Here is a 123,142-nt window from a genome sequence, read left to right on the forward strand (position 1 = left end):
CATGGCAGAGAACACGGAAGCACAAATACAGACATGGTGCTGTAGAAGTCGCTAAGAGTTCACAATTCTGATCTTCAGACTCATGAGGGTGGGGAGGAAGAGGAAGAGCAGAGGTGAGTTCAGGCAAAGGAGAAGGAGGTAGGAAGAGGAGGAGAAGAGGAGGAAGAGGAAAAAGAGGAAGAGGATAAAGAAGGAGCCTGGCAAGGGCTTTTGAAAGCACAAAGCCCAACCCTAACAGCGTACTTCCTTTCAAAGAGTTCCACTCCCTGGTAACTAAGCATCCAAATATCCGAGCTTATGGGGTGGGGCATTCTTTTTTTTAATTTTATTTTTATTTTTTATTTTTCGAAAAGGGGTTTTTCTGGACAGCTCTGGCTGTCCTTCAACTCACTCTGTAGACCAGGCTGGCCTCAAACTCAGAAATTCAACTGCCTCTGCCTCCCAAGTGCTGAGATTAAAGTGTGTGCCACCACTGCCTGGCTGGGGTGGGGCATTTTTATTCAAACCACCACACTGCCATCCCCCAATCTTATTTCTTCATGTAATATATGATTACTATTACATGCTTTGAGTGAGGAGAGAGACTGAATTTTAGGTACAAAAAACTAGGAGTGGATAAATGAGGCTGGACACATAATGGAAAGAAAGGTGGAGAAGGGAGGTTTGGAAGAAAAAAACACGGCAAAACAGAGGGGCCGGGTGTGAGCCCTGGCCAAGAGCATCTGAAGCCGACATGCTCAGAGCATCCTTGAGGCTCTCTCTGCCTATGACTTTTCTTAGTTCTCTTGGCTCTTTTAACAGCACTCTTGTTGCGTTTATCACGCCTATCTTTTTGGATTGGTTTTACACACTTCTAAATTATTAACTACTAGATGGGAGCTATTATATTGTGAATGGACTCAGAGTCACAATTGCTTTTTGTCTGAGTCTCAGCACTAAGGTGTTTGGGCTCTGGAATCCTTATGCAACAAGGACTTTTTTCCACCTCTCCTAGACAGGGTTTCTCTGTGTGTATTCCTAGCTTTCCTGAACTCACTGTGTAGACCAGGCTGGCTTGGGACAGAAAGACCTCTGCCTACCTCCCTGGAGCACTGGGATTAAAGGTGTGGATCACCACTGCAGGGCTATCCAGGACATCCTTTGCCTTGAGTGAGGTGTACTGTACTTGGAGCCATTGGCAGTATAAAGCAGTGCACACAACATGTTAAAAATCTTTCATTATGTGTATGGACAGCTGTGTGCCTGACACATCTTTTTGCTTGACATACAGTACTTAGACCCAGTGTATAACGAAATGCTGTAACTGGGTAAATAATTAAGGCCACTTGGTTAAGTAGCAGAATCAGGACCGAAATTCTACTTTGTCTGACTCTAGAACCAGCAGTGTCCATCACACGGACTTGAGGGGGAAAAAAAAAAATCAAAGTAGCAATTACAGGATGGTTGGTAGTGATGGGATGCAGCACTTTCAGTGGCTTAACTCACTATTAATTGACTGACACAGGGTCTTACTGTGTATTTCTAACTGGCCTGGAACTTTTAGATCAGGCTGGCCCACAACTTAAGATGTCTGTCTGCCTGTGTCTTCTGAGTGCTGGAACAAAGGTGTGCATCATTGACCAGCCTTGAACACTTTGTAGTTTATCTAGGTGAAAACTGGAGCTGATGGCCAACTAAAAATTATTCCTTATCTGTCTCATGGTGTACCCAGTAAATCTTGATATCTAGTTTTTCATGTATTCTCAAAAGAACTTCCTAAACTAAAGAAGAGAAGAAAACTGCAATCATTAATGTTGTATACCCGGTTTAACGAACGACTGTTACTGACTGGAGAAGAGGCTTCATGTTTTCGGCGGAATTCGGTATTTCGAAAGGATCACAGAAAACTTTAAGAGGGAAACTGTACCGGTTCGGGAGTGAGGGTACGCGGAGGAGGAAGAATTTCATAAGTTGTAGTTCTGATACCCCAGATCACAAGAATTCTTCCTACAATAGATGCATATCATCTTTCATTAAAGTATACACACACACACAACCACCCCCATATAAAAACCACACGAATAACTAAAGATAAGTGGAAATTTCCACGTTGCACGACGGTAGTGCTGATGAAAGCTGCTACACAGTCACTTCCAGGATCCTACTATCAGGTTTTGATAAGGCTCTTACGTAACTGCCTGCCGTAGGAAGCCGAGCATCTCTGGTTCCTCAGGGTACAGTTCTCTTAAGTATAAATGCGGCTGGAGGACGAAAAACAACAACAAGCCATTCGCATATGCACAACCACTAAGGATCCGGGAGGAAAAGAACCCCGGCGCGCGTGCCCTTTCGCCCGGCTTCCCGAGCACGTGCTCTCTGGAACACGCCGCCCCGCCCCGGGGGGCCGGGCTCGCGGCCCAGCGCGCCAATAGGCGAGCACCTTACAGCACCGTGGCCCGACAACGTTAAGCGGCCCAATCGCTGGGGCCCGGCCGCCCGTTTCCCGGAGCCCCGCCCCGCGCGCAGAGCCCCGCCCCTGCGGCCCCGCCCTCCGCCCCTCCCCCGCCGATCGGCGCCCAGGCTGCGAGACGGAGAAACTGGGGCAGAAGTGAAGATGGCGGCGGCGGCGCTGGCGGCGGCGGTTCGTCGCCAGTGACGCGCGCTGCGGGCTGCTGTCCCTCCCCGCTCCCCGTGTCCGCCGCGTCCGCCCCGGCACCCCTCCACCCGCAGCCCGCCGCTCGCCGCGCTCCGGGCCGCCCTCGTCCGTGCGCGCCGTGGCCGGCCGAGCGGGCGGCGCGTTGATCCGCCCTCCCGCCCGCCGCGCCGGGCCGCCGGGCCGCGGACACACGCTCGGCGGGGAGGCGGCGGTCCCTGCGCGCTCGCGGCCCTCCGTTTGGGGACCGGGAGGAGGAGGCGGTGGCGGCGGCCGTGGGATCCGGGGACGGGAAGGGGATCGGGGGGCCGGACGACAGCGGGAGCGGCTCGTTCCCGGGAGCGGGGCGCGCAGGCGGTACCATGACGTCCATCCATTTCGTGGTCCACCCGCTGCCGGGCACCGAGGACCAGCTCAATGACAGGTAATGGGGCGGGGGAGGGGCACCTCCCTCCTTTTTCCCCTCCCCCACGGCCGCGCCGGGGGCCCTACCGCCCCCTGTAGGCCCGGTGTGGGCCAAACTTGGGAGCCTCGGGCCGCGGGGCGGGGGCCGGCGCGGTGTGGACGCGGCTGCGGTGTAGACGGCCCGGCGCGCTGCCCCCTCCCCCTCCCGCGAGGAGCCTCGTTGAACTCGGCGGAGCCGGGGGCTCCCGGCCCAGGCCCGAGGAATCCATATTAGTCAAAGTTGAATTGAGACAGACAATGCGGATGGGGGATGGTGGAGGTGGAAAAGAGAGGGAAGAGGAGCGGCGGGTTCGGGGGCTCCCGCGAGTCGTGTCCCGGGGGCTGGGTTTCCCCGGGGAGGCGGGGGTGGGGGGGTGGTGGAGAGATTCCCGGCAGACCTCGGGTTGGGAGGGGGAGGAGGGAGGGAGCGCCATGATTATTGTTATTATTATTAGATTTGAGCCCCTGCAGTGAGGTTGACTGCCTCGGGAGGGGAATGAAGTCAGGCGGGGGTTGGGGAAGTGGATTGGATTCCCTTTGCTCTCCTTCCTTCGCAATGGTACTGCCAAACTGCTCCCGGGCCCCTGCGGTGAGAGCCTTTTTGTTTCCTTTTTTATTCTAATGATAGTGTTTTCTGGAGTTGTAATTTGACAGCTGAAAACCGTGAGTGGAGTGTCAAAGGAAAATTCTTCGGTTTGCAGTTCGCAGTGCTGCTTTTCTTAACGCGCTGTGAATTTCTGGGTTGGGTTTGTTACGGGCAGAGGAGGAATTTCGATTTAAAATATTTGAAAAATCTCATAAGGCTGTTTTGATTTGGATTTTCCCCCTTCGCTCTGCCACTGTGCCTTACCACTTTAGGATATTGAATTGAGTTGCAGGACCACATGCTCACTGGGATCTAAGATAAAGCAGGAAAAAAGTCCCTGTACTGTTGCAAAACAGACTCGGAGGTTGAGGGAGGCCTCCATTAAAGCGTGTCTTGAGATCTAGGACTCACATCTAATGATGGGCCAAATGTTTACAGGTCGGAAAGTGGATCGTTTTAAGCTTCCTTCTCCCCGCATACATCGCTGCTGGCCCATATTTCTTTTGCGTGTGGAAGGCCATCAAGTTTAGATTCAAGGTGTAATTTTTGCTAAGTGACCGGGTGACTTACGTTGCGTGACGCCCAGTTTGTCATGCTCTTCCCGGAGAGAGGAAGAGACCTAGCTTGGCCTCTAATGTGTCAGTGTTACCTCTACCTCGGTCTGGGCTGGCAGCTTTTAGATCCTGGGCTGGCAGTCTAGTTTCTGGCTTGGGGTGGGGATTTGTCTAATCTTTACTGTAGCCTATTGTTTAAATACATGTTTGTAAAACTCAAAATGCGTGTTGAAAAGATCAACTACTTGGAGTTGTCTTATAGTTAACAATCTTTTAATTTAAACATTTTGTTATAGGATCCTTACTCTGACTTACTTTCATTAGAGATGTTTACAACTTCAACAGAAGGCTTGGGGGGGGGCGGTGTAAATCTTAGAATCAGGTTAGTAGGGAGGAAAGCTCTACTGCCATTTAGAGAAGTGTGTTGGTCATGTTTGAATCATTTGCTTGTAACTTAGAAATTTGCACCAGAGAAGTAGGGCTTGCTTTTTGTGGTAGTCCTAACTTTATGTACCAAGAATTTTAGTGTATTCAATTGAGAGTGCATGCCATGATCTTAGTCTTTGTGCTACCAATCTTCTATTTATTATTTACTTATGTAGGCAGAATCCTGGCTGGCCTAGAATTCACTTTGTATCTGTCTGATGATGACCTTGCACTTCTTACCCTACTGCCTCTACCTCCCCAGTGCTGTGATTACAGGCCTGAGCCACCACACCCAGTTTACTTGGGGAATAGAATCCAGGGCTTCCTGCTTCTAGACAGATACTTTACTAACTGTCCTTTATCTCCTGTGTGTGTTGGACCTTTTGAATCACTTTTTAGTTTTGTTTTTTTTTTTTGTTTGTTTGTTTTTGTTTTTTGAGACAGGGTTTCTCTGTAATCCTGGCAGCCCTGGAACTCACTCTATAGACCAGGCTGGCCTCGAACACAGAAATCCACCAGCCTCTGCCTCCCAAGTGCTGGGATCAAAGGCGTGCGCCACCACTGCCCGGCTTAGTGTTTTTTTGTTTTTAAACTTCAGGTGTTTGAGAAATTTACACACAGGATCTTTCTAAAAATCTGTTATTTTCCGAGTCTCAGCTTTTCCTAAAGCCCATGTACTGTATTAAGAATATTTAGGTACTTGTTTGTGACTTTGTTGTCGGAGTGCACACTTTGTGTGTGTGTATCTGTGTATATCTATCTAGATATGTAGACAGACAGTCTGTTTCTGTTGCCCAGGCAGGTTTTGAATTCACAATCTTCTTGCCTTAGCCTCCTGGTTGCTGGGATTATGGATGTGTGCAACAACACTTGGGCTGAGTTCTTAATTTTGTTTTTATTTTATGTGTATACATGAGTGCCTGTATGTATCCATCAGTACCATGTGTACAGCTGGTGTAGGAGGAGGTCAGAATAGGGTGTCAGATCCCCGGATTGGAGATTAAATATTGTGAGCTGCTGGATACGGGTGATGAAATGGACCCACAACCTCAGCAAAAGCAGCAAGTGTTGTTAACTGCTGCACCATCTTTTTAGGCCCCTGGCACGAGTGTTTTATGAAGTAAGGGAAAAAACAAGTGACTTTCACTTAAAATATGATTGTTAAGGTGGTAGATAAACAAAACTAGGGAAGTGCCTTAGGTAAGGTGGGAGACCTGTTACGCGAAGCTTGGCTGTAGAGTGCATGGCCTGAGGTAGTTGGTTTGTGGCAGAAGAGTCCATTTTTATTTAAATGTTGCTTCTGGAAATGGAATTTGGACCCCCGTGGTGCACAGGTAGTACTTTACCTACAGGGCCATTCCCCAGCCCCCCAGTGAATTTGTGTTAGTTCCTGTTGAAGTTCTTGTTAAAGCCCAAGGGCTAAAGGGAAATTTGGAAGTGCCCTGCTACCACCTTGGAGACTGCCTGAGAAGTGAGAAGTTGGTAGGTCATTCTCACAATGAGGTGAAGGGATTTACAAAATGAAACCAGAGATGGACTGTGAGCTACACTTTAAACATGCTTGATGGGGAGGGGGGTACCGACGCCTGGACCTTTTCCCACTTGGTTTGGTTGGACTATAGGCACCTCAGCCTTAGCACACACCCCTGTCCCAGAAGTGCAATGTTTTTCATTGCTAGAAATTTATTTGCTAATTACAGATTTTGTGTAATATATACAAACCAGCTTTATTTAACATTTTAAAAGCCATTTAAAAATATGTGTGTATGTGAGTGTGCCACACAGCACAGTGGTGGTCAGAGGACAACCTGCTCTTACAGTTTGGGTTCTGGGAATCATACTTATCTTGTCAGGCAAGGATCTTTACCCAGTGAACCATCTTACCTGGTTCACCAAAAAATAATTTTAAATGATGATGATGTGTGTGTCTAGGAGTGAGTGCCACAGGATGTGTGTGGAGGTTCACAGGAGTCTGTTCTCCACTTCTGCTGTGGGCTCCAGGGGACAAACTGAGGTCATTAGGAGATCATATACTTGCTGAACCTGGGCACCAGGACCCCAAGCAAGATTTTATACAGTCCATATGTATATGTGGCATGTACTGTCTTTGTGGTGAGTTGATTTCACCTTTAAAGAACAAAATTATTGGAAGAATATTCAGTCAGCAGACTTTGGTATTCTGGAGTTTGACAACTTATGCCCAACACCTTTTTTTTTTTCTTAGTCTGAGAATTGACTTTTTTTTTTTTTTTTTTTTTTTGAGACAGGGTTTCTCTGTGTAGCCCTGGCTGTCCTGGAACTCACTTTGTAGACCAGGCTGGCCTTGAACTCAGAAATCCGCCTGCCTCTGCCTCCCGAGCACTGGGATTAAAGGTGTGTGCCACCACGCCCGGCAAGAATTGACTTTCTTAACCTCTCCCTAGTGCTAGGCCTTTTACAAAAAGGGATGTGGATATGAATTGACTTTCTTAACCTCTCCCTAGTGCTAGGCCTTTTACAAAAAGGGATGTGGATATGACATAACTTGTTCTCAAATTACTCCTTAGGGTATAATACTCCTTGGTTATAATGCAAAGCAGTTCTCGTCGTGCGCAGGATTCCTGAGAGTGTGGCTTTTGCAGTGTAATGTGTTGTGTAATCAGGTGTCATTAGGCTTGATGGTCATACCACCAGGGTTCTCTGATAGCTTCTCTCTCCGGGGCCTGAAAAGGTACAGGATAGAATAGGCAGGGATTTGAAACTGGTAGGCCGAGTGCTTGTCTCAAGGTCAGGGAAGAGCAGTTGAGATAGTGAATGAGAAAAACACAAATATTAGTCTGGAAAATATTACGAAGGAATGGCTACTTTTGATTGTTTTTATATGACTGTGTGGTATTCATGTAAAAAAATGCAAGAACCCAAGTTGTCCTAGAGTGCCCTCTCCCACTATCTCCCACCCCCCCTTCCCTTCTCCAGGGTGGGAGATTTGACCCTAGGCGCTTGGGAATGTGAGCGAGGTAAGTGCCAGACCCCTGAGCTCCATCTCCATCCAGCCCCTGAAAATATCTCTAGTATTTAACGGAAAACAGCATGGGCACCGAGGCTCCTGGCCAGCAGTCCTGGGAGTGAGGCCTGATCACAGCAGCTTTGAGGCCAGCCTACTCTAATTTTGGGTTCCAGGCTACTTGACTCAGTGAGACCCTGTCTTGAACAAACAAAACTCTAGACTCTTAGTCTTAAGCCTGCCATTTCAGCTGACAGCAGTTTTAGCTTTCCAGCCTGGCAGTATGTGCAAACATTTTCATTTCTACATGTTAGAGCTTAGCAATGAGCCCCCAGCCTGCAGGCAGCTGAGCACGGGCTCTACCTCTCTCTTGGACTCTCTGAGCTAGGACATTGCTCCTGTCCTCTAGTGGCTCTAGGCCAGAGACTCTTAGACTCTCCTGTAAAGAACAGGACTGTGCCCCACAGCCTGGAATCATAATTCAAAATGTCAACTATGTGAGGTGGAGACACCTGGGTTGGGGTTATCTTCAGTACAGATTAGACTAAAGAACAGAAGTGACTTTCATGAAAAACCAGATTAAGTTAGTCTCAAAACATGATCATTGAAAGCTAGTTAAAATTGAAGTTGGTGAGTAGACGAATTTCAAGTTATCTGAAGACCACAGGTAGCTATTGTCATTCCATTTAGGACAATGCAGTTAAAATGGTCCATTGGAGCACTTGTGCCAAGAATTAGGGATTGGATACATGTAACAAGCTAAGTGTAAACATTTTTAGGACTGTTGGTTTTATGTCTTTGTGCTCCTAGCAGGAGCCATGAGGGACGGACAAAGGTGGTGGTGGGTAGAGAATAAAACTGCCTGAAATGTCAGTAGTCTATGCCCCAAGTAATAACACCCAAGTTTTAGGCAGTGAGTTACATTAGAATGCTATAGAATCCCCAGGAAATCTCATTGGTGCCTGAGATTCTTATCTAGAAATACTAGAAACATTGTGAAGAAAAGGAGAAATCGCGTGTAATAAATGGATTAAAGGCAGTTGCTTAAAGGAGAGATTGAAAATTGTAGAATAGGAAAACAAGAAGTTGAAAAGACAAATGGATAGATTGGCTTACAGCTCAAGAAGTTTGTTACTGAATCATAGACGTGGGCAGGGCCTGCTGCAGTGCGTTGGGCGTGAACAGGTGGGATGGGAGGGGTTCCTTAACTGATATGGCTACTTACAGAATGGGCTCTAAAGGGAAAAGCTGTGGCTCCCCCCCCCCCTTTTTTTTTTCCCCTTTTTCTTTTTTCCTGAGACAAGGTCTCAAGCTTTGGCTGCCTTGAAACTCACAGAGATCCCCCTGACTCTGCCTTCTGAGTCCTTGGATTAATCGCTCGTGGGGCCTCTAAGTACCCTGTTTTGAGACAGAGTATCAGTATGTGTGACTTTCAGGCTGGCCTTTAACATTTTATACTTTTGCTTCTGTCTCTGGAGTATTCTGTCTCAAACTCACTTTGTAGCCAAGAATGACCTTGGTTTATTTCCTCTAGCCTCCTCCCAGGAGATTTATAGGCGTGAGTTACTACATCTAAGTTTTCCTTATGCAAACCCAGGATTTTCTTGTGTATCTAGGCAAGCACTCTTCCAGCTGAGCTATCTCCCTAGTCCTCTCTATCTATCAAGCATGTCCCAGCTTTTGGACATTTCAATATGACATATGTGACAGGTATCTCTGAAGCTCACTCTTGAAAACTGCAATCAAAAGCCGGGCGTGGTGGCGCATGCCTTTAATCCCAGCGCTCGATCGGGAGGCAGAGGCAGGCGGATTTCTGAGTTCGAGGCCAGCCTGGTCTACAAAGTGAGCTCCAGGACAGCCAGAGCTATACAGAGAAACCCTATCTCGATAAACCAAAAAAAAAAAAAAAAAAAAAAAGAAAACTGCAATCAAATTACCAAAACCAGGGGATAAAGAGCTGGTTCAGTGGCTAAGAAGAATGTGTCCTGCTCTTGCAGAGGACCTGAATTCTTAGCACTTATGCAGGGGGCTTATTCCAGCTTCAGAGGGATCCAGCTCCTCTGGCCTCTGAGGTCAACTGCACCCAAGAACACAGCACATCCCCACACAGACATAACATGCTTTTTAAAAATAATACATCTTTAAAAGGTTTAGTTTTGTGTTGGACCTCATTTTCAGCTATCTTTAGATGCACACACACACACACACACACACACACACACAGTTATGTTGCAGCAGGTTGTACTTTGTATTCTTTTCGGTTCATTGTATGTCTGAGGAAAAAAAATGGCAGTTACTGTGTGCGTGCTTGCTTGTCTTGCCATTTTGATCTTATGGAGATAAACTTTCCCTTGACTTGTTCTGATTTTACATTGTTGATTGTCTTTTGTTAGCAAGCTTTAAAACTTACCCTTGAATATTAGTATTTAAAAGCCTTTTGGAAAAGTTCAACATGTGCAGAAGTAGAGAAAAATAGTCAAATGAACTCCATGGGCTCATTACCAGTTTCAGTCCTGGTCCTGTTGGGTTCGGGTTCCCTTTGTCCTTTTTTAAAAAGTCTTCCCCCCCAACCCCCACAGACGGGGGGGGGTCAGTTTGCATTTTGCACTGTGAGTGTGCACAATTGCTTGTACATGTGCCACAGTGCACACTCAGGAGTGGGTTCTGTCCTTCCACCATGTGAGTCCCCTTCCCATAATTGACAGGTTGACAGGATCTCCTGCCCCATCTTCACTAGCTGAGACATAAGCAGCCTCTGTCAGCTAGTTTAATGGCAAGTTTTTGTTATATTTCACAATACTGAGCCCTTAAACACCTGTTCAGATCTTTTTTTTTATTGTCTTTTATGATTGATAACTTTCTCTTAATAAAGTTAGTTGGGTCTTTTTTTTTTTTTTTTTTTTTTTTTTTTTTTTTTTTTTTCGAGACAGGGTTTCTCTGTATAGTCCTGGCTGTCCTGGAACTCACTTTGTAGACCAGGCTGGCCTCGAACTCAGAAATCCGCCTGCCTCTGCCTCCCAAGTGCTGGGATTAAAGGCGTGCGCCACCACGCCCGGCTAGTTGGGTCTTAATATGTTAGAAATAAGGTGACATTTCTTGTTAAATTTAGTTTTTTTAAAAAGATGTATTTATTTGTTATATGTAAGTACACTGTAGCTGTCTCAGGCACTCCAAAGAGGGAGTCAGAGCTTGTTATGAATGGTTGTGAACCACCATGTGATTGCTGGGATTTGAACTTCAGGCCTTCCGAAGAGCAGTCAGTGCTCTTAACCACTGAGCCATCTCTTCAGCCCCTTTTTGTTAAATTTAACTTTCATTTTATTATTGCCAGCTTGTATGTGTGCGCAGCAGTACATGGATTCTCTGGCCCTTTGCTATGGACTGTGTGGGTGCTGGGGCATAAGAGCAACAAGAACCCACTCATTTCCCTCAGGAGATCTCTGTAGCTCTAGCTGTTCTAGAACACACTCTGTAGACCAGGCTGTCCTCATAGAGATCCACTTGCTTCTGCTGGGATTAAAGGTGTTCACCACCACTGACCAGTAGAAATTATTTCTTTTTTTTTTTTTTTGGTTTTTCGAGACAGGGTTTCTCTGTATAGCCCTGGCTGTCCTGGAACTCACTTTGTAGACCAGGCTGGCCTCGAACTCAGAAATCTGCCTGCCTCTGCCTCCCGAGTGCTGGGATTAAAGGCGTGCGCCACCACGCCCAGCTGAAATTATTTCTTTAATAAGGCATTTTTGTATTATACTCTTGTCAGTGTAGGACTAATAAAACTCCTTACAAGTATGGTAAGTCCTCAGACAGTTCTTTTAGCATTTACATTCTTGCTATGATAATAAAGCAGTAACATTTAATGCTATTTTACTTGTAAGTGTACTTTATCTTGTTTACATAGCAGAAATACCATTTTCAGTTTCAGATGGTATAGTTCCTGAAAAACATGAAGATTATATTATACTGGGCTGGAGAAGTGCTCAGTGTTAAGATACTGTCTCCTTTCCAGAAGACATGGATTCCTAGTACCGGGTGGCTCACAGGCATCTTCACCTCCAGGTCTAGAGGATCCAACGCCCTCCTCTCGGGCATTGGGCACGAACATGCCTTACAGACACATGGTGGCAAAACATATCTAAAGAATTAAATGATACATTTTTATAAAGAAAGTAGAAAACATTTCTATCAACTATAGTAATTGTATTCTAGATTGCTGCTTACAAAACTTAATGAATCAATAAATATTTTTTTCCCCATTAGTTCGGGCCATATTTTTGTTGTATAGGACCAAAAGTATTGAGAACCCACCCATTTTGATAGCTTGCCTCTGCTCCAGTATGAACTGAACTTTCAGAATTACATTTATGTGCAGTCTCACATCTTTGTCCAAGCTAACACACCAATTATGATAGGCTTGGTGGCTCATATGTGTAGTCACAGCATTTGGAGGCTGAGGCAGTAAGATTGCCATGATTTCTAGGCTAACCTGGGCTATAGATACTGTGGGCAAACCTTCCTATACACCCTCCAGAAAACCCTAACCAAGCAATACCAATATCCCAAACTCCAGCCTACTCACAGCCGCCGGGAACTCCCGAGACGGTTTGCATTAGCCTCTCCAGGACTCTTCTCTAAGAGGCATGGTGGTGGACACTGATCTGTGTGTGTGTGTGTGTGTTGGGGGTGGGGTGGGGAGAATGAGAGCTTGCTTGCTGGGATTTGAGAATTGAAATTAATGGGAAAAAAATTAAATGGATTCTGTAACTCTTAAGAAAAAAAGTTGAGACTATGAAGTTAATTTGATGGAGAAGTTAGCAAAGAAGAGACAATATGGTAGGGTTACTTTACTATCTAATGGATGAAGACAGGGTTGTATGAAAGGTTTTAGAGGAAGTGTTGGGTGTGGTAGACCTACTGGAGAGTTTGGGGCTAGAGAGGCCATCCGTCTGTCCAGTGAGATCCTGTTCTGTCTGTCTGTCTCTAGCAGGAGCCACTTAATTTGTCCAGTTACTCTCTGTGGCATCATCTGCATCTACAAGTCTTTTAAAGAAACAGCAAGTGAGGTCTTCACTGGGAATCAGTCTGGTTTAAGCATCCCTCCTTTGGAATCTAGGGTTTGTGTACAAGCAAGGCATACATTCTACTGTATACTATACTTTCTCTTAATATGCTTATGTTTTTACTGTTGTTTAAAGTTAATTTTTATCTTTTAAAACACATTGATTTGTTTTTTTTTTTCTCCCTATAAAACGATTTTATTCTTTTGACAGGTGTTCTGAAGAGTGCTTGGAGTTAGGGAGGGAGGGAGAGAGGGAGGGAGGGAGGGAGAGAGGGAGGGAGGGAGGGAGAGAGGGAGGGAGGGAGGGAAGGAATACTTGAGTGCTGTGGACAGGATGACTCTTTTGAGAGAATTATAGGAACTACTTTGTCTTCTGTATTCAGCAGCAGAGAATGAACTAGATTGCGGCAACAGACTCTTCGAATCTCTGTTAGGATGCAGTCACTGCCTAGGGAATGCAGAAGCAGGGCAGAGGTGTTGGGTGTTGGTCCTCTTGGCAGTTGCTCATCTTCCTATGACTTCTGAGAGCATTTCCATCTGCAGATGGGAGTCAGTAGGTGTCAGAGGCCATGCTGTACTTCCTGAGGAGCTGTAGTTTGGCAAAGCTCTTGAGTGCAGGGTGGAAAGCGGGTGTTGCTGTGACTTCTGTCTCAGTTGCTAGGAAGCTTCTGTCTGCTTTCACAGTAGTCTCTCTTAGTTATCGTGGCTGAAGTGTTACTTACTTACTTATTTATAAATAAATAGGATTTTGCTGTGTAGTCCAGGCTATCCTTGGCCCTCTGCCCTCTTGCCTCAGCCTCCATATTGCTGGATTACAGGTATGACCAACTTGTCTAAGCATGCTGTGGCCCCCAAACGTGACAGTTTTTTTGGCATGGAAAGACCACTTCCCTCAAGACTATTCTATAAGCAGCATATCCTAGTTGGATTGTAGTAAGTCAGTGTGGCTGTTTTCAGATAGAGGTCTTGGTTTACTATATATAGTGCTGCTTTCTTAGAGTACCTGCTGACCACATCATTAGGAGCACAGAGTATGACGAACAGCATTTAAAAGGCTCCTAGCTGTCCTTGTAATAAGAGAGAGGGGGTTGCCAGTGGTGCTCAGGCCTGGGCCATCCTTAGCACTGGAAAACAAGATTAGCTGATGACAACAAGCGTTAAGTACTAAACTTGCTGGGACTTCATTGCTCCTAGTCTTTCTCTCCTGTGCTTTCAGTTCATAGCTGTCGGGTTTTAAAGGAGAATATTCTGGTGTGTATTTGTGGGCATGTGTGTCTCCATACACACTCACTGGATAAGAACAGAATGCTAGGAATTATTTATAATATTTTGTTCACATTTTGTTTTTAACCATAAAATTGAGAAAAAAGAAGCCAGGAAATGGCTCTTGCTTTTAATCCCAGCACGCTGGAGATAGAGGAAGGTGAATCTCTTGAGTGTGAGTGAGGACAGTCTGGTCTACAGAGCAAGTTCCAGAACAGCCACAGAGAGACCCTGCCTGGAAACTCAACAAGATCAGGTTAAGTTATGCAGTTGGTATGCAGAATGGTAGGGTAGTCAGCGGGAAGCTTACAGTTTGGGTCGAGAAGAACAAGGCAACAGGCAAGTGGCAAGTGTGGAGCATCGGTAAGGGAGTCGCCGAGCTTTTAGCCTGTGCAGTTGCTTGCTGAGCTGTTGTCAGAGCTTAAGGACCGTGCAGGCGACCTTCCCTTTTGCCTCTCTCACAGCAAGCATGTTCCTCCAGGAACGGCTGCAGACCAGCTCTTCCTTGCTCTTTGTGTTGAGAAGTGTTGGAAGCTGTTTCTGAGTCACTGAGGAAGAGTAAGGTCAAAGGTTAGACATTTCAAGGAGTAACTTCGTGGGGTTGGGCTGTGGATCCCTTTTCTTATTTGAAGCAATTATAGACTGGTAAGAGGTTGCAAGAGTGGTAGTTTCCATGTAATTATGCTGTGTGGGTTTTGGCATTTTGTCCAGGTACTAGCAATAGAAAATAACGTTTTCTTGAGCTGGCAAAGAGGGCTCAGCAGGTGTTTGCTGCCAAGCCTGCTGCCCTGAGTTTAATACCTGGAAGCCACATGGAGAAAGGAGAGGAGACTGCATGCTGTCTGTCCTCTGACCTCCCTTTGGATCACACAGGCACATGTGCCTGTCCTCCAAGGAAACATGGAGTTACATTGTTTTCTGTTAGGTAGTTTTGAGAGTTATTAATTTTGCAGTAACAGGAACTTTTGCATTTATTATTTATTATTGTTGAGCTGAGATATGGCCTGACTGTATAATAACCCAGCCTAGTTGAGAACTGAGGGAGATCTGCCTGTTCCTGCCTCCTGAGTGCTGGCCTGATAATTAGGATTTTGCTTATAGTTCAGAGCTCTTCCTGTGTGTGCATGAGAATACAATGTTTTTGTTTGTCTGCAAATGATAGGAGGCTCACTGCACGTGAAACCTGACTGCTGTTTGCCAGTGCTTTGACTCTCTTAGAAGAGAGTAGATGGCGTTGGGGGCGGGGCTTGCACTCTGCATGCCCTTCTGCTCACTTGCTCACTGTGGGCAGTTGGCCCGTCCTGTAGACAATGACATAGCACAGAGATATGTAAAATGAGACCAAGAGTCATCTGACCCTTCTATTATTAGTTAGTTTCAATTAATACGTTATGAGCAGTATTTCAAGGTTGTATTTTTACACACTTTGTGTGTGTGTGCATCTAATTTGATATAATTTATTTAAAATAGGACTTTGTCATTAATTTAGCAGGATTTTGGGGCCTCTGCTACATGTCAGTGTAGTTCTGGGTGTTGGAGGGTGGGGCATGCCAGCCCTAAATATGGTTGGTTGCTGTAGGAGAGTTCAGGATTCTTCATCAGAGGTGGCAGCCTTCCGAGTTTTGGGAGGAGGGACCGTTGACTGAAAACTTGTTTAAAGTGAAGTTGGATAGTGAATAGGTGGTAGCTTAAGGGGTTGATGCGGGGCTGGGAGCTGCCTGGTAGTGAAGTGATCTTCTAAGGCAGAAAGAAGCACCTTGTCAGCCTGGCTACACAGTGAATGGAACAGAGATCTGTCCACCTGCTTCTGACTTGTCAGTGCTAGATTAAAGGCCGCACCATCATGTCCTCAGGGCCTGCCTGCCTGCTTACCTGCCTACCTATATATCAGTCTGTCTCAGAGTCTCAAGTATTCTGGGCTGGCCTCAGACTCATTGTGTAACTGAATTCCTGATACTACTGCCTCTACTTTCAGCATGCATCATTATGTTCAGTTTATGTAGTTTCTGGGGATGAAACTTTGTGCATGTTAGGCAAGCTTTGGGCCATCCTAGGGCCTGAGACCCACATCTATATTCTGATTTTTAGGGGGGAAAAAGAATGACTTTCATCTTGATTTAGAGAGTTGTATTTTGTTATTTGTGCGGTGGTGGAGGGCACACGTGTATGTATCCCCACAGCCCGTGCTTGGCGGTGGGCAGAGGTGCAGTGGGTAGGGTCGGCGTTCACCCTTTTCTACGCTGACATGCTGGGTTCTTCTCAGGAACTCTGCAGCCAGTGCAACCAGTGGTTTCTGTTGGTTTTAACCTGTGGAGCCAGCTCAGCCATCTGCCTTCTGTATCTCCTCCTCCTGTTTCTGCTTTTAACTTTGTTTCTTTGTCTTTCTTTGAGTGAAATGGAGAAGACATTTCCAACCTGTGGACCTTATCTTTGTAGTTATGTATTTTTTTCTGATACTGACTTGGAAGTTTTTCAGTCAGGTGTAGTAGGAGTTCACGTCTGTGGTTTGTAATCCCAACAGGGCGGAGGGAGGGAGGGAGGGAGGGAGGGAGGAAGGAAGGGAGGAAGGGAGGAAGGGAGGAAGGGAGGGAGGCTGAGACAGGTTGATATGCCTGCCTGCTTGGCTTAGACTCAGACCTCCTTTGAAAGCAAACAAATAAACAAACAAAAGAGTCAGTAAATGTTTTTTTCTGGTGTTCAACTACGAGTATTTCAAACATGCAGAAAAATTCAAAACTAACCAGTAAGTTCTCTGATAGTCTACCTCATAGGTTTAGTTCAATGCCTTCCATGTTTTCAAAGTGAATGCATATATCACAATCTCTGAATTGTTTGAGAGTCTGATACTTCATCCTCTATATGTGGATCTTTTTCTATACAAACACTTTGTTTTTATTTTTATTTATTTTTGGGGGGTAGGGGGACAGGTTTCTCTAGCCCTGGATGCCCTGGAACTCACTCTATAGATAGACCAGGCTGTCCTCGAACTCAGAGACCTCTGCCTCCTGAGTGTAGGACTGAAGATGTGCGCCAGCATGCTCTAGCATACTTTGCCATTCTTATACCTTAGAATTAAAAAAAAATTATAGTCATTCAGTAAATGGTGTATATTTAAATTTTTCTACTCTCCTTAATGTTGATATAAAGCAGTTTTCAAAACAATTTTTCATTTGAATTTTATCATGAAGACATTTTTACAAAAATGCTTGGGTACATTCATCTTTACAGCCATATCTATTCAGTCTGTATTCGGGCTGTTTCTATTTATTTATTTATTTGTTTGTTTGTTTGTTTTTTGAGACAGGGTTTCTCTGTATAGCCCTGGCTGTCCTGGAAATCACTTTGTAGACCAGGCTGGCCTCGAACTCAGAAATCTGCCTGCCTCTGCCTCCCGAGTGCTGGGATTAAAGGCGTGTGCTACCACGCCCGGCTTCTTTTTATTTTTTGAGACTAGCTCTGGCATGTCATAGACTTCACCTGCACCTCCACACCTTTGCTGTGACTAAAGGACTGCTACTATCGGCCCACCATTCTAGTCTTGAAGCACAACAGTTTCTGTTTTCATTAACTTAAAATTTCTCAGGGTTGGAGAGAGTTGGTTAGTAAATTGCTTGCTGGCTCTGCATGAGGAAGTAAATTCTGTCCCTGGCACCCCAGTAAAAAGTTGAGTATGTGTCTAAAACCAGACCAAACTAAACCAAACGAAAAAAGCTGGGTATGGAGGTACATACAGGGTTGAAATCCCAGCATGGAGGAGGTGAAGGTCCCAGCTACCAAGGCCAAGATCCCAGTGAGAGATGCTCTCTGAAAACAAGGGAGAGCCAGATGAGAAATGACATGGAAGTTGTCCTCTGGTCTATACATCCATGTGTACATAGGTAGGTGCATTCTCCCACAGAATGCACACATACACACAATATCTTAGAAACATCTCTCCTTTAAAAATAAGGACCGGTGTCATGCCTCCTCTGGGCTTGAGAATCCTGATCTGAAACAGTCTTCCTGCTTTAGCCTTCCCAGTGCCAGATCACAGGGTGTCACTGCACCCACCTCATTATCTCGGAGCTGAGATGTGTGTAATAGTTTTTTTCCCGGTTTAGTGCTGTGTATTACGATGTATTCTCAATATTACTTTTCCTAGACCTAGTGAAATATGAGCCTCGTGTAATTTCCACTTTTACTTTGGAAATATTTATATTAGACTTACAGTTAGATAACACCTTACATCCAGCCACTGCTTGAGTCCAGTTTGCAGTCTTGGGCTGGAAGGTGTTTAGAGATGTTCTCTAAGAGGTGAACCAGTGGCCAAGGTTTGGGTCTGAGCTTGATTGCTTTTGCAGAATCCTGTTAGGGTGAGGAGTCAGACTGTTGTGGGAATCCTGTCACCATGTGTGCAGTTGTTGGCTTGTTGGTGCTGTGTTAGTTACCAATGTGGACAAGGGAAGCTGTTTTATTGCTGTTGATGCTCTTTAAGGAATGTTTTTTATTTGTGCAGAGATTTATGGTTTGTGGTTGAATGAATTTGAAAAGAATGTATTTGAGTAATTGTATAAGGGGCTCACGGTGTGGATTAATGTGAAGGATTTTTTTTTTTTTTTTTGCAGTGCAGGGGTGGTGCCAGGGTCTCCTGTACCTTTAGCAAATGCTATGCCATGGACATTGAGCTCCACCCTCTCAGTCCCTGACTTTGTTTTTAATGTAACTCAATGACAGGAAGATGTCCAAAGCATAGCTGAAGCTTTATTCCTAGGCAGTGGGAATGAAGCCAGAGGACACAGCCAGTTCCTCTTTGTTCATTCGTTCTTTCGTCGCTCGGCTTTTATGGTCTGGGTATCAATAGTCACTTCAAGCTTAATAGGTAAAACAACATAGGCCATTTGCTATTATTATCTGTCATTCTGGGGATTTATAGAGCTCAGCTGCTTGGGTCATATATTCTGGTCTACCCTATGCAGTTGCACCTGCATACTGGCATAGTGGCTCCATAGGTGTGTCTTCAGTGTGGAGACCACAAGGAACCTTAGCCTTCTTTTGTGGCAGCTCAGTGATTGGAAGACTCAAGAACCGGGTTGGGGCCCAGGTTGGGGGCGACTTTTATGTCTGACTTAAGCTTGGGCCATATGACTTCATTGACGCACACCCTTTCTGAGCTGGCACAGGTGCTGAGGGAGGGTGAGTAGGGCAAGTGCATCTAAGACTTTGTTCTGAGCCACTGCTAAGACGGTGATAAATAAGCCAATGGTAGTAGACTGAGTTGTTGAGAAGGAGATTGGATACCCTGAACAGGCTGAGACGAGACTCTGTACTTGCATACAGAAGCATGGGCAGCCTGACACTGATCGCACAGTAAATGACATGTCTGGTGAGTCGAGTGAATGGAGTGCTTCAAGACGCAGTGTTGAAGTGGACACGAAATGTTACAGAGCCCCCAAAAGCACGTAGGGTAGAGAAACAAGGTGGTGTTACCTCAGGGGGTTGATCAGGTGTCTCATTGAGGAATGTGGGCCATACTCTTCCCTGACTTAGACGGAATGTGGCCAGTGGTTAGTATCGAACTGTTTTACTGTGAAAATAGCCTTTCTTTTTCCATGAGTTCCGTGTGGTGATTGGTCAGACTCAGGACTGGCTGCTTTTCTCTGCAGACATATGACCTGAGATGATGGCTTTGCTCTACTGGGTTGTGTATTTGTTCTGTGGCGTCTGTGTTCCTGACTTTCTCCCAGGTAGTGAATAATATGAAAAGAAACTTGTGTTCAGTAGGTTTCATAAGGAGATTGAATTCCAGAAATCTCTTTGGGTGACTGTCTTAGGGTTACTGTGATGAGACACCATTGACGAAAAGCTACTTGGGGAGGGAAGGGTTCATTTCATATAACAGTTCATCAAAAGCAGTGATGGGAGGGCAGACATTCACGCAGGGCTGGAACCTGGAGGCCTGTGCTGATGCAGAGGCCATGGAGGGGTGCTGCTTACTGGCTTGCTCCCAGTGGTTTGCACAGCCTACTTTCTTATAGAACCCAAGAATTGCAGCCCAAGGATGGTCCCACCCACCATGGGCTAGGCCCTCCCACTTGAGTCACAATTAAGAAAATGCCCTACACACTTGCCTACTGCCCAGGCTTATGGAGGCATTTTCTTAGTTGAGGCTCCTTCCTCTGAGGACTCTAGCTTGTGTCAAGTTGTCATAAGACTAGCCAGCATAGTAGGTTATTACTGTAATAAATGTAGCTTCCCCACAGGGGAAAGAAGACAGTATTTGCTCACATTGGAGTTTATTAGAACCAGGGCCAGGGAGTGCACAGTGGTTAGAGTACTTGCCAATCATGTTGAGGTTCTAGGATCAATTCCAACTACTATAAAGGATGAGGGATTACTAGAAATGGACACTGTAGCTTTGCTGAAAGGGGTGTTCTGATATTTGTAGTTAATTTTTTTTTTTTTTTTTTGGTTTTTCGAGACAGGGTTTCTCTGTATAGCTCTGGCTGTCCTGGAACTCACTTTGTAGACCAGGCTGGCCTCGAACTCAGAAATCCGCCTGACTCTGCCTCCCGAGTGCTGGGATTAAAGGCGTGCGCCACCACGCCCGGCCCTTGTAGTTAATTTTAAAAGTAGTATTCATCATACATTTTTTCCATGTTTTTGAAGCTTTTAATTGAATAAAACATGCAGTGAACTTACAGTAAATATTGTATGCCTGTGAAAAGAAAGACTCAGTATTTATTTTGCTCACACAGTTAGTTCCCTTTGTTGTTTTGTGTTGCATCTATTTGAAATTAAAAGAAGCCCTGTCTTTCAGGCTTTCTGTTGCCTGGAAGATAAGGACACAGCCATAGGCAGGTCCTCGGGCCTACCTGCATCTGAAATTCAAAGTCTAGACTGGCCAGAATTTCGAATGGGCAGTGATAGGAAGTGACCAATTAAGTAAAATCAGCTTTTAGATTTACTGGAAGCAAAATTAAACAATGGCTGAGAAATTTCAGTGAGCATTATGTATATCAAAGGAAATATTTTTCTTGTGGTTTGAGGTAGTTTTAGTTTTTTTTTGTGCTAGAGATAGTTAAACCCAGTGGACTGTGGACTTTATAATATTTTTTCTTTTATGTGAAATTGTACACTGGCAAAACCTAAAACTGCAAAACTGTTTTATGGCAGTCCTTTCAAGTAAGTGTGAGCGGGGCTCTGTGCTTAGAGGGTCTGATACAATGGGTGGTGAGGGTTACTCCTCTATCCCAGGCTTGCTGTGTAGCCCAGGCTGGCCTGGAACTTGTGGTCCCCTTGCTTCTACTTCCTGAGTGCTGGTATGACATTATGGGTGTGTGCCATTGTTCTAGAATGAACTCTATTAGATCAAAGTTTCCATAGAAATTTGAGCTGGTGGGGAACTGGGGCAGATTGGCTAGCTGTTCTTGCTGTTTCTATTTTACCCCTGCAGATGAGAGGAGGGTGTGCTGAATAGGAACCGGCTAGAGGGCCAAGGGGTGCTGGGCACAACTGTTGTTATTTATGGGCAGTGCATTTTGGATGAAGAGAACAAAGATGAATCCAGGTACCACTTCTCCATTTAAAAATAAGCGCCAAGGAGGGGCTTGGCTGCACTGGAGAGTCTGAGGCTGGAGGCTTTCTTTTGAGTTACAGGCCATCCTGGTCTAAATAACAAGTTGTGCCTAATGAGAGCTACAATGAGATACTGTCTCAAGAAAAAGAACTTAAGAGGCATTTGAAAGCTGTGTCAACACTAGAGAGAACTGAAGCTCATAGAGTACTGTGCTTTCAGTTTCTTAAGCTCAAAGCTGGTCGTAGCACTCACTCTAATGATCCCATACTCAGACCTAGCATTTCAGGATGGAGGAAGCATCAACTCCTGTCAGACATGAGCAGGTCCTGCTTTACTCATTTGATCAAAAGAATTGTCACTACACTAGGTCCCCTCTCCTCCATCAAACCTTAGGTAGGAGAGACATACATGATGGTCATCCTCTTCAACAGACCAGACTTTAAAAAGCGATTTTAAAGATGTATTCACTGGAGAGATGGCTCTTCCAGAGGACCTCAGTTAAATCCCTAGCATCCATCTGGAAGCTCACAACCAACCGTCTGTAACTCCAGTTTCAGGGAATCCCATACCGGTCACCTTCTGCCCTCTGTGGCACCAGGCACACAAGGACTGAACAAATATGTAGGGGAAATATACATACACATAAAATAAAAGGATAATTTACAATTATTTGCAAGTGTTTTCCTGGGGACACATGATAAGGATCAGGTTTGGTGTGTGAGGAGGGGGAGAGCCACTCAGATCAACACCAGGATTTAGTTTAAAGGCCAGGCTTTTTTAATAAAGCTCTAGATGTTGTGGTTAGAATTTGTCTGGGTTGTCTACTTTACAGACTCTGCCAAGCCAATAACTGGAAACTAGAAGAGTTAGAGACGTGTGAGGCGGAGTCCTTAGATTTGCTTTAAGTGGAGCGCAGAAAAGAATTGCAAGCTCAGCAGACTAGTGGTATCTTTTCTTTTTTTTGAGATATGCCTGTACGTGTAAGTTTTTGTTGACCTTTGTTTCCTCTGGAAATCCTCTTTCTAAGGTACCTTCCCACCTCCTGCTGGCTGACAGCCAGGCCCTCTTCTCCATTTGCATTTGAAGGATTCTGAGTGTCTCCCTTCTTCCCCGTTTGCATTGGAAGGACTCTAATTGCTGTATTATTTGTGTAGAGTCTTCTGGATGCTTTCCTTTCTCTTAAAGCTGCCAGGATTTAGATTGGGTTAGAAGGGACTTTGGGGCCCTGGATGGTTGTCTGTCCTCTGGGAGAGTAGCCAGCTGCTGAGCCTTCTTTATCTCTACAGCCTCAATTCAGATTTTTTTTTTTTAAATATAGAGGCTAGTTTAAATAAACAATTTACATGTAAGGATATATGAATTCTGTGAGAATTTCATAGGTCTCACAATTAGGGCTTTAAAGACAGTCCCCTGATAATTTCTCTTAATGTTTAATAACATTTTAAGAAAAGATTGTGTGTGTGTGTGTGTCTGTCTGTCTGTCTGTCTGTCTCTGTCTGTCTGAATGTGATATCAAATCTAAGAATTCTCCCCTCCATGTGATCTAAAAGTGCTTTTTGTGAATCTTAGCTGTCTTTCGATGTGTTAAGAAATAGTTATTTTCTTTATGTGCTCTGTGTACCAGAATTATACTAAAGGAAGTCTTTCTGCATTAGAAGTTCATTGTTAAGAACCTTAGTAGGTAGAGATTTCAAAGAGCGTTTGGTAGTTTCAGACCCATTCTGAGTATATAAGTCTTGGGGATTTGAGTAAAGTTTGCGTGAGTCCAGGGAAAACCTGTGGCAATCCTGCTGTTTTCTTAAATGCAGGTTGATTTTGATTGATAAAGATCTGCCTGAGAGCTGTTTGCTGCCATATTTCAGTTTAAAGAATGCAGTGTGAGCTGCACTTATGGCACATAGTCCTAACCCCAGCACTTGGGAATAGGAAGGAGTGCAGAGAATCCAGGAGGTCAGCGATCTCCTTGACAGCTGAGACACTGCTTTTCAAAATGATCTTGCAATACAGATACTTCACATTTTTAAATAATTTAACTTTAGGTCAGGTGGGGTTGTTCACGTTGATTACTTTAAAAAAGATCTGTTCAGGCCAGGTGTAGTGGTATACACCTTTAATTCCAGCACTCAGGAGGTAGTGGGTCTCTGAGTTTGAGTACAGTCTGGTCTACATGCATAGGAGTTCCAGGACAGTCAGGGCTACAGTGAGCCACGTGGGGGGGGGGGGGGGGGGGAGGGGACGGGACACATTGTGTTCAGTTGGTTAAATGATAAGAAAAGTGGATCTTTTGTTATTGTTTAAAGAACAGTTGTCATTGCTCTTTGCGAGGAAGTCTGCTCTCTATTTCCCATGGTTCTAGGATAGAGAGATGGAGACGGCTTGGTCTTCTTAACTCTTGGGTTGCCTTAGCTGTCAAATCAGTGTCCCTATCTTCCTAAGATCTTATTAGAGTTTCTGTTTGGTTTCAATTTAGGGAACAAAAGATTCAGCAGAATTACTAGATTTCTGTGTTACAGATCGTGCAGAAGTTTAAGTAAGGCCTGTGAATGGTGGGTCTCCGAAGGCCTCTCTTAAACCAGTCTCCTGAGTTGAGGCCTTATTGCTTAGTCTCTCCGCGTGGACTTCTGTGCTTATGAATGTTTCAGAGAATTCTCCCCCCCCCCCCCGCCCCCAGATGTTTCTTTCTAATGAATGGACCATTAGACTTACACATTTTTGCAATGGCCAACAGACCATAGAAAGATATTTCTTTAGGCTCCTGCTTGAAACCAACAGCTTCAGTAAACTGCAGCCTTGATTCAGGGCCAAGAGAATTCTTTGTACCTTTATGATATTTCAGAGTAGCCAGTCCTAGTCTTACTTAATGTTAGAATCACTTTGGCTGCTTAAAAGTTTTGAGTTGGCAATATGATCATGTGGGATGGAATTCCCGTGTGTAAATGGATAACATTGGTCTTCCAAGTAAGTGCTCTTAACTGTTGAGCTTATCTCTAGCTTCAAGAACGTGGCGGTTTGTACTATAATTATTCTTAATTTTGTTCTCTTAGATGTTAGAACATAATGTGTGCATGTTGCCAACAGAAACTGCGCAGTGCCCAGACTGTCCTCATTCACAGTGTAAGGCTCGGGGCAGGTCACTGAAACACAATAGGTGTTGACTTGTGAGTCCTAATGATCTCCTGCCCTTCCCTGGTTCTGCCATGGTCCCTTCAGCACATTTCCCTAGGAACAGTCTGTTTAGCTGCAGGGTTTGGAAGTGGAGAGACTGACATCCCCCTGTGCGGATGACACTGGGAGACTTTAACTTTACCACACTGTAGGGTGATACTGAGTGTTTTCCAGTCTTATTTGATTCACCCTTTTTTTTTTGGAGGAGCTAAGTATTTAGAAAATTCCTTATACTGTTGCAACAGCAGCTGAAGCTGACACTGGGGTGTATTCCAGAGTGGTGTATCTTCCAGAGGGTTATCTTACAGGATAACACTCGGACCTTTCTATGAGAATGGTGTGTGTATGTATGTGTATTGCTACGGATCTTCTATGCATCTTTCTTCATAGCTTTCCATCTTACTTCTCTGAAGATAGCGTTTCTCACTGAGTCAGAAATGTGCTGCTGGCTAAACTGGTGAGTCAAAAATCCTCTCAGCTTCTGTCTGTGTCTGTTCTTAACTATGAATTAGCAGGCATATGCTTTTTTATGTGACTGCTAAGGATTTGAACATAGGTCCTCATGCTTTTTTTAGCAAGTGTTCTTACCTATTGGGCAGTCTCTCCAGACCCTTACCAAATGTTTTACATTATTACCAAGGAGGGGATGGGATAGAGCTGGAGAGTGGTACGAGATGGCTCAGTGGTCAAGGGCACATGCTCTTCTTCCAAAGGATTTCGGTTAGATTCTCAGCACCTAGGGTGGCTTGCAGCCATCTGTGGCTCTAGTTCTATAGGATCACAGACCTATTTTAGGCCTGCGTGTGGTATACTTATATTCATTTAGGCAAAACACTCATATATAAAATAAAATTAGTAAACTCTTTAAAATTGTTTTTGAAAAAGAAAGAAAAGGCTAGAATCTCACTATTTTGAAATAATGAAGGACTTAAAGACATGTGAATTTATAGTTAGTAAACATGTGTAATGTATTTGCCAGTTAGGATTTAGAAATTAATAAAGTGGATTTTTTTTTTTTTTGCCTTTTTAAGAGTTTGCCAGACAAGGGTAACAGTGAACACAGTGCCGTGGAGGGAACATTGGACTTGAGTAAAGTGCTTGGCTTCCTAGAGTTCAGGATGACTGGTTTTCTAGTAGCTGAGTTAGCGATGGCTTGGCCGAGCAAGTGTGCTGGAGAGAAGAACTGAGACAAGATGAAGGAGGTTTGGATTAGAGGTTCCTGCTGAGGAGACAGGATTAGGAACACTGTGTGCGAGCAACAAGCATGCAGACAAAGCCCACTTTCCATGAGCCTGGCTCAGGCCTAGGGATGGAGGGTTACTGAGTAGCTGCGGCTCTTCTGTCCCCAAGGAGCCCTCATTCTGGCTGTTTCAGCGTCCTCAGAGTCCTACCAGATTTCAGGGTCTAAATTGGGCCATATTTGGCTTGGCAACCAGTTTAAGCTAGTGTGAGCAGATTTGAAGTTCAGTAGAGCATGCAATATAAGGATGAAAAGTTGAAGTTTACAATATTGATATAGTAGCTACTATTGAACATTTAAATGACTGGCTCTTTCCAAGATACATTACAAGAATCACCTCTAATCGTTCTGTAAGCACCTTTACCAGACAGGTGGTTGGTTATATTCCCACTGACCAGGAGAAGCAGCTTTCTAAGGTCTGTAAGGCTATAAATATAAAGCAAGCCAAAGTCACAGTGGGCTTGGGGCCTGGCGCAGGGTTGCTTTGTACTGCAGAATACTCACTTGTGCTGTCTGCCTCTCATAAGAGCTTGGAACATTTCAAAGACAAAAAGCTGCTACTTGCCCTGTTTAATAAATAAGGGCAACAAGAAGGCAGCCTGCAGTTCTGAGAAGCTGATAGAGCGAGCCTTGGTCAGGTAAATGGATGGCCTCATCTTAATCCCCTGAACAGTCAGATTTCATTCCAAGTATTTTATTGTGGCTTACGGTTTATGTCAAGGATAAGAGTTTTTCTATATTATAAAGTTGTCTGTTCTGAGACTTTATTTCTAAGTAGAATTAAAACTGGGTCTGGAATGATTAGGACACATTATCCTCAGTTGGTGGAGACTTTGCTGTGAATGAGGCTGCAGGGATGTAGACTGGATCAGGACATGGGAATCTTCCCTGGGAGCTACACTCTTTTGAACTAGAGCTCTGATGTGGTCTTGTCCTGTTGGCAGGGTTTGGTTCCCATGTAGTTTACTTTATTGTTTAGAAATAAAGTTACCTTGAGAGTAGTGGCACACCTTCAGTGCCAGCCAGCACTCATGGGGCAGAAGCACATGGGTCTCTAAATTTGAGGCCTGTCTGGTCTAGCTACACAGTGACTTAGTTCCTGGTCAGCCAGAGCTACCCAGTGAGGCCCGATCTGTCTAGGAGGAGGGGGAGAATAAAGAAGTGAGATGAGGCAAGACTTACAAAGTTATCAAAAAGTAACTGGTAAGAAGGCCATATCTTGACCTTTTTGTCTGGCATGAGACTTCTTTCCATTTTCCTGTTTAGAGTGGAGCTGAAAATAACATGGTACATTTTAGTTTAAAGGAAAATGACTCATTTTTGTGTGTTTGGTATTCCTTCTCCCAGAGTGTCTCTGGATTTGTGTCTCCTTGGCTTATATTATCTGTAACATTAAGTAGGAATTTCTAATCATAGAAATTAGATTCGGGGAAGAAATTATTTGTGTTGTAAAGAAATTACTGGACTTTATTGTAGTTTGCAGAAGGTTTTTATGACCTAAATTTTGTTATTTTCATTTTGTAAAAGTCTTCAAGGTTTTAACTGGAAACTATTTTAGAGGATGTATATGAAAAGATGACCATTTACAAACTTGCATCACTAAGTATTCACAGTACATATTTAGAAACGCGTCTTTTCACCTTGATGCATCTTGAGATTGTCTCATGTCATTTATATTAAGTGACATGAATTGACAGTTTTTCCTAGGTTGGCATTTGTCATCTTCCTAAGTGGTAAAGCGGATATAAGTCCTGCTTGTGAGTGGTGATTCAGAAGGCAAGACTAGGCTGAAAGTGTCCCTCTCTAAAAGCTCTCCTTTGTGTCATGAGGGCTCAGGGAAGGGTAATGTTAGGTGTTAGTTACTGCTCGGCCTGGTTCTCTAGGGGAGGCAGGAATTAGATGGGTTAGCGTGATGTCAGACCAAACATAACAGGAGGAAATGTGGACAGGCTTGTGGGGATTTGAAGCCTGCAATCGGATTGCACACCGCCAAGGAAATGGCCTTTTCAAGGCAGGGCAGGGTGGTCCTTTCCTATTAGCAGACTCCACACCAAAACCAGCAAAGGGCATCTGGTCACTGCTGTAGTTATGGGAGCTAGTTGCTATGCATCCCCAACCTCTCTTTCTTTTTGATACTGGCTGGCTTGGAACTTGGTAATGGCCTCAACTACTAAGATCGCCTGCCTCTGTCTCCCTGGTGGTGGGATTAAAGGGATGTGTCACTGTGCCTGGCCTTTGAAAAGTTTTTGTTCTTTTTAAGTGCATAGCCAGGCTATTTTGGTTGATTTTTGTGATTGCTCATGAGGAGATGGATAATGACTTTTGCCATTGTGTATGTTATTTTAAATTTTTCATTTATTGATTGGTTTAACTGTGTGTACATGTGCATTCATGTGTGTGGTGTATGGATAGATTCGCACAGGCGTGTGGTTTCGTGTGTGATGTGTGTGACTGTGTGAAGTCAGTATCCCATGCTGTTACACCCTGCTCTTTTGTTGGTGCTGGGGGTCTATCTGATTGCAGCTCTCCATATTTGGGTGGCAAACCCTTTGCTCCCACACTGCATGCTCTAGTGTAGACCCACAGCAGTGTGATTTGTAGCGCCTGGAGAGTTCACCGTAATGCTGGGATTGTCTTCTTAATCCTCTTCACATGTGAAGTATGGTTCAGAAGCAGCTGTGGGTAAAATAATGGTTCTTTAATGAGAGATTGAAGCACTACCCACGCTGTGCCAAGAGTCACGGGCTTCCTTGCAATTGGAGAGAAAGCATCTCATTTTAGAGTGTTCTTGATAAGGCAGCGAGAATGTATTAACTTGTGAATCTTTGTGTCTCAGTGTAGACCGCCTGAACACTTAGCCTGAAGAATTGAGGAGATCAGTAGTGGTGTGGAGAAAGAAGCTTTTTGGTGACCCTTTTACAGTTATAGATTAGATTGTACCAGTGACTTTCTCTATAGAAACTATTTTATTTGAAGGGTTACCCAGGCTGACAATTTGGTTACCCAGGCTGGGGTTCAAACAGATGTTCTCCCCCTTTAAAATGAAATGACTGTCAGCTGGCTGTGGTGGCGCACGCCTTTAATCCCAGCACTTGGGAGGCAGAGGCAGGTGGATTTCTGAGTTTGAGGCCAGCCTGGTCTACAAAGTGATGAGTACCAGGACAGCCAGGGCTACACAGAGAAACCCTGTCTCAAAAAACCAACCCCCCCCCCCAATGAAATGACTGTCATTTTAGAACAAATTTTAAGAACAGCTGGATGGTATTTGTTTCTAGTATCATCAGGTATCATCTAGTATCATCAAACCAGAATTTGAGCTTTCTCAGAAACTCTGGGAAGCTTGTCATTGTGAGCTTGACACTCTAGTAACATGAGCAGTAATAATTTTGACACTTTGCAAAAGTATTTTCCACATGATAGCATATGCCTCTACAGACGAATCTTGCTTGGATTCATGGGTCACTGCCAGATTCAGCATTGCTCTGAACTGTTCAGAAACCATCATTTAGTTTCCTGAAAATGATACTAAAATGCTCTGCTAGTAAGGAAGGTCTCCTGCTTGGCACCCTAGGTGTCCAGGAGTCTCTTGGAAAATAAGTAGCTACAGCTAGGCTGCACACGTGTAGTTGTATCTGGAGGCAGGGGCAGGTGGATCTGAGTTCAAGGACATTCAGGGAGACACAGAGAAACCCTGTCTTGAAAAAACCAAAAATCAAACAAACAAGCAAAAAAAAAAAAATGTATCTTCTCCCAAATTTGTAATGTGTCTGTATTTGTCTTGCAATGGATGTCTTCTTTGGTGGAATACCAGAAGAGGAGTTTAAAATTCTCTTAACCATAATTTAGGTCTGCAGACACAGTGACCTTTCCTGGCTTTTCTTAAATTTTTTTTGTTTGAATTAAATCCTTTATTCCTAAATAAAATTGTGGTTAAATAAGACCATCATTCCACAAATGATAGCTAGTCAGAAGTCAGGGTGGGGTCACTTTAAAGGCTGTTTGCTAAAGTGGTTATTAAGAGATAAATTACTGAGTTTTGTCTCTGTGTTAGCTATAATTTATTTATAAAAATATTGTGGAGGCTGGGGATGTAGCTCAGTTGGTAGACTGTAGATTCAGTACCCAGTATCATACAAACCACGTGTGGGAAGCACACATCTGTTATCCTGTCATTCAAGAGGTGGATGCAGGAGGATCAGAGCCGCTCCAGGTCAGTTTGAGGTCAGCTTAGGTTACTTGAGAACCTGTCTCAAACAGCAATAATAGCAACTACTCCCAAGCTCCCCAAAATTAACATGGGCAGATAATGAAATAACCTCAAAACAAATTTGTATGTTTACACAGTTAATTATCATTCTTTAAGCCTGGAGGTTCATTTTATTGGTATTAAGACCAAGAATCTTTTTTTTTTTTTTTTTTTCTGAAACGGATTATAAAGTACCTTATTCTTAACTGATGGGATTGCATGGGAGACTAGGGAAGGACTCTGGAGGCAAGTCCACTGCAGTAAGTGTGAGGACACTGGAGGCAAGAACGCAGAGCTAGGGTGTTCACAGTGAGATGTGAGAGGAAAGGCAAGCTGCAGATGTCTGTGGGAGAAAGTTAGGACCTCCAGGAAACATGGGTGTCTGAGCTGGACACGGCCTCGGGGAAGTGTGCTGAAGGCAGACCACACACTCGAGCAAGCTCTCCACTCTTACACTTCCACATGAGTGGGAAGCAGCACTCGGAGGGTGGGATGCGAGGAAGAGCCAAAGCTTCAGGGACCTCCGTGTTCTTCATCAAGAATGTAGTTGCATTTGGGCTGTGTCTGAATATTTAGAGATCTGGTTTGTGGCAGTAAGTAGACAGAGTTTAAGAACTGAAGAACCTCACTGTGTGCTGTGCCTAAGTAGGATCTGTGACAGTTACCTTTGAAATCCACGTTGGGGAAAGTGGGACAGGCTCCATGGGCTCCAGAGTAATAGTAGTGCTAGCTCCTAATAGGTACTGCTAAGAAAGGGTCAGTTTGCCACTTAAGCAAAATGGCTCAGCAGTTAAGAGCACTGACTGCTCTTCTGAAGGTCCTGAGTTCAGATCCCAGCAACTGAATGGTGGCTCACAACCATCCATAATGAGATCTGATGCCCTCTTCTGGGGTGTCTGAAGACAGCTACAGTGTACTCACATTAAAAAAAAAAAAAAAAAAAAAAGATTCTGGGCTGGTGAGATGGCTCAGTGGGTAAGAGCACCCGACTGCTCTTCCGAAGGTCCAGAGTTCAAATCCCAGCAACCACATGGTGGCTCACAACCATCTGTAACGAGATCTGGCGCCCTCTTCTGGAATGTCTGAAGACAGCTACAGTGTACTTATAATAAATAAATCTTTAAAAAAAAAAAAAAGATTCTAGTCTCTGCATCTGAAAATTATATGTATAAGAGATCAGACAGACACCGAGGCACTGAGTTGGAATATGGGATGCACTTTAGTATTGAACAACACAGCAGATAGGGTTGCCATAGACTTATTGTCAGTGTACTCAGCTGTATGTTATTGCCATCTCACAGGCTTACCTGTCTGCTGCTGTTCTGAGGTTATTGAAACATTTATGTGTGAGTGAAGCTTGATGAGCTTTAGGTTTTTATTTTTTTTAAAGAGAAGAGAAATTGACTCTTGTGTTTCTGTTACGAGAAAGTGTTGCATCTTCTGGCCCCTTTACAGCAGACTGCTGCGGTGGTTACATGGTTACATAGGCACACTGGTGTGTTATCAGTGGAAGTGGGCTGCCTTGGCCTGGGTCCTGCAGAGAGAAGCAGTTGCTCCTTAGAGCCCATGTGTGCATGAGGCTTTCCTTGTCAGTGTGCTCTGGAGCCAGTTGACTTATAACTGCCCTGAGAAGTGAAAGAACCATCCATTTTATGTATTTTTGAGATTGAATTTATGAGTCAAGTTGATATTTGGTTTAACATTCTAGGTGACTATATAAAATCTGCTCATATGAAATTTCAAATGGCTAGGATTTTTGATATATCAGATGCTATTTCATTCATTAAAAAACCATTTATTGTGTATGTGCGCACATGTCATGGCACTCTCAGGAGGACAGAGGATTTTTGAAGAAGTTAGTTCTCTTCTTCCCATCATGTGGGTTTTGTGGATCCAACTCAGGTCATCAGACTTGGCAGCAAGTACCTTTACCTGCTGAACCATTTTGTGGACCCTAGTAAGTGCTACCTTTTCATAAACATTACATATGGAGATCCACTGATAGACTTCTGAGACTGAGAAGCAGCAGAATAACTAACAGTTCTTCTTCCCACGGACGAGAACCTGCAGAGCTGGGCCGGACAGAGAGGCCCGCATCTCTGACCATGTTGTGGGTGCTGCTGAGCATTTTCTGCGTGCCTGGGACAGTTGTTAGTTCTCTTTTCCTTTCTTTTTTTGAGTCAGGGTCTTGATATGTACCCAGCTGTCCTAGAACTCACTGTCATTTGTTGTGGCCGCTTTGAGTATAGAGATGATAGTAGAGTCTCAACATCTTTAACTTTTGTTAAAGAAACATTGTTTATTTTGTGACAGTCTTGCTCTTGCACCTCTGGTTTCCCCGGAGCTCACCATGCACATTAGTCAGGCCTCAAACTTGTTTGACCTTCCTCTTTTTGCCTCCTGCTTTCTGGGTTTACAAGCATGTGCAAGCATGCTGGGTTGTGGAGAGCTGTCCTTTTTGGGCAGGTTGAATATATGAACGTGTATGTGAAGTCAGGGGGACTGCTTTGGAGTTGGTTTTCCTCAATTTTATATGGGCTCCAGGGATTGGAGTCATGGCACCAGGCTTGTTTGCTTGTAACAAACCTCTTTACTTTGTGAGCTGTCTGACTGGCTATTTTTGTTTGAGACAGGTTCACAATCTCTGGCTTCTTTGTAACTCACTGTAGTCCAGTGAGTTCACATAGGCCTACTCAGCTCTGTCTCCAGAGTTCTGGCTTAGAGGTGTCCACCACGGTGCCTTGGTTCCCAGGCCCCCTTAACTGATCAGTTTTTAATTAGCTGATATCAGAAACCATGTTCTCTATCTCTGTGGTAGTCTGTAATTTGCTCTTGAGTTACTAAATTATTTTGTAGCATTTTGACATCCTCAAAGCTTAGTTTAGTCCCATAAGCATCTACCTGAAGTACTGTTTGAAGCTACAGCAGTATTTAATTTTTAGTTTTAGCTATTGTCCAGTTTTTTTGATGATCCCTTCCCCCAATTTGTGTTAGTGACAAGACATGCTAGTGAATAAATGGGTTTTCCTTTGTGCCACTGCTGTGGTGGGGCACTTAAGTCTTAGCCTAGAGAAGTCTAGAGTTCTACCTCTGCTCCAGGTCTCCCAAAGCTCCTGTTAACTCTGGAGCAACAGTCCCTAGGCTGTTTTGCCTTCGTTTTTTAGTTAGCCTTCTTCCACAGGTTATGAATTCCGCTATGCGTTATTCTCATTTAATCTCGTTTTGGAACAGAAATGTGCTATATAATTGAGCAAACTGAAATTTAGTGGAAAGGCCTGACCTCTAGAACCAAGGGAACATGTTAGGAAAGAGAGAAAGCTGGGCTAGTGAGAGGAGAGTTCAGAGGGTGGGGTGCACGCTAGTGAGAATGAAGTTAGCAGTTTTCATTTCTGTGTTTTTGGAAAAAATGAAAATACCAGTTGAAACCTCTAACCACTTAGGTGCTTTGGTGGGCATCAGTCAGTGTGCGCCGTTGATGTGCCTCAGTAGGTAGCGGCTTTGTAGTTGCCAGGTAAAGTTCAGAGATGCCTGGTTCTACCTACTGCAGTGCTTAGAACATTTACCCAGGGTTCTGTGACTTTCTGTAGGCTTTTTTCTAATTAAAAAAAAAATTAAAGTTTATTTATTTTATATGTATGAGTATTATATGTATGAGTCTGTGTGTCTATAGACCACACACAACACCTCTGACTTTCTCCCAGAGAGAGAAAGTTTCTGCTGAAACTCCCACCAATTGCTTCCAGCTAGTTTGCTGTTTTCCTAGTGGCCCATCAGCTTTTTATCAACAGGTGATGTTTCCACACTGGGCACACAGATTCTCTCTACATCTCAGTTATTTTCAATTCATTATATTCACATACTGCCAGAATGTCTTTTGGCGTAGACTGCAGTTGTATGTCATAGCCCCCACCCCCAAAGGCTGGCAGCTCTGTCTTCTGAGTTCTGGTATAAAGGTGTGCACTACCATGCCTGGGTTAACTGCAGGTTTTAAAAAGAAGTTTTCCATTAGGTATTTGTTCAGAGCTCAGTAGCTCTACTACTTACTGGTGTTTGTTACATACATTCTAGAAGCCTCATTGTCCTGTCTGGAAATGGGGCTATTTTGGATATTCCTGGAGCTGCTGATGGGTTAGGAAGGGAAAGGAAGTGGAATGCCTGCTTGCATCCTTAAGAATTGCTCCTGTGTTACTGTTGGGACTCAGCCCAGTGCTGGTGCAGGCCCACGGGAGCCATCTTGTGTGTGCAGGACCTGTGCTGGGTTTATTAACACTTGGCTTTTGTGTTTGAAGGTTACGGGAAGTTTCAGAGAAGCTGAACAAGTACAATTTGAACAGGTAAAACATTTTAAGCTGTTTTAAGTTTAGCCATTTTTCATGGGATGTGTTTCAGCCCTACCATGGAGCTGTAGTGTTTTCTTTCTTAGGAAAAAGATTCATTTTTATGTGGTTAATATGATTTATTAGATTAAGAATTAGATTACATTAAGAATCTTTTGAGATGTAGCCCTGGCTGTCTTGAAATTTGATGTGTAGATGAGGCCTTGAACTCACAGCACAGAGACCTGCCTGTTTGTCTTGGGATTAAAGATGTGTACTACCACATCTCTTTCTATCAAAGTTAGGTTCATTTAAATTACAGTGTCCATTAATGCTGATTCTTAAAACAGTTTGGGAGACCTGTCAACTGTAGTGATTATGGTAGGTATCAGTTACTTTTATTTATTGCTTTAAAATTCCACTCAGGAATTAGTTCTTTTTGTGTACAATTAAAAGAGCAGTTTCACTTAACCTGCTTTTGTCTTGTTCCCTAGCCACCCACCTCTGAATGTACTGGAGCAGGCTACTATTAAACAGTGTGTGGTGGGACCCAATCACGCCGCGTTTCTTCTGGAGGTAAATGATTTACCAGACGGTGGAGAGAGGAAGACTAAACTCTGCCTCTGTTCTTTGTTTCTTGTCAAGGGAAGGCACAGAGAGCTAGTTATGCCCAGCTCCCTTTAGTTAAACTCTCTGGCTCAGAGACTCAGTTGGGTGGAAATGATTTACTGGAACTTGGGACTAGTTAATGGCTGCCTGCCTGGGAAGACTCCTGACTGTAGTTAGTCTATAATTTTCCTCTGAATTCTTCCAGACTGTATTGTTTTAAGGGAATTCTTAGTAGCCTTTTGTTATTGTGTGGTGTACTCTCCCACCCGTGTCTGGAGGGGACTGCCTTGTCTTCAGAGTTGACAGTGACAGGCAGAATCTGCTTATTGAATAAATTAAAACTTTAGTGTCTTCTCTTGCAAAATTTAACATTTTTTTTTGTTTTTGCTTTTAGGATGGCAGAATTTGTAGGATTGGTTTTTCAGTACAACCAGACAGACTGGAATTGGGTAAACCTGATAATAATGATGGGTAAGACATTATATTTTGTTTGCTGTGTGTGTGTGTGTGTGTGTGTGTGTGTGTGTGTGTGTGTTTATGGTGTTGAGGATCAAACATAGAGCATAGTATATAGTAGACAAGTGCTTTACCGCCTAGCTACATTCTTATCCTGTATTTTGCAATTAATACAGTGTGAATTTAACCCTTAGAAGGTATTATAGAAAACCAAGGTTTTGATCTTCCTTATCTTCAAGAGATTAAAAAAAGGCATAGCAGAAAAATCATGTTTAAAATACGGTGAAATTGTTAGTTTGCTTTTTTTAGTTAAATTGATGAGTTTTGTTAGCTGGGAAGTAAAGGCATATCCCTAGGCGTGCTAAGGAAGCATTGTGTCACTATCCTATAGTCCTAGTTCTTTTTGTTGTTGTTGTTTGCTTGTTTTTTGTTTTTGTTTTCCGAGACAGGGTTTCTCTGTATAGCCCGGGCTGTCCTGGAACTCACTTTGTAGACCAAGCTAGCCTCGAACTCAGAAAACCGCCTGCCTCTGCCTCCCAAGTGCTGGGATTAAAGGCGTGTGTCACCATGCCCGGCTCAGTCCTAGTTCTTGAGTTTAATTTTTAAGCAAGAAATAGTTTATAGACAGTGCTTACATTCATTACAAGTTGCGGAGGAGTTAATTGGCATGGCACCTAGAAATGCTAAGTTATAAGAAGGATAGCACTACATGCTGGGTCAGTCACATGGGATTTCACTTGCAGTGGTTGGCTGTGGTGCTAGATGGCACAGGCCTTAATCTGCTTTCAAGGCTGCTGTTGACCTTGTGTGCTCCCGAGGTTCTGTGGCTTTGGCTTCCTAAGTAGCTGGTATATAGTTGTGTGCTTGTATGCCCGGCTGGCTGAACTGACTTTACATATCATGTTTGTCTCTGATAGTTAGAAATAGAGGAACTCATTTTGAAAGCAGTCAAGTTCCTGCACCCCCAACTTTCAACTTTTAGCCTTTAAAAAATTACAGTGCATTAAAGGATGCTTCATAAGACTTGAATTTTACTTGGTTGTTTCTAAGAAAAACATGATTAATTTTGAAATATAAAGAAAGTTTACTACTACTATTTTTTATTTATATTTGGAATTTGAGCAGTGTGTACTGGGAGTGAGTGCAAGGGTGTGAGGCGGCTGCCAGCTGGTACCATGTCAGGCAGCACAGCCTGGGACTTGTGAGGCTGATGCCCTGCAGAGCAGGAAGCCTGGAGGTGTGCATCCCCTAAGGCTTGAGACTGTCATGTGATGTTTTCTCTTGATTTTCCCTAGGTCAAAACTGACCAGCAGCTCGGGGACAGGGAGGACCTCTAGGCCGGGAAGGACAAGTGACTCCCCGTGGTTTCTCTCCGGCTCTGAGACTCTGGGCAGGCTGGCAGGCAACACTCTGGGGTAAGTCGGTCCAGTTGCAGGCCTCCTGATCTGTGCTGTGACCGAGCACATCAGTATGATCTCGTTGCAGGGCTCTGAGCTAGCTCACTGTGCCCCCTTGATAGAAGTAACCAATGCAAACCGGATTACAGGATCCAAACCACCGTGTCATTCACTGCTGTCGTGTCATTTGAAAGTTTAAAGTTTATATTTGGACATTTATTGTGAATTATGAAAATCTAACATTACTGGATTTTTTTTTTTTGGTATCCAAATCTGATAGCTTTTTTTTTTTTTTTTTTTTTTTTTTTTTTCGGTTTTTCGAGACAGGGTTTCTCTGTGTAGCCCTGGCTGTCCTGGAACTCACTTTGTAGACCAGGCTGGCCTCGAACTCAGAAATCCACCTGCCTCTGCCTCCCGAGTGCCGGGATTAAAGGCATGCACCACCATGCCCGGCCCAGCTTTTTTTTTTTTTTTAAAGCAGCAAAACCCCAAACTCCCCCCGCCCCGTATTATTTTAATGTGAAGTTTATATGCTGTCAAAGAAGCCATTTTCAAATTCTAGGCATGTGCTTTTATTCATTGGTTCTGTTTTGGAATTTGAGATTGGGTCTGTCTACATAGCCCTGGCTGTGCTGAACTTCCCAGTGCAGACCAGCCTGGCCTTGAAGCCCCAGGGATCTGGTTGCCTCTGCCTCCCAGGTTCTGGGATTAAAGATGTGCAGCGCCGTACCCAGCCTCAATGGCTAACAGTTCTGAAAACACCTGGTCAATGACTAGAAGATGCCTGCTCGGTCAAATTATATAATAATATTCAGAGGCTGATCAAAATAACTAAATGCAGTTGAAATTGCTTTAAACTAAGAGAGAAAAATATTATATACAGTGTGAACTGGTAGGCAAAGTAAAAGTTAGATTTAAGAATTGTCTTGAGTTAGGGTTTCCATTACTGTGAAGAGACACCATGACCAAGGCAAACATTTAACTGGGGCTAGCTTATAGTTTCAGAGGTTTAGTCCATTATCATCATGACAGGAATTGTGGCAGCATGCAGGCAGACGTGGTGCTGGAGAAGGAGCTGAGAATTCTACATCTTGATCCAAGAGACCCAGGTGGAGACTGTTACTCTAGTCAGACTTGAGCACATATAAGACCTCAAAGCCCACCTCTACAGTGACACTCTTCCTCTGAGAAGGCCACACCTCCTAAGAGTGCCAATCCCTGAGCCCAGCATTCAAACACATGAGTCTGTGGAGGCCATTCCTATTGAAATCACCGCAAGAATTGAGATTTCAAAATGCTTAATTTATATGTCTTTATGCTGAACTAAATTACTTCAAGATTAGAGGAATCTTCAGATTGTTTTGTGTGTCCTTTAAGGACAGGAAACACAACCTGAGCTTTAATAAAACATCGTTTTGTATTTTGCAGAGATGAGGATTAAACCCATGCCTTGTATTACAAGCAAATGCTTTATTTCTTACCTCATTTAAAGTTCCATACTCAAAGCCCTGTGCACACAGTGTGTGTTAAAGAGTTCCTAAAATGACATAAGAACAGAATTATTTCATTTGATAAACCTGGAACAATACATTTATTTAAGAAAGTAACTGTTACTGCAGTATAAATAAATACTGCTTTGCTCAAAGATAAACATTTCTTTGTTGAGTTGGGGGTTCTGCAGGGCAAATCCAGAGCCATGATTGAGTTGTACTTCCCACTGGTGGCTGCTTTTGTGATACAACAATGGAATGGAGTTGACTGGTGATCAGAGATTGACCCTGCTTAGTCCCCAAAGGGTAGCTAGTAACCATTTGACCTTTCACAGAAAAGCTTATTCATCCTTGTTTAGTTTTTCACTTTTATAGTGGCATTTGTTCCTAATCTTATATGTTTAAAGTTTTTCCTCTCATCCTGAAATAATTTGGTCTTAAAAAACTTGGAGTCCCAGAGCTTGGGAGACAGTAGGGTCTTGAGTTTGAGGTCAGCCTGACAGTAGAGTGAGACCCTGTCACCTGACCTACCACGGTAGCGCCTCTGTAAGCTTAGGGATTGGCCATTCCTGGTCTCAGGTTGTGCCGTTTGCATCTGTCAGTTGATGAGGCACCATGCTCTTAGTCTCCTGAGCAGGCCACTCTTCGGCCTGTTTGTCTGGTCACTATCATGATGAGTGTGAAGACCTTAACAATAATGCGCAGTGTTTGGATTTGTCTGTCCTTTTTTCATGATGAAATAGAAATTATGCAGTTTTGGCAGAAGTAGCCCAGCTCTTTACTGAGTAATGTCAGGTGGCATTTGTTGATAGGTCTCACAAATTGTTGTGAGATTACTTCCAGTTATTAAGTGGAATTGATGTCCCTACCACAAAACACTCCTAATCTCTGGACATTCACACATAGTTTGTGAAAAGATACCTTTCCAAGTATGCAAATATCTGTTTTTGTTTGTTGTTTTGAGATAGGGTTTCTCTGTAACAACCCTGGCAGTCCTGGAACTCACTTTGTAGATGAGGCTAGCCTCATACCCTCACAACTGATAGTGTCTGCCTTCTGAGCGCTGGAATTACACGTGTGGGCCATCACACCTGGCTCAAGTACACAAGTGTCTGATGTCTCCTCATACTTTTGCTCCTTGATTTTAGTGTCTTGATGACTGTGGATGTCAGTTGTTATTGTAGCATTGGCCAAGCTATTTAAAGGTCCATTTTTTTTTCATATTTATTAATTGGGATTTATAAGGAAGAGCTCCCTCTGGTCAGTTATTTTCCCCCATTTTAAAAGGTTTTTGTTTTTTTTGTTTGTTTTTTGTTTTTTGGTTTTTTTTTTGCGGCGGGGCGGGGCAGGGGGGGTGTGTTTGAGACAGGGTTTCTCTGTGTAGCCCTGGCTGTCCTGGAACTCACTTTGTAGACCAGGCTGGCCTCGAACTCAGAAATCCGCCTGTCTCTGCCTCCCAAGTGCTGGGATTAAAGGCGTGCGCCACCACTGCCCAGCTTAAAAGTCCTTTTTATACTACTCTGGTTATCAAATTCTCTCTCTCTTTCATTCATAAACTGCTACTATGTTGTTCAAATTGTCCTCCTGATTTAAATCCTCTTAACTGTTAAGCTAGTTAGAATGACATGTCTTACAGAATGACATATAAGGCAGTGGAATTTTATGGTTTATAGCTGAAACTTGCAACAGATAACAATAATGGCCTGGCCTGGAATAAACCACCAAAGAGGACTGGAGCTGGGTTTATGGCTTTAAAATGCAGAGAATTGTTTATGTTTGAGCTGCCCCTCAGTTCTTCCCTACCTGCTCCTACTCAACCCCAGACCCCTCAGCACATTGAGTTGCTGATCAGAATTGGGAAAGGGGCATTCTGGTGCTTGCTTATGTATCAGGCTTACAAAGATCTGATGTAAAATCAGACATTTTACAATCACATTTTCAGTGTTAAAGTTTGAAAGTTACGACATTTGAGAATTCAGAACAGACTGATCTTGAGTACTCAAAGGGACATGATTAATCATAAATGTGTTGGATATAACCAAGTAGGAATGAGACTGTCCTCATGTGTCCTAGACCTCTTCCCCATTGTGTTGGGTCATGGCATGCTTTTCCTCCTGTCAGCGTGAGAGTTGAAAGGGGCTCTTTTCTCCTCACTGGTCATCTTGGGACTGTAGAACTCCTTTTAGAGTTTTCTCTCTCTCTCTGTCTCTCTCTGTCTCTGTCTCTGTCTCTGTCTCTGTCTCTCTCTCTCTCTCTCTCTCTCTCTCTGTGTGTGTGTAGCAGTTTTGTGGACTAAAGATTTCTAGATTGTTAGCTGCTGTTTTTTTCCCATTAATAATTGCTTATTATTTATATTGGGAGATGTTTCAGAAACTTCCTATTGCTTTTGTTAATTTATTTCATACCAGGTTGGAAGTAAGGGCCTATCTGGGAGAAGAAAGTTTGTGTTTAATAGTAAGGCTTAAAAAGGATTTTTGACTGTCAGAAATCTGTTACTGCTATTTAACAAGTAAGTTAGGCATGAACTTCTTTTGGTTGGCGATGCAGTCCTTTAGGATTTCATCTGACTGATACACCTTGGGCTTTGGAATGTAAAAGGAGGATAGGTATTTACCTGCCCGGGGTGTGTACACGTCCCATGTGCCCAGACAGGAGACCATTATCAGGTGTGTCCCCCTTTTTGTTCTCTGCCTACTTCTTTGAGGCAGGGTCTCTTTCCAGAGCATCAGGTAGGCTAGCACTCCATGTTCCCTCTCTTCCTACATAGCTGGGGACTTACACAGGGCCACACCCACCTTTGTGTAGTCTGCATCTGAACTGGGGTCTTCATGCTTGGCTGAGCATTGAGTGCTGAGCTTCAGGACTTGTTATTATCTCATGCCATGTAGGATTCCATGGCAGCTTAGTGTTTTTCTTTCCTTTCCTTGACTGGGAGAGTTTCTCAAACAAACAAAAAATAATGTATTTTTAAAGCTAGTTTACCAATTATGTGCACTATACTTGGTTCATAGGCTCTACATTTGTATGCTATGGGCTAATTAATAATACTATGTGTGATTTCTGGTCCTTTTGTGTACCTTGAGTACTATACGGCGGAATTAGAATTAATTGTAGGACTAATTTGACAAGTAGTTGTGCAGAGTAGAGTCATGGTTTTTGATTCTATTAAAAAAACTAACATGCTAATATTAGAAGAAATTAGCTCATTCCTGTCTTGTTGCCCACTAGTGAAACTCAGCCAGCGTTATGTGCTTCGCATAACAACCTTTATCTGGACAAGTTGGTCAGGAGAATGCTTGGGGGTAGTTAGGGTTATGGAGTAGGCATTGTTTGAATTTTGTTCTGTTAAACAGAGTGGGAATACCAAGATCCCTTTTAGCAGCAGTTACAGTAATGGATAAGTAAACTCAGTACAGGCTGGTGAAGTAGATGTTGCAAATTGTCAACTGGTAGTGTCACAGTGACTTGGAACTGTTGGTGCTAGATTACAATTTTCAGATAGGTAGATATTCTCCACTGTTATCTCTGTCTTGGCACTCTTTGTTTTGTTTTTAATGTCACCTGTTTATGCCTCCTGCCAGTTTTAGTTTGTGATGCTTGTAAGATTAGCATGGATGGATACCTGAGCTTAGATAGGTTTCCGGCATTGCTTGCTTGGGAGAAAATTGTATATGTCACTTGGTAGGAATGGTGGTCATTCTGCTGTGTTAAACCAAACTGGGACATTTTTCAGTGAAATTAATAATTAGGTTCAAACATTAGGCTTGAGGTGACCCTCTTCCCAGGTAACCTGGGAAATAAAGTTGCTTTGGTTAATGTGTTTTGAGACTCATTGTGGTTCTCCCACGGTTTGTATGTGTTTGTGGGTGTTTGTGTGCATGTGCCTTTTGTAGGTTGTGTGGATGCTAAAGGTCTGTGTCAGGCTTCTTCCTTAGTCACTCTGGTCTGGTGTGTGCAGCAGGGCTCTGAACTGGACTCATCTCCTTCCTTAGCTAGGCTGGCCAAGAAAGCCTGGGGATCCTCCTTTATGAACTCAACCATCTTCCCAGGCCTGCCCTTCCCTTTGATTTTGGGTAGGGTCTCACTATGTAGCCCAGGCTAGACTTTAATATCTCCTGAGTGGTGGGATTACACGGAAACACTACCGTGTCCCTCTTTGTGTGCAGATATTCAACAAAGGTGGAAAGATAGTGTATTTATTATTTTAAGTGTATTTATATTTAAGTATTACAAAATTTAGACAGCTTTTTAAAGGTTTATAGCTAATGTACAAGAATGAGACTCAAAATGACTTTAAAGAATGAATGGTTTAAAATTTTTAATTTTAAAAATTATTGAATATTTAGAAGCCGTTGGAGTTCTGGCGTGGGGGGAAGTGGAGGAGGCTCCTCTGGTCGGTCGTCTGCTGGAGCCCGTGATTCCCGGCGACAGACTCGAGTCATTCGGACTGGCCGGGATCGGGGGTCTGGACTCCTGGGCAGTCAGCCCCAGCCAGTTATTCCAGCATCTGTCATTCCTGAGGAGCTGATATCACAGGTGTGCTTTGAGACCCTTAGGGTGGATGGAGGGGGAGGCCGGGCTGAGCCAAGGGCTCGCTCATCTTGTGACTCCTAAGAGTTGAAAATGTGGTTTGTTTATCAACTTAGAAGACTTCAGGAAATAAGAGAAAATTAGCATAGCACTATCCTCTGTTTATTTTAGGCACAAGTTGTTCTACAAGGCAAATCGAGAAGTGTCATTATTCGAGAACTTCAGAGAACAAATCTTGATGTCAACCTTGCTGTAAATAACTTACTGAGCCGGGATGATGAGGATGGAGATGATGGTGATGACACAGCCAGTGAATCTTACCTGCCGGGAGGTCAGTGCCTTGCTCTCGCTGCTCCTTCTTGGGTGATCCTTCGACTGAGCTTGGGAGTTTATAGTTGATGATAATTGTCATTGGGAAGCTATACAGGTTGCTTATAGTGTCCCATTTAAGGGGAAATATTTTTACTCAGTGGATTTGGTTTGATCCTAATTAAGACATGACGGCATTGCATAGACTTATCCCTGGCTGACATGTAGGATGTTGTTTTTTGATAATATCATTGCTGAACACTGGTACGTACTGAATTGCATTTGTTTTCATCTGTAGTTTGTTTCAATGATGTCACTAGGTATCATATCTTGAAAGAGGTTTTGAATGCAGTAAGCAGTGCCTGCAGCAGTTATGCAGACTGTCCGTCCGTAAGCTCCGTGTTCTAATGCTCAGTTTATTTCTTAGGTCTTGGGGGACACTCCTCCCCTGCCCCAGGTCTGTGGTTTTAATGTAGTTTAATTTTTAGAGATCTTTTAGTGGTTTATGATTGCATTATATGTAGATGCTTCATTTATTCATATATTTATTTGTTTTTATTGTAGAAGATCTTATGTCTCTTCTTGATGCTGACATTCACTCTGCCCACCCAAGTGTCATTATTGATGCTGATGCCATGTTTTCTGAGGACATTAGCTATTTTGGTTACCCTTCTTTTCGTCGTTCATCACTCTCTAGGCTAGGCTCATCTCGAGGTAATTTTGCATTTATTTCTTCTTGATTGTGGGCTGGCTGTGTGGAGAGCTAGTGATAAAACTCACCCGTATCTGAGTTTAGATCTTACAGTAGGGCAAAGTCATTACATAGCAGTGCTTTGGGGGGACTTTGGCTTTAAAACTAGGCTTTAACCTTGTGTAACATATAGCAAAGGCTGTGATTTAGGTAAGTATGCTTTTACCTATGAGATAGATAGTGAACTAAAAGTAGAATGCTAGTTTCAGTGACATGCAGCATTCAGAAAAATATACTTCTTAATTTGATTAAAACAATGTAATCATGTTCATTTTAAGTAGTGCGTAGATAGTGGAGTATGAAAACTTAGGAGAGAGCCGGGTATGGTGGCACATGCCTTTAATTCCTGCACTCAGGAGGCAGAGGCAGGCGGATTTCTGAGTTCGAGGCCAGCCTGGTCTACAAAGTAAGTTCTAGGACAGCCAGGGCTATACAGAGAAACCCTGTCTTGAAAAAAAAAAAAAGAAAAAAGAAAAAAAGAAAACTTAGGAGAAAGGGGCTGGTCAGTATTAAATGGACAGATCTGTTAGGTTATTAATATGCTATTTATACAAGTCTGAAATCTTTAAAAGGTATATAGTGCAGATTTTGAGCCACTTAAGCCAACCTCTGATGGGCTTATGTAAGCTTTAGCTTACATTATTATTCCTAGTGAGCTTGCCTGCCTATCTATCTATCTATCTATCTATCTATCTATCTATCTATCTATCTATCTATCTATCTATCTATCTTATTTATCTGCTTTCCAGAGTTCAAAACTGCTTTATCTAAATAAAGACAAAATAAGCTATAGTTAGCAATTATTATAAGCTAGAAAAGATGCCATGTTGTGCTAAGGCTGTTCTTGCTTACATATATTTGGTACTTAGAAGTTGATTTTTTAAAATAACATATCTGAGGACCTTTTAACATGTGAACATGTTGTAGCTTAAACTTTTAAAGGTAAATGCACACTTAAAATTGCTTTAAAACTGTCAGTTATTGAATTGTCAAATATTTACTTTCTAACATTAGCAACTCCTAAATACCTGTTTAAGTTATTCTGTGTAGATGCTTGTAATTTGAAATAGCACTTAACTGCTTTGATCTTGGCAATTTGGCAGTTTTTTTGATGTTTTATTGGTGTTGGGGGATGGAAACCAAACCTCCCATGTGCTGGACTTTGAGCTACAGGTCTAGCCTCAGGTCTAGCCTCAGGTCTAGCCTCAGGTCTAGCCTCATGTGCATCGGTGTTGTGTGCTTTAGCTATGGATTATTTCTAATCTGTTCTCTTAAAATCCTGGAAAGTTTATCTTTACCTTATTAATATTTTATCTATATCTATCTATCTATCTATTGTTTATTTTTTCTGAGACAGGGTTTCTTTGTATAGCTCAGGCTGTCATTGATATCAGAGATTCAGCTTCTTCTGCCTCCCAGGTGCAGGAGAGAAAGGTGTGCAATACCACGCCTGATTATTTTGACTATTTTAAAAAGTAAACAACTATTAATGTGGCTGTGGCTTTAGATAATTTGAGGTCACTTTTTAGGAAAGTGTAAGAAGACTTCTAGAAAGTTCCCTTCACCCTTAAAAAAAGTCTGTTTCTCAAAACATTTTATACAATTTATTCATAAAATCCATTCTGTAAATTTATCTTTAACAAGGACTGGAGTTATCAAGTTTTTTTGTATACTAATATATTTATAGTTCAACCTATTTAAGTTTTTCTGTTTATTTAAAAAACAAACCTTAAGGATTTATAACCAATACTCTTGGTTTGTGCCTTAGTTAGGATTTCTGTTGTTGATGTAGAACACTAGGACCAAAAGCAGTTTTAAGTAGGAGAGGACTTATTTCAGGGTATACTTCCATATTACAGTGTCTGAGAGAAGTCAGGCCAGAACTCAAGCCGGGCAGGAACCTGGAGGGGGCTGTGGGCTGATGCAGGGCATGGAGGATGCTTCTGTTTCCCGGGACTCCTTCAGCCTTCTTCCTTATAGTACCCAGGACCACACCTACCTGGTGTGGCACCACCCACAATGGGCTGGGCCCTTTCATGGCAATCACTGTTCTCTATAGGGTCATTTTCTCTTTCCAGATGACTCTAGCCTGTGCCAAATTGACATAAAAATTAGCCAGCCCAATTTGCTTACATGTATTTAATGTTTTGAAATTCTAATTTATGAACTTTTAAAATTTACAAATCAAAGAATCTTATACTAAGTATTTTTAATGAATATATGAAATATGAAATAGTAATTTTATATGAATAATATAATTCCAGAATCATTAAATCCATTAAAAACTGCCCACCAAATCATTTAGATACTGACTGTGCATTTTGCGTAAAGTGCTGTTAGCTGCGTCCTGCAGGGTGTGGACTAGAGTGGCTTACTTTTATCCCACTGGTGTGACCCGATTGCATACCAGTTCTCCTTCTTCCCTTAGAGAGAGACTCCGAGCTTTTGCGGGAACGGGAGTCTGTTCTACGTTTACGGGAGCGGCGGTGGCTTGATGGAGCCTCATTTGATAACGAAAGGGGCTCTACCAGCAAAGAGGGAGAGTCAAACCCGGATAAGAAGAACACGCCTGTTCAGAGTCCAGTGTCTCTGGGAGAAGACTTACAGTGGTGGCCTGATAAGGTATTTGGGAAAAGTTTATACCTTTCATTAGAGTTCTAACAACCATTCACTCCATTAAATGTTTCTGTTTGATTGAATGAGACTTTTATAGGACTGTTGAAAAGAGGCATCAGTTTTAAAGTGCTTATCTGCCCTTTGTTTTAGAAGCAGACCACTAGAGATCTTCTGGTGCATTCCCAAGCTAGGGACCACATGCACTTGTTGCTTGATGAAATGAATTAGAGGATTGGGATGGTAGTTTCAGTAATACATGAGAATTGTTACATTCTTTGGTAGACATTGACTCTGCCAGGTCTGAAATGTCAAATGGACCCTAGTTTCTACAGAGCAAGCTCTAGTCATTGATGCAGGCTGCATGTAGGGACGAGATAAGGGCTATGGATTTCCATTTTATGAAGTACGTTTGATAGACCCTGTGATGCTTAGTAGACAAAGGAGTAGGCCAAATGAGAGTAGGGGAGGGGCGGAAAATAGAGCAAGAGGTAAATTCTAGAAGGCATTACCACCTAGATTGGTGAAGTTGATTTGGATGTTTATAGATCCATCTCTACCATAAATAGAATTTGTTGATGGTGTGTGCTCCATTGTCCTAAGTGGTGAATTCATTTTCACAGGATTTTTTGAGAAATCCGTGATTTTCATGCATTAAAATCAATGCCCTCCTTTTCTCCCTGTTTCCACAGATGGTTGAGTGGGACTTAATTCTTAAGCATAAATAAAGTGGATTTTTGGTACACACCTTTGATTCTGATGTTTGGGAAGCAGGAGAATCAGGCCAGCCCGGGCCACATGAGACCCTCTCTTAAGGAGGGGAAGGGCATCGGTGCACCTTGGAGGTTAATCACTAGCAGATGAAGAGTATGACCTGAGGTTTTCTTCATTTATTTGAACTCAAAATTGCAAGGATATCAAAACTTCCATATCTTATGTTTTTATAGTTATAAATCTTAATACAGTTAATGTGTCTTTTGCTTCCATAGTCATGTGGTCAAACTTGAGTACAAGAGGGGCGCGCAACTTTAACCCTTGTCTTTGGATTGCTTTTATTGGGAGCTACCAGACTTGGCCTGAATTGTATTCTCTCAGTTCTTAACACAGCACTGGAAACATCCCTGCTTCCTTCTTGGGTGGTAATGGGTGGTAGAATGTCTAAACCATTCTGTTGTTCTCCTTCTCTCCCTCCCTGCCCTTTTCCCACCCTCCCCTTTCCTTTCTTGTTTTCCTCCTCTCTCCCTGTCCCTCCCCCTCTCCCTCCTGTCATATCTCTCTCTCTCTCTCTCTCTCTCTCTCTCTCTCTCTCTCTCTCTCTCTCTCTCTCTCTCTCTCTCTCTAACTGTGGAGTTGGATGCCATTGCTCTGTGTCTTTCGCTGGTTGTATGAGCTCTGTCATGGTGTTTGGTTAAGGATTGTGATTCCTGAGTGAAAGGTTTGAGGGCACCACTTGAGAGGGTTGAAGGAAGTAAGTGGGCAACAGAACAGGATTGGGATCCACTTGGTATTTGGTGGAGAATTAAGTGAGGGTCTACAGAAGGCCTGGGAGTCCCCAACCCAGGACAGTTGGAAATCCTGTGCTTAAGCTAACATTTGAGAAGAGATGAAAAGCATGGACCCATCTTATCCCTTGTGTGTCACAGATGTGTGCTGAGTGCTGCTAGGTGGACTGTTGCTTTGCTACATAGAGGTCTATAGTGACCGCTACAACCTTTTCTCAGAAAGCTCCAAGGCTAAGACGGGCAGGGGTGGCGCACGCCTCCAGTCCCAGCTCTCAGGAGGCAGAGGCAGGCGGGTCTCTGAGTTCCAGGAAAACCAGAGCTAGAGAAACCCTGTCTTGAAAACTTAAAAAAAAATACAAAAAACAACAGCAACAACAACAAAAAAACAAAACCAAACTAAACAAAGAAACCTTCAGGTCTATTGCAATAGACAGATTAAAACCACTGGTACAAATTGCTTATTTAAATGTGATTTTTTATTTTTTAAATTGTGGTAAGATTTTTTTTTTTTTTAAGTTAAATTTTGGTAGCTCTTTCATTTCATAGAATGTGTTTCTACATTCTTTGCTTATCAGCAGAGGAAAAAGTAATCTTAACTTTGTATCTATAGTCATTGGAATTTTATAAAGCTTATGTCTGAACTATTTGTTCTTTCTTTTGGTTTTTATGTATATCAGGTATTTTCCCTGCACGTGTGTTTGTGTACTATGTGCTTTTTTGGCTTCCTTGGAAATCAGAAGAGGGTGTTAGAAAGTCATTAGATGCCATTAGTGCTAGGAATCGAACCTGGGTCCTCTGGAAGGGTAGACTACTGAGCTGTCTCTGCTTATTTGTTGTAAACTTTTAAGCACTTTAGACTGATGAGAAAGCTTAGTTTTGCCAGTGCTCGTGTTGTTTGTTAGTGCTATGGTCAATAGTAAAGTCAGTAGCCTGATTAGGAATTTTCATATATCTCATTTTTAATTTTACAGAATTACCAATTGACTCTCCTTTAATTTATCTTTTTTATATTTATCCATTTGATTAATTTATTGTGTCTATCCTTGTGGATGGTTGTGCGCCACAGTGTGTGTTTGTGCATAGAGGTCAACAGACTCTACACTCTGTCAGGATATGTGCTAAGAGAGAATGATATCACCTTGTAAAAGGGTGTACAAGCCTTTGCTCACTGCAGTGTACTGACAATAACCAGAATATGGAAAAACTGTCTGTTAATGGTATGTAAGTAATACACACTCTCTCTGTCTCTGTCTCTGTCTCTCTGTCTCTCTCTCTCTCTCACTCACACACACACACACACACACACACACACACACACACACACACACACACGGGAATGAGTAGCCAACAATCCTATTTGTCACAGTAGGAATAGAATTAGAGGGAAGTAGGCTAAGTGGACCAGTTAGAAACATGCACACTACATGATTTCTCTTAAGTGGCTTGTCTTCAGAAAAGAAAGAGCAGACATTCCGAGACAGAGTGAAGTTGGCTGCCATAGATGAGGTGTGAATGGAAGACACAGTGGAAGCTAGAAAGGTGCACACATGGCACAAACATTTAACTTCTCACTTCTGCTAGAGACTATAGCTAAAGAAGTGGTGTCAGTTCTGTGATATGATCAATTTGAGTCTGCTCAACCAGGGCAACTATTTTATTTACTGTAATATGCTGGAGTATCATGTTGAAACTTCAAAGGTGTGCAATAAATCACACATCTCTGTAAGTAAAACTCACCGAACATAAAGACTTTGCTTTGTGCTCTGACAAAACCCACTATTTAGATTTCAAGGATGCATGTATTCATTTGCTAAGCTCGGTGGGAGGGCTTAGTGGTGTTTAATGGGAGGAATACAGAAGTGATTCCCCAGATCAGCACTGTAATTAGCAGTCACATCCTTTACTGTTCTGGATCTGTTTTCAGAAAGGTTAGGGAAAATGAGTATGTTATTCCTACCAGCTCTTTACATATGAAGTCATGTGCTGTGTCTCTAATGGCAGAGAAAGGAGGCTGGCATGTGGTAACTGCTTCCTAGAGAAGTCAGCTGCTACTGGAACATGTTCATTGGCCATTGTACCTTGGGTTACATGTGGATGAGCATGAGAACAAAGTTTTACAAATGTAAGCTTGGTTTGTTGACACTTAGGAATTTCTAAGAAATGTCTATGAAATGTTAGCTCCACTCAGGCATTATGGCACATGCCTGTGATCCCAGACTGCAGGAGAAGTGCCATGTGTTTAAGGCCAACTTGAATATCATAGCGAATACCAGGCCAGCAAGACAAAAAGTGTATAAAGTGTAATTTGATAATGAGCAAAACAAGACCGGGTCACATGAAAGAAGCATTACAGAGGGATGTCATTAGGAGAGAGAGAGGATGAGGCGGAGAACCACAGCCGAGCAAGTGGCATAGCAGACTCTTGATCATAGCACTGTATGTGCTGCATTCTGTACGTGCGTTCAGTGGCGAGTCCCAGTAAGTGACCTTTTGGTCCCTTCCTTAGGCTGGTTATTGCGCCATTCATCAGCATTGATCCATAGCAGATTTCCAGGTCCTGATCCGCCCAGCTGGCTCATTTAGGACTTGTCTTGGTGAACAGTGGGCCACCCTGGAAGGATGTGGCAAGTCATTTTTTAAATAAGTACTTTTCCAGTTAGGATGATTCGTTCAGGACGGTGCTGTTTTGGAGTTGTTTCATTGGTTCACTCTGCATTTGGTTGATGTGCCCTGTGTTATGAGCTACAGTAGGTTAGAGCTCATTGAGGAGCCTTTACCACGGGGTGTGACGTGTTAGGATCACCGCTAAACTGAAGCTGTGTATGGAGAAAGTTCTGTAGGGATTGAATGGGAAAGGACTAATTTCATTTTAGAGCCTGGAGAAAGGCTTCACGGAGGATCTGACATTTAAGCAAAGTCAAGTTGGCATTAACCATAATCATGCATGGATTCTGAGTCATGAAAGCTCATAGTATGTTTGTAGAACAGTGAGTGTACAGGATTGCTGCTATAATTTGCCAAGTAGAGATAGTAAGATAGCATAGATTGTATATGGCTGAGGATCAACTTGCCAATGAATGTATTGTTCTTCAGTGACTAATGGTCCATCAGAGTCTCTAGAGAAAGTCTGTGATGAGATTGGTGAGGTTTTGTTAGTTTTTAAAGAAGAGAACAAACACTGTTGAAATCATGAGAGAACTAGAGGAGCAGGAAAAGGAAAATTTAGTCAGTTTGAGCATGGTAGGATTTTTGAATCAAATGTGGAGACCTTAACCAAAATATGGTCCAGAGGACAGAAGACTGCAAGGAATTTGACAAGTGCAGCATTCCTTTGTTAGCTGCTAGGCTGATGAGAGAAAAGGAAGAGAAGAACGTGAGATCCACCGCTGGACTGTGGACAGTGGGCCATCAGTAGGGTGGGGGACTGCAGGTGATGTGGGTCTTGTGGAGACGGATCTGTCCTTCAGGAGCCATTCCCACCAATTTGGATCTGCCTCAGTTTCCACCTCTCTTCTATGAGGTGCCATGCTCATGGTTTTGGGTGTGGATGGCTTACTTTCTTCTCAGTACCTCTCAACCCTTATGCCTATGTTAAATTATGTTTATTATATCACAGCTCTCTTTTTAAAAAAATAAACGATGTCAGCAAAGACTTCTGTAGATAATGTGGGCATCATATTTCAAAATTTGGTGAGGCTGATGGTGGAGCCGTAGGGGACAGTGACCTGGTCTGGAGGAAACGGGCTGATGATGTGGTAAGGAACGCTGCTAGTGACTTACAAAAGAGAGGACATGTAGCGCAGGGCACAGTGGCGCTGATGCTCAGGCTGGCCTTGACCTCTGATTCTCCTCGCTGAGCATTCGGCCTGGAGGTTCATGCCACCATACATTTTACAGAGAATAGATTGATTATTATGGGGTATCCATTTGGCACCTAGAAGTACTATTGTATTTGTTTCAGAAACCTTGCAAGCTGAAATAGCGTAAGTATGAACGAGGTCACTTTACCTCTAGGCTGATGCTGAAGGATGTGCCAGTTGAATGGTTATGGGGGAAGGGGGAGAAGAAGAAGCTATGTTTAGTGTGTGTGTCTGTGTGTGCGTCCTTTAAAGTAGGTCTTTGACTGGAGATGGAAGGTGCTCAAGAAATTAGCGAGGTGATTTTACTGTGTGACAGGGAAGGCTATGCAGGAAGGTGAAGTGGGGAGCAGCCTGGACTTGGCTAAATCTGATTAAGAACTTGTGCCATAGGCTTTGCATATTGGTTCCTCTCCCCAAAACCAGTAGTTGTTAAAGTATAGTCACCTCAGATATGAGAATGGGTTTAGAGAAACATGATCGAACCTGGGTTGCTTTAGTAAGTGGGCCTGGGTCTTGGATTCCCATTTGCTGATACTATTCATGATATTTAATTTTAACTAAAGGATTGAGAAGTGGGAATGAGGCAGAGGAGGTAAGACACAGTGCAACCCTCCAGGGAGAACAGGCCCTTGGGGGCCTCCAGGAAGAGAAAGGGCAGCGGTGACTTTAAGGATTGACGTTGTATTGAGTGTCACCCTTCAGGTGCTGTCTGTAGGGTGACTTGAAGTGGACGTAGTTAGGGCAGATCCAGTAAGATTAAAGTCAGTGATCTTTTTGTAAATTCTGAGGTATAACCTGTTGCTTGGAACCCTTGATAGATATCCCCAAGTTAGGTCAGCAGTGTAGCTGCTGTATTGGAAGTTTTGCTTTAAGGTGTCTTTCTGGGTTCAGTCATTGTGTTACATTTAAAAAATCATATTTACAGTCATTGCTTCTTCTTTTTTTTTTTTGTAAATATAATTGCATCCTAATTTATTGTGCCTTTCACCTTAAAAGTTAATGAACTTTTACCACAAAAAACAAACTAGGGAACTTGTTCTCAGTACGGTCTGGGCAGGACACTCTTGAAGTGTCTGCAGGGAGGGAATCTTACTGTTCCCTCCTCCCCACTTTATTTAGCACCTTTATTGAGTACTCTCTGTGGACTACAGTGTTGAATAAGATCTTCCATTTGTGTAAGATAAACTGGTAAATATCCTGGTGGGACATGTACTGTGAACTGAGACTATGACAGGATGGGAGCTCGGCTGTCAGCACTGCTGAGAGTCTCTGCACAGACTCGATGGAGGAGAGGGAATGGATGACCTCATAGGGAAGGCCAAGACAACAGCAAGTGCTGCAGTTGTGTCCTGGTGCACATCTGTCTGGAAAGAGGAAGCAGCCCAGGGCTACTGAAGGAGCGTTTGTGGAAGGGAGCCAGAGGCGGGAGAATGCTGTAGCTTGAGGTGGATGTGCTTGTGCAGGCAGCTTGGATTTCTGTAGTGATTACAAGCAGTGTCCAACTCAAGGAATTTGACAATTTACGTATTCACAGTTTTGCTTTATTTTTATTTTATAGGATGGAACAAAATTTACCTGCATTGGGGCTCTGTATTCTGAGCTTCTTGCTGTCAGCAGCAAAGGAGAACTTTATCAGTGGAAATGGAGTGAATCTGAGCCTTACAGAAATGCCCAGGTATATTGTTATATACAGTAAGTTGGAATGAATGACTCTACTTGTCTATATAAGAAGTAGTAATCATTTTTTCTTATGCTTTCAAAGAATCCTTCATTGCATCATCCACGAGCAACATTTTTGGGGTTGACCAATGAAAAGATAGTCCTCCTGTCTGCAAATAGCATAAGAGCAACTGTAGCTACTGAAAATAACAAGGTAGGGACCATTTTTTCATCGATGGATATTTCACGCTTAAAGCTGTGGCTTGCTTTCTCTGCCTCTTCTCATCATCTTTCAGTCAGTCTGATGTAGGTCCATAATAAAAGCCTTTGAACATTTACAGCAGTAATCTGCCTTTTAGTCTTTGCTGGCTAGCATATAATATAATTCAAAGTTGCTTACTGTAGTGTGAGCGTATGGGGATGTGTGGAGGTGAGAGAGACAGCACAGTCCTTTCTAGATCAACATATGGGACCTGCTGACTGAACTTGGAGGATTAAGGGCCAGCACTTTTACCCAGTCATCCTGCCAGCTTGTGTATATTATTCAGTGTTTAAAGTGGCTTTCTATAGTTGAGGAAAGAAGAAAATACCCAAGAAAAGTGAGAAAGGAAAGTATTTAAGAGACACTTTAAGGAGAAGGGGTTTTTAAGCTAGGAGAGCCTGGTTAAAATTGTGTTGATGTTCCATTTCAGCTGCGATCAGGCATGTTCATGGTATAGCTGTAGCCTGGAATCACACGTCAGGTGATCAGTGTGATTTTAAGGCAATTGATTGGGTTCTATTAAGAATTCTTAGATGAGCACATGGTTGGTGCCTTAGGAATGGTTGGGAATAAAGTATGGTAGTTTTTAGTCTTTGATGTACATGAGTATATGAGTGCCTGCATATGTGTCAGTGGTGATCACGGGAGGGTGTTGGATCTCTTAGAGCTGGAATTAAGGACATTGTGAGGCTCCATGGGGTGCTGGGAGCTGAACCTGGGTCCTCTGCAAGAGAAGGAAGTGCTTTTAATCACTGAGCAGTCTCTCCAACCCCCAGGAAAAGTGTCTGAAGGATTTTATTTTTGTTGTATTAAACTCCAAGCATTTTAGAGCTGGAGTCGTTAGAATATACATTATTCCTTGCTCTAGAGTTGACCACAGCTCTTACTTAAGCCTCTCCTATCATCTTCCTTAGGTTGCTACATGGGTGGATGAAACATTAAGTTCTGTGGCTTCTAAGTTAGAACACACAGCGCAGACTTACTCTGAACTTCAAGGAGAACGGATAGTTTCTTTACACTGCTGTGCCCTTTATACCTGTGCCCAGCTGGAGAATAATTTGTATTGGTGGTAAGTGTCTTTCACAAAATATTGTTGCTACATAGAAAGCATCTTTGAAGAAAAAAGTGCCATCATGAGGTCATTGAAGACAGTGCTCTGTAGACACAGGAAGGAGTTTCCCTTTAAAGCCGTTGCATTGAAAAACTAAGAATACATTTATGCAAACACTGTATGCTTAGCAATCATGTTATTAAGTTTCATGACAGCACAGAGTAGAATAAATTATACAGACTCCTATCTACAGATAACTACGGCTAGTATTTGCAGGTAGTTTTTATCCTTTCTTCTATATATACATATGTAGTATGTTATTACACAATTGTAAATTATGGGATATGTAATTTACAATTTCATTGCATGAATTTTTCCTCAATAGTGTTTTATGTATGTATGTATGTATGTATGTATGCATGTATGTATGTTAGTTAAATAAGGTTCTAAAGTTAACCTTTCAAAGTGTATTTTTAGGGGATACCAGTAATAATTTGTAGGAAAAGTTCATTGTAAAGAGAATATTGGTTGTATTTTCTATAGAATTTAAACCTGAAGATTGAATGAAACTGGATGCAGTTATTTACTACTAAAGTTACGAGCAAGGTGTAAATAAATAGCAGTTGCAGGTCGGTCCTGAGCTGAGAAAGGCATTGCTGAGAAGCTGCACACCAGCAGTACTTACACGGCTCAGTCGCTTTAGGTTTCCTTAACGGACCGCTTTGCTGCTTTTTGACCCATTTATGTTTGTCTTCCCCCTCCCTCCCCAGGGGTGTTGTTCCTTTCAGTCAAAGGAAGAAAATGTTAGAGAAAGCTAGAGCAAAAAATAAAAAGCCCAAATCCAGTGCTGGTATTTCTTCCATGCCAAACATCACTGTTGGAACTCAGGTAAGTGGTTAGAATTGAGCCTGTCTAAATGGCTGTTTCTTTTAAAAAAACAATTATCTCCCCTTAATAAGCCTTTCTGAAGGTGAGTGTTGCTAAACGTTCTGGGTCGAGTAGAGGGTTGTAGAGTGTCAGAGCTGTGTCAGCCTTCTTTCAGAGAGAGAAGCAACATTCTGTAGATTCTTGTTTCATGTCTGTAGGAGTTTTCCTACAGAGCAGGGTTTCCTTATTGGCCTAGCTTCAAGAAGTAGTTAGTGCTTTTCCATTGCGGAGCCTGAATGACTCTTATAAGAGTATTGGCTGAGGTTGTCCTAGCTATGAGCCTGGGTATGTGATTGACAGCCTAGGGGAGTCTTAGAGGCGAGCAGGCTGAAAGTCTACTCTGGGGGGCATTGTCAGGAAGAGGCCGCTTCAGATCCCTGCATTTATTTCTATGTATTGGTGTTTCAAGGCTCTGAGATGGTATGTTAGAATATTATATTTTCTAACATATTTGAAGTGTAGGAGCCTTGGAGGCCTCATGTCCCTTTTATTTCTCAGTCTTTTATTTATGTGCAGTTGATTATCTCTGAATGCCTCACACAGAGTACAGCAAATTGAATGAGGGAGACAATAAGATAGTAACAGTTTAGTAAAAATGGGTTTTCAATGACTCTGTTAATTTGGTGACCGGAGTTTGAATCTGGAGCTCCATAGAGTAGAGGGAGAAAAACACTTGTACCAAGTCCCCAATCTCCATATGGACACCATGGCACATGTGCATGCCTTGTATGATATAAAAGGACTTTGAAAGGCTGGAGTGAACCCAGTGGTTAGAAGTGTCCACTCTGGAGCATCCCTGTTGGGCAGCTTGTCACTCCTGGTGGCTCCAGCTCTAGATGATTGCACACCATCTTCTGGACATTGCAAGTACCTGCACTCATGAGCACATACCCATGAAGACACACAAATACATAGTTTTTAAAAAAGCAAGGAGTTTTGAAGAGATCATCAAAAAGTAACTTTGAACTGTTGCCACTAATATTTTTTGCTGGTTTTGATTTTATTGCTATCATAAAATATTTTAAAGCTTTTTAGTTGTAGTTACTAACATATTTACTCATTATTAAAATGAGATTACCCACAGAATTAAAAGATTTTGGGGATATTGATGTGTGAGATCAGAAGGAGGCTGATGGATATTTATCTTTTATGATAAAATTTAGTATTTATCATAGCAAGTGTACCGTGTAAAGCTTCAAGTATGTCATGGTCCATGGGATTTGGGACAAGTATGGAGTTTTATTACATAACAGCCTGCCTACCTCCTCATGCTGCATTTTCATTTCAGGTTCCTTTTCAGCACTAAAATGTACCATTACCCCACTCTCTGTGTGTCAAGAAATAGTCATACTGAGTCCCAGCTTTCCTGGACTGGTTCCTTTGTTTGTGGCTCTGTCTCCTTACCTCTCCCCAATCTATGAGTGTCTTGTTCTGCGTTGTTCATCTCCCAGATAGAAATGTCAGCTCGGCACAAGGTGACTCAGTTTTCAGCACTTCCCGAAGGTGCTTTGAACAAGGTCTCTTCTATGTGAACACTAAGTATTAGTGACTAATCTTACAGACAGGACATAGCAGCTGTTTAAAGAACAAGTGACAACTTCACGGCTGGCAGGGGAGGTGGGACAAAGGAAACAGGTTTGATCTATGTAGTTCTAGACTTACCTGTTTTTATTTTATATGTATGAATATTTTGCCTGTATGTGTGTGTATTGCATCATGTGTGTGCCTGGTGCTGGTTGAAGCCAGTAGAAGATGTTGAATTCTTGGATCTGGAGTTACAGATGATTGTGAGCTGCCATGTGGGTGATTGCAACCAAATATAGGTTCTCTGTAGGAACAATAAATGCTCCTAATTGTTGAGCCATATTTAGTCCAGTGGTTTCCAGCCTTTGGGGCCGAGTGAACCTTGAACAGCAATCATTTAATACCATAGGAAAACACAGATAATTGTGGTTCATAACAGTAGCAAAGTCATAGTTATAAAGTAGCAATGAAAATAAGTTTATAGTTTGGGTTCATCACAACATGGGTTGACTCCAAATAGGAGAGAAGTTGAAGTGCTAGGTTGAAGTGCTAGGAAGGTTGACGACCACTGCTCTGGACCAAAGGGAAATTTTAAATTGTTAACAAACCGCTGAAGGATAGAACACATCAAAGTACCTTGAGGTACAAGGAAGATTTTGTTTTAAAACCAGAGGTTTATGTAGCCACAGAATTGTACACATTGACTTTCTGACAACAGAAAGAACTGCTGGTCCCCTGCATCCATAGATCTTAATAGTTGAGAATGATGCATTTACTGTTAATTAAACACTGCCGGCCCATGTCTTTGATTTGTTTCTTGTCTTTGAGGTACATTTGTTGTAAGAAGATGCTAATAAAGAATTTCAGTTAATAATAGCCCAAGTTTTGATTTCAGTTAAAGTGCTTTTGTTGAGCAGTTTTTGGGCTCTAAGCTTTCATTGGTTTTATTTTTTGTAGTAAGGCTAAGTTGGAGTTTATAAGGGATAGGTTTGTGGGGGAGTTTTGTGTATTTTCTTGAAATGGAGTCTCACCTTGAAGCTGTGACTGCCCTGAAACTTGCTTGCAACTTGCCATGTAGATTAGATGCCCCTGCCTCTGCCTCCTGAAACTCAGAGAGATGCCCCTGCCTCTGCCTCCTGAAACTCAGAGATGCCCCTGCCTCTGCCTCCTGAAACTCAGAGAGATGCCCTTGCCTCTGCCTCCCGAGTGCTAATATTAAAAGAATCCACCATCATTCCTGGCAAGAAAAGCTTTTAGTATGAATGTAGGTAGGTGCAGTCACTAAGTGTCAGGGAGAGATGTTTAAGAGAAGGTAGCAGCATGCTTTGCAGTAGCTGGTTTTGGTTTGTGGTGGAAGGTGGCAGATAGGACAAAAGTTTCCCGAAAGTTTCTGGCCAGACATTTTTCCAAGTTCTAAGTTTGCTTTAGAGACTATTTATGCCAAAACCTGTAGTAGTTGATGTGGGGTTGTTGAGAACTGAGTCACTGCTGTGGTTTGTTTGACAGTGTTACTTTGGAGGCCAGCTGCCCACCCGCCCCATAACTGCCCCATGAATGAACCTCTGGCTTCTTTTTTTTTTAAGCTTTAGAGTATTATAGCCTTAGTTCTACAAGGTCCTTTCATATGTCCTATTTTTTAGCTAACAGTGAGAATTTTATAGGTCATTGACAATTGGACTTGCTTAAACCCCCGAGGCCACGGTTAGTATTTATTTATTTGTTTGTTTATTTAGGAGTCTTATTCTAGCTTTACTGAGTCATTTCTTCTATCTTATCCTTGTGAGTGCTGGGATACAGGCTGAGCTGCACGCCATACTCCTTTAAAAGTTTACAGTGTCCATTGAAGGCTAAGGGAAACATCCCTAGAGACTGTATTAGAGCCTATGGAACATCAGAATTAAGGAAGGAAAAGTTACAGATGACAGGAAGCAGAGAAAAGTGTAGTTGTTTTCTTCTCCTGTGCTTAATTTCCCTTTGGTAGAATGGCTGACACTGGCTCTGAACTCAGTGATTCATTCCTAGCAGACAGGCTGACGGCACTGCTCGTTAGTGATAGGAATATTTGGATGAAGAAGGGTACAGTACATCCTTGCTGCTTATGAGTGTGTGTTAGAAAACACAGCGAGTGTACGTTCCTGCACGTTTTGAACTGATGTCATTGTTTGTTCTGTCATCCTGACTGATTTTCTTTTGTTTGCTAGGTGTGCTTAAGAAATAACCCTCTCTATCATGCTGGAGCAGTCGCCTTTTCAATCAGTGCTGGGATTCCTAAAGTTGGTGTCTTGATGGAGTCAGTGTGGAATATGAATGATAGCTGTAGATTTCAACTTCGGTCTCCAGAGAGCTTGAAGAGCATGGAAAAAGCCAGCAAAACCCTTGAGACAAAGTGAGTCCTGGGGCCTCTGTTAGCACCCAGATCTTTCTATATGTGTGGAAATGATCATCAAAAATTTGATAAAGAATTGGGGGACTTGCTGAAATATTTTTTGTTTATTGTACATTACAGTTTCTTCTTTAAAAAATTTGATTTTATGTATATGCGTGTTTTGCTTGCTGTGTGTGCTGGAAGCCAACCCTAGTCCTATGGAAGAGCAGTAAGTGCTCTTAACAGCCGAGCCCCTTCTGAAGGCATCGTTATAATTCCTGATGGTGGTCAGAGTGGATCTCTCTTCATGTCTTACTCTAGTTTGTTTGTTTGTTTTCATTAGCCTGTGAGTTTTGCAGGTGTTAATATGGTTCCCAGGACTGTTCCTCCTCTGGAAGGAAGTGGTTAGTGTAACCTGATAGAAGTGTGCTACCATCATCGTAACATGGGAGAGTGGTTTCCCTTTGCTAAGTTATGAGTGCATTATACCATCTTACACATGGAAACCCGTGTTACGTTGTGAAAGTTTTGTGTGTCTCACGTCCAAACAAGCGTAGTGACTACCATCTGATTGTTATTTTTGTGATGCTAAAGTGCAAGCTGAAGCTTGGAAGCCCAGGGGCTGGTTTCTCAGTAAGTTAAAAATACAACTGCTGGGCCGTGGTGGAGAATGCCTTTAATCCCGGCACTCTGGAGTTCAAGTTCAAGGACAGCCACTGCTACACAGAGGAACACTATCTTGAAAAGCAAAAACAAAACAAGACAAAACAACAACAACAAAAAATAAACCTATGACACTAAAACCTAAGATTTATAGTTTTAGTTCTTATTTTTTTAAAAGGAGATTCATAGGTGAGTCTCCTAGTTTTATATATATATATAAAATAAAAATAAGGACAGACCATTATACTTTTTCATATATTCTGAACTCTGAAAAGGAATTGTACTTTATATAGTACTGGGGGGTGGCCCAGCTTTGATGTATCAATATCACTTATTTGGGTGTGATGATCTGGGTGTATGCCTGTAGTCAACCCTAGCTAGCACTTGGGAAGCAGTGGTAGGATCTCAAGTTCATAGCCAGCCTGTTCCACATAGGGATTTCTAGGCCAGTCAGTAGCACATACACACTCTTATCTCAAAGAAGCCAGAACAAATGAACAAATAAAAAACCAAACATAACCTGTACATAAGATGAACAGAATATGTTTAAGCTCTGTAAAAAGATTTTTCAAAGTCTTGTTTGGATTTAGCAATTTCTGTCAATAAAGTTAAGTAAGATTCTATGTTGAGAACAGAATCTTTTCTGCTTCAGTAGAAATTCCTGCCTGCCATTGAAGAACCTTCACTTAGAGTATGCTAGCCATCAGTCATTGGTCTGTGTCCCCATCTCTCTTTACAGAGCAGCAGTGCTGACTGCCTCAAGCATGGTGGTAAAACACTCTCACTTTAGAATCATTGTAGAGTTCAGATGGATGCGCTGGCTGCTCTTGTATAGTGAGTTCCAGGCCAGACAGGGCTACATAAGGAGACCCTGTTGGTTTTTTTTTTTTTTTTTTTTTCCTTTTCATTTAGACTAAAGACTTTTAGTCTAAATTCAGATGAAATTCACAGTGAGAGCAGTAGGAAGTAGGAGGGTTAAGGTGAAGACTCAAATTATTTTTTATATGTAATACAGAAAATAATTTTAAAAGGTTTGTGAGCAACTAAGTAGTTATGTCTAGCAATAATTATACTTTATATACTGTGTGCTGCCTGTAGACAGACCATCAGGGAGTTGTAATTTTAGCGGTATCTCCTAGAGACGGTCTGTGTGCGCTGCCGGCCTGAGTTGTAATGTTAGCGGTATCTCCTAGAGAAGGTCTGTGTGCGCTGCCGGCCTGAGTTGTAATGTTAGCGGTATCTCCTAGAGAAGGTCTGTGTGCGCTGCCGGCCTGAGTTGTGGAAAGCTTTGTTTATTGTCTTTATCTTCCTTATGTGCACCATGTATCTGTTTTATTACACGGAACTGTTGCCTTAAAATACACTTGATGTTTAAAAACTATTCATTAATAAGATTTTTGCTCTTAGGCCTGGTGGTGGCGGCGGCTCACGCCTTTAATCCCAGTACTTGGGAGGCAGAGGCAGGCGAATTTCTGAGTTCGAGGCCAGCCTGGTCTACAGAGTGAGTTCCAGGACAGCCAGGGCTATACAGAGAAACCCTGTCTCGAAAAAAACCAAAATTAAAAAAAAAAAAGGAAAAAGAATTTTGCTCTTTTATAAACTTGTTCCAGTCAATGGTTTGAAAGGTTCTGTTGTTTTATTTCCTAGTCATAAGGAGACTGAGTACTTTACATTTCTCATTTCAGGCCCGAGAGTAAGCAGGAACCAGTAAAAACAGAAATGGGTCCTCCACCATCACCAGCATCCACCTGCAGCGATGCTTCCTCAATTGCCAGCAGTGCATCCATGCCATACAGTAAGCTTTGTGTGTGTTGTGAGTGGTCAGAGCAAGGCCCCACGCAGACAGCCAACTCACAGCATTTCAAAAGTCTCTCTTTATAGATGTTGTGTGTTCCCTTGGTGTTTTGTTCTTTTTAATTTTTTTAATTTTTTTTTCAGCTTTAAGTGGAAAGACAGTATTTATGGTCCAAATTGTTTCCTTTTTTTATAGTTAAAGATATATAAAATTCTTTGTAAACATCAATGGAACCCCCCCCACACACACACTGCCCAGAATATATGTTACAGTTCCTTTTGAGAACCTTACTACTTTGTATATTAGTTATGACATGATTTCAACTTGTTCTTAGAATTTATAAACCTGGGTTTAGAACTGTGTCCTAGATTTCAGGCTCCTTGAAAGTCACAGATTGAAGCTACATAGTGTTTTAAGAACATAGAATATATTCCTTTTTAAATGTAGCACACACATTTTGGCTCATTTTAGGATTTGATTGTAATAATATTAATCTAGTTAAGCAGTAACCAGTTGTAGCTCTTCTTTGTTTATGGTGAGTTTATGTGAAGTAAGAGTTTTATGTTACAGCCTCTATTCAGAAAGGGGTGACTTAAAGATTCTCCATTCCTTTGCTAACTGTCTTTGCTGGTATGGTTAGATAGACTCTATAAAGGTTTTTTTATATTCTCCCTTTGATACTTAACATTTTATTGTTAAGAACGACGTCGGTCAACTCCTGCCCCGAAAGAAGAGGAGAAGGTGAATGAGGAGCAGTGGTCCCTTCGGGAAGTTGTTTTTGTTGAAGATGTTAAGAATGTTCCTGTTGGCAAGGTTTGTTCAAAATAGTTGAGAATTAGTTAGTACTTAGTACCTCATTTTGGTTCCTTGAAGGTTTTTATGGTTAGTGTCTGAGACCCCTTTCTTCAAGGCTGCCTGTAGTGGGTTCATCAGTCTGAGTTGTACTTCAGATGGGTCTCTGTTGGAGGTGATGCTGTGGTGTATGAAGACTCCCCAGAGGACAGAACCGATAGCAGGAATATACATAGGACTTGTTAGGATGACTTATGTGGGCCAGCTAGTCTAGCAGTGACCGTCTAATAATGGAAGGTCCAAGGAGCTGGTAGTTATTAAGTCCTCGCGGCTGCCTGTCTCAGTCGGCCTTCTGTGTATACTGGAATCTTATGAAGAAGCTCCAGTGCCAGTGAAGGAAAGTCTTTCCTTGTGGGAGCAAGCGAGCGAGGGAGCACAGGGCAAACAGTTCCCTTCTGCATCCTCTTTGTAGGCTACAGGCAGAAGGTATCGCCCAGATTAAAAGTGGGCCTTTCCTCTTCATTTGACTTAAGAAATTCCTCACAGGTGTACCCAGCCCCCTGAGTTTTAGTTAATTCCTAATGTAGTCAAACTGACAACCAGGAATAGCCATCTCGTGTGCCTTGGGGAGTTGTTTTAGGTTACTTTGTGGTAAGTTTAGATGTATAGAAGAGCTGTAGAGTGATACATTACTATCTGTCTTTTTAAACAATTAGATTAGTTATGTGTATGGGAGGTGTGTGTGTGTGTGTGTGTGTGTGTGTGTGTGTGCGTGTGCGCGTGTGTGTGCGTTCTCACGAGCATGTGTGTGTGCCTGCCTGTGTGGTGAATCCATTGGTACCTGAGTTAACAGGCCCTTGCATGATGCTTGTGTGTTACATGCACACTGGCCCTCAGGACTGTGCGGTGTGAGTCCTCAGCTGCGGAGCTCGCTTGCTGTCGCAGCACAGTACTTTCTGATAACGTTACTGAGACTCTGAAGCTGCTCATTTGTAGCACTAAGCTCTCTTTCCTTTGCACTACCTTGTTCGTTTTCCTCTTTCTTCTTCCAAGAAGTCAAGTAAATGGAAGCCATTTACTTGAATGTCATTAATTGACCCTTTTGCCCCTCAGTACAAAATTTGAATTTCTCTACAGCATAGAATATCTGGGCAGTGAAGATTTTCTGATTGCTTTTTACTTTTGTAAAATATAATCTTTTAAAGTATGATTGTTTTCATTTGTACACAATGGAAAGAGATAGTAAACCAAGATGTACAATTTTTAAGGGCCTTTGATTAACTGTAGTTTGACTTGGGAAAATCACACTGACTCACAAATACTAAGTAGAAGAGGTGAGAGTCAAGTGTCCTGCTTCCAAGTCCTGTGCTTGTCTGTCTGTCTGTATTGTTGATCTGATTTCCAGTTTGACAGCTCTGTGGCCACAAGCTGTGGATCTGGCAATTTGAATTTATTAAATAAAATATTAGTAACATATATTTGTCCCCAGTCATGCCAATCCCATTTGAAGAGCCTTGCGGCTTTCTAGGCTGCTGACCTATATGGATGCAGAAAGTGTTGGGATGGATCAGTGGTGTATGTAATGCCATCCCTTTGGAGGTGGAGGCAGAAGGACCCAGAATTATTCAAGGCCCCACTCAGCTGCATGGTGAAGACCTGTGTAGCACACATGAAACCTGAAAAAGACCTGTTTATCAGATATTGCTGCTTAGGCAATGAGGACAGAAGATAAGAGGTTTATATGGGTGAACCTAGTTTTGGGTCAGTAAATGGCTTAGCACTCGTTGTGATTAGTGGCTGTGTGAGTTGTTTCTTTCAGTTGTAATTTGTTGATATAAACAACAAAGTTCTGTGTTTTTTGTTTTTTGTTTTTTCTAGGTTGACCTTACAATGTGGTATTCATTGATATGTACTTACAAGGATTTGAGTGTCTTTAGTATTGTCAGTTGGACAAGCAGAATTTGCATGCTTTTATTGAAGCCTTTTAAAATATTTACTAATTGTATCTATCTCTTATTTCCAGGTGCTGAAGGTAGATGGTGCCTATGTCGCTGTTAAGTTTCCAGGAACATCTACTAACACCACCTGTCAGAATAGCTCTGGTCCAGACGCCGACCCTTCCTCGCTCCTGCAGGACTGCAGGCTACTTCGAATTGATGAGCTGCAGGTATGTGCGGGAGTTGAGAGAATGTGGTGATGGAACTCATTGAGAGTGTTACAGTGAGAGCAAAATTACGTGTGTTGTTTTGCAGGTTGTCAAAACGGGTGGCACCCCAAAAGTTCCCGACTGTTTTCAGAGGACTCCCAAAAAGCTTTGTATACCGGAGAAGACTGAAATACTAGCAGTAAATGTGGATTCCAAAGGTAAGCCTTGTACAGTTGTGTACAGCTTAGATCTTTTGAAACATACGGGACTAGGGTACAGTTGTTTGAGATTTGACAGTTTTACCTTGGCATGTAACACAACAGAGTGAAATGTGGCTGGATGTTTTCACAACTGGTGTGGAAGACTTTGTTATTTTTCTTTTTATTTCTGTGCCTTTGAAAGGTGTCCATGCTGTTCTGAAGACGGGAAGCTGGGTTCGGTATTGTGTCTTTGATCTTGCCACAGGGAAGGCTGAACAAGAGAATAATTTCCCAACAAGCAGTGTTGCTTTTCTTGGTCAGGATGAGAGGAGTGTCGCTATCTTCACTGCTGGGCAGGTAAGAAGCTCAACTTATCTTTTTATTTTTTGTTGTTTTAAAGAGCAGATACAAACTGGCATTTTTGTGCCACTTAGGGTTTGCCTACTAGAGAATCAATGAAGGCTGTATAATACTTAGCACTTTCTATTATGAACGCTTGTTATTTCTAACATTTAGGTAATTTTAAAATAAGTACACTTATTGTAAAATCCATCTTGGTTTACTCTCACCCCTTTGTCTCCCCCCCCCCCCCTTTGGGTGGGGGGATGATAAGGGTCCCAAGCTTAGGCAGAACTTGAGCTGTTCTATCTTGTCCTTCCAAGTACTGGAATCGGGGCATGCTTGCTCACACCAGGCTTGTGTAGCCATCTGTGACTAGAACAAGCATTATTTAGTGTCTTTCATCTATTGTAGGAATCTCCTATTATTCTTCGAGATGGAAATGGTACTATCTACCCAATGGCCAAAGATTGCATGGGAGGAATACGGGATCCTGACTGGCTTGATCTCCCACCAATTAGTAGTCTTGGGATGGGCGTACATTCTTTAATAAACCTTCCTGCCAACTCAACGATCAAAAAGAAAGCAGCTATTATCATCATGGCTGTAGAGGTAATCTAACTTTTGAAATTACTTGGTACTTTAAATCAGAAGAAAATAGGTCTTAAATTCATGAAAAGATCATTCATTATCCCTTCTTCCCCTATAATAGTTTATTAATATAACAAGAGGTAAGAAAAATCGGTGATTATGATATAATTTGTCTTTAAAAAGGCATACATATAAATACTGTTGGGATAGCATATTGATGAAGAGAAATCAGACTGGATAAGTTTTTGAGGACATGATATCTGGGGTGAGGATGAAGAGATTGCTGTCTGTGGTACTAGGTGTCATCTTTGAAACTCATTAATGTTAGAAAAATGTATTTAGCCAAGAGATGAGGGTGGTGTTGGTCAGAAGTAGCAGGTAGTATGGCTGGGGAGAGCTTAGGGTGACTGTCCTTACCTGATGCACCTAAATTTGAACTGAATACCAACAGAAGAACTTTGAGTTGTGAATGACATATTTTTTTTAAAACAAAGATTAGTAATAAAGTATTGGGGCTTTAGGGGCGTGGTCAAAAACAAAGTCAAAACCAAAGCAAACTTGAACTCTTAGGAATGGGAAAAGGGGACAGGAGAGATTTGATCAACTTGAAGGAACTAGAAACTGTCAAGCTTGTTATTTGGATGGTAGTCAAGGGAGAGCTCCAAGTCTGATTTGTTTACTCTGGGGACTGGGGTGGTGAGTGGGTGGAGGAGAGAGCAGTAGGTGGAGGAAGGTCGGGGAGATGACCTCACTTTGGTGCAGGGCTGTGAGCTGTAGTAGAGATGTTCTTACTAATGTCTCCATGCAGTTTTAGCTGAAGTAGATTTAGATTGTGATTTGGTTTCACAAATAGAATCAGCAAATTTAAATTTGCTAAATGCAAGGGATCAAATTCAAGAAGAAAGAATAAAAAGTCTTGTTTTATTCATTCAAAATTATCTCTATCCGTGCGCGCGCACACACGTGTGTGTGTGTGTGTGTGTGTGTGTGTGTGTGTGTGTGTGCCTTGTGCATGCTCACATGCGTGAGCTTGCGCATGTGTACATGTGTGCCAAGGTACACATTTAGAGGTCAGCACTCAGCTTTGTGGAGTTGGTTCTCTTTTTACTTGGGTTCTGGGGATGGAGCCAGAGTTGTCAGGATTCCACAACAGAACACTTCTCACTGCTGGGCTCTCTTGACAGTCAAAGGTTTGCAAGAATGAAGCTGCTATTTTTGGAGCATCTAAAGAAGTTTAGGAGGTAGAGTTAGCATAGGTTCTTTGCTTTTAGACATGTGACCTTGAGGATGTTTATCATGTATCTACAAGGGCAATGGGAAATAAGAAAATCAGAAACCTGAAGACTAAGACAACCGAGTTGAGTGATTTAAATGTGACATGGGTAGAGCTGCGGGTTTTTTTTTTTTTAAATTCCCTGTGCCCTTTGCTATAGGGGTGAGTCTTGCAGCATAGCTAAGCACAATACTGACAGTGCCAGTCGGGGTTAGGAGTTTCCTGTAGAGTTGCTGGTGCCAGCCAAGTGGCTAGTGTGCTGTATATCCTGGTACACAAAGCAAGGAAACACCAGTGTTACCCGTGTACTGTGAGTAGTGTATACAGAAGAAAAGGAAACCCCGTGCTGCCCACACACTGGGTTTTTGGCTTCTGCAAAGGCCTTGTCTTTCGCTTCAGTGCATAAGTTTGCCCAGCGTGAAAACGGCTTTCTCACACAGGCCAGATCCTGTAAGATTTACTGTCCCATGTGGACGGTGAGCCCTCTAGGGCCCCTTCTTCCCCATAAGTCTAGTCAGGGGAGACTTTATTTAGGCAGGTTTCTGGCAAGGTTCAGTGCCCTTTCCTTTGTGCCTTTGTATTTTCATACATACCTGTTTGTACAAAAAATGAGTTTGCTTTTTAGAATAAAACCAGTGCTTTATAATCTATTAAGGGTTCCATAATTTTAGTTTTCATTTCTATGCTATTTTTTGTTTGTTTGTTCAAAAGATTTGATTTTATATGTGTATAAATATTTGCAAACATGTGTTTGTGCAGCATATGTGTTGTTGGTGCCCGAGGAAGCCAGAGTAGTGTGTCAGATCCCTTGGGACTACAATTACAGAAGGCTGTGGCCTCTGGGAACTCATTCTGGGTTCTTTGCAAAAATATCATCTACTTTTAATTGATGAGCCATCTTTCCAGCAATCAAACTACTTCTTTTTGCTGTGAGACAGCTAGTGATATTTTCTATGTATACCTTACAGCATCGTTACTGTCTTGTGTAGATCTGTCATTGACTTTGGAATTTACACCTATCATGATTCCTAGAGAGTCAAAAGTTTTGTGTTTCATGTATCACAACATAATGTAACTTTTTTCCCCACATTATTTTATTAGACATTTTCTTCATTTACATTTCAAATTCTATCCCAAAAGTCCCCTAGACCCTCCCCCGCCCTGCTCCCCAACCCACTTACTCCCACTTCTTGGCCCTGGCGTTCCCCTGTACTGGGGCATAGAAAGTTTGCTAGACCAAGGGGGCCTCTCTTCCCAGTGATGGCCTAGTCGGCCATCATCATGTAACTCTTTATAAATCTTTGTTATTGTGTATACCCATGATTGTGGTGTGGTTATAGAGGCATGTATGGAAGCCAGAGCACAGCTTGTGGGAGTTAATTTTCTTCACTATGTGGGTTTTGGGGATTGAACTCAGGTGGTCTGGCTTGGTAGCAAGTACTTTACCCCCCCTGAACCTTCTTGTGGGTCCTGAAATGTAACTCTTAAAACAACGAGGTGCTGAAAAATAAATCTGGAATAAAATATATATCCTTTGCTTAATTAATTGGCTGACAGTATTGCTAGAGTTGTAATTTGAAAGCTGGAGTGCATCTCAGGGTGTCACCAGACACGGTTGTGTATCACATGCAAGCATTCTCGTTCAACTACTCAGCCTGTTGACTGCTTTTCTACTGGCTACAGGTTGAGGTGGTTTGGAATACTGAAGACATTTCCCTCAGGTTCTTCACTTTATTCTCGCTTGCATACTCTCTTCACAGAGTATAGATGAGTTCATCCTTGCCAGGCCACTTGTGATCAGTTTCTGCTTCCTTGAAGATACGATTATATTATAGTGGCCTTGAGGCAGTTCTCATGTATCTAATTTTTGACATGTTTGGTGTTTAGTTTCATTGAAGTGTTTTCCCCTCTTGTGCCTGAGAACAGAAGCAGACCTTAATGCAGCACGTTCTCAGATGCGACTACGAGGCCTGCCGACAGCATCTCGGGAACCTGGAGCAGGCCGTTGTTTTAGAGCAGAACCTGCAGATGGTACAGACGTTCATCAGCCACAGATGTGATGGGAACCGGAACATTTTACATGCTTGTGTATCGGTTTGCTTTCCAACCAGCAATAAGGAAACTAAAGAAGAAGAGGGTAAGATTCCGAACCATAACAAAGCCTTTGCAAGAACTCTAGGGAAAGAAGACTCCTGTAGAGAACTTGCAACCTTTTCACTTTATTTTATATGGTCTCGGAAGGTCTGACGTTTGTTATGTGGTAAAAATATTTCTAAGGGTTAGATGTGTAAGCAGATAATAAGTTTGGTCTGTGTTGATACTAAATGAACTTCACTAATTTTATAAGTACAAATGACTTGAAAGACTTTCATATTTTAAAATACATGTACGTGTGTATGTCTGTGGGTGGTTATGTGTACACTGGTGGGTGCCAGGTGTCGGAGAAGACCTGATTGATCCCCTGGATGGAGCTGGACTTTAGAGCAGGCAGCTGTGAGCCACATTGTGCTGAGAACCTTACTTTGGTCTCTTGGAAGAGTAGTGTGTATTCTTAATTGCTGGGCCATCTCTCCACTCCCTTAAACCTTTATTTTTAATTTACATGTCTGTCTGTCTATCTGACATGTGTGCCAGTTCTAGGGAGGCCAGGAGCTTTGGATCTCCTCAGGTGGAGTTGGAGGTGAACATGAGCAGTGAGTGCTTGTTTTTGGTTTTTGTTTGTTTTGAGGCCGGGTTTCTCTCTGTGGCCCTTGAGACTCGTTTTGTAGACCAGGCTGGTCTTGAACCCATAAATATTCACCTGCCTTTGCCTCCTGAGTGTTGGGATTAAAGGCTTGTGCTACCACTGCCCTGTGATATAGAAAGTGCTCTTGATAGCTGTGAGCTGCCTGTCTCTCCGGCCACTTCCCACCCTTAATCCCCAATAAATTTACAGTAGGAATGTGGTATTTCAAGCCTCCCGGATCAAAGTTTTGTTCTGTTGCTTGGAATTTAGAAGGGTTAATAAATGTTACTGGAAAATAAATAAGGGTATGTGGGGTTTTTTGTTGTTGTTTTTGCTATGGATTTTTTTTATTAGCTAAATGAAGGAAGACCCTAAAGTACAACTTGGTAATTATTTTGAATTCTGCTGATGCTATTATGGACACTGCATTTTGAAATGTGACTGTGGGTTTCATTTTTTTTTTTAATTACATATTTTCCTCAATTACATTTCCAATGCTATCCCAAAAGTCCCCCATACCGCCCCCCACTTCCCTACCCTCCCATTCCCATTCTTTTGGCCCTGGCATTCCCCTATATTGGGGCATATAAAGTTTGCAAGTCCAATGGGCCTCTCTTTCCAGTGATGGCCGACTAGGCCATCTTTCGATACATATGCAGCTAGAGACAAGAGCTCTGGGGTACTGGTTAGTTCATCATGTTGTTCCAACTATAGGGTTGCAGATCCCTTTAGCTCCTTGGGTACTTTCTCTAGCTTCTCCATTGGGGGCCCTGTGATCCATCCAATAGCTGACTGTGAGCATCCACTTCTGTGTTTGCTAGGCCCCGGCATCGTCTCACAAGAGACAGCTATCTTTGGGTCCTTTCAGCAAAATCTTGCTAGTGTATGCAATGGTGTCAGCGTTTAGAAGCTGATTATGGGATGGATCCCTGGATACGGCAGTCTCTAGATGGTCCATCCTTTCATCACAGCTACGAACTTTGTCTCTGTAACTCCTTCCCTGGGTGTTTTGTTCCCAATTCTAAGAAGGGGCACAGTGTCCACATTTTGGTCTTCATGGGTTTCATTTTTAATGTCACAAAATCAGTAGGGTTTGTTTATAGGTAGCGTATAAACTGAGACTGATACACTAGTGATTGAGTCTTTATTTTTACTTAATAGTAAAAGTTACTTAATAACAAAAATTAAGTCCACTAAAGTTTATATGTTGTTGAAATAAGGCAGAGTAAAGAAACTGAGTAAAGGACCTGGTTTAATCTCTCACATCCTTGATGGTGTTAAGAGCATGGTTACTTTGTTACTTGAAGCGCTAGCTAGCACACAGGACTTCGTATTTCCTGGCCAGCTTGCATGCCGTGGTGTGGGCTGTCAGTTGTTTCCAAAGGTTAATTCTAAATGTCTTTCTTATGTTTCAGAAGCTGAGCGCTCAGAAAGAAATACATTTGCAGAAAGGCTTTCTGCTGTGGAGGCCATTGCAAATGCAATATCAGTTGTTTCAAGTAACGGCCCAGGTAATCGGGCTGGATCATCAAGTACTCGAAGGTAATATGATTTTTACAAGGAAACTTTAATTGGAGGAAAAAAGTCCAAGTACAGAAAGCAGTGTGTCTCTTACTGTCATGTGCATGAATTGGTGGGTTCTCTTTTGTTTTGTTTTTGGCTCCTTCCAATTACACTGGGACAATGCCTGACTAATTAGAGTTCAGCTCTGAACACTAGGATCGCTCACACTTGATAAGCAGGATCATTTGAAAACACAGCTCAGACTTCATCTTTTCTGAACTTACTATTCTTCTTAGGTAGTTGTTTTCTTTAGGTCCATTCCTCAGATGTCTTAATGGCCGGGGAAGAAATGAAAGGCTGGTGTGTATTTTGAATGCTTGATTTTAAAATTTTCTAGGTTTTCTGAGCTGTTGGATGGATAGTCCTTCATATAAGCTATTTAATAACTTATTTAAAATTGTTAGGTATTTGACTACGTGATAAGTAAAGAGTTCAGTAGTTTTCTGTAGGAAAGACAAATTTGAGCTATTGAAGTCAGAGTTGCTGGTTACTGACCTGTGGCTGGTGAAGCACTGATGCCTGCGTGGTCCTGTGACAGGTGGTGAGCTGCTTCACATCCAGTTCTATTTGCCTCTTTTCTGCAGAACCTCATCTTTCCCTTTCAAAGTGCTGTTGGTTTTTTTTTTTTCTTCTTAAATTGGCATTAGGAAGGCTACCAGGTTGATAGGTTCCTGAGCTCAAAAAGATCCAAAAGGAACATTTAAAAAAATCCTGTGGATGATCAAATTATAATTTTAAATAGCACAGAAACTTTATGTATACTACACAGAATGGAAATTATTATCAGCTTATTTATTTAGAAACACATTAAGCAAAGTGTTGACTTCAAAATGGAAAACAACTTAAATTCTTCATGAAGAAATTAGTCTGAATTGTTTCAGGTATTTCATTTCCTCAGGGAAATTGCAGGTGCCAATCACTTTGGACTCTGGTATGGTTGGTTCAATGCCAATACTGCCATCTTTTTTCATATAAGGATTATTTTGAAGGCAAAGACTAAAAGGAGCTTCAAGCGTGGGCGAAGAGTTGCTCACGGAGATAAGTTTGCAGAGTAATAAGCTCCTTTGAGGGATTTGCCGAAGATTCCACTGCAGTGCTCTTACCCAGTGCAAACTCAGGGCTGCCGGCTGAACCGATGGCAGCACAGGAGGCTATTCATCTCGCCGGGCAGTAGGAAGTCCACAGACTGCTTCACTGAAGTGAGACCCTCCACTAGCCTACAATGGATTTTCTAGGCGATGCCCCCTGATGAGTATGCAGGCTGGGATTCCTGAGCTGTGAGCTCAGAGCTGATGCAGTTTCACTGTTGAATGGAATACTGTAATGACTTCTGATGATGCTATGATGTGACTCAATAGTTCCTGAGTTCAAAGGGCAGATTTAGTGGAAAGCTTGGTTGATGCATCTGATTGCAGGTGTGTATACTCTAGCGATTGTTAATCTGGAAGACACATGACCTTCACTTTTTTGTCACAGTGGTATATTTGAACATGACTGGATTCTAAGGCTTCTGTAGCATGGACATAACGTGCTTACAAAGAGGAAATTACACCATCCTTGAATTCTTCCATATTGTCAGAACACATGATGACTCCGGGCAAGCCTCTGTGAAGAAATGTCAAAACTCTGAATCTTAGCAGCCACGGTGGCCTCGCTGTCCTCAGTGCTGTCCTCAGTGCTGTCCTCAGTGGCTGAGGATCCAGGTGAATCCATGAATTGTGTACAGCATCTTGAAGATGAATTTTCTTTTTCTTTTTGTTTTTTTATTTTTTTAAGAATCTGTGTGAGGAGCTGGGCAATATACTTAAAAATGTTCCCAAGACCTAATGAAGAAAAAGGTTAAGGACAATTTAAAAACATGACAAAGAATGACCCCTCATTAATATTGAATTGACTACATCACAACAACAAAGCTGGGAGTTTGCAAGTTCAAGATGAGACTGTGCTCTCAGTTTCCTTTCTTCCTTTTTAATGTACTCTAAGCTAGCTGTTGGAGAATACCCCACACGTGTTTTCTTTGGCCTATGTAGTGTTAATTTTTTAAAGATCTGAATGCCTTTAGATGACCATGTATATATACCTCTAGCTTGCCACTGCCTGTGTTACCTCATGCCTGACTTGCCTTTACAGTCACTTCCTGTATATTTCCTACCCAGTAGGCACCTCACTGTGTACTTGGAATGAGCATGCTCCTTGAAGCCCCAGGCACACGTCTATTCTCAGGTTCTTACTGCCTTTTCCCCATCTTCACAGTGTACAGTCACTGGGGGATTCTGTCAGGGGGAAGAAAGAAAGCGGCTTTTTTTCTCTGGAGTGATGACTTTAAACAGAGAAGTGACGTTGACTGAAATAGTCATGCCACTCTGCTCTCTTCTGTCTTACAAAAACTTTTAATCACTAATTTAATTTCTAAATTGGTGAGGGGGAATTGTTTATTATTTATATTTATAGGAGTGAATATTATAATAAGTAATATATTTGAGACATTAAAATTTACTTTGTGGGATCTTTCAGTGTTTATTCAAAAAAGTATAGCACAAATAAGCTTCTAAAAACTGCATTTCTGGAAATAGCATCTTATAAAAGAATTGGACGTGCCCTTTCTATCTTACAAAAGCAATACTAGGTTGATGTGGAAAAACATTTACTCAGAGATTAAATAGTTCTTACAGTTGGAGACTCAAACATTAACAATCACTTAGGGTCATTTATGTTCTCATCTCAAAGTGTCAGATCTCACACTAGAAGTCATGTCTTTGGGATTATGGCTGCATGGTAAACAGAAGTCCCTATGTGTTATCTTGCCCTGACAATTGAGTTTTTATTTAGAAGTTTTAAAAAGTGTGGCTCAATGAAGGGATTTGGCTCTTTTAATTTCTATTATTCCTAAGCGTGTCTGCGTGGCTGTTGGAAGCTTTTATTCAGGTACAGTACAGGCTTTTGTGTAGGAAGGCACCAGGTCCCACAATGAGGTTGTAATCGTTTTAGTGGTGTAAACCAGCTATGCAGTGTTCTTTTTACATAACAGAAGGAAAAATAACCAAATCAAGCCCCAGGTAGTAACACTTTTAGTTTAATTTCTTGAAGATGTGAATTATGCTATTGAGGCTTTTGGTTTTGTTTTGTTGTTTTTGGTTTTGGGGGACTTCTGGGTATTAAAACACTTAAACTGTTCTTGGTTTTAAAATTGCTCATGTGGATATTAGTTTAATTGCTTTTGAGTTACAGAAAAGGGATTTAGACTAATACCATTTTGTACTAATCAGTAGTTTTATTGATATTCGTTACTAAACTTAATTTTTAGGAAATAGGACTGAAACACTTCTAATGTCTAGCTGTTCCTTTATCCTAAATGCACAAAAGACTATTTCTAATTCTTCTTCACTGAGACTTTTGTTTCCTTTGCTTAAGTCTTTAGGGAGCTACTGTAATGCACTGGATGCTAGACTCCCTAGCTTCATCTCTGTCCTCTACTGACTCATTCTGTGAGCTATAGACTTGGCATTTGCCTTTCATTCCCTTGCCTGGAGTGTTTGCTTGTAGACCAGTCTTTGACCTTCTCAGATGAGAACTTCTATATACATGCCTCCTGTTAGGTGAGCCACGGTAATGAGTTTCAATTTTGTCCATGTCCTTCTAGTTTGAGATTACGGGAAATGATGAGACGATCATTGAGAGCAGCTGGTTTGGGTAGACATGAGGCTGGAGCTTCATCCAGTGACCACCAGGATCCAGTTTCACCCCCCATAGCTCCCCCTAGCTGGGTTCCTGACCCTCCTTCAATGGATCCTGGTAAGAGCTCTTCTTGTTTTATTCAGTGTTTAATAAAAAGGCAAGGTTGTGAAAGGAAAAAAGCTGAACATTTTGTAAAATGCTTAAAAACTTGTGAATGTAGTATGGTAAACACTACAACTGGATTAGTTGAAAAATTGGCTTTCAGAGTTTGTTTTTTTAGAACTTACTCTTGACATAATTTATTTCTGTACTTTTAAAAGGCTAGACTGCCTCTTGATTGGTAATACATCAAAATAAATGAGTGATTCACCCAGTGGATTCCTCCTATAGCCTTGAAAAGAAATTCCCACTTAACCTTTTGTTGGATTTGACCATTGGTTTATGGAGAAAATCCGTAAGGCCTGTTAAGAAAATGGTTAGGGGTATGCGCCCATAATGATATGCATCCTGCTGTTCTGTTTACCGAAAGATGGTGATATTGATTTTATCCTGGCCCCCGCTGTGGGATCTCTTACCACGGCAGCGACTGGCAGTGGCCAAGGACCCAGCACCTCCGCCATTCCAGGTAAGACTGGACTATATGTCTGCTTGGGCTTCTTGAATTAAAAATAACACACCTGATATAGGACTCTAAGTAAATTTTCGTTCTTTTGTCTCAGATTTTTTGGTTGCTAAAAACCTGTACATCCTCTTCTATATTTTATATGCATTACAGTGGAATGTTTGCATATTTACATTAAGAAATCACTTGAAATTTACAAAATACGTTAATATGCTTCAAAATTTTCTAATAAGTTAATTTTATCTTCATGGATATTGTTCTTTCAACTTAATACATATCTGATAGGTTTGCAGAACTCTCTCTTGCTTAACTTGGTATTAAATGATTCTGCTTTATTACAGGTCCTTCCACAGAGCCATCTGTAGTAGAATCCAAGGATCGAAAGGCAAACGCACATTTCATATTAAAATTACTATGCGACAGTGCTGTTCTGCAGCCTTATCTACGAGAGCTTCTTTCTGCCAAGTAAGAGGCATAACTTACTGTTTAAATTGATCCTGTGACGCATTAAAAAACATTAGAATCTATCAATATTATTCCTCTGCTACTAAAACACTGTTTATATGAATTTAAAGCATCAGGATTATATTTCCTCTGTTAGTAAATTTTCTTCAGTGAAAGGTCAGCATTAGAGAACACACCCTGAATGAATAGAGACCAACTTTCATATTAGTTGACTCGGTGTGCATGTTTTTCTGTGGAAGAAAAACACAGAATGATGTTGGCCTGGCCATCATCCAAGCACTTAGGAGACTGAGGCAGAAGGGACCTCCTCAGTAGGCTACGATTAAGCTTGTTTCCCTAGAGGATCACACAGTAGGCTTTCTGTGATGCAGACAGACCTAAGTAGAATGATTATCATGAATGATTATCATCTTTTTCAGTAAAATAGGAAGGTAACATCTATGGGTTTGTTTGTTTTGAGACTATGTCCTACTGTGTAGCCTTGGCTGGCTTGGAATTCTGTAGACCAGGTTGGCTAGTCACAGAGATCTGCCTGCCTCTGCCTCTCTGCCTCTCTGCCTCTCTGCCTCCACACCTCATCTAGAAGATAAGATCCTCACGTATAATCTCTTCTCATTAGGGATGCAAGAGGAATGACCCCGTTTATGTCAGCTGTAAGTGGCCGGGCTTATCCTGCTGCAATCACCATTCTAGAAACAGCCCAGAAGATTGCCAAAGGTATGAATGTAGAGCAAGGCCTAAGGAAGTTTCTCATTTTAAAATTTGAATGGATTTTGTTTATACCTACCACTGGAATTATTCAAACTAGATCTGTGTATATAAATGATATCATTAAGACTCTGTCAAGGTAGTTTTATATGTCTAAAATTTTGTTAATGCTTTTCACATATATTTCTAACGTTTTATCAAAAAAGTAATTGGTATAGAGTTTGGACTTTAAAAAAAATGAAAATACCGTGTTTATACGTCATAGTGTAGAATCTTCATACAAGTAATACACTGTTGCCCGATGGCTATGGTAAAGGTATGTAACAATAGCAGACTGTCAGAGCAGGAGTTGAAGCAATATTATTTCTGGCATCCAATTCTTTTTTTTTTTTTTTTCCCCAAGACAGGGGTTCTCTGTGTAGCCCTGGCTGTCCTGGAACTCACTTTGTAGATCAGGCTGGCCTCGAACTCAGAAATCCGCCTGCCTCTGCCTCCTGAGTGTTGGGATTAAAGGAGTGCACCACCACGCCTGGCTTGGCATTGAATTCTTAAAAGATAAATTATCCTTTTCCAAACACTGGTGTTAATATATTGTGATCTGGTCTATAACTTACTAAGTGAAACAGGCTTGATTGAGTCTTAGTATTTTTCAGACTGCTTCACTGTATAGTACAGACTAAACTCTAATTTAGAGTCTAATTTGCCACTTCTTCCAGTGTGCTGGGATTATAGGTGTGCACTTTCAGATCCGGCTATAGCTTGGGTCTTCACTGTTGGACCCAGGGCTAAAAACTGCAGGAGCTAGTTGTCGTCACACACAGTTATAGTGTTGTTCTGCTTTGCCTGTTTTGTTCCAGCATTGGTTGGATTTTCTTAACACATTGGCTTTCAAAATTTTTTTTCTTTAATTATTTCTTTATTTTATGTGAGTGCATCATTGCTATCTTCATACACACCAGAAGAGGGCATTATAGATGGCTGTGAGCCACCATGGGAATTGAACTCAAGGACCTCTGGGAGAGCAGTCAGTGCTCTTAACCACTGAGCCATCCCTCCAGCACAGCTTTTGAAATTTAAGAAAAGCAAATGATTTTCTTTCAAGTGTATAGGTATTGCATTTCTGTATTTCTGTGCTGGATGTGTGGGCCTGATGCCTGTGAAGAAAGGAAGTATGCATTAGATCTCTGGAAATGTGAGTGTTAGGTATTGTGGATGAGCCGTCTCCAGCCAGACTTAACTAACAAAAAAATTCTAATTAGTATATAGTGATTTCTAGTTTATGCTAAGTATATGTTCTTCAGTTGTGGTTGTGATTAAATCTTTTCTTGATAGATGAATGAATTTCTGTGTTTTTAATATTTTAGCTGAAGTTTCTGCAAGTGAAAAGGAGGAAGATGTGTTCATGGGAATGGTTTGCCCGTCAGGTACCAACCCTGACGACTCCCCTTTGTATGTCTTATGTTGCAACGACACCTGCAGCTTTACCTGGACTGGAGCAGAGCACATTAACCAGGTAAATGACCCAAACGCTCCCTGGATCTGGACTGGTTTCAGGATTCCCTTTCCCCGCCTTGGACATGAGGTGAAAGTGTGTAAACATGTCTGCTGGTTTTTGTTTGTTTGTTTGTTTGTTTGTTTTTTACTTTTAACCTTTAAAATTATCCAAAGAATTAATTTTGATTTGAGCCCTACATAAGGATGGCAAAACAAAACAAAAAACAAATGGCCATTCATTCCTCGATTCACCATAGCAACTATGAGAATGTGGTCTGCATAGATGGCAGGCTCTGACCCAGGCTGTGTAACCAGTCTGTCTCTGAGTGAGGTGAGGTTACTTTGGATGCACTCAGTCTATTTGGTTTTCATCCTTTTACATTGTCAACTGTGTGTACACCACACCCACTTCCCAGCACCTTGGTATCGATGAGTTATACACGTGATTACTCTCTCAAAAGTGACCTTTTCAATTCCAGGACATTTTTGAATGTCGGACTTGTGGTTTACTGGAGTCGCTTTGTTGTTGTACAGAATGTGCAAGGGTTTGTCATAAAGGACACGATTGCAAGTAAGTCCCAGCGCTGTTCTGAATTCCATAAACTCTCAGGTTTTCATTGCAGTACAAAGTACTTATGCTTTGATTTCAGCATAATTCAGAAAGTGAAGCTTTCTACAGTTGAGTTCCTACATACAGGACTATGGCTGGTGTAGAGTATTGTTAAGCACTTGTATTCCGTTACTTGTAGTGAGTGACTAGAATCGGGTTAATCTTGCTAGAGTGGTCAGATTGCTGTTTTAAAGCATGTTTACAGAGTAGTGTCATGTGTATTCTACAGCCCAAGTTTTAGGTGCCTCCACCCCTCTCCCCCGGGCCTCTTAATGCGTTACGGTGAAAAACTGGACTCTGCCTTACTCATTTGTTAGATTCAGTAATCTCATGTAATACGGTCATCTAGCTGGCAGGAAAACTCAAGCTTAACATTTGTAGAGTCTCAGTGTTACCAACAGGAACACTGGGTTATACATGTACATGTGTAGCTGCTGTAGATTATAGGAAAATGGGCCATCAGAATCCTCCATTTGGGATTTTTGAGGAGGATTGGCAGGTAAGGGCACCTGCTGCAGAGCCTGATGAGCCTGAGTTTGATCCTTGGGTTTACATGATGTGAAGCGAGACCAGACTTGCAGATTGTCTCCTGACTTACACACATACTCTGGCACAAGTGCACCTCTGTCCTTCACTCGCCCTGCTTCACAGGAAGGGTAAGACGATCTTCTCAGTTTCCTCCTGGATGCTGAGTTTCACTTTGTGTTTATTAGCTGAAGTCAATACTCACTGCCAGGACAGGTGAGCCAGGCATTTTATTTTCTGACAGCATTTACAGGCCTGTCAGATAAGACACATACAGGAAACACGTGCTTACCATGGTTAGAGTTGGCTCAATGCCCATTTGAGGACCATGTAGAGTATGTTGGAGACTGGGAAGGACAACAGAAGTGACTGTCCCAGGACATTACAGAGTTAGGTTTCATAGGAATTTTTCTATTGCTTTCTGAACTTTGCACCATTAAATAATATTTTTTTGTATGTAGCTGATAGCAGTTACCCTTTCATTTAAATATCAATAAGAGTTCCTTTTAGTTTTATCAAGTTATAAGTCTTCATTGCAATGTAGATCTGTAATTTAAAGTTTTTTTGAACTTTTCTGTGATTTTTTTTTTTTTTTCTAACAGACTCAAGCGGACTTCACCAACAGCTTATTGTGATTGTTGGGAGAAATGTAAGTGTAAAACATTGATCGCTGGACAGAAGTCTGCTCGTCTTGATCTACTTTATCGCCTGCTCACTGCTACAAATCTGGTCACCCTACCAAACAGTAGGCAAGTAGAATGGTTAGGATAGAAAGAGGTCAGCACATGCTGGTGCCACCCTGCTTCCCTCCCTCCCCCCTCCCTCTCTCTCTTCCCCCTCCGCCGCCCTCTTCCTCCCTCCTTCCCTCACAACATGCCCTGTGTTCTAGGGGAGAGCACCTTTTGCTGTTCTTAGTGCAGACGGTGGCCAGGCAGACAGTGGAGCACTGTCAGTATAGGCCTCCACGAATCAGGGAGGATCGCAACAGGAAAACAGCCAGTCCTGACGGTGAGTGAAGTATGCAGTTCTGCTGATGTACAAAGCATTGAATTCTATTTTTGTCTGACACATTCTTCCTTTTTAGATTCAGATATGCCTGACCATGACTTAGAGCCCCCAAGGTTTGCCCAGCTTGCCCTAGAGCGCGTCCTTCAGGACTGGAATGCTTTGAGATCTATGATTATGTTTGGGTCACAGGAGAACAAAGACCCGTATGTATTTGTTAAAACATTTAAAAATTTTTTCTCAGTTCCTGGGCTAATGTTGTCTTTTAGAATTTATTCTGTCTCTCTTTGCCTCTCCAGTCTGAGTGCCAGCAGCAGGATAGGCCATCTTTTGCCAGAAGAGCAGGTCTACCTCAACCAGCAGAGCGGCACGATTCGGCTCGACTGTTTCACTCATTGCCTTATTGTCAAGTGTACAGCAGATATTTTGGTGAGTTCACTAAATACGTGAATTTGTTCTTAGCATCCCATGGTTTTAAAGGTCAAACTTAAAAGACTGATAACGTCTGCGGATTAAGTTAAAGGGAGTATATTAACATGGATGCTTTTCTGTGGAAGAATTTTAAATAAAAACCTTAAATTGATAAAAAATGTGTAAACCCTTTTTAAATTTGTTTTTCTCTAATTTTAACTAAAATTTAGATAATAGGACCCAGTGGTGGATGGATGTTCCTTAGGCACTGACAGGACATTGAGTTTAGTCCTTTCGGCAGGCTAGTTTGTTACTGTCAGGTGCCACTCTTACCTCTTCCCTCCAAACCTGTTCTAAGTAGTTTATAATAACTGCATAAAGTTAGGATACAATAAAATGTTTTGTGAATCTAACCATAGTAGATCTTAAATTATAGTCTAGTCAATTACTCAATGAAATGGAACATGTTTTGCTATAAAGATTGTTATAAAAACCATTAAAAAATAACATGAAATTGGGTTTTCTTTGTAGTTGGTATCTGTTTTTTGTATTATGCACAGGGAAGTATTAGAAAGTAGTAAATCAGATATGCGATAAGTGTACTTCATGAGTGAACTTGTGATTTTACATGTTTGATATTTCCTTCTAAACATGCATGATAAGTATATACAGGCCTATGGGACAAAAGCCAAGTTAGTATACATTTGGGATCCATTTGCTATCAGACACACAGTATCAGTACAGGTAGGTGTATACCTGTAAATGGTTTGGTTCAGTTTGTTTCAAAATTTTGTTACAGGGGCTGTCAAGGCGGCTTAGCTAGTAACAGGTGCCACCAGAGCCTAACAGCCTCAGCTCAGTCACTGGACCCACGCGGTAGAAGGAGAGGACTGCCGCCTGCACGGTGTTCACTCACCTCCACATGCACACATGTACATACGTCATATATGTGTGTATACACATTCACACATATATACATAAATCACAATATTCATATATACACACAAAAAACATTTTTAACATTTTATTGGGAACTATTAATATTTTAAAAATATTAGACTACATTAACCATCATATGAACTATCTCAGCATTAATAGAATGATTGCAATTTTAAAGCTTTTAGATACTCTGCTAGGCACCTTAGTAAAAGAACTCCAAAACAAGTACACACCCGGACGCCGGGAAGAAGCAATTGCTGTGACAATGAGGTTTCTACGATCTGTGGCAAGAGTGTTTGTCATTCTTAGTGTGGAAATGGCTTCGTCCAAAAAGAAAAAGTAAGGCATTTCAAACCTTTTGCACATATTTGTAGTGTGATAATGCTAGTATGTGTATGAGAAGAATCATTAGAGGTTTTTATTTTTTTCCTGCTGTAGCAACTTTATCCCACAGCCAATTGGAAAATGCAAACGTGTGTTTCAAGCACTGCTTCCTTATGCTGTAGAAGAGCTGTGTAACGTGGCAGAGTCTCTGATCGTTCCCGTCAGGATGGGGACTGCCCGGCCGACAGCACCATTTACCCTGGCCAGTACTAGCATAGATGCCATGCAGGGCAGTGAAGAACTATTTTCAGTAGAACCATTACCACCACGGCCATCATCAGATCAGGCAAGCAGGTATGTTAATGTTTTGTATGGAAATGGTTTATCTGGCTTATTAAAGCTGTGCTTTTGAGTAGCAGTTGAAATGATTTTCACAATTCTAATTTTGTCACCTAATGTAAATATAATATTTTAGTACTTACCTGCCCACCATGGATTAAAACTAAATACTAACAACAGAAAGCTTACAAACTTTCTGAATTGGAACACCTCACTACTAAATGAAAAAGTAGCCACGTAGCCAGATGTGTTGCAAGTCGTTTGCTCCAGGAAGTGGCTAGTGCTTTCAGCCCCTGCCCGGCTTCCCTTGAGTCCTCCGACAGAAGGCACACACACAGTTAATTCCTTCACTACTTGCCTTCTTGGCACGATTGCTGGGTGCTGATTCTCCTGCCTGAAAAAGCCTGCCCTTACCAAGTTATTATTGTCCTGTCTCTACCTGCCCTAACCTAGCCCCTGTCAAATAGCCCTGACCACTTGCCTGTAGTAGTGGCCACAGGCCCCAGCTCCCCTGAGACCTCACATGGTTGCTGCGTTCTTCTTCCAAAGCATGGCAGAAAAACCCCTCTCCTTCCTTGAATCTGCTTTTCCTCTTGGGACCCAGAAATCCTGCCCAAACTTTCTGCCCAGAAATTGGCCCTTGGCTTTCTTTACTGACAAAACAAGAATCAATTGCAGAATAGGACCTTCCCATCAGAACTTCCCCCTTCACCCGTGGTGCATGCCTTTAATCCAAGCCTGGGGCACAGAGGCAGGTAGATCTCAGTTTTCACAGCCAGCCATGTCTACAGAGTGAGTCAGGACAGCCAAGGAGAGCTACACAGAGAAACCCTGTCTGGAAAAAAGAAAAAGAAGAAATTCTTTTTTTTAAAAAAATTCTAAAGATTTTTCTCTCAGCTTCCTCTTTGCCTTTGTAACGATGCATCTGTTTTAGCAGATCCGGGAAGCCCTGGTTGTGAGGTAAGTACCTGTATGCTTATGCAAAGGCACTGTACCCTAGTTGTGTCTAATAATTTCTTTGATTCTCATTTCGCAGGAAACCTGTTAAGGAGAAAGACACTAAAAGCTTTATATTTTAATGTCTTTTAGCTCATTCTTGAATCTTTAAATGAAGTGACCAGAGGGCTGTTAAACATCATGCTTCTAGTTTTTGGTTTCTTTAAAACTCAATTTAATGATTGTTTGCTTCCTTTTGTGTGGATGCACCTGCCTTTGGTTATGTCTAAGTCAAATTTGAAGAGAAGTGAAACTTTGAGCACTCTGCTTTTGGTTGTTACTCTGTTCTAAAATATAATTTGTAAATGTGCTTTCCCTATGCCATGTCCACCCACTAACCAGTCAGTGGGAAACAAGCAAGTGCAGGATAGAAACTGTGTTTTAATGTGTGAATGTTGGTGTCAGTACTCTTGGCATCTGAGGATGCTGGAGGGAAGAAAGACTGTAAGGATTGAGCTGCAAAAAGGATCCCAGTGAGCAGTGTGTTGTGTGAGCCATCATGACAGCTGTGGTCTCTCCCCCTGACTCCTTACAGCTCCAGTCAGTCTCAGTCATCTTACATCATTCGGAATCCACAGCAGAGGCGCATCAGCCAGTCACAGCCCGTCAGAGGCCGAGACGAGGAACAGGATGATATTGTGTCAGCAGATGTAGAAGAGGTATTTTTTAACTGTTTTAAGTGCAGGTGACATACTTTGGTGGGAAGAGCAGTCACTTAGAAGTCAGTCTTGATGGTGTTAGTTTGAAACTACCCTGTGTTCCAGCCATCTTGTCCACTTTAGTTATACTCATTTGTGGCTGTATATATTACAGTGATGTCAGCAATCTTCCATTTATTCAGTACCAGGAAATTGGACACATAAACTTGTTTTTTACCTAAAGACTAAGACTAAAGATAGTTTCACTGTTGACTTTTTTAATAGTTTAATGCAATGCATTTGAAAGTATAGAAAGTTCAGCCCTTCCCCATTTCCCAGAACAGTTTTATACTGCTAATTTTGAAACCTGTTTTTAGACACTAATTACAAACTATGTGATATGCTGATAGAAATTTTCATAATGAATTGTCATTAGTAAATGATTTTAAAACAGCATAATACAAATTTAGAATCCCTTATTTTAGAGAGCTTTAAAATTTTATTTTACTAATTCTATGGACAAAAATGGTAGAAACAGGTTTATTATGTGCTGTGATGATCTATAAATAAAATTGTGGGTTCAGGTTGAGGTGGTGGAAGGCGTGGCTGGAGAGGAGGATCATCATGATGAACAGGAAGAGCACGGGGAAGAGAATGCTGAGGCTGAGGGACATCACGATGAGCATGATGAAGACGGTATGTGGGAGAGGGGGGAGTCAGGTGCCTGGAGAGTAGCCTCGTTTGCTCTGCAGTAACGGAATCATTTTCTTCTGAAGTACTCTGTAGTATGTTTTACAGTTTAGGAAGTAAGTAAACATACATCAAATAATTGTATTTGTTAAAGGACCTTGTTTGTGTGAGTCAGGGTGTTGTGTACCCCAGGTCTCCCTCAGACTCACTGTGCAGGTGAGCATGGCCTTAAGCTTCTCACCCCTCTGCTTCCACTTCCCAAGTGCTGGGACTACAGGTGTGCATGATTATGCCAAGATCCAGTCAGAGCTACACACACACACACTCTCTCTCTCTCTCTCTCTCTCTCTCTCTCTCTCTCTCTCTCTCTCTCTCTCTACCAGTTGAACTACATCTCTAGCCCACCTTCTTTTCTTTCATTCTAATGGGGAGCTGGTTGATGGCTCAGTGGGTAAGGATATCATTGTCCAGCCTGTGACCCGAGTTCATTATTCATTTACTTAATGTGTGTATAAGTGTTTGTGAATGTAAGTATGCAACAACAATGTAGTATTTTGTCTCCCTTGCACTCTATGAGATCTGATTTCAGATCTTGTACTACTGCTGCCTGTGTGCTGAACTGTCTCACTAGCCCACACAGTCTGTTTTCTTTTTTCTTTTATTTTTTGGTTTTTGAGACAGGGTTTTTCTGTGTAGCCCTGTCTCTCCTGGAACTCACTGTGTAGACCAGGCTGGCCCTGAACTCAGAAATCCTCCTGTCTCTGCTGGGATTAAAGGCGTGCGCCACCACGCCCTGCCGGCATCTGTTTTCTTAAAAACTACTTCAGTGGTAAAATATTCAGCACTTTGGAAGCTGAGGCAGGGTTTCAAATCTAAGGCCAGTCTGGGCTACCTAGCAAGAGCCTGTCTGACTTTTTTTCCTCTAAAGGAAGTCAGTCATAATTCAGCAGTGGAAAGTTTGGAGTGTAGAGAACAGGAAAACAGTCTATAATCTCCCGAGATTTAATGGCTGTGTGCTTACAGTCAGTGTTTTGTGTTGGTGATCCCCATGCACTCCTCAAGATTATACATATAATCTTTATGGCTCTGCTTAAGTCAGGCAACTGAACTGTAATATTAGAATGTTATTTATCTTGACATGTTAGTGTTAGTTTAAAAAAAAAAAAGTTTTTAAGTTCTTTCTTGAAGAAAAAGAGATGAAAACAGGGTAGGTGGATGTGGGTGCTGCCCAGACACTGGGGCTCTGCAGGGCAGGAACTAAATTGTCCTGCAAGAGTCTACTGATTACAGTACTTGAATAATTTTTCCATGGTAAGCAGCCAGTACTTTTTTCTGCAGAGCACCTGGCTTTCTGATTTCTTTTCACTGTCTTAACCACTGGGCCTTCTTAGTTCCTACTAAGTGTAGGATAGACCAGCTTGTCACACCTACATTGATTATTTGGTGAAACGTTTGCCCTTTTTATTCATTCACTACTTTTCTAGGAAGTGACATGGAGCTAGATTTGTTAGCAGCAGCTGAAACGGAAAGTGACAGTGAAAGTAACCATAGTAACCAAGATAATGCTAGTGGGCGCAGAAGTGTTGTCACCGCAGCCACTGCTGGCTCAGAAGCAGGTATGTTGTTTCCTTATGGGTTAGCTGTTATAATTGTATGTCTGATGGGTAGCCAGAACCTTTATGTAATTTTATTTCTTTTTCTGTGACAGTTCTTATTAGCTTTTGTTTCAGTAATGGATTAATTTTAAAGTTTATTTAAAAGAGTTCTTTTCTAATTGAGATGTTTTTATGATGGCTTCACAGTATTATATATTACCTGTCACAGTTGAATATAATATTTTGAGAGGCACATTGTAAAGTTAATTATCAATGGATTTACAGTGTTTTTGGTTTTAAAAATTAAAACTTTAGGAGCGAGCAGTGTTCCTGCCTTTTTTTCTGAAGATGACTCTCAGTCAAATGACTCAAGTGACTCTGACAGCAGTAGCAGTCAGAGTGATGACATAGAGCAGGAGACCTTTATGCTTGATGAGCCACTAGAAAGGACAACGAATAGCTCCCATGCAAATGGTGCTGCCCAGGCTCCTCGCTCCATGCAGTGGGCTGTCCGAAATCCGCAGCATCAGCGAGCAGCGAGCACAGCTCCGTCCAGCACGTCTACGCCAGCAGGCAAGTCTGCAAACTCTGTCATTTTTAGGAGAGCTCCAACATGTTTATCTAGACAGCAACGTTGTATAAACATGCCTTTTGTTGAGTATCAAATAGAAGAAGTACAAAAACATTACTATATCAAGACTTCTTAATCTCTGCATTGTTGCTTTGGGCTGGGTAATTCTTATCTTTGAGGTCTTTTGTCAGGTGTGGCTTACACCCATTGCCTTTACCCGGTAGACATCAGTAGTATTCCCAACCCTGTGTTCTTCCCTTCTCTCCTTGTAACAACTAAAAGTGTCTGCACACATTGCCAGATGCTTCCTTTTGTAGTGGTTATGAAGTACAGAATTATTCCTGGATGATAATATATTAACTTCTTGTCCACCTTCACACTCTCTTCCCCCAAACTTATATAGGAGAGGTATACTTTTTTGCTCATGTACATATTATTAATTGACCATTTAGATTTGTATAAGCCTATATAATGTCACTAGCAGTTAGCAACTATATAAATACGCTCATGGTAATTGTCCTTTCTCCTTATAGCAAGTTCTGCAGGTTTGATTTATATTGATCCTTCAAATTTACGCCGGAGCGGCACCATCAGTACAAGTGCTGCAGCGGCAGCAGCTGCTTTGGAAGCTAGCAATGCCAGCAGCTACTTAACATCTGCAAGCAGTTTAGCCAGGGCTTACAGCATTGTCATCAGACAAATCTCGGACTTGATGGGCCTTATCCCTAAGTATAATCACCTAGTATACTCTCAGATTCCAGCAGCTGTGAAATTGACTTACCAAGATGCAGTCAACTTACAGGTATGATCCATTGAAAAGTTACTTATTGTTTTGCCTATCAATTAGGAGAATTTCAATATAAATGGATGTTGCAAATGCTTAAGTATTGACATACTAGTACTATATCAAAATTAGCTTTGTTTGGATAGTTTTGACTATTGTAGTTTGATCTTCATAGAACTATGTAGAAGAAAAGCTTATTCCTACGTGGAACTGGATGGTCAGTATTATGGATTCTACTGAAGCTCAATTACGTTATGGTTCTGCATTAGCATCTGCTGGTGATCCAGGACACCCAAATCATCCCCTTCATGCCTCTCAGAATTCAGCTCGAAGAGAGAGGATGACTGCACGGGAAGAGGCCAGTTTAAGAACGCTTGAAGGCAGACGGTATGAAATCCTCCATATGCATTCATGTATTGGAACAGAGCCCCTAAAGCCTAGGTTAGAGGTTTTTAATTGCTGTACATCTGACCTCATCTTAACGGCAAAGAAGAAGGCAACTGTCTCATCTTACTTGGTAGGCAGTTGAAGCAAACTAGTTTCGTTAGCCAAGTTACTTTGTAAAAATCCATCTGTGTCATCCTAGGAATCTGTACTGAAAACTGTTGTCAGCTTGTGGCCTTGTTTACATGTGTCCTGCTCCTCCTCTGCCTCCCTTCATACAGCAGGCACATGTTCTCGGGAAGATTTGGTTTTGACTAAGGCTGGACAGGAATGCAAGGGTCAAGTGTGCTATCACTTTCAGGTCGAAACCACACATGTGTGCACATGCACTGTCTTGTTTAATCATAAATGCATTTATATATTTGTATATGCTCTGTGTTCAGTCACACAGACCATCTCTCAGGACTAGGAATTGGCCCGGCATTGCAGTCAGAGGAATAGCCGTACGATCCAGTGAGAGTGAGGGTCTGTCTGCAGCAGAGTCTGGGGCTTTGGGTCTTACTGTTCCTGGCAGATAAAGAAGTGTGAGAAGACACAGGTCTGGAGGACAGCAAGAGAGGATAAGATGGGGAAAAAAAATTGAAATACTAATATTTGTTGAGACAGGGTAGGGTACGGCAAGATTATGTTTAATACTTGCTTCTAAACAACTTACCGGAAAATAAGAAAATCTAGGAATTGAATTAATATACTTCTGAACATTTAGGGACTGGAAACAAATTTAGTGGGCTGGGTGGTAGAGACACCTTCCTTAGGAGATTGGGAATAGCAGTTCTTTTGTTCTAGAAGTCCTGCTGCACAAAGGACAGAGGTTCTTGTCTTTCTTAGACTTAATCAGTTGCTGTAAAAGAACCCAGGACACCATGGCTGGAGAGATAGCTCAGTGCTTAATAACACTTCTCTTGCATAGGACCTGGGTTCAATTCCTAGCACACATGTGGCAGCTTACAACGATCTTTACCTTCAGTTCCAGGAGATCAAATACCCTCTTCTGGTCTCCACTGGCAGTGAACCCACATGGCACACTTTCTTATACGCAGGCAAAACCCTCATACATAAAATACTCTTAAAAAACCAAAACACAGAATCCTGATGTGGGATCTTGATTGGTGTCAGTATTGTGTCTCTCCCTCCATACCTCATTATAATCACGTATATTGACTCCTTTTTTAAGGTATGTGGTTAATTGACTAATTAGAATTGGAAATATATTCATCATCTCTTTAGGAAATCTTACACATCTCAATGGACATTCCTGTCCTATTTTCTACCTGTAGATTCTGAACACATGTCAATAGAATCATTGTCTTTTAGGACTGCCTTCTGTCATTTAACATGATGGTTTTTTGGATTCACTTATGTGTGGCATGTGTCAATTACGCTTTAAAAATACTCTTTTAACTCGCTGTATTATATGTTTTAAAAATATTAACCACTCATCAATTGAAACTTGAAATATTTCATTATTGTGCATGATGTTGCACATTTTCATAAAGGTTTTGTGTGGCCATAAACTTCTGGTGTCGTTACCTACTTGTCAGTTTGCTAGGTCTCATGATAATGGTATGTGTTATATAAAGTCTGAGATGCTGCTGCCAGACTGTTTTCCTTTTGGAAAATACTCTGAATAGTAGTATTGGGGAGAGCTTTAATTTCTCTATATTTTCTTCTTCCATTCCGCCTCCCTTTCTGGCCTAAAACTCATTTTGTAGCAGGTGACCTTCTGATCTTCTGTAGCCACCTTGGCTGTGCTAGGGCATAGGCAAAGATCTTACACAAGTGTGTATCAGTTCCTCTATCTTTGTACTGTAGGCATCCTAGTTGGTGTAATACAACATTGAACTGTCCTCCTACCTGAGGGGTGGGGGCACCTCAAATTACAGATCTGAGTTCTCTGTGGGTTTGATTTGCTATAGTAATGTTGGAACATTTTATCACCATTAGCTTCTTCATGCAACTGTAAATTTGCTTTCTTTTTTAAAGTTTTTATTTTGTTATATAAATTCTTTAATATATTTTGGATAACCATGTGCCTTTCCATGCCTGCCATAGTTTCCAAATAATGACATGGAGACTATATTTATTTATAAGGTTTTGGTCTTAAAGCTAGGCATTGATTCCCAGTACCTCAGTTATCCTGTTGATACTAATCTAAGTTCTAACTAACATGGCTTAGTTAGAAATAGAAAAAGCCATAGGCTTTTTATTTAAACCAATCAGAAGGTGACAGAGAACATTGTTAACAAAGCTAAGGCAGGCAATGCTTAACAATACCAAGATCCAGCCTCTCTCATTTGAATAATACAAAGATAATCTTTACACGGTATACAATAATATTATCCTAGCAGAATTTCTTATCAATTTTTTAAAAAGATTCTTATTATCCCTCATTTTTCTTAAGCTATCTTTTTTTTCTTTTTACTTTTTTAAAAACTGTGTATATGCATGAATGAATGTCACTTGTAGAAACAAAAAGAGAGAGCATTGGATCCTTTGGTGCTGGAGCTGATGGCAGTTGTATGCTGCCTTACTTGGGGTCTAGGACTGGAACTTGGCTCCTGTGGCAGAGCAGCTCATGCTCTTCACCTCTGACCTGCCTCTTCACCCGCCCTCATCGTTTACTTGTTGATGTCCTTTGAGAAGTACAAACATTTCTAATTTTGGTAAAAGTCCAGAACTCTTTTTTTTTTAATTAATTAATAGATATTTTCTTTATATACATTTTAAATGCTATCCCAAAAGTTCCCTATACCGCCCCCCCCCCCCCCGCCCTGCTCCCCTACCCACCCACTCCCAATTCATGGTGCTGGTGTTTCCCCTGTACTGGGGCATATAAAGTTTGCAAGACCAATGGGCCTCTTTTCCCAATGATAGCCGACTAGGCCATCTTCTGCTACATATGCAGCTAGAGATACGAGCTCTGGGAGTACTGGTTAGTTCATATTATTGTTCCACCTATAGGGTTGCAGACCCCTTCAGCTCCTTGGGTGCTTTCTCTAGCTCCTCCATTGGGGGCCCTGTGTTCCATCTTATAGATGACTGTGAGCATCCACTTCTGTATTTGTCAGGCACTGGCATAGCCTCATACGAGACAGCTATAACAGGGTCCCTTCAGCAAAATCTTTCTGGCATATGCAGTAGTGTCTGGACTTGGTGGCTGATTATGGGATGGATCCCTGGGTGGGGTAGTCTCTGGATAGTCCATCCTTTGTCTTAGCTCCAAACTTTGTCTCTGTAACTCCTTTCATGGGTATTTTGTTCCCTATTTTAAGGAGGAATGCAGTATTCACCCATTGGTCTTCCCTCTTTTTAATTAGTTCAGAACTCTTAACACTTTTCTTTGCTGCTTATGAGTTTTGGTAACTTCCTTCCTTTCATCCATCCATCCATCCATCCGTCTATAATTTTAAGCTATTTTGCCGTGTAGTAACCTGGCATCAAATTTGGTACATAGCCCAGGTCTGCTGCACTCTCATCTTTTAGCCTCCCATTTCCAAAGCAATGGGATGAGTCATCATGCCTGTCATTTGATGGGATTTTGATGTATTATCTTAGATCCCTTTTCTATCGCTGTAACTTAGGGCGGAAAGGGCTTATTTTCCAAGCCCTTACAGCTTGTAGTCAGTCATCCAGGGGAGTTAGGGTAGGAACTCAGACTCGGAACCAGGAGGCAGGAACTGATAGAGGAAGCTCCTTACAATAGGACTTGCTCAGCCTGCTTTCTTACAGCACCTATGTGCAGTGTGCTAGATCTCCCACATCAGTCATAAGGAGGAAAATGCCTGCCCCACAGACTTAATCAAAGGCAATCTAATGGAGCCATTTTGATGGTTCCTTCTTAGATGAGTCTAGCGTGTATCAGGCTGACACAGAATACTACTAGGCAGCATAGGAAGTGGTTCTCAGAATGGTTCCTAGAACTCTATCATTGGCCTTAACTGACAACTTGTTAGAAGTGCAGATTCAGACCTATTAAGACTGGTAGTAGACACCCTGAATGTAGGTCTATAAGTCATAATCAGTGTTATAAATGTTCTGTTTTCTCTTTTTAAGACTTACTTATTTTCATGTTTGAGTGCTTTGTACACGCAGTATCCAAGGAGGCCATAAAGGGTGTCTGATCCCCATGGGAATGGGTTGACTGCCACCTCGTTATGTGTCGGGAACTGACCTGGGTCCTCTGCAAGAGTATCAAGTGCTCTTAACTGATGAGCATCAGTTAAGGTCACTCCAGTCCAGTCCTCAATTCTAAATTTTACATATTTATGAAATTTCATATTTGTGGTTTTTATAAATATTTTCATTTGTTTTTGCTCCTCTAGACGTGCTACATTGCTGAGCGCCCGCCAGGGAATGATGTCTGCTCGAGGAGACTTTCTCAATTACGCTCTGTCTTTAATGAGATCTCATAATGATGAGCATTCTGATGTTCTTCCAGTATTGGATGTGTGCTCATTGAAACATGTGGCATATGTTTTCCAAGCCCTTATATACTGGATTAAAGCAATGAATCAGCAGACAACATTAGACACTCCTCAACTGGAACGCAAAAGGTATGTCCATATTTTGGGGTTTTGTTTGAGAACTCCTGTGTAGTATCTGAGTAAATGGTCACAGTTTGGATAAGGAGATGAGCACTGCAAAAGAGAACAAAGATAGTTCATGTTGAAAGTGGGTTTATCCTCTAGCAACTGCTCACTTAAAAGGAGAAACCAAAATCTAATTAAACCTATTAGTTGAGACATTTGTGTTTAAGTCTTGTATTGGGGGGGGGGGGGGTTGTGTGGGCACTCAGTATTTCTTTTCAGATGGGGAGGTTCTGTTAAGTGCTTTTTGTTATTGTAATGCATTAAGCAGACCACTTTACTATTTCCCCTTTTCTGAAACTATACAGCAGTGTTTGGTTCCAGAGTGAGATGTCTGATGGCGCTTGCCTAACCACCTGAGTTCAATTAAATTCAGTTCCTGCAGATTGTCCTCTGGCTTCCATGTACAAGCTGTGACACACTTCCACAAGCACACACACACACACGTTAGATACCCAGTGACATCTCCAGTGTTCCTCTCACTTGTGTTCTTTTCATACCACATAAATGTTAATTTAAATGACTCACTCATTGTTCTTTTTAAGGACACGAGAACTTCTGGAACTGGGTATTGATAATGAAGATTCAGAACATGAAAATGATGATGACACCAGTCAAAGTTAGTGCCCAGAGCGTCTCCCACTCTTCTTTAAGAAATGGCTGCCTCAGTATTTCCTCCAGGCTTTTTAACTACATTATTTTCTGTTGGGGTGGGAATTTCTTTTTTCTTCTCTGTGTTGAATCTCTTACCTTTTCTGTCACTTTTCTTATACATCTTTGCATTATACATTTCATAATTAAGACTGAATTAATGCTCTGAATTTTCCAATATCCATACATTTTTCTTTTACTTCACGTTTTTGATTTCTTGTTTACATTTACCATTATTTTAAGTCTTATGAAAGCCTTTGTTAATATTGATGCAAAATAGATTTAGTTAAGAAAATGTAAATTATGCTTGAACATGCAAACTAAGAGAAAAATTTTAATGCCGTAAAATGAGAGAGTCTTGTAAGGGCAGCAGCTCTGATTCTGTGGAGTGGGACCTCGTTAAATGACCCCGTCACGGGGCCTCCCAAGGCCATCAGAAAACACAGATAATTTACTTTATGGTTCATAGCAGTAGCAGAATTACAGTTTTGATGAAGCAATGGAAATAATTTCATGGTTGGGTATCATGGCAACATAAGGAACTATATTAAAGGGTTATAGCATTAGGAGGGTTGAGAGCCGCTGTTGTAGAGACAACCTGTAGTTTTTCATTATTTTAATTGACAGTTAAAGATTTAAGATGGGATTAAATAGTCCAGCTTCCTGTTCATTATTCCCAGCAAATACTTTTATTAGTTTAGGGAAAAGACCACTAGTTTGGGCTTTTGTTGTTATTGATGATGATGATGTTGTTTGTGATGGTGGGTTTGGCTTTTTTCCTTTTTTGAAAATCCAGCCAAAATTTACTTTCTACAACTTAGTAAGCACTGCCTGCCAAAGTTTTGTTCCATTAAGGAGAGCTGTTGCTGGTGTGCTAGTGTATCTGTTACTGTTGGCTGGATAAATAGATGATTCAGACAGCTCCTTGTTCATTCAGTATGGGAAGCAGATAGTCAGCCTTCAGCTTGTGGTCGTTTCCTTTTGGTGCTATCCGGTTGAGTCCTGAAATATTCTGAGGAAACTGCTGTTTTTGGCTTCATTCTATCTATGACTTCATTCTCTATATCTAAAGAGAGGATGTAAGAAAACTATTCAAATTGAATGGACCAGTATTGGTTACAGCATTTATTCTTTCATTTTCATTATTATACGATAAATAATGAAATAATGCATTCAATTATTTTGGATTGTCACTTTAAAAAAAAAAAAACCCCAAACCACCAAAAGCTAGGTGTGGTGTCCCAGGCCTGTAATCGCAGCATTGAGGTACGCAGAGGCAGGTCACCCTGGTCTTCATGGAGAGTTCTAGGACAGCCAAGCACGTCACACAGTGAGACCCTGTTTCCAAAACAAACCCTACAAAATGCCAAAAGTTTGGATTACCAACTCATGCATTCATGTATGCGTGTTTGTGTGCATGAGTGCTTGTGTGTGTGTGTGTGTGTATGTATGCACTGCAGGGGTCAAACCCAGGCCCAGGGTTTTGTACATGCTATGCAAGAGCTCTATCACAGAATTTCCTCTCCAGCCCTTAACTTGCTTTCTAGTATATTAGTATTTAATAAGAGATTCCAAACATTTTAGATTGAAGAGGTTAACATTTCTACCCTTTCTAATTACTTTTTTTTTAATGTTTAGGTGCTACTTTGAATGATAAGGATGACGACTCTCTTCCTGCAGAAACTGGCCAAAACCATCCATTTTTCCGACGTTCAGACTCTATGACATTCCTTGGATGTATACCTCCAAATCCATTTGAAGTGCCTTTGGCTGAAGCCATACCCTTGGCTGATCAGCCACATTTGTTGCAGGTGAACTAAACAGATCTAATGTTCTTTCACAGCTGATCTTGGAAATGTTCAATCTAACTATAACGTGTCTTATTAAAATTCCAGCCAAATGCTAGAAAGGAAGATCTTTTTGGTCGCCCAAGTCAGGGTCTTTATTCCTCATCTGCCGGAAGTGGGAAATGCATAGTAGAGGTTACAATGGACAGAAATTGTCTCGAGGTAAGATAGTCAGAGTTTATAATAGATTTCTTAATTAGCAGTTTTCCTTGCATCCAGATGTGAGGAGATGTATTAAGTGCAGCATATGTATTTCCCCAGTAGTTGAAGTGTCAGAAGCCCCTTTCTTTGACTAGACTGGAGCTGTTACTTTTCCTGGTTTTTAGTGTCAACTCATTTCACACATCAGAGGGTCACTAGTACATGCTGCTGAAAATTTAGGTTTCTAAATAAGAATACTTCTATACAGACATTTGTAATTTTAGCTTCAAGTTTTTTCCCTTGATGTGCTGTTACTTGAATGAAGAATAAAATTAATTAAAAGAGGTAGCGTTAACAATGACACACACCTAAATAATTCTGTCTCTTGGGTACTGCCTCGTGCTTTATAACCAAGAAAACAATAAGAAATAAAGCTTGACGAGATTATGAGTTTCAAGTGGGAATTTCAGTTATCATAGCTAATTACATGACAGATTTAGATTTTGGAAAGTCATGTTATTTTTCTGGGGGGGAAAAACAGTATTGCATTTAAAGGCTGCATAAGAGAAATACAGGTGAATAGATATTTGTAATTAATTGGTTAAGGAGAATCTTGTATTAAAATTATTGAGAATATGTAGGACCTGAAGCACCAGAGATAGTATTATATAAATAGTTGCTTTGAGAGTTTCTGAGGCGCTTATGGCGCTCACACTGGAGTATGGTCTTCGGGTCCCCAAGCGCAGATTGCACTTAGATGGGGAAAGAAAGCTCTGGGAAGGGAGCACTCTTAACCACCTGGGGCTCCTGTGGATCGCTGTGAAGTTCAAAATCAATCTTTTTCTCCCCGTAATATATGACTTTTCATTTAAACCTAATACTGTATAGGTTCTTCCAACTAAAATGTCTTATGCTGCCAATCTAAAAAATGTAATGAACATGCAAAACCGGCAGAAGAAAGAAGGGGAAGAACAGAGCCTGCTGGCCGAAGAAGCTGACAGTTCAAAGCCAGGTCCATCTGCTCCTGATGTTGCTGCCCAGTTGAAAAGCAGTTTACTAGCAGAGATAGGACTCACGGAAAGCGAAGGCCCCCCCCTTACATCTTTCAGGTACTCCTACATGGAGCAATACTCTTTGGGCTGTTTCCTTTTCTTTTTCAAATGTGATCTGACCCCCCTGCTGTCTGTTCTGCTCTGCTCCCCCTGCTCTTTGCTCTGCTCTGCTCTATTTATTATATGTAAGTACACTGTAGCTGTCTTCAGACACACCAGAAGAGGGTGTCAGATCTTACGGATGGTTGTGAGCCACCATGTGGTTGCTGATTTGAACTCAGGACCTCTGGAAGAGCAGTCAGTGCTCTTAACCACTGAGCTATCTCTCCAGCCCTCTTGGTGCTCTTATTATACTTTTATGATCATTTTTATTTAGAGATTTCACAGTTTGTAAATTTGTATATTGATATTATAATTTATTGTACTCTTCTGTGATTCCTAATTTAGTATCAGGTAGTTAAATATTAATGAGTTTTCTGGACTTTAACATTTAAAAAATTGATCTTTTTCTTTTATGAATTTTAAGGTGCTGTTTTTTTTAATGTTTAATACTGATTTAAAACTATCAATTTAGACGTTATCAGCAGTTCAGCTAACCTGTAAATACTGGAAAGAATGGGATTTTCAGGATTTGTGGCTTACTTAATTAGGGTTCACAAATGGTATCTTGGCCATAGTAGGTTTTTATTTTTAAATAAGAAGTTATAGGTATATACTGTTGCTTATTCACCAGATGTTGGCTCTTGTGTATTTCTAGTTTTTGGCTAGAAGTGTAAGACAATATGTTTTTGCTTACTTGTAAATGAAATAAGGTATGCTTAGAAGATGTTAACTAGTAAATGAATAAGTAATGTTTACCGACCATAAAGGTCATGGGGTAATTTCTATACTAAAATAGCCTAGACTTAGACATATGTGAGGAGCTGGCCAAAACATATAGACACAGATTGGAGAAAAGAATTAGAGGTAGAAATACCAGTTAAAATCTGAAGTGGTTCCACCTGGTGAGGAAGAATGGTGCTGGGTTAGCAAATTAGCTTTAGGCATAGAAAGGAAATGATGTCAAAGGAAATTGGACTGTATCAGTGGGGGAACAGAAGATAGAAAAATGTGATTCAAGTCTGTGCAGTGGAGAAATAGTACTGATTGATAAAAATTACTAGGAAATATTGTTGTTGTGAGGCCATTAATAAATTTCATTTATGTTACACTTTAATTCAGTACCACTGATGTAGATAACAAATTCTAGAGGGGATCCAAGAGACATTGACCTCTGAGGAGAGGAAGTGAATACAGTGGGAGTTGAAGCTCCAAGGCCTCCTGATGCTGTGGATGTGGATGGCACCGTCAGTCATACACACAGGAGCGCTCAGCATAGCAAGCTTCTTTCATTAAATAAGACATGGGTTGAAATGCCTTTTTTTTTTTTTTTTCCTTTCTTTTCGAGACAGGGTTTCTCTGTGTAGCCCTGGCTGTCCTGGAACTCACTTTGTAGACCAGGCTGGCCTTGAACTCAGAAAACTGCCTGTCTCTGCCTCCCGAGTGCTGGGATTAAAGGCATGTGCAACTGTGCCTGGCTGGTTTGAAATACTTAAGAGAGCAAAATATTAAAAGACCAGGAAAGGCCTATAGGTGGAACAACATTATGAACTAACTAGTACCCTGGAGCTCTTGACTCTAGCTGCATATGTATCAAAAGATGGCCTAGTCGGCCATCACTGGAAAGAGAGGCCCATTGAACTTGCAAACTTTATATGCCCCAGTACAGGAGAAAGCCAGGGCCAAAACGTGGGAGTGGGTGGGGAGGGGAGTGGGTGGGGGGAGGGTATGGGGGACTTTTGGGATAGCATTGGAAATGTAAATGAGGAAAATAATAAAAAATATTAAAAAAAAAAAAAGACCAGGAAAGGTACTATTATTGACCAAAAGTTTGATTTTAGGGAGTTGATTAATTGCTTTCTTCTCTTTATTTCAATTTTTCCCAGGCCTCAGTGCAGTTTCATGGGGATGGTTATTTCTCATGACATGTTGCTGGGACGCTGGCGCCTGTCTTTAGAACTGTTTGGCAGAGTATTCATGGAAGATGTTGGCGCAGAGCCTGGATCGGTGTGTACTTTGTACACTTTAATTATATTCTGCATGCTAAGAACAAGTTTTAGTGAATAATTGTTTTGCTTCTTTTTTCTTGTTTTGTTTTTGTTTTTAAAGATCTTAACTGAATTGGGTGGTTTTGAGGTAAAAGAATCAAAGTTCCGTAGAGAGATGGAAAAACTGAGAAACCAGCAATCAAGAGATTTATCACTAGAGGTAAAGGTATTTAGATTTTCTCTATCTCTAGTATGTCATGCCACACTTAAACATTCAGAATAATAATAAATATTGCTTAGGGATAGATACATGTTTATAATTAAAATTTTAAAGAAATAATAATTACAAAATTTAGAGCAGTAATTTTTTTTTTTTTAAGAGAGTTTTTGGTTGGAAGTGATTCAGTTGGTGATGTGCTTAAGGACTTGAGTTCAGATCTCAGCACCCAGTTAAGACGCCAAGTGCAGTGGCGTGGTGGGGAGATACAGACAGGATTCTCGGTGCTCCTTGGCTAGCCAGTCTTGCTGAAATAGTGAGAGAGCCCCATCTCACAAAAATATGGTAGAATATGATAAAGGAAGATACCCAATGTCAACCTCTGATCCTTCACACGTTTGCATGAGCAAACAACCTGCACACATGTATGTACAGACACATGATCATGTGTACATGCACACACACACACACACACACTTCATTACATAAACAGGAACTGCAAAACTTCTGATGTACTGAATTCCACTCAGAATATTCTTATTGATGATTAATTTGTCTTGTTGGCCTTTTGTCCTTTTTATTGCCTCAATATTATCCATAATAGCCTTCCTTGTTACTTTCCAATGTATGTCATGTGCATTTCTTGCCACAGGTCTTAAACTATTTCTTTAAGAAATTGTATTATAAGGTTAAAAATGGGCTCTGGCTTGAGGTTAGATATTCTACTAAGTTGATCGTTGTTTCTAGGCCTTTTAAGAAATTACTGTGAATTTATACTGAGACATTAAATTCAAATGGAAAGAAAATTCCTTTCTTCTAGGGGATACACAGCTTCTCACCATTGGTGCTTTTTTTTTGTTTTTTATTTTGTTTTTATTTTTTTTTACCATTGGTGCTTTTATTCCGCATCTTACAACAATCTTAGAATTACAACATTACTACCATGAATAAAACTTTTTCTTTTTTTGTTTTGAGACAGGACTCACTCTATTACCTAGGCTGGTTTAGAACTCAACTATGTAGCTCAGGCTGGCTTTAAACTTCTGGCAATTTTCTTGATTCAATTTAACAAGATTTGAGATTATAAAAGCATGATCTATCACATCTGGTTTAAAATGATATTGATAATAGCTTAAGGCTTATGATTAATTTGTAGTTTCCTTGTCTGTAGACCACGTTGTTAGAGTGCTTCATCGTTCTTGCCTGCAGCTAGCTGCTGAGCCACTTTGCTAAGCCCTCACATGTTAGAAGTTGTTTATCAGTGTTTAGGCGATGTGCATTCAGGGATTGAGTGTCTCTGTGTGTGATGGAATTGGCAGGTATTTTCTTGAGGATGCAATTTTTCACACTTAAACTTTCTGTCCCTGGAGAGTTCTGTGTGTTCCGGTAGCAGTGGTATGGGAGGTTCATTAGTTCGAGACCCTTCTGGGCTATAGAATAAATTTTAGGCTTGCCAAAATTACATACCAAAATGTGGAAGGAGGGAGGGTGTGCAAACTGAGTTAAATTCTGTTAGTCTGTTTGAATGTAGGACATTTTTCTTTGCTTTGGAGTATAAAAGCCTCTGAGACCTCAAATTTCTTACAGTGTGCTACAAAGGTGAGATTCTGTTTTAGGCTTAACAGAAAACCCCGTGGTTTCTAGCCCTGGTTAACTACTTGGTGTGTTGTAATAGGTCGATCGGGATCGGGATCTTCTCATTCAGCAGACCATGAGACAGCTTAACAATCATTTTGGCCGAAGATGTGCTACCACACCGATGGCTGTGCACAGAGTCAAAGTCACCTTTAAGGATGAACCAGGAGAGGGCAGTGGTGTAGCAAGAAGTTTCTATACAGCCATTGCACAAGCATTTTTATCAAATGAAAAATTGCCAAATCTAGATTGTATCCAAAATGCCAACAAAGGTACTCATACAAGTAAGTACTCGACAGAGTCTAAGCAGCATAATGATTTCTCTTGTTTGCCACGGCAATGGTAATTATGATTCTATGTCTCTATACATTTGACATTATTTTAGATTATGATTTATTCTTGACCAAACTGCTTGAATTAACAATTGGACAATTTGTTTTTTACTACAACATGTTCTTGGATACCTCAATTGTTAGTTATTTGGAGGGTGACAGGTTTTAAGATTTTAAGTGTTACCATAAAAATCCAGTGAGGGAGTTGGAGTCTCTAATTGACTAATTGTATTAATTGATAGTTACTTAATGAGAGAACAGAACTCTCTGGCAGGCTGTTTTAAGACTGATTCACAACCATGCTATGATGCCAGTGAGGTAAAGAGCTTGAGACATGTAACCAGCTATGTCACTGTGCTTATTTTAATTTCAGTAGGGTTTTGTTTTTGTTGTTTTTTGTTTTGTTTTCTTGTTTAAAAATAGGGCTTTACTTAATTAAAATCTTGGAGTTGTAGCTTCATTATGAACTCCCCGCCGGGCGTGGTGGCGCACACCTTTAATCCCAGCATTTGGGAGGCAGAGGCAGGCCGATTTCTGAGTTCCGGGACAGCCAGGGCTACACAGAGAAACCATGTCTTGAAAACAATCAAAAACCAAAAAACCAAAACAACAACAGCAAAAACGAACTCCCCACTTGCGGGTTAGGATTCTTCCCTGCTTTTCAATGAATATATTTATAGCTTTGTGGAAATGGCAAGCTGTAAATAATTGGTGATGCATGCCAAGTACAGTCAGAAGATTGCCAGCTTTATAAGTGACTGTACTACTAGGTCAGAGGAAGTTTATAGAAGTTACTTAGGCTACATCCATATCTCATTGTGCATATGTGATCCGTCTGAAGACTGAATGAGTTTCAGAAACAGAAGGGGGTGAACAAGTGGGGAGTTCTCCAGCTTTTTGATCGGCACTTTTACCATTTAACTTACTGTAAAAGAAGATTAACAGATTTGAACAAAGAGATTTTGACAGTCGTAACATTTTAGAAATAACCTTTTTCAAACACCATTAAGAAGCCATACTCCAGCCGGGCGTGGTGGCGCACGCCTTTAATCCCAGCACTGGGAGGCAGAGGCAGGTGGATTTCTGAGTTCGAGGCCAGCCTGGTCTACAAAGTGAGTTCCAGGACAGCCAGGGCTATACAGAGAAACCCTGTCTCAAAAACCAAAAAAAAAAAAAAAAAGAAGCCATACTCCAGGACAGGTGAGATAGATCTTGCTGCCAAGCCTGATTCCCTGAGTTTGAGCCCTAGGGTAGGGGCCACATGGTGGGAGGAGAGAACCAACTCTATGGGTTGTCGTCTGGCCTCCATACATGTGCCGTGGCATTTGTTAGGGTACAACAGTTAAAAAGGAAAGAAAGCAACCGTAGTTGTGAGTGACTGTTGGAATTTAAAAATAATATTGGTTAATATTCTGGTGGTCTATAGTGCTCAAAGGCAAAAACTTAAAAATAGAAAAGGAATTCAGGCCGGGCATGGTGGCACATGCCTTTAATCCCAGCACTCGGGAGGCAGAGGCAAGAGGATTTCTGAGTTCGAGGCCAGCCTGGTCTACAAAGTGAGTTCCAGGGCAGCCAGGGCTATACAGAGAAACCCTGTCTTGAAAAAAACAAAAAACAAAAAAAAAAAAAAGAAAAAAGAAAAAAAAGGAATTCAGTGGCTTCAACTATGTAAGAAATCTTAGCACTGTTTATAATGAAATCAAGAGCTGGAGAGACGGCTCAGCCAGTAAAGGCTAGGCTCACAACCAAATACAAGGACATCGATCTGGCTCTAGTTGTTGCATACTATTTCAAAGCTTTGGCACGACAGGGGAAGTATAGTTCACAAATATTAAAGTGAAGTGTACTGTGCCATGTACAACCATCGGTAACCCTTAGAAACCAAGGAGCTAAGAAAATGGTTTAGTAATAGTGCTAGCTGTGAGATCAGGAGGACTCTAGTTCAAATCCCCAGCACATTAGAAACTGGGCGTGGCTTGCATGTGCTTATAACCTGTTGTGGAGTGACAAGTTGCACTGAGAGAGGCTGTATCAAAAGGCATGGTGATAGACATCTGTGATGTGTGCACTTAGACAGACAGACACACACACACACACACACACACACACACACACACGACATACTGCACACAACCCGGAAAAAGAGAAAGCCCCTGGCAGCACAGAGGATTTTGAGCAGCCATGTTTTCTTGTGTTCTTCTCATTTTAGCATTGACTGAAATATAAAAATTTTCATCATGTACTTTTCTCAATGTGCTGTATTTCATCTTTTCTTCTAGGTTTAATGCAGAGATTGAGGAACAGAGGTGAGAGAGACCGGGAGAGAGAGAGAGAACGGGAAATGAGGAGGAGCAGTGGCTTGCGAGCAGGATCTCGGAGAGACAGGGATAGGTATGATGGATTTTAGGTGTTACTGAATACCAGCATTTTAGGCAAGTTGGATAAGGCTTTTTGTGGATCAATGTAAGATTTGTTGTTTGGACGAATGCATGGTAACTGTAGTCTGTAACTTAATGAAAGGTTCTGTGTTAACAATTCCAGGACATTTGAAATTACTCTGCCTTTTTATTTATTCACTAAAGTTTGACATTTTGTTGCAGTTTTGCTTTACTATTTTAATTAAGTCTTTAATTGTGGCAAACTGTATTACTTTTAATTTTCTCTTGTTCGAATGGGTTACACTTATTTTTGTTTAAATAGTCTTTTGGAGTTTGGTCCTGCTCCCTTAGAATTAAATTATACCTTACATGTAGATTCTTAGAGACAAACCTAGATAATCTGTATTTCTCAAACATTTTGTATTTAACTGTCATACCATCCTGATGTCATGGTTGTCACCATCTGTATGCATTGTGGTTTTCTAGTGATGAAGGTGTGCTGATCATGGAGTCATCACCTTTCTTCCTTTCACAGAGACTTCAGGAGACAGCTCTCCATTGACACCAGGCCTTTCAGACCTGCTTCTGAGGGGAATCCTAGTGATGACCCTGACCCTCTTCCAGCTCATCGGCAGGCACTTGGAGAGAGGCTTTACCCCCGAGTGCAAGCAATGCAGCCCGTAAGTGCTGGGCACTCGTCCACTCCTAACTGCATGTGCAAATTCCTTTGCCCTTCTGAATTAAAATGGCTATTTGGCTTTCTTTTCTGCTCTTTCTCCCTCTCTCATTGTCAGCTACTTGGCAGCTACATGGTTGAGGACTATGTATGGCTGTACAGACATAAGGGATTTAGAAGGAGTGGTGTATTATTTGAAAGTAGCTATACAACTTGAATCTACTAGCTTAGTTCAATATATTTTAAGTCTACCCAATTTGAATTCCTTTGTGTTAATTGCTGTGATTTATACTTACTTATATGTTTACTTGCACAAATCATTGTTACTTTTGGAAGTAGACATGATGTATTAGCAAGTTGTAGCTGGGAAAAAATGGCAGCCCTTTACTGGTAATAAAATAGCTCAAGATTTCTATTTGAATGTTTTATCAATTTTCTCTCATACAGTGTGAAACCTGTATACTAGTTGTGTTTATGAATCATGTACATACGTTGTAGCGAAAAAGACTAATAAAACAGAAAATCAGAAAATTGTTGCAGTAAGCCAGCCTTAAGTAATAGGTACCTTTTTCCTCCCCCCTTTTTTTTTTTTCGGTACGAAATGGTTGTGTGTGGCTCCTTGAGGAAGACAAAAATTATAGAAATTGTATATATGTTGACTTGGAATATTCAAATCCCTTTTTAAAAAAAGGCTCATGCAAATATTCTAGCCCCAACAAAACTGCGAGTTCCTGGACTGTGCCTCCTGTGTCAGAGCTGTCTGACCTTGCAGTTTCATGAAAAAAGTCTTGCTAGTCACAAGACAGTTAGAGTTACTTTAGCTTTTCATGTCTTTTCATTCTTTTGATTGTAGCTTTTAACATCAGGTAAAGCAGCAAAGGTGATAAAGTAACATTTGCTCATCCTTTATAGGCATTTGCAAGTAAAATCACTGGCATGCTGTTGGAGTTATCCCCAGCTCAGCTGCTTCTCCTTCTAGCAAGTGAAGATTCTCTGAGGGCGAGAGTCGACGAGGCCATGGAACTCATTATTGCACATGGACGGTAATGTGGGTGATGGGAATAGCATTTCAGTTTCGACAGCAGCAACATTGTTTCCGGATCCAGCAGTTCCCACCATATCCTAACAATTATGACAAGGCTGGAGGTGGTTTGGTGACTAGGAAGGACTATTTGTTGCTCTCCCAGAGGTCTTAGGTTTGGTTCCTAAGACCCAGATAGTGGCTAACAACCATCTGCTCCTCCAGTTCCAGAAGATCTCACGCCTTCTTCTAAGCCTTGGCACTACATCTTTAAAAGACACAAAAATCTTTTTTTAAAAATCTTTAAAAGACACAAAGTACTTTCTTTACATTTCTAAAGTGGTGTCTTCAAAAGTGCAATAGCTGGGTTTTTTATGCTGATTAGGTTATAGAAGGTATTTGGTATTTAGAATTGCTTTGCTTTGTTCACAAGACAAAGCTAGCCTCTCACCCCTAACCTCCTGCCTCTGAGTCATGAATGGTGGGACTTGAAAGACTCTGGCTTGGAAACATTTTATTTGGAAGAAGTGTATGGGACGTTAGACCTTAGATTCCTCCATTGGGAGTAGGAGTACCCATGACTGGAGACTACAGTACGCTCAAAGAACTTTGGGGAAATCTCCTAACTTCTTTTGTTAAATACAACATTTCTTTTAGGGCTCCAAATCCGCCTTAAAACTTTGTTCAAGTGTTTTCTTTCCCTTCTGCAAAGTATATTTGTTTGAATATGAAATCTAAAAATATCAAATAGTCCTTCTGCTCACAGTGACATCAGGAATATCTGCTGTGCTTAGATGGCCTCTGTGTTGGGCTTACTCTTTCAGCCAGCTTAAAATCTGGATTACTTTAAATGAAAATGTCTATGGTACTGTGAACCTTGTACATTCTAGACGTCTTGGTCATGTTCTATTGCTGTGAAGAGACACCACAGTCAAGGCAACTCTTACAAAGGGAAGCATTTAGTTGGGGCTGGTGTATAGTTTCAAAGGTTTAGTTTATTATTATCGTGGCAGAGGAGTGTGGCAGACTGGAAAAGTAGCTGAGAGTTTAATACCCTGATCTATTGGCAGCAGGAAGGGAGAGAGCTACTAAGCTTGGCATGAGCTTTTGAAACCTCAAAGCTCACTCCCAGTGACACACTGTCTAGACAAGGTCATACCTCCTTATCCTTCTAAGACTTCTTAAGTAGTGCCACTCCCTGATGACAAAGCATTCAAATATATTATGAGCCTATGGAGGCTGATCTTATTCAAACCACTCTACGAGATATCAGCACAGTGTTACCATCCCTGGCCCTAGGTAACGAGTCTTCCTAATCATAATTTTGGATAGGGAACAGGATTAGATACAGTTGTAGAAGTAGTATACACACTTGGGCCTGATATCAGAATGAAAGAGCCATTTTTTAAGGCCTTTGAACGGTCTACCTCAAAAGCTGCTGATTTACTGATGATTTCCCTTGCTGTCACTGCTGCTGTTTTTCTCTTGACTTTTATGTATTGTTCCTTTATTCCTTTGCCTTGTCTTTGGGGCTATAAGCAGACTGAGACTAGCTTAGCCCATTATACAAAAGAGAAAGTTGCATTTTTATAAAGACTTTGTAAATAGGTGTAAGCATTGCTAATTTAATACTGTCTATTGAGCAAAACTAACCCCTGGCTTTAATGGATTGAAGAGTGGATTTAAGTTGTAGTATATTAGACTTAATGCTAGAGAATTTGGTTCCAGTTACAGTGTTCTGAGCATTCTTCTGCCCTTTCTGCGTTGCTTGCTTTGTGCTAGTCTTAGCATCCCATAAAGACTACTATGTGTGTTATCTTACATCAGGGAGCCTTAGCCACGTCTTGTATGTGTAGCTAATGGAATTTGGGGGGAGGGTTGTTTGTATTTTGATTTTTTGTTTGTTTTATTTTTGAAACAGTGTCCTTGCCAGTGTAGCACAAGAACTAGCCTTGAGTTTCCTGGGTAATGTAGGCTCCCAAACACTAGGATTATAAACATGTTCCATGGTTTGGGGCTAAATTGGCTTTTAAATGTGTAATAAATATGAATAGGTACTTTCACATTAAATTTTAGACATTTCACCTCTCTAGATTGTCAAACGATTTCGTTTGTTTTTAGGGAAAATGGAGCTGACAGTATTTTGGACCTCGGATTATTAGACTCTTCAGAAAAGGTACAGGTAAGGGATTTTCAGTACATGTGTCAATGAAAAATGAGAACAACAACAAAGCCTCCCTTGCCCAAGACACCCCAGGATTTAAGAGCTGTCTTTGCAAATACAATTCATGTTGTCTAGTACAGAAGAGAAAGACATGTAGTTGTACTATACAGAGTCAAATATAAAATTGGTTGCTAGGCATTAATGAAAACTTAGTTGGTTTGTTCTTTATGTTTGAACACAGACTGAATTGAGCGGTAGGGATCCAGGGAACTGAATAGCAGAGGAAAGAAGCAGTATAGACTCTTAGGAGCCACTCTTCCAGGAAGCTGTTGATGTCGAAGTTGCAAAGCAAGCACTATGTCACAGGAGCAGAGTATGGGAAACTGGGGTGATGTGGTTTGTTTCCTCAGTAAGCTTCTAGTGCTAGTTAGAGGAACACACCCTGTAATCACTTTCATTGTAACCACTGAAAACCAGCACAAAGTGCACATTCTGAACAAATGCCTAGCAGCACACAAACTGGAAAGAGCAGTTCAGCTTGACAGATGGCTAGTACAGTGTCTTTTCAGCAGGAGGGTCAAGCTGATCCTTGTTTTGTCCTACCCGAAAGATGGCAAAGGCATTGACAGTTACTGCCCAAGTATCTCGGGTGTGCATATGCAGGATACACTGAAACAGCATACCCAACAGTTTTCAAGTGTAATTGGACCATTTCGATTCCTTTTGTACCAAAAAGTCCCCCTCCCCTAAATGCAGTGTTTAAGACAACTTAGTGTCACATCTAATACTCAAAAAGTACCAGCTACAACTCTTCCTAAGCTCTTAAACTACTCAGTATGCCAAGAACTAGTCAAGACTGGCCAGTTCTTCTAAGGTGGAGATTTACAAATTCAAGGCCAGTGGATTTCAAGCATCCTGAACTAAAACTGTCCAAACACAATTAAATATTCAAAGCAGGAAAACAGTGATTTGAAAAACAATGGATTTCTTACAGAAACTACACATAGTAGTTTCTCCAGGACAGTAGAACTTCATCATTCATATGCTGAAAGAAATGTCAATCAAGAACCCTATAGCTAGTAACATGGACCTTCTAGGCAGTAAGGTAAAAGAATGGATTTGTTTGTTTCATTTTGTTTTGAAGGCAGGGTTTTACTCTAGCCCAGATTAACCTGGAATTTACTCAGGGGATTCTCCTACATACATGCTCTCTCATGTCTACTTTATGCATTAGAAGATAACCCATAGCTTTCTGCTTTCGAGGCAAGTATTTTCCCAATTAACCTGAGATCCCAACGTGTTTTTATTTGAATAACAGACAATAATATTTAACATACAGAAGGTGGAAAGATGGCCCAGCAGTTCAGATCACCTTGCTCCTCTTCCAGAGATCCAGGATTCAATTCCCAGTAGCCCTGCGGCTCACAACTGTTTGCATCTCTAGTCTCTGGGGAATCTGCTGCCTTGTTCTAGCCTCTGCTGTGCCTTGAATACGTCCAAAGACATACATGCAAGCAAAACACCCATACACATAAAACAATAATAAATAAGTTAGAAAGCAAAAAATAAATTAGTAAAGAAATTAGCAAATAGGTAAATAAAGGTAGAGAAAGCTGTAATACACGTAAGGTGTGTGTGTTAGCTTTACCTTTAGTACTTACTAAAGTTATCTTTAATACTGTTATGCACACACATTTAAATATGACTGCTGTTCTGTTTTCCTTTTACCTTGAATTTCAGAGAACTATTTCATTTTAAAAATGAGCTAAAGAGTCTGATTCCTTATCACTTTGTCCTTAGGAAAACAGAAAGCGCCATGGCTCTAGTAGGAGTGTAGTGGATATGGATTTAGAGGACACCGATGACGGCGATGACAACGCTCCCTTGTTCTACCAACCTGGGAAGAGAGGGTTTTATACTCCGAGACCTGGCAAAAACACAGAAGCAAGGCTGAATTGTTTCAGAAACATCGGCAGGTAAACCAACTGTTCTTACTACTTGGATCTGGGGACATGGGGTTCTGGGGATTGAACCCAGGGCTTTGTCCGTGCTAATCATGCTCTCTACGACTGAGCTACTCCTCTAGCCGCAAACTGTCTATGTAGGCCAGGCTGCTAGCCTCGGAGGGCTGTGGAATCAAAGGTGTGTCATCACATGGCTAACAATATATTATTATCTTTTAAATTGCATATGTACACTATTTTATATTAGGTAGAAATAAGGCTTGGAGAATTTCTCAAAATATTTTATATACGTATGTATATGTTTATGTATGTGGGACTAGTTGTGTAATTAGTTTTGAATTTAAATTATATTTCTGTTCTTATTTTTAGGATTCTTGGACTATGTCTGTTGCAAAATGAACTATGTCCTATCACATTGAATAGGCATGTAATTAAAGTGTTGCTTGGTAGAAAAGTAAGTTTGATGCATATAACTGCTTTTACAATTGTAAGCATTTTCTTTTGCAAAATAAATGATAGTATACTGTATAGCATTCACTTTGTATTAAAGCATTATAATCATAAATAATTGTCAAGTATTTAATGACATAGATAGTTTTGTACATGGGGGGCTGGCGCAGTAAAGTAGGTAACAACAGAGTTATGCTTGGTTCCTGACAGACCTCGATGCTACTGAAGAGAAATTCTCTTGCCAACTTTGTAAAGCTTTGTGCCAATGCTCAGAAGCCTATGCCACTGTAATTGGTCACAAGTGGGTGGCAGTAGAGCATGGAGATAGTGCCACTGTGGGCCAAGAGTCTAAGGCAGACATGGTTGGTATTCCTCTGGCTCATAGAATCAGCTTATTTTCTTTACGTGCTGATAGTCTGATAGCTTGGCAAGATTAATGTGTGCTGTTAATTTAGCTGTATCAGAACAATCCCTAAAGCTATTATAAAGAAATTGACACAAAGTATTGATTATCAGTCTTTTTAAAGAGACGGCTGTACCAGACATCTACTGTAAATAGCATTGTTAAAGCTGGAGTCTATTAATTACCCCCTTTAGTGGTTTTATTAGCACATACTAATTATACACAATAATGAGATTATTATGACATTTTTGCCTGTGTAAACTGATTTTGATTGCACCCCATTTTCTCACTCTGTTGTATCCCTTTCCTGCTCCCTTTAATCACCTTGTGTTTTCATGTCTCGTTTTTGTTTGTGACCTGGTGGTTTATGTATCATGAAGGTTGTTTACAGGAGCATGGACACTTGACCAGTGGTTAAACCACTGAAGGAGATGGTCTGTCCTTCCATATTAGCCATTAATTGTATAAATGGTTAGGGAGATGTGGGCACTGTGAGCCCCTCCAGTCGTTGACTGGGTATTGATGGTCCAGTCTTGAGCAGGTAATCACAGCTCTTCTGAGTTCGATATTTTAAGAGCCTTGCTATGCTCCATATCAGTTTCTACAGTGTTGCTTTCTCTGACTTTTACACACATACACTCACTTACACACACACACACACAAACCTCTTAACAACCCACTTCTTTCACAGTGAACACTGAGCCTTGGGTAGGGTGATAGAGATCTCCCATTTATTTATAGCTAGACATTCAACAGTTCTTGATCCTTTGACCAGTTGAGTCTTCGGTCACACTGACTGCTGTAAAACATTTCTAACAGAAGTTGACAGCAGCACTAAATATACAATTTTTAGAAGACAGTTTGATGGGTGCACCGTGTCCATTCAACAAAATAATTCCAAAAGCCTCTCCACTAGGGCCTGTTACCTCCTCATCTCACGATATTTGATCACATTTATAGTTCCAAATTAATTGCTTTTAACCAAACCACTGAATGTATCATAAACAAGGGTATTAAAATATTTTCTTTTTTAGTTGAGATTACAATTTAAGTTTTGACATGTTCCAGCTAAAATGTTCTTGTACATGGAATTTGAGTGAAAACCAAAGCTCTGAATGCTAATATGTTGACCCTTTAGCTCATGAGATCTGCTAGACTTCAGTTTAACTCAGTGATGTGTGTGACCTTTGTAAGTTACCAAGTTTCTCAGAGCAGTCCAGTTTATCACTTTTGGACCTGTATCATATGGTGACTACTAAGAGCATATGAAATATTTAGTCAAGAGCCAGCTTATTCACATAATCATTATCCAATAAATTGTGCTGGCTTTCCCAATTACTTTGAAACTACTACTACTACTACTACTACTACTACTACTACTACTACTACTACATGCTGTTGTCTCCACTTCATAGCAATAAATTTTTTTTATTCCTGTTTTAAAAAATTAAATGAATTGCCAAGCCAAAGATTTATTAATTTTTCTCTCTTTAAAGCAGTTTTCTGTATTTTGTGGGAAATTCTTTTATCACTGTACCTGTAAGTTAAATAAAATTAGGGCTGGGATATAGCTCAGTAGTAGAGCACTTGTTTAGTATGCACAAGTTCCTGGGTTCAATCCTTATCACTTCCCCTCCCTGAAAAGATAAAGTCATCACCGATTTTAATTTACTATTGCGTCAAAAAAGGATGCTTCTCTTGACTCTTTTATGATTATTTTCTTAGGTCAACTGGCATGACTTTGCTTTTTTCGACCCTGTAATGTATGAGAGTTTACGACAACTGATCCTTGCATCTCAGAGTTCAGATGCTGATGCTGTTTTCTCAGCAATGGATTTGGCATTTGCAATTGACCTGTGTAAAGAAGAGGGTGGAGGACAGGTAAAACAAACCCAGTTTCTGACTTTTGCAAGAGAATTGGGTTGTTAGGCTCATTTTATAAAGAACAGTTTGGGGCGGGGACCAAGAGAGAAAGATTGAGACAAGGTGCATGCACACACACACACACACACACACACACACACACACACACACACGAGATGAGCATCATAGGAGATGACAAAGAAGAATCAAGAATGAGTAAGATAGAAAGTTCTCATGAGCTGTTACTGCTTGTCAGAATTGCTTTTTAATGTCACTGCTGAATTTTTTTTGTAGGTCGAACTTATTCCAAATGGTGTAAATATACCAGTCACTCCGCAGAATGTATATGAGTATGTAAGGAAATATGCAGAGCATAGAATGTTGGTGGTTGCAGAACAGCCATTGCACGTGAGTATTTTCTAGAAAGCACTATGTCATGTGATGAAACTTCGTGTTTTTGTATTGTGATTATTAGCTCAGTAATCTGTTCTCTATAGGGCAGTGCATGACATGGGTTGACTAAAGTGCAACATTGCTTCGGGAACCTTCAGAGTCACAGCCAGAGTTTTTTATTGGTGGCTAGTCATATAAATGTTTCCTGGCTGCACACCCAGCTGCCATTACTGCAGTTTTAGAGGAAAGCATGTTTCTATCATATTGTTAACACAACTAACATTGGGTTATCTATCGGAAGGCTCATTGCCCTAGTCACAGCAGGGAAGAGGGTATTCCAAACATGAAGTTCTCAAGACAGGGACCCAAGGGCCAGCTCTGCATTCAGGCCCTTTCATTCATCCTTCCTGCAGTGTTAATGCGTTCTTTTCCTTTCCAGGATAAAATTTCTGTAAACTATGAATAGTCTGATTCTTGAGCTGGGGATTATGATACTGAGATTGTTAGTCCTCCACTCACTGTTTTCTAGCTGCACATTAGCAGGTCACTTAATACTTTTGTTCATGGGTTTCCTTCTGCAAAATGGGGCTAAGATTGAACAAATAATGCACCTAAGGTATTCAGCTTAGGTCTGGGTATATTTTCAATAGAATTTGGATTTGAGTCTTGGAGGTTTGTTGTTACTGTTTTCTAGAATGCACTTTTACCAAACTGAAGTGGTACTTAGCTCATATGCTGTCTGTGTGTTATTTGTATAATTTAAAAAGTAATTTCCCTTTTCTACTGGGATGTAAGAACACTAAGTAACTTCTGAACTGCAGCCTGTTTGCTGTGCTCAGCTTTTCCCTCTTTTTCTCTTGACTTTGTTAAGAGGGAAGTCACAATGCAGCCCTGCTCTTTTTCTCCTCAATTTTTTAGGAACTAATGTTTTTAGAGAATGCTGCTGAAATTAGTCACTGAGTAGTAGTAGTGTAACTAACTGATGCCTTGGAAACTAGAGCATTGCTCATAATAAAAGAGAAAATTTAAATTCTCCAGGCAATGAGAAAGGGTCTACTAGACGTGCTTCCAAAAAACTCCTTAGAAGACTTAACAGCTGAGGACTTCCGGCTCTTGGTGAACGGCTGTGGTGAAGTCAATGTGCAGATGCTGATCAGTTTTACTTCCTTCAATGACGAGTCAGGTAGGAGAACTGCACAGCCTGAGAGCTTGCTCATAGCCCTTCTGAGGTCTGCATCGGAGAGTCTCTTTCCCAGGCTCTGCAAACAACCGGGTTTGCTCGATTATTCATACTACTTTTAAAGGTTTTGGTAGCGTAGACTTAGGTTATTCTAATTTTGTCCCTTATGGGAGGCCAAAGCAGGAGGATTTGAAGTTTGAGGTCTGTTTCAGATACATGAAGAACCTGTCTAAAAAAATGTGTGTGTGTATGCTCACACCCAAACACAAAGATGACTCTAATTTAGAACACAGTAAAATTGTTTATATGCTAAAGTAATAAAAATAATAAATGTTTCCTTTGTAGAATTGTGACTGGGTCACTATTGTAAAGACAAAGGCAACATTCTAGAAGCAAAAAAAATTGCAAATAAGCTTTATCTCAGTATGTGATTTGCCCTGAAGTTTTTTTTATTTTTTAGACATTCAAAGTAGTTGAATTTAAAGCTATAGGAAGTTGATTATGAATAGATTTTAGGTTTTTTGAAATAGGGTCTATGGAGAATTGGCTGGTCTTGAACCCACAGAGATCCCATCTGCCTCTGCTCTGAGTGCTGGGATTAAAGATGTGCCATCATGACAAACTCAAATTGCAGAAAATTCTAAACTGATATTTCTTTACTTTTGTGTTAACCTTTTGTGTTTGGTAATTTATAGGTTGTTATGTAATGGGCTTTGTTTCATTTTAAAACAGTCTATTGAAGGGAAGACAAACAATATATGTAAAGATAGCAGATGAGCAGCAGCTACATCATTTGAAAACTTTAGAAATGTACACTTTTTTTGTTGTTGTTGTTTTCCGAGACAGGGTTTCTCTGTGTAGCCTGGCTGTCCTGGAACTCACTCTGTAGACCAGGCTGGCCTCGAACTCAGAAATCCACCTGTATCTGCCTCCCGAGTGCTGGGATTAAAGGTGTGCGTCGCCCTTGCCACCACCACCCCCCAGTAGAAATGTAGACTCTTTGGTGTCCTTTTCTTCCATCTTATAAAAGGTTTCATGTGGCTTATAACTCAGTGGTTTGAGGAGCACTGTGGCTTAAAGTCACAGGAGAAGAACAGGGTTTACGGATGAGGTTGACATCAACCTTGATGATGACAGGTCACTTTCTCTCTTACTCATCCAGAGTCAGGATGACCCAATTAATTGTACGGGTTTGCAATTATACAAAAAGCTTTAATTTCTTGTTAGGACTTAAACTTTAAAGTTCAATGTATCTCTGTTTATATAAGCTTACTAGTATTCAAAAGAAACAACATCTAAAACAACACATTGAATTTATATTCTTAGGAGAAAATGCTGAGAAGCTCCTCCAGTTCAAACGTTGGTTCTGGTCAATAGTAGAGAAAATGAGCATGACAGAACGGCAGGACCTGGTGAGTTAAAAGTCTCACAAGACTTGTAGAATGAAATACAAGGGGTTTGCTATGCTTTGTTGTTGTTGTTGTTTGTTTGTTTATGTTTGTTTTTTGGGTGTGTGTTTTCGGGGATGGGATGGTGGATCTCTCTTGGAGAACAGTTTACGGATAAAAGTTCTGTGAAGTCTGCCACTTTGGTTGATCACTTATCCCCACTCCCTCCCTTCTCTCTTCCATTTCTCCTTGATGTATTTTATCTGCATGTATGTGTGTGTACCATATGTGTGTGGTGTCGTCAGAGGCCCGAGGAGGGCGTCAGAGCACCTGGGGCTGGAGTGGGTGAGAGAGAGAGAGGTCTGAGTCAGTGTTTGGGGGCTGGGAATGAGACTCAGATCTTTTGGAGAAGCGTCCATTCCCTGATGACCTCTCGAGCTCCATCTCAGTCTGGAATCTGTTCCCATTAAGCCTTTTCTTACCTCTTCAATGAGTGGATGAGACCAGCTTTGTTCCCAGTTCTTTTGGAGAGGGTTTGCTCCTTCTTTTTCCTTTGTAGTGTTCTAAGATGATGTTTCTTACACAATTATGTCTTAGAAAATAATCCCAATTACTTAAGTTTCTGAGTTATTCCATAAAGTTATTAGATTTATTTCAGTGCTTAGTTGTACAAAGTAAATACCATAGATTAAACTCTGTCCTAGAAGATTGGTATGTGAATGTATAGAAGGATAGATCTTTCAGAGTACTTCATATTTATAAAGTACGTATTTCTGTAAAGAAGCATTTTTTGGTATATTTTGTAATAAATAGAGTAACATTAGACACTTACTGGGCATCATTGGCACTATGTGTTGTCCAAAATAAATTTTTGCTAGAATTCCATATGTCATTGTATGAAATTTGGTCCATTGTAGATATTTCCCAGTATTCAGTTATTGTTATAAAATTACTGTATATCATAATTAGCATCTTGTTATTTTGCTAGTAGATAAAATATAAAATGGCTTTTTAACTAGCCTGGGGATTGTTGGTAAAAAAAAAAAAAATTTTTTTTTTTCGTTTTTCCCAGTAAGTTACTCAGTGATCTTAGCTATAGTAAAGGCTCTTAGTGATGGTTTGGCACAATAGCTTCCTGTCTCAGATGAGAAAACTCGAGCCTCAAGACAGTTACAACAAAAAACCCATAATGTGACACTTTTTTTCCTCCTTTAATCCTGAACATTTTTTCTTAAATGTAGTTTATTGCATTATAATTGATTGTGGTCTTTTAGTACAAGAAAATAATTTTGAAACTAAGGGATAATAATAAATAGATAATTTTGTTAGTTGTTTTGAGATTATAATTACATCATTTCTTCTCTTTCTCTCTCCAAAAGCCTCCCTTGCTCTTTTTCAAATTCAGGGTCTGTTTCTGTGTCTCTGTCTTGCTCTGTGTGCCTCTGTGTGCTCATGTTTCTAAACACATAAGTAAAACTTGTTCAGTTTGTATAATGTTATTTGGATGTATGTATGTATGTGCTTTCTAGGAAAGACTATTTCTCCTGCTCCCCAAATTCCTTAATTGTTGATAGTAATGTGTTTATGGTTGAAGCCTCCTGGGCTTTCTCCCCATCCATATTAACATGCCTGTTGTTGTCCTTAGCTTATATTTAGGCAGTTGTATTAGTGAGGCTTTAGTTTTTAAATTGGGTTTTACACAGTGGGGTTGTTAATGTTGCTGGAATTCAAGGTGACTATTAATCTATTAAAACCAACATTGTAATTATATATTCTTGTTTAGGTTTACTTCTGGACATCTAGCCCATCATTGCCAGCCAGTGAAGAAGGTTTTCAGCCTATGCCCTCAATCACAATAAGACCACCAGATGATCAACATCTTCCTACTGCAAATACTTGTATTTCTCGACTTTATGTCCCACTCTATTCCTCTAAACAGATTCTCAAACAAAAATTACTACTCGCCATTAAGACCAAGAATTTTGGTTTTGTGTAGAGTATAAAAAGTGTGTATTGCTGTGTAATATTACTAGCTAATTTTGTAGATTTTTTTTTCCCATTTGTCTATAAAAGTTTATGGAAGTTAATGCTGTCATAACCCCCACCCCACCCCACCCCCGGTGGTACCTTAAAGAGATTAAATGCAAACATTCCTTGCTGAGTTTGTAGCTTAAAGGCCTGAGAAGCACTGGCACCTTTTCTCTATGATGGTTTGCTAGTCGCCAACTTCTAGGTCTTAACCCCAGCCAAAGATGACAGCAGAACAACATAATTTACACTGTGATTTATCTTTTTTGCTGAGGGGGAAAAATGTAAAATGTTCTGAAAATTCACTGCTGCCTTTGTGGAAAGTGTTTCAGCAAAGGTTCTTGTATAGAGGGAATAGGGAATTTCAAAATAAAAAATTAAGTATGTTCTGTGTTTTCATTTTAGCTTTTTTATGGTGTTATTTGTGGTTGGCTGTAATTGTGTATCATGTATATGGAACTTGTAAAAAGTTCTTGACATTCGGATTTTAGAGACAAAACCACTTTTACCTATAAAAACCTCACTTTTAGTGTGGGTTATTTTAGCTATATTGAGCTCTAGGATACTAAATACCACTAATAGTTTGCATGTAATGTGTTCATTTGAGAGAGGCACTTTTCTGTACATAAAATGGGCCGACGCACAGTACCTTACCACAGTCACCTTTTTTTCTTTGTACCCCTGTTTCAGTGCAGGTGGATAGGTCACACTGCACTTGAGTGCTAACCAGACGTCTGTACTAAGGTGATTCAGTTATGTGTACTCAGCCTGGGCACTTTCTGATAACTGTAGAATGTTTTATAAGATCATGATTACTGAAAATTTTAAATTTTGGACAATTTTAAATGTTCTTGAGCAGCTTAACTACTTTTGTAACTAGCCTTTTTTTTAAGTATCTTGTTACATTTTACTTTTTTAAATAAATTACAGAAGAAATGTCAAGTAACATTGAAGAAACAGTTTTTATTTATATAGTTGTACATTTTTTAAGCTAGTGGCAATGCACTGACATGGTTATATTCATACTTTTTTTTTAAGTTTATATACATGTGAACTATAAGAAAGTTAAGAAAATCAGTCCACATTTTACAGTTAGCAGAGACTCCTAAATGGCACCCAGCCAGGCCTTTTCGTTTTACAAGTAGAAGTGAAGTATGATCATTAGTCAGCACAGAAGTTTTGAGTTAACTACGTGACAGTCATTTATTTATTTATTTATTTATTTATTTATTTATTTATGAAGATGCTCTGTGGTCTGGGACCAATACCCTTATATTTGTGGACTGAGCAGTTTTATTCAGTCAGATAACCAGGAATTAAAAGTCCTTATTAGGATTTAAATTACTTAAATATTTAAGTTACTTAAATATTCAAAAACAATTAACGACACCTGTCTTTTCAGTGCCTGTTTAGGACTCCTGGCCTTTGATAGTTTTCATGTTTAAAGGGACTGTGCTTTTATTATGTAACTTCCTTTAAAAAACTGAATCACGTGGCATTCTCAGCCCTGTTGACAGTTAAGATATAAAAAGTATACACCACCATGCTGAAATAGATATATGTATATTAGCCAAAGTGATACATTGGTTTATATGTCTAAATATACTGAATAAGGGCTAACAAACATCAATGTGTCTAAAAGGAATAAAACATAAACATGACCCTCGTGTGCACTTGACAGGCTTGATAACTGTTAAATATGACGAGGACACTTAGACCCTAATTGTAAGTTTATTTTTAATAGTTATTAAAAGAAAATATTTAAAATAATGCAATATTTAAAATACAAGATATCTGAGGTCTTCCATTTTGGTTAAAATGCTTTTAGTAATAGTAAGAGCATAGTAAGGGTTTTTTTTTGTTTGTTTTTTGTTCTTTTGCGTGGGTGTGGAGGGGTTGTAGTGTGTATTTTTTTTTTTTTATTCAGTAAAGTATAAAATGGTTTAAATGTAAAATAAAGTCACATAAAATGAGGCTATGTAAAACAGAGCTGGGAACAATTTAGTAAATAGACAGTGAACTTCCCTGGAGCTTTTGAAGTTTGGCTACTTCCTGCATCTCCGACAGTGTGGTTATCAAGATGCTCTGGAGTGGCTCTGGCTTACTGCCACAGGCTGGAGAGGATGTTTCAAAGGGAATTCTTTTACTACTTAACACTTGTTCCCAGACAACATATCTGCTGTAAAGATAGGTTCACTTTAATAAATGTAACAACTGTAAGACTCAAGCTAAAATTTTAATCTTCCCTGGTCAGTTTTCTGGTAACACTAAATGGTGGAAGCCAGCGGTCTTTATAATAGAGCAGCATCTTGGTGAACTCTGACACTCAGCCCAAAGAGCATTCCATTTAACACATGAATATAAATCCACTGAAACTTTACTTAAAGCTGGGCCTTCCCAACTTTGAATCCATGAAAAAAGTGAAACTGTTGATCAATTGTGGCTCTCACTTGATCAGGGCTAGATGAATATGCCTTTTAATGGACTGTGTGGGTAGTGTTTATATCAACTAAAATGGGTACGAATATACAGATAAAACTTAAAATACCATTCAAATGTATTTACACACAAACTGTTACCACACAAATGTATTTACAATATGATTTTATTTAAAAACACAAATATGTCTCCTTGCTGTCCTTGGGGAACTGATTTAATGAAGGTTATCCATCCATTAAATGCTAAACTGATACATTCTATCACAGACACTATGGAGTTTGCATTCCTAACATTGGACTGCAGTATTTATTTTGTTGAAGATATGGTGGTGCAACTCAGTTAGAGACTAATGACATGTGCCAGTAAGGTTCTAGCTTCATTATATTCAGTCTGGTGCCTTAGGCCATCCTGATGCTCTGATTTTGACACTTTGAAAAAGTAGTGACTCATAAGCTTGCTAAAGATTTAAAAGCTTCTCCTTGAGTATTTTCCCAGTGGTCTCAGGAACTTTGATGATGCAGACATGCTCTTAGTCATGATATATCCATTTAAATCTAAGTATTAAAATGAAAAGGATACAGTGAAATGATTTTGTTCTAAGTTCTCATAAAATTAAAAGGACTGCAAACTCAAAAAGATGGCTCGATGGGTAAAGACACTGACACTGCCTTGCTGGATGATCTGAATTTGATCTTCAGAACCCACAGGTAGAAGAGCCAAGTGCAAATTGTCTTGTGTCTTCTCCATTTGCTCCTTGGCATGTATCCCCTGCTCCCCACAAATCCTAATAGTGAAGCACATAAGTGTGCCCAGTCTGAACGCTAATAGTTAGACAGGCACACACATGTATAGTCACACATTAGCCTAAAGTGTCTCATGCTCCTAGGTAGCCAGCGGTTTTTTCATTTGTCTCTTGGAATCATAGCCTACAGAAATGGAAGGCTTAGTGACTATTCACTACCATATTTAGGGAATCAACACATTTTGCCATATTTTATTAGAAAAATTCTGTCCTCAGGAAAACATAATCTTCACCTACCAAGAAACGGATTGGGGTCGTGAGTAAATAAAAATAAGGCACCGAGCAAGTGCCAGAGTGAATGTATAGGTGTGGAGTGTGAGCACCAGATTCCTGCCCCATGTAAGTAGAAGTAGCAAACTTAGGACCAGGAAGGCAGTGAACGTTCAGAAATGCAGCACAGGCGGTGCTGGTTATGGAGAAACGTTTTGTAACACTCAACTGGTCTAAATTATTTGAACATTAGTGTGTTTGAGTTCAGAGGCTAACATCTGCTTCAGTATAATAGTTTGACTAAAGCATTCCATATACTCTGAAAGAAGGCAGTAGTGTAGAACATAAATACATGATTTAGAATGTGTGAAACCCTGAGTTTAAGACCCAGTATACCCAAAGCTGTGTCCTAAAAGGTCTTTAATCTGAAATCCACAGATGAAGTCCAAAGACAATTTTGTGGATTTGGTTCTCCTGCCTTATGTGAGTTCCAGGGAGCAAACTCAAGCCACAATCTTGGTCACCTAACATTTTTGAATTAATGAATTGTGATGATCAACGTTAACTATGTTCACTTCCTTTGTCTGGTGGTTATCCTGGATGTGCCAGTGCCTAAAATATTTCTGTGGAAAAACGTTCTTCATACAGTTCTTGAAACTAAAGCAGACAGTCTGTATTATTGACTGCCGATTCATTTGAGCTAAGTGCTTTATTCAATATGGCTTTGACAGTGTCACAGCTACAACAGCAAATATAAGGCTGAGCCACACTTCTAGACTGAAGCACAGTCAGCTGTCCAGTTTAGAATGGAGCTCTTCGGCCTACCAAGAACCCATGCCAAAGGCTTTGTTGATTCCCTAGCTACCTGTATGATTTTAAACCTGGAGTTACTATCACTCATTTACTGATTTAAACCTGTAGTTACTATCACTCATTTACTGATTTAAACCTATCCTTCACAGCTGCTCACTGGTGAAGGCATTTACAAAGATGCCCCCCACTTTTTAATAGATGTATTATTCTATCTATATTGGTGTTTTGCCTGTATGTATGTGTATGTATATGTATGTCTGTACTGCATGTATGCAGTGCCCATGGAGCACAGAAGAGTGTGTTAGGTCCCTTGGAACTAAGGGACAGAAGGTCTTAGAACTTCAGAACTTCCAGAAGGTTGTTAGCCTCCATGTGGGAGCTGGGAATTGAACCTAGAAAGAGCAGTTGGTGCTCTTAACAGCTGAGCCATCTCTCCCGCCCTAGGAAGATGATGTTAAAAACTATTAACTCATTTTTTCTTATATTCCCATTGCCTTATGTGAAGCTTGCACTATTCTGCACACAGCCTATTCAAATTGGCTCTAATCTCTACACTTCTAAATATGTAACCCTCCTCTCCACTGGAGGTCTTTCTGAATAGTAAGCATGGGTTGTTAAATATAACTCCATATATTTCCGTGGTTTAAAAGCAAGAGTTTGGTGTTTGCCAGTTTTCTGCAAGGATTTTATTTTAACTGAGAGGAGAGCCTCAAGGCTCATTGTTCCCATAGGGCTACCCAGGGAATTGTTTTCACAGGGGACTCCTTTCCCCATATTGAATTTCCCCCCAGATAACTTTTTCTATGTTTAGAAATGACTGTGGCTAGCCATCTGAACTGGTAGAAGATCTTTGCATTATCCTCATTATGCTGGTTTTGTAGACTAGAGTTGTCCAAATTTGCATCTATCCAAATTTCAAAAGGAAAACCTAGGAATCAAGGTAGTATGTGAAAGGGACCGAGTCATGTGCTCTTTTAGACCTGTTACCACCTCTGTGAAACAGTAAGTAGACTTTTCTATTTGCAGTGATTTCAGAAGAGTCTAATAAAGGAGTCAAAACTTAAGATTGATCATTTAAGAGGCATGCTCCATTTAGTTAAGGAATAACAGTATTGTGAGTTACATGGTTTATCAGTGTGGCTGACTGGATTAGTAGGCAGCCAGCTGTTATAACAAATAACACAGCACTGGAAACAGTAACACAACACTGGAAGTGCTCACTGAAGATAAAATTGATGTGTTCCTAAGTGCATAGGAAATTTTCAGTAAAAAGCTATTAAGTGAGGAAACCAGAATTTCCCATGAATAGTTTTGTGCTCTATGGCCTCCTTTCTGTTCCATGTTTCATTCTTTTGTATACTCAATACCTAACATTGTGCTTCACTGGTGCTTGTTGTTTCTGACATTAAAAATGAGTTTTCTTCCCTTGGAACACTTTTCTTTCTCACTGATTGCTCTTACAGCAAAAACTATCTGTGTTTGCTGCATGGATGTCTGCTGCCACTTCCAAGAAAGTCACATTGCACTTTCATATTTAAATGGGCTAAAGAATCAAGGTCAGGGTAGAAGAGAAGCCACAATACTAGAAGAGCCAACTCTTAGTGCAGCTAAGCAAGAGGAGTGATTTCTGTCTTGTCTGCTTCTGAAGTCAAAATGGCATTTGTTTATGACTACTTCTTATAGCTTGGTCTTTGGTTACTTTTGTACTTCAGTCTCTCAGGGGCTGAGA

General features: G+C 41.2%; 1 protein-coding gene and 1 non-coding gene across 4 annotated transcripts; one reads left to right on the plus strand and one right to left on the minus strand.

Annotated features, from left to right (window-relative positions):
* The first annotated feature begins 2,572 nt into the window (after positions 1-2,572).
* Ubr5 (ubiquitin protein ligase E3 component n-recognin 5) lies at positions 2,573-117,553 on the plus strand. Of its 3 annotated transcripts, none has more exons than XM_085831909.1 (59): positions 2,573-3,056; positions 34,440-34,484; positions 34,961-35,042; positions 35,470-35,546; positions 36,827-36,946; positions 42,765-42,954; positions 43,120-43,279; positions 43,822-43,971; positions 46,419-46,630; positions 53,542-53,658; positions 53,746-53,856; positions 54,819-54,973; positions 55,726-55,843; positions 59,608-59,792; positions 62,120-62,229; positions 62,930-63,042; positions 65,045-65,188; positions 65,274-65,385; positions 65,570-65,724; positions 66,121-66,318; positions 69,497-69,707; positions 71,711-71,837; positions 75,499-75,650; positions 76,063-76,158; positions 76,497-76,620; positions 77,240-77,337; positions 78,693-78,841; positions 79,302-79,393; positions 80,560-80,706; positions 80,847-80,965; positions 81,042-81,168; positions 81,262-81,391; positions 82,491-82,651; positions 82,751-82,990; positions 84,507-84,630; positions 85,194-85,305; positions 86,784-86,915; positions 87,210-87,471; positions 88,003-88,267; positions 88,425-88,636; positions 93,016-93,246; positions 93,825-93,898; positions 95,569-95,741; positions 95,826-95,939; positions 96,807-97,027; positions 98,956-99,076; positions 99,179-99,277; positions 100,950-101,193; positions 103,521-103,632; positions 104,155-104,299; positions 105,208-105,338; positions 107,438-107,492; positions 109,281-109,456; positions 109,814-109,898; positions 112,023-112,178; positions 112,455-112,568; positions 113,592-113,736; positions 115,060-115,145; positions 116,905-117,553. In XM_085831909.1, exons 1-59 carry the CDS (start codon positions 2,995-2,997, stop codon positions 117,115-117,117), a joined length of 8,391 nt encoding a protein of 2,796 aa, XP_085688035.1. In that variant the 5' UTR covers positions 2,573-2,994; the 3' UTR covers positions 117,118-117,553. The 3 variants fall into 3 exon arrangements, with proteins under 3 accessions (XP_085688035.1, XP_085688034.1, XP_085688036.1); XM_085831908.1 differs by having other exon boundaries at positions 2,574-3,056; positions 107,438-107,498; XM_085831910.1 differs by having other exon boundaries at positions 2,574-3,056; positions 46,437-46,630; positions 107,438-107,498.
* On the minus strand, positions 24,169-24,304 carry LOC115029455 (small nucleolar RNA SNORA2/SNORA34 family). The gene has a single exon (XR_003835031.1). It is a non-coding gene; the product is annotated as a small nucleolar RNA SNORA2/SNORA34 family (small nucleolar RNA).
* Positions 117,554-123,142: the final 5,589 nt, after the last annotated feature.

Source organism: Mus caroli, unplaced genomic scaffold (genome assembly GCF_978045245.1).
Source record: "Mus caroli unplaced genomic scaffold, Mus_caroli_1 scaffold_16, whole genome shotgun sequence".
NCBI classification, from domain to species: Eukaryota; Metazoa; Chordata; class Mammalia; order Rodentia; family Muridae; genus Mus; species Mus caroli.

Coding starts and splice junctions, on each gene's coding strand:
- Ubr5 (XM_085831908.1), top strand. CDS start 2,995: ATGACGTCCATCCATTTCGTGGTCCACCCGCTGCCGGGCACCGAGGAC. Junction 63,043..65,044: donor AGAATGTTCCTGTTGGCAAG/GTTTGTTCAAAA, acceptor TCTTATTTCCAG/GTGCTGAAGGTAGATGGTGC. Junction 80,966..81,041: donor GAAAACAGCCAGTCCTGACG/GTGAGTGAAGTA, acceptor CTTCCTTTTTAG/ATTCAGATATGCCTGACCAT.